At 39.3% G+C, this 139537-nt stretch overlaps 21 protein-coding genes, 2 long non-coding RNA genes and 4 pseudogenes across 25 annotated transcripts in view; 20 read left to right on the forward strand and 7 right to left on the reverse strand.

The window, feature by feature from the left end:
- Nucleotides 1–3310: 3310 nt before the first annotated feature.
- LOC112191669 lies at nt 3311–4635 on the reverse strand. The gene is made up of 4 exons (XR_002933059.2): nt 4497–4635; nt 4218–4333; nt 3468–3557; nt 3311–3371 (listed from the first exon to the last, which is right to left on the reverse strand). It is a non-coding gene; the product is annotated as an uncharacterized LOC112191669 (long non-coding RNA).
- A 10612-nt stretch (nt 4636–15247) lies between these two features.
- On the reverse strand, nt 15248–16422 carry LOC112193584 (abscisic acid receptor PYL4). Its single transcript, XM_024333774.2, has one exon. The coding sequence runs from the start codon at nt 16183–16185 to the stop codon at nt 15535–15537; it is 651 nt and encodes a 216-aa protein (XP_024189542.1). The 5' UTR covers nt 16186–16422; the 3' UTR covers nt 15248–15534.
- A 15627-nt stretch (nt 16423–32049) lies between these two features.
- Nucleotides 32050–33991, forward strand: LOC112192699 (uncharacterized protein At5g01610). The gene is made up of 3 exons (XM_024332548.2): nt 32050–32296; nt 32620–32674; nt 33437–33991. The coding sequence occupies exons 1-3, from the start codon at nt 32210–32212 to the stop codon at nt 33808–33810; spliced, it is 516 nt and encodes a 171-aa protein (XP_024188316.1). The 5' UTR covers nt 32050–32209; the 3' UTR covers nt 33811–33991.
- A 157-nt stretch (nt 33992–34148) lies between these two features.
- On the reverse strand, nt 34149–36156 carry LOC112192692 (uncharacterized mitochondrial carrier C8C9.12c). Its single transcript, XM_024332544.2, has 2 exons — nt 35137–36156; nt 34149–34571 (listed from the first exon to the last, which is right to left on the reverse strand). The coding sequence occupies exons 1-2, from the start codon at nt 35908–35910 to the stop codon at nt 34371–34373; spliced, it is 975 nt and encodes a 324-aa protein (XP_024188312.1). The 5' UTR covers nt 35911–36156; the 3' UTR covers nt 34149–34370.
- A 3097-nt stretch (nt 36157–39253) lies between these two features.
- On the forward strand, nt 39254–41723 carry LOC112192694 (ferritin, chloroplastic). Its single transcript, XM_024332546.2, has 8 exons — nt 39254–39676; nt 40144–40227; nt 40315–40375; nt 40483–40570; nt 40830–40891; nt 41039–41104; nt 41228–41291; nt 41455–41723. Exons 1-8 carry the CDS (start codon nt 39351–39353, stop codon nt 41514–41516), a joined length of 813 nt encoding a protein of 270 aa, XP_024188314.1. The 5' UTR covers nt 39254–39350; the 3' UTR covers nt 41517–41723.
- Nucleotides 41724–41749: 26 nt separating this feature from the next.
- LOC121052231 lies at nt 41750–42318 on the reverse strand. Its single transcript, XR_005808560.1, has 2 exons — nt 42144–42318; nt 41750–42056 (listed from the first exon to the last, which is right to left on the reverse strand). It is a non-coding gene; the product is annotated as an uncharacterized LOC121052231 (long non-coding RNA).
- A 1732-nt stretch (nt 42319–44050) lies between these two features.
- LOC121052230 lies at nt 44051–45067 on the reverse strand. Of its 2 annotated transcripts, none has more exons than XM_040516785.1 (2): nt 44450–45067; nt 44051–44333 (listed from the first exon to the last, which is right to left on the reverse strand). In XM_040516785.1, the coding sequence occupies exons 1-2, from the start codon at nt 44970–44972 to the stop codon at nt 44281–44283; spliced, it is 576 nt and encodes a 191-aa protein (XP_040372719.1). In that variant the 5' UTR covers nt 44973–45067; the 3' UTR covers nt 44051–44280. The 2 variants fall into 2 exon arrangements, with proteins under 2 accessions (XP_040372719.1, XP_040372718.1); XM_040516784.1 differs by having other exon boundaries at nt 44051–44342; nt 44450–45065.
- Nucleotides 45068–45628: 561 nt separating this feature from the next.
- On the reverse strand, nt 45629–48623 carry LOC112192690 (protein TIC 56, chloroplastic). The gene is made up of 5 exons (XM_024332542.2): nt 47833–48623; nt 47316–47513; nt 46705–46987; nt 46446–46608; nt 45629–46107 (listed from the first exon to the last, which is right to left on the reverse strand). Exons 1-5 carry the CDS (start codon nt 48539–48541, stop codon nt 45898–45900), a joined length of 1563 nt encoding a protein of 520 aa, XP_024188310.1. The 5' UTR covers nt 48542–48623; the 3' UTR covers nt 45629–45897.
- Nucleotides 48624–50461: 1838 nt separating this feature from the next.
- LOC112194068 (receptor-like protein 6) lies at nt 50462–72545 on the forward strand. Its single transcript, XM_040516938.1, has 2 exons — nt 50462–53740; nt 72387–72545. The coding sequence occupies exon 1, from the start codon at nt 50462–50464 to the stop codon at nt 53678–53680; it is 3219 nt and encodes a 1072-aa protein (XP_040372872.1). The 3' UTR covers nt 53681–53740; nt 72387–72545.
- LOC112194069 (gamma-interferon-responsive lysosomal thiol protein) lies at nt 54560–61589 on the forward strand. The gene is given in 6 exon segments (XM_024334331.2): nt 54560–54799; nt 60780–60845; nt 60950–61024; nt 61026–61088; nt 61199–61291; nt 61364–61589. Coding segments are annotated over 6 exon segments (693 nt in total). The 3' UTR covers nt 61520–61589.
- Nucleotides 62073–63275, forward strand: LOC112194070 (annotated as a pseudogene).
- Nucleotides 64013–65944, forward strand: LOC112192700. 2 transcript variants are annotated; one of them, XM_040516786.1, is made up of 2 exons: nt 64013–64771; nt 64932–65944. In XM_040516786.1, exons 1-2 carry the CDS (start codon nt 64435–64437, stop codon nt 64934–64936), a joined length of 342 nt encoding a protein of 113 aa, XP_040372720.1. In that variant the 5' UTR covers nt 64013–64434; the 3' UTR covers nt 64937–65944. The 2 variants fall into 2 exon arrangements, with proteins under 2 accessions (XP_040372720.1, XP_024188318.1); XM_024332550.2 differs by having other exon boundaries at nt 64937–65944.
- On the forward strand, nt 69138–72326 carry LOC112194071 (receptor-like protein 7). The gene has a single exon (XM_024334332.1). The coding sequence runs from the start codon at nt 69138–69140 to the stop codon at nt 72324–72326; it is 3189 nt and encodes a 1062-aa protein (XP_024190100.1).
- A 727-nt stretch (nt 72546–73272) lies between the features above and the next one.
- On the forward strand, nt 73273–75427 carry LOC112192697 (annotated as a pseudogene).
- Nucleotides 75428–79057: 3630 nt separating this feature from the next.
- Nucleotides 79058–80777, forward strand: LOC112192693 (lysine-specific demethylase JMJ25). Its single transcript, XM_024332545.2, has one exon. The coding sequence runs from the start codon at nt 79058–79060 to the stop codon at nt 79889–79891; it is 834 nt and encodes a 277-aa protein (XP_024188313.1). The 3' UTR covers nt 79892–80777.
- Nucleotides 80778–84427: 3650 nt separating this feature from the next.
- On the forward strand, nt 84428–86544 carry LOC112194072 (annotated as a pseudogene).
- A 373-nt stretch (nt 86545–86917) lies between these two features.
- On the reverse strand, nt 86918–88605 carry LOC112192702 (protein TIC 56, chloroplastic-like). Its single transcript, XM_040516939.1, has 4 exons — nt 87920–88605; nt 87494–87562; nt 87263–87422; nt 86918–86953 (listed from the first exon to the last, which is right to left on the reverse strand). The coding sequence occupies exons 1-4, from the start codon at nt 88603–88605 to the stop codon at nt 86918–86920; spliced, it is 951 nt and encodes a 316-aa protein (XP_040372873.1).
- An 842-nt stretch (nt 88606–89447) lies between these two features.
- Nucleotides 89448–90218, forward strand: LOC112194074 (importin subunit alpha-1a-like; the record flags this gene model as incomplete). Its single annotated transcript, XM_024334334.1, has 1 exon — nt 89448–90218. A coding segment is annotated over exon 1 (771 nt), but the record flags the coding sequence as incomplete, so codon positions are not given.
- A 42-nt stretch (nt 90219–90260) lies between these two features.
- Nucleotides 90261–92060, forward strand: LOC112194076 (synaptotagmin-5-like). The gene is made up of 2 exons (XM_024334335.2): nt 90261–91896; nt 92014–92060. Exons 1-2 carry the CDS (start codon nt 90288–90290, stop codon nt 92058–92060), a joined length of 1656 nt encoding a protein of 551 aa, XP_024190103.1. The 5' UTR covers nt 90261–90287.
- A 6968-nt stretch (nt 92061–99028) lies between these two features.
- Nucleotides 99029–102250, forward strand: LOC112194077 (receptor-like protein 35). Its single transcript, XM_024334336.1, has one exon. The coding sequence runs from the start codon at nt 99029–99031 to the stop codon at nt 102248–102250; it is 3222 nt and encodes a 1073-aa protein (XP_024190104.1).
- Nucleotides 102251–107907: 5657 nt separating this feature from the next.
- Nucleotides 107908–109065, forward strand: LOC112192698 (gamma-interferon-responsive lysosomal thiol protein-like). The gene is made up of 4 exons (XM_040516940.1): nt 107908–108147; nt 108560–108625; nt 108714–108851; nt 108962–109065. Exons 1-3 carry the CDS (start codon nt 107908–107910, stop codon nt 108777–108779), a joined length of 372 nt encoding a protein of 123 aa, XP_040372874.1. The 3' UTR covers nt 108780–108851; nt 108962–109065.
- LOC121048925 (gamma-interferon-responsive lysosomal thiol protein-like) lies at nt 108795–109280 on the forward strand. Its single transcript, XM_040516941.1, has 3 exons — nt 108795–108851; nt 108962–109054; nt 109128–109280. The coding sequence occupies exons 1-3, from the start codon at nt 108795–108797 to the stop codon at nt 109278–109280; spliced, it is 303 nt and encodes a 100-aa protein (XP_040372875.1).
- Nucleotides 109281–114738: 5458 nt separating this feature from the next.
- Nucleotides 114739–115859, forward strand: LOC112192695 (gamma-interferon-responsive lysosomal thiol protein). Its single transcript, XM_024332547.2, has 5 exons — nt 114739–114990; nt 115102–115167; nt 115232–115372; nt 115452–115544; nt 115663–115859. Exons 1-5 carry the CDS (start codon nt 114739–114741, stop codon nt 115759–115761), a joined length of 651 nt encoding a protein of 216 aa, XP_024188315.1. The 3' UTR covers nt 115762–115859.
- Nucleotides 115860–116836: 977 nt separating this feature from the next.
- Nucleotides 116837–119979, forward strand: LOC112194078 (annotated as a pseudogene).
- Nucleotides 119980–125727: 5748 nt separating this feature from the next.
- Nucleotides 125728–126803, forward strand: LOC112194079 (gamma-interferon-responsive lysosomal thiol protein). Its single transcript, XM_024334338.2, has 3 exons — nt 125728–126255; nt 126420–126485; nt 126609–126803. The coding sequence occupies exons 1-3, from the start codon at nt 125932–125934 to the stop codon at nt 126723–126725; spliced, it is 507 nt and encodes a 168-aa protein (XP_024190106.1). The 5' UTR covers nt 125728–125931; the 3' UTR covers nt 126726–126803.
- A 9425-nt stretch (nt 126804–136228) lies between these two features.
- Nucleotides 136229–137388, forward strand: LOC112191377 (tryptophan synthase alpha chain). The gene has a single exon (XM_040516018.1). The coding sequence runs from the start codon at nt 136251–136253 to the stop codon at nt 137220–137222; it is 972 nt and encodes a 323-aa protein (XP_040371952.1). The 5' UTR covers nt 136229–136250; the 3' UTR covers nt 137223–137388.
- Nucleotides 137389–137557: 169 nt separating this feature from the next.
- The window catches only part of LOC121048815, a 2042-nt gene continuing 62 nt past the window's right edge, over nt 137558–139537 (forward strand). The window contains exons 1-2 of the mRNA XM_024330700.2: nt 137558–139244; nt 139346–139537. The exon at nt 139346–139537 is cut by the window's right edge and continues 62 nt beyond it. Coding sequence (XP_024186468.2) covers nt 138620–139244; nt 139346–139380 — 660 coding nt within the window. The 5' untranslated portion in view covers nt 137558–138619 and the 3' untranslated portion in view covers nt 139381–139537. The remainder of the gene's footprint in view (nt 139245–139345) is intronic.

The raw sequence follows: 139537 nt of genomic DNA on the forward strand, positions 1-139537 counted from the left end.
TTTGCAGCATAATCCTTCCCTAAAACAAAGCTCTAATTTACCAAAAACAAAAATCAGAGCATTACATCCTCAATGGTTCAGAAAACTAACAAAGCTCTAATCATCTTATCAAAAGATTAGAGCTAGCAACCAAGTGACACAGCACAAGGTTGCCCAAAACAAGAGGATGTCTAATTCATTTGATGGGCAGCTCAACTAATCTTCCATTTCAATAACTAATTTCCATCTCCTTTACATGAATTGTTCTTGATCCTTTGTGAAAACCTTGATGGTGTTGCAACCTTGTCTCTTGATGCCCTAGAAGGCTGTACAGGCCTTGACCTGATACTGGCAGATGTAGCTTGTACGGGTCTTGATGTTGTAGAGGCATTTGGGGCAGTTGGAGGCCTTGGTCTTGTATTTTCACAACTAGATTTTGGAGGCCTTCCTCTTGCAGGTCTGTTTGCATCAAGCTTTGTTGCCCTCAAGTTAGCCATCTTTTTCTGGACACACATTAATTTAGAGGCATATGAATCAAGGCAGCCCATTAGAGCAAACATATACAAAACATCTATATAATAAAGTGGATTATTACCCTTTGATACTCAGCCCTCTCCTTGGCTTTTTGCCTAAACTCATTTGCAGTCATAGGTGCTTTTTGCCCTTTCACTACACCAAAAATCGCATCAGACAACGGCAGAAAACCGATGTGGGATTTGGAGTCCCACTGTTGTAGAGTGAGCCGTTGTCTGATGAAAAATCAGACAACGGTGGAACACAGTTGTGTGATAAACACACAGACAACAGGTATGTGTTATAACTGTTGTGTGATAGCTCGGCAGACGGCTCGGCAGATGCAAAGCGCAGCTGCGCAGCAGTTGAGGCGCTGTCTTCAGACAACAGTGCCAGTTTTAAGCTGTTGTATATTTTGCGTTTCAGACAACATTTTTTTATTTTGTCTGTTGTCTGATTGATCTTCAAACTTCAGTTCTTGGACTATATTTGTTGTGTGATGAACTTTAGGACAACAAAGTTCAATTGGTTCTGTTGTGTGATTAACTTTTAAGACAACAAAGTTCAATTAATTCTGTTGTCTGAGTATAAATCAGAAGACACTGATTCGTTAAAAACTGATGTGTGATATGATTGATTACAATGTGTTTTTGTCCCCTTTTTGGCCATTCAGACAACATGCAGTTATCATTATATCTAATCTGTTGTGTGATCATTTGAACATTCCATTCCTGAATTAGATTGTGCATTCATTTGGTCCATTTACCAAATGAACAGTACTCTATCAAATACAAACATTCCAAACCATCAAATGATTCATATAACCAATACTTTAAACTTCAAAAACAAAAAGGGTGCATTTCCCAATCATTGAAACCAATATTTTACACAAGTAAAGCATTCTAGTGCATGCCCTAAACACAAGCAAATGAATGAAGTGAAAAGTCAAATAAATAGCTCGGTATTGATGTGCCTTGACCAGCTCTTTAGAGATCTGTGATCCACGATTGGGTTGAGATGATGAAGAGGACTTTGTCATGGTTGAAGTATTCTTGGAAGCAGCAGCATCAGCCTGCGTAGAATCAAACTAAGAAATAAGGAGAAAAAAGCAAAATGCAACACACAGGCAATGAGGTAAGAATAACATTGAACGATAGCATGTACCAGTCATCATATATTGATTACCCTGAATATCCGGTGAATGCCTCAAAGTAGCATGTACCAGACCAAATGCTATATTTGTGTAGAAGTAGCAAATCTGAAAAGCAAAATATTTCCATCAACAAGTGGATGAAGTTCAAAAAAGAAGACTAAGTAGACACATGCTCTCGTGTTCCTAAGCATGTGCAAGTATACAGCATACAACATACAAGCACAAGCAAGTGGCATTTTAACAAATCTGTGACAATAAAGTACTAGATGAGCATACTGATATTACCATCTGAGCAATCCTTTTATAGCACCAATGTCCATGGACAACCAAAAGTCTCTCCAAAAACTGAAACTGGGCAATAGCAAAGTCACTGACCATCACAGCCTGCAAGCAATTACGAACTATCATGAGATTCACTGTAAAATGAGAAACTGGTTCTTGCTTCCACCACAGATACCTTGCTTCCCATTTAGACATGTAATACAAACATTATCACATGTAAGCTATTATATGTTATATAAATACAGACCCAGACGACCCTCCACACACACACACACAGACAGACACACTATCTGTTCATAGTCAGGTAACAATTCCAGCGAAGCATCACATGTCATTGTAGTATCTCTGTTACTAGGAGTACTAATGTGCCCGTAACTCCTAATATGGCTCCATTACATGCACTATTAACTGAACCTAGCCAATGAAAGACATAAAAAGTATAAAAAACAATCAACTTTATGCAACTACTTGTTTACCTTTTCAAATATTATTAGGTTTTGGTCCACATTTATTAGAGTAAATAATTTTTTTGGCTCTTGTCCTCCATTATTGCAATCTTTTTAAATAAATAAAAACAATAAGAAATGATGTTACATGTGTATAAATTTTAAAAAGATTTAAAAAGAAGGGGTAAATGTAGCTTTATTATTATTCACGTTAGTGCTTTCTACTTAAATGGTTAGAGACAAACCCTATGTTGATTGCAGTTTCCATCTTATCCCTTGTCAACACCCAGATCTTGAGATCAGGTTGTGCAAGATTGTATATGCATTGGGGCATCTAAGAGAATAAAAAAAGGTACTAAGTTGCCGTAAATCAAAACGGTAGTTCCTTATTTACTACTGTAATAAGAAGCTTATCTTACCCTTTTTTGCAATTTGTCCTCCACAGCTGTAGCACCAACCACGATCAAGTCTTTTTCCATCTTCTCTGCTACTCGCTCGAGCATCACCTCCTTATCAGCCCCGATAGATGATTTTGCTTTTGAAATTCATTGTTCCAAGCAGAATACTCAGACTCCTCAAGCTTTTTATAAGCAAGCGTCAACGTACGCAACCCAGCTTCTCCATATTCATTCAAATGCTTGGTACTAGCTTCCTCATTAATTCTTCCATTCTTTGACAGTCAATCGAAAATGATGCTGTGGATGTAGATAAAGGAATGACTTATGGGAGTTAAAGGGAATAAGATTAATAAAGATAAAAAAGATCAAAAATCCATGCTTTCCTCTCCCCCTGTTTAGGATGCTTTGGGGAGGGGGGTTGAGAGAGGGAATGAAATATTGCAGAGTCAGAGTCCAAAGAAATGTTTGTTATATCTAGATATCAACTAGGCAAAAAATTGTTAAACCCAGAACACAAAAAGAACTTTCAAGCTCAAATTGATGATGGCCTCCCCAGTGAACCTCCAATGTCCTCTGACTCATATAGGGTTCCAAAGCATCCTAAAATAGAAACAGTCTATTTTAGTGGCAGGTCACTCAAGGAATGTATAATGATATGATATGTCAAAAATTTATAAGGAGGGATTCTGTACTTACAAGTTTATAAGGTGGTTCCTTCAAGCCATAGTAAGCAACAACTCTAGAAGCTCTCTGTGACCCATGGGTCCATCTTTTCTGCTGCTTACACTGCTGAATACATAAAATCAATAGACACATTATGTAACCAATACAACGTAAAAGAAATCTACAATGGAGCATATGAAATTGAAACAGTAGTCCAGAACTATTTAAACACATTCAATAGAAGCTCAAAAAACTAATGAATTGAATTCAAGAAGTCCTCAACTTCCCATGTGGAGTACTCATCCCCTCGAATCAGACAGTAAAAGATACATAAACAACTATCTGGAATTATAAGCTTTCAAATACTAAAAGAAATAGTTCGTAATATTAGACTTTCAACATTTCATAAGCAAACACCTACATTAGCGGCTTCATTGTTATTGTCGCTAGCTAATCAGAAAACCAATAATAGGAGAATGTATAAACTTCGATCTCGAAATGTATTATAATCAACACAGGAGAACACCCAGAACTTTCATCAACATTTTGGATTTCTAAAATGTTTGAATGAATGCACATCTAGTTCACTGATAATACTCTAAAGAAAGTAGCCATAGATGTTACAGACCAAAAGTTGTTTACTAGAAGGTGGCATTGAAGCCATATATAAAGTTGCAGAAAGACATATCTAAATAAATAAATAAAAAGGAAGAATTATTCCCAATATGCATATAGCACAACCAAAGCATGGAAGAATTAAGAAGAATAGAAAGCGGCAAGTACCTGATGATGAGAAAGGTTGGGAGTCTTAAAACAATGAGAAGAGTGAGTCAACAAAAGATGAGAGCTTGGAGGAGAAGAAGAGGATAACATTGCTCTGGTGCTTTACAGTAGAAGGTCTGTGAAATCATTCTAGTTTGAGTTATCAGAGAGAAAACAAGAGAGTGATATACTGAACAAGTGAAGAGAAGAATTATATATTTATGCCCACTGTCCCCCAACTCATCCAATATGAAATGGAAAGTAAAGACAAAGAGAGAGAGAGAGAGAGAGAGGCATTACCTGGGTGCAGTCAAGTTTAGAGCTTTCCGATTGCGGCTTCAGGTATGATTGCTTTTGGGTAAGGTTCAGTCGAGTTGAAGCAAAGCCCTCTCCTCCTTGGACTTGGACGGACACGAAGAAGCAGCAGTAAAGCTAATCAGACAGTAAAAGATACATAAACAACTATCTGGAATTATAAGCTTTCAACTACTAAAAGAAATAGTTCGTAATATTAGACTTTCAACATTTCATAAGCAAACACCTACATTAGCGGCTTCATTGTTATTGTCGCTAGCTAATCAGAAAACCAATAATAGGAGATATCAATTTGTATTAGTACATAAAGTGCGATCATTACTCTAACTATAACAAATAGCACATCAATTATCTGTCACAAATAGTCCAAGCTCACTTGACTAAGAGAATGAAAATATGAAGGCTGACCTATCTTAAAACCATTATATTCAATGGTTGAATCATCTGGTCTTGCATTTTCTTTACTATAGAAGTCCATGGTATACAACATGCCCGAATATCCACCCTGTTTAACACCAATTCCCAGGCATAGATCCTCATTATGTTTGGATCTCATCTTATTGAAGTGCTTTGATGCATTCTCTGTGAGTGAAATTGCAGGTGCAATGTCGTCGGATGTCGAGGCAGCTGAAACACAAATGGGGATTAGCATTGAGCAGTCCATAATCAAATAAATGATATGAAAACGAAATGAAATTCACATTTTCTTTGCATAATGTGTTTCAAACTATTATAGACAATTTAGATCCAGCTAAATATTATCCGAAATTCTTAATTCGAACATCGTAATAAATAATTCACATCCAAACTAAATTCATGCAGCATTTATATGACGAATTTATGCTTCTAATTGAAAAAGCAAAGGCCTTTTGTTGTGGAGACCTAACAAATTTCAATTACAGCGAACAATTGGAAATCAAAACCAAATTATAGCAAACTAATTATAGAAACAAAAAAGAGCGCAGCTCACTGGAAGTTGAATTGAATGGGTATTCCATGGCTGATAGTAGTGGATGAAAATCAGAAAGAAATTGAATTCCGAGCTGAAGAGGAAACGAAGCAGAGAGGAGAGGCAGTGCGTAATTACCATATGCAGAGATCATCATAACCAGAACCAATTCTTGGCAGTAGGCCCGGAACCATAACCTGTTTCCCTTCCCTTTCAGGGCATGCAACCAAAGCCAATAACTCAGAGCTGAATCAAAACAATCGCAGCCATTACCAAGCACAATCCTGCAAATCCCAAATAGCCCAAAAAATGAAATCAAAAAAGCATGCCAACAAAACATTAAAGAAGTCATAAATTGTCAAATACCAAAAGCCAAAAAACCAAATTTATTTCCACTAGAGAATGAGAAGACCAACAAAAAAATCTTCATGTACGATCGAGCAAACAATCCTAGCCCCCCTCTCTTTTCTACACAGATCGAGCAAACAACTGAAAACAAACAAACACCTTTCTATCTCTCTCTCAGTAAAATAACGAAGACCAAATCTAGAGAAGCAGAAAAGGGAATTACCTTCGTGATGATGTTGCTCAGAATCAAAACTTCGAGCTTCTTCCTTTTTGGTTTGCAGGTGAGGGGAGATGAGAGAGGAAATGGGTTGGCTTCGGAGAGATAGACATGAACAAGAAGAGGGATCGAAATCTTAATCGATGAGTGTAGTCGAACCCTAATCTAGATGTGTTTGATAACAGAAGGTGTTTTGATGAGAGATTGATGGTTTTTGATGATGTTGAGAATAATCCCATTCATATCGAGGTACAGATTGTCATACTCGCCGTTAGGATTTGGCTTACTGGTGTGGACCGGAATCGAAACGTCGTCGATTACAACCGGTTCTTCTTCCACCACATCGACGACGACGAGTGGATACTTCTCCGCTAGCCATCTATAGAAAGCTGGAACTCCCATTGCCTATCGCGCTAAGCTCCGAGCCCAGCAGATCTCTCTGTTTCTCTATCGGAAAAGGCAGAGCGAAATCGGAGGCCGAATCAACCCTAAGCTGAGACTGAAACTCTGAATTGAATAGGAGAAGGAACAAACCGCGCGCCGAGCGTGATTTTGTTTGGCAACTTAGCAAAATGGTTGAGAGCTGCTCGATGAGGAGAGGAAACGGCTGTTCTGATAAAGTCTTGACGGGGAGACAGCAAATCTATTAAACCTAGCTAGCTAATTAAGTTGTCAAAGGCGGGCTTTTAATTTTTGCTTTATGAATCAGACAACATAAAGAAGAAGTTTTGTTGTCTGATTGTGAACAACTTAAACCTCAGCTAAGGTTTCAAAGAGGGAAAAGTTCCCGCTATAATATCGACCAAAGTAACATGCTAGGCAATGGTCATTTACACAACGGAAACAACTCATTTGGTTGTGTGATTATCAATCTGGTGCTATATTTCAATCAAAACTTGGAGGTTTTTGGGCGGCTCGAGTGCCATTTTGGGCCAAATAAAGGCACATCCAAATATTTCCCACTTCATCACACAACAAAAAGTAAAAAACCGTTGTATCATATTTTGCATGCTACTCTCATACAACAGATATAACTATACTGTTGTACGATGTAGTACCAATTTGGAGCCAAATTTGAGTCGATCTGGGAGGGAAATCTGCCGCTATTTTTTTTGTGATTCAGACAACAGATTATTCTTGTAACCGTTGTGCAATGACCTTCTAAACAAAAACTTCAGAATTTTAACCACCTTATACAACGTAAGTTTACTAAACATGTTGTGTGATTCACTTTTCTTCATCACACAACACTTTTTTTTTTTTCGTTGTGCAAAAAGTGTTGTGTGTTAACGTTTTTGGTGTAGTGTTTCTTTGACTGCAGCAAGTAACAACCATATTAAATCACAAAATTAAAGCATTTCAATTAGCAAAACAAGTCATATACCAGAAACACTCAACTCACCATATTTTGGGAACTTTCTCCCTCATCAGTGTTGAGCTTCCTCTTCTTAATACCGGCAGTTGAAGTCTTCTTTCCCTTACTTGGCAAATGTCTTTGACAGGTTTTCATATTATGACCTTCTTGGCCACAGTTGCTACACTTAAGGGATCTTTGTATTCTTCCAATTTTTCCAGTACCATTGATGACCACCTCTGAAACATCCTTAATCCTTTTTGTCTTAGGCCTACCAGGCTGCCTTGTATATTGTGGAGATAGGATACTTGGACCATCACCCTTGGACCACATGTCCATGCTATTAACTGGCTGAATGAGGTGACTGTAGATACTCATGTACGTCTTCTTGAGATAGCAAGGAGCAATGTAGTCATCGGGTTCAGCCCTCATGCCATTAATTGCATAAATGGCATGTTTGCAAGGGATGACGGTTAAGTCCCATCTTCAGCAAGTGCAAGTCCTTAAGTTAGTGTCCACAACATTTTTGGTGCCTTCAATATTCTCAATCTCAGCTTTGCCACCACCATTGAATGTTGGGATGCAATCCTCCACCGCTTTCACCTTATTCTTCTCAATGATATTCCTTGCTTTGGGGCATACATTTCCATGGTAAGCCTCCATTTTTTCCCTTTGAGTATGAATCTTCCTCATTATCTTCAGCCTTATCTCTTCCAACATAGTGACAGGGGGCTTGCTCCTTGCGTCCACGATCAATGCATTGAAACTCTCACAACCATTGTTGATGAGCATGTCACAATCATAACCAGCAGGGAAGTATGCCCTTGACCAATGTTTTGGGGGGCCTCTCGGGCTCTGCAAAACAAAAGGATATCAAAGCCAGAACCAATTAGTCAATAGAAAACTAAAATACACTAAAATACTAAGTTAAGACATTTATCGAGAACACATCACCTGACAACCAGTTATAAGCATCATTATCAAGGGTCTTCATCTCCTTTATCTCCTTCTGAAAATAAGGCAAAGTTGTTGCCTTTGCACACTTCCACATCTGATCTTTCATAACTTTTCCAGGAAACTTCTTGGTGAAGTTAGTCCACAAATGTCTTGCACAAAACCTGATCTGTGCAGATGGAACCACCTCTTGTAATGCAGGTTTCAAACCTTTTTGCTTATCACTTATGAATATCCAGCCTCTACCATTATTCTCACAGCTCAGATCCTTGCACAACAACTGTAAAAACCAAATCCAAGAGTCCTTTGTCTCCAGCTCAACCATTGCATAAGCAACAACCCATAAAGTGTTGTTAGCCTCTATTCCGACAGCAGTTAGCAGTTGGCCACCAAAACATGTCTTCAAATGAGCTCCATCCAAACCAATCACTGATCTATAACCTGCCTTGAATCCATTCTTCAAAACTCCCAAGCAAATGTACAACCTCTTGAAAACAGGTGCCTTCTCGGAGTTGCTGAAGTCACAAACCAAGTCAATTGTGGTTCCTGGATCAGCCCTTTGAAGTTCCTTCCCATAATCATCCAGCCTTGCATACTGCTCCTTGATGCCCCCTTCTACCTCTAACAATGCAGCTCTTTTTGCTCTATAAGCCATACTTTTGGAAACACCTGCCCTAATGCTTGGTGACATAGTCTTAGCCAAATTCTCTACATTATCAAACAACAGTGAATCAGTTTAAAAAGTGAAACATAACCAACAATTTGTGTCTCAAATTGTTTTGAATGTATACCTGGTTTTATGGCTTCATTAAGAGCAATTTGATCCTTGAACTTGCCTGTTAAGTATTTCTGCCGCACCATGCTGTTGTTAAACTTCCTATAGTAGTTATGCATGGGATTGTACCTCTTTACCATCAAGGTGCTTTCATGCTGCATCTTGGAAGCAAACAACTCAAAAGGACAGTTGTTTTCCTTGCAGACCACCCTCAACCTTGTCTTATCATTCTTTATGTAGACATACTCCTACCCCCCTTGGATTGCCTTCTCCCTCAATGCATCCCTCAAAATCTGTACAGTTGCAAACTGCATCTTTAAACAGAAATTAGGTTTCTTCATATCCGTGCTTGGGTTGAATTCTATACCAACTTCCTCCAACTCCTCATCTGAATCAATTGCATGTTGCATCCTTTCTTCATCAGAATCATCAACCCTATACATATCCTCATCATCATCATCCCCCATATCAGGTGCAGTAGACCCTAAACCACTAGTACCACTACTTCCTACCCCTGAACCCTTACCCTTCGTAGCCTCATCTAACTGGGCTTCCTCCAACCAGTCCTCCTCATCAGTACCATAATGCTCGTAGTCTTCGTCATCAAATTGTGGATCATAATCACCATCTGTACTACTATACCCATCCTCACTCAACTCTTCCGACTCAATCCCGAAAGATTAAAGATAATCCATATCATCTATCAGTTTGTCACTGCACTGCACACCACCTGAACTGCTAGCCCCTACACCACTGCCAGTTACCCCCCCTGAACTACACAGTACACCAAATCCAGGATACTCCAACAGAAATGGTTTTTTAACTGACCTTTCATCCACGAGTTTACCTTTACCTTTGTCTTTTGCATCTCCTCCAATAACACAACTTTCTTGAGTAGTAGGACACACATAATCAATTTCTTTAATAATCACCCCCTTGCTTCTGCTTGGTCTAGGCTCAACTAGCAGCTCCTTGATGACACAACTTGGAGGCTTCCTAGGCTCATCAAGCAGCTCCTCTATCACCATATTGCTGCCTTGACTAAATAAGAAGTCTTCGTATATGTAGATGTCATCATCATCTTCCTCAAAAACACCCTTAACCTCCATGTGATCCAGGTACAGTGTAATTATCCTAACCAGGGGCACTGCCTTACACATTGTCACAACATCACCGTCGGATTTCAGTTTGGTCAATGAATTATGCTCATCACCCACCCTATACCAGTAGTCAATTCTCTGATCAGAATAGCCTTGATTAAGCTGCCTAACCATGTTATCAACTTCTACTAAGGGCATCCTGTCCTTGTCTACGTTATCGTAGAAGTCAACCTTCCCTCCTACATAGTCATTGTTTAGTATGCAGCCTCCATGAAAAACTTTCATGGTGAAATAGTCGGGGTGAGCTGCAAAACAGTGAATGATAATCAATTAGCATGCAAGCAAAAAAAGATAATCCAACTACTTATTATACTTGGCCATAAAGAGGTAAACGCCAAACATATCCCTTTACAGCTATATAGGACCACTAGCCCACAAATTGGACCACAACTAACAATTCCACTTTCACTGCAATATTAAAAGCAGTTGCACTTTCTACTTTCAACTGTGACAAAACTAACAATATTAAAATCGAACCAACCCATTTCAATAACCATGGTTATCCATTCTGCAGCTAAAGTCATGCATACAAAGCAATTTTCATACCCAAAACCCAGAAACCAATAAAGAAATAAACACCAATTTTAAAATTAGCAAACCATAGAACTCGAAACCCTAACCAAAAGTTTAAAACCCAGAAATTTTTAAGACGATAAAACCAAATCCTTTATCAATAGCTCAGAGAACAACCCAGAAAGCACGAAAAGTTTAAAACCCCCAAAAAATTTTGAAACCCTAGTATGGAAACAATCGAGCCATACAAAGTAGGATTTAAAACCCTTTCGATTCGAAAATAGAACTCACAATATTGTGGGATATCATTATTGCCGCCTTCTACATCTCGAGGAACCCAGATATCGTTGTCCGCCATCCCAACCACATCCACCTCTCTTTATCCGCCGCCAACAACCTTGGATTCCACTCAGGTTTTCACTATAGTCTTCGACGATGAGTGATTCGATCTTCAAGATATGAGATTATGGATGCAGATTTTCGGGGTTAAGAGGTAACAGTGGTTTATGAGCGATTTTGAATTTTTAGGGTTTTTTGGGGGAAATGGGGAACGGGCTGATTCGAAACGGGGTTAGGGTTGAATTCGATTTGGGCATTTTTGACTTTTTACCGTCTATCTGGCTTATGTGGAACTGGGGTGGTGTCAGAACGTTTGCCACGTCAGGTGGATAACAGAGATATTGGACGGCGTGGACCTTAAGTGTGAGAAATGAGAGCTTAAGGACTTACCTGTTAAATTTAAAAGCCGAGGGACTAAACTGTTTTTCAGTGAAAAGTATGATGAGTAACAAGTATTTAACCCTATTATTTATTTCAAAAGTACCCCTAATTCTTCATCTCTTCTTTTCTTTTTTCTTCTTTTCATTTCACTTCTGAAGTTCTCACATTCTGATCAAGTTCTATGGGAAAACATTTTCTTCTCGTCCTTTTCAATCATGAAGGCTCTGCTGCCATTGCTTAAAAATTGAAATTTCTAATTTATGGTTAGACCACTAATGAGCCTAAATTTAAGCGGAAAATCACCTCATCTCCAACTCGATGAATTTCAATCAACCCCAGCTTTGATCAAATCGAACGCCGGCGTTCATGGATCTGCCAAGCAACTTAGAGGGTGTAAAGTGTGATTATAACAAACGTATTGAGGCTCTACTTCCTCTAGATGATGAACTCAGAGTAGTTAGCCGTTGCATAGATGCAATAGCCTCAAAGGCCCTCGTGCAGCAAATTGGTTCAAGCTTCTCGCGCTTGGAGTATGGCAGCTCATGGATGCTTCACATGAACAAGCAAGCCAAATGTGATGTTGATATGGGAGGAAGAGAGAGAAAATGATAGAGAAAGAGGAGCTGTAGTTGTTATGTAGAAGACATGCAATGAGTGGCAAGGAAAATATAGAAAGATGGTAGGGGTAATTTAGAAAATTAATGAACAAAAGAGATAATGAGAGTGTAGTTTACAAAAAGGAGAGTGCAAATTTCACTCCCCATTCAACTAGGACTGTCCAATCCAGCTGGACTGTAGAAGAAGGGTGATGATTCCACACGCTTTCTAAAATCTTAAACTAAAGAGTTGCATATTTTGATCATGTGCTAGTAGTCTAGTACGTTCGTTATTGAACTTGTGTATATCAAGTTGACAAAGCTTACGAACTTGAATTTGATGAAAAACTGAAGTTTGGTCCGAAGTCTGGGCGATCGTCCAATTAAGCATTAGGCTTTTTGGACAGTTCTACTTTGACAACTCAATTACCTGAGTTGTGACCAAAAAAGAAAAGGTGTATAAAACCTTAAGGTAAATGTAGGGCTATCACTTGGTCGGTTTGAATAGATTATAGGTATTACCAACTTCAAAACCAAAGTTTTTGGTTTCAAAATTGAACTATCAATTACCAACTAAAATTTTTTATTTTTAATCATGTCTACCAAATTCGGTATTTCGGTTTTCGGTATTATTAACTTTTTTTTTCGGTATTACTAACTTTAGAACAACTAATTCTTTATAATATAAATTAGAATGAACAATATTAGTTTTTTTTTTTTTATAGTCGTAAACTTTGTAGTCATCTACTTATAATTGGTTTCTTTTGTACATATGAGATCAAGTTTTAGTTATTTTCAATAAAACTAGGTTATTTAACCATATTTGACCAGGTTACTTAAAATATATATACTATTAATGTAGTAATGTTCATACTATTATGAAAATTTTTATGTTTATTTCTTAGTATACATGTATGTGTATTGAAAACTATAGTATATAAAACTAATATTTAGATAATTGGTAGATTCGGTATTTATCAAAACCAACCCACTTTTTTGATAATTTTCGATTTCGACCTTATCAGTTTCGATTACTAAAAAGTCAAATTAGCAAATCTAAAACATTGATTGATTTAATAATTACCAAATCAAGTGGCAACCGTAAATATAAATAAGAGGCGCTCAGTCATGGATCCTCAAACTATATACCTAGTTATCAATTTTATCAGTCACCATGCAACTATATGTGTAATCTAACCATTAGTTGGAAGTTGGAATCTAGCTAGCTGGCTAGGTGATTGATTCTGTCCAATAGTAGCTAGGTGCCCTAAGGCCCCTCATTTCATTAAAATTCTGACATATACGCATGGGTGATCCATCAATCAATCTTTTCAAGCTCGCAGGAATTGCCCAGTTTAGCCAACTAGGTCTCATGAGTCGTGGATAGCCAGTATAAAGGTGAATTGGTCAAATCCATATAAACCCTTTGAGAGAAAGCGAGAGAGAGAGACCCATGCATTGTTGTAGTCAGCAAAGTTGAAGGGGGAAAGAGATAGAGAACAAGGAAATAGGGAATGGAAGGAAATAGGGAATGGGTCATGCGTGAGGAAGATGATGGCGTAAAGACATGATGGAAAAAAAGTAGAGGCGACAAGACTAACACAAGGAGCAGCGATATCACACTATACATTAATAAAAGGTGATGAAAGCCTCACAGGCCTTCTCCGCCTCTTCTTCTTCCTCCTTCCCCAACTTGCTTCGTGCAACTTGCAACAAACTAATAATAACTTCCAACCATTCTGGTCCGTCTTTGAAATCTCCGTCGGCATCTAGAAGAGACTAGACAACAACAAAGAGCAAGTTGCAGCTTACTCAATTTTCTTTCTTTCTTTTGCGAAGAAATGTCTCTTTTCTCTCCGTTCTTTCTCAACAGCTAGCCAGCTACTTGATGGATGGATGTTATGGAAAAAAAAATTGTCAAGTTGCCATTTAGCTGTCCTCTGCTGTCCGATACTAATTCCCCTCACGTTTTCACCATTTTTTAAATACCCATTAGCCATTCAAAGTTCAAACTTAAATTCGGAGTTTCGAAATTTTAAAATCAAAATTCATTGGATTAGCTTATTGCCTTCATAACCGGAATTTTGAAAACATTATAATAATTTAGCAAAGATGAAGCTCCGTGTCTTTTGATCGTTGGCTAGTTTGTTTGATTTCTTCCTAGGATTTCATTTTCTACTCGATCGGTAATTAACAATTAGGTAAGATAACAATATACAACCAGATAAATCTCCCTCTCTTGAGGCCGGCTTCACTTTTTCTCCATTAACAATTGAAATTACTTGAGCACTAAGTAAGCAAAATATTTAAATTAACTAGTTACTATGTGCTGCCCTAATTAATTAATGTGTCCACTAGCTCAACTAGCTGTTTTCCCAATAATCCATATGATATGAATAAATTAGCTGTATTTTTGGTGGAGCTTCCCCTTTTCAAGTTTGGATAGCACATACAGAGTACAGGCAATTAACTAAGCTACCATGCATGTGATTATACAGTATGGATGTACCACACTAGTACACCATACTACCATTCTTATTTAGTCCATTAATTACTAAGCCAAACATAACTAGACGTTTCCCCGCATTGCAGGGAAATCCGTTGATCCAAAAGTTAACACATTGTACCAACATGTACCATATGCGCCTATTTAATGTGTCCTCATTTCCTAATCAGCAGTTTCTTCGATATTAGCTAAGCTAGCAGGACATTATATCAATTGCTGGTATTCAAGGCTGTTTATCACCCCAACAAGAGCATTAATTAATGGATTATAATCAAACCCACATTGTCTACTCGATTAGATGCCTTAATCAACTTGCTCAAGTCGGAACTGATTACTTATGTACATAAAAAACACAATAACGTTCGCTTACTCTTACTTTGCTCTAATGAGTAATGTCTGAACCTGACCGACCGAACCGTCACGATCTTGATAATCGATCTGCCTCAATAGTACTGCTTCACGTCTAGCTGCCATCACTAGTTAAAGCAACAAACACAAAAGCTTGCTAGCTTCGATTCTGCTGTACGTACATGTTCATCACAATCTAACAATTCATTTCCTAATTATCAGATTCGTGCCTTGGGGTTTATTGTATGTGCCATTACTACCACCCAGAAATAAAAACAATTCAAAACGACAGAAAATAAAACAAAGAAGATGGAATAAATAAGGTACTACTACTATATTACATAACCAAACTTGCTGTGACTGTTTCATCGGATACAAAACGACGCCATACCCTCCAACGGCAAACACAGACCGGACTCGGAAACTCGCTCAGACAATGATGTTCAATGAAACCTAATACAGTAAGTATAAAACCCAGAACATCACCAAAAACTAATTACTCTTGCTACCTAATTAAGATGTTATATTAATTATAATCATCATGATAATACTCCGATCATAATAATTAAAAATAAACAAACAACTACTTGGGGCATGCCAACGACGACTTGTTGTTACGTCTCGCAAGATTCTCGGCGATCTGAGCCAGCGACTGCAGGTTGCACCGTACGATAGTGTCCACAAAGTTACACGTGTCGTCCTTGGTGTTTCCTGGCGGCACGTCCACCACGTAAGACTCCACAACCACCGTGCCTCCGCCGCCCGCGGGTGACGGATGAAGCGTAGTCACCGACTTGTAGTTCGACAGCCTGTGGTCGCCGCCCACCATGCTGAAGCTGATGACGTGGCTCTCCTCGTCCAGCACGTCCAGCCTCTCGGTGCTGCTGTTGGCCGGAAGCCCCGAGATGACCTGGACCTCGCGAAGCGTGCCGACGTCGCCGTCCCCGACGATGACGTGGCAGCTCTTGACGAAGTGCTTGTAGGCTTGGGGGTTGTCGAAGCGCCGGACCACCGACCACACGGTGGAGACGGGAGCAGCGATCTCCTGCGTCACGGCGGAGCAGCACTTGTCGGGGCCGAGCCCGTGGGTGTGGTAACGCGCCACCGCGTCGGGGATCGGGGCGCGCTGCTTCCTGATCATCATGCCCTTCTGGTTCTGGTGCGGGGACGCCGTGTTGGGCGCTGTGTTGACGCGGTGGAACGATATAGAAGACTTGGGCGGGTTGGGAGGCATTAGACGATGATCTCTGAGTTTAGTTTCTTGGAGCTAGCGAGCTTCACAGATTGTTCAATGGGTGATCTTATGAAGTAGAGAGAAGATTGGGGTGGTTGCATATTTCAAAGGGAGGAAATGTGAATATTAAATTTGAGGAGAGTTCATGTGGGACGATAAAATAGAAGGCAAGTTGGTCCTTGATCAGCAAAAAAGGAGGAAAAAACAACCAGCAAGTTGGTGCTGATGAAGTTATCATAATAGCCCTGCCCTAGTTTTAAATATTGGGTTGCTTTTTAACAAGTTGACCCTCTTGATACGAAAAGCATTTAATAAAATTATCATTTAGATTATATTTTTTAAATGAATTAATTCAAAGTACTGACGTGCACTTATGTTCAAATAAATTGTCAGGTAGATTACATTAAATATATTTTTTAATTATTAAAAAAAAAACTGAGTAGAAATATTAAGAATTTAGATCATCTTATAAGTATTAGGTCACTAACACTGTCGATGCATAGAAGAATTTTTATTTTTTTAAACATAGTTCTCAACTTGGGGATTTTAAACTAATAGAATATGATCAAATTGAAATTACAGATGGGATTGATGCGGTAATTAAGCACTAAATTTACTCTGAAATTGAGTGAGAAAAAGTACAACAGTTTATTTTGAAATTTTTTATTCTGATTATTTATTCTTTAAACTCCATGATCTAGAGCATTCTAAAGTAGTTACAGGTTATAATTGTACGGAGCTGATTAATGAATCTATCCTTAGTTTTATAAAATTAAATTGATATTCTAGCTATTAATTTAATTGCTCATCTATTTTGATAAACGCGTACACGTACGGATTAACTTATGGCGACGTCAATGTAGAATTACTAGTATAACTCTAATTGATTGAAACTAGTTTATCAAACACCAACTTCACCATAGATATGATGCCAGTTATATTACAGATATCACTCTAATGTTCCTTACCTCGGACGTTTTGTAGGGCACGCAATTAGACGTGAAAGACCAAAGATCTGTTCCCAATAGCATTCTACAGGTTTCACATTGTTGAAATGTACTTGTCTTCGTTTCTATATGAACATGCCGGGTCCATAGCGCACCGGCCGGACCACAAGTTGTTGGTTAAATACAGTTTGTTGCAATTTCATAAACCTAATTGGTCCCAAACTCAAACATTACTTTAATCACTAAGCCGGGTGGTCCTTAATTTGGATAGGAACTAGCAAACCTAAAGTGCTTAAACACTCAAACGTTTGTCATCGAAAAAAAAAAAAAAAACACTCAACGTTGCTGTATAAAATTAATCAACGTTCTTGGTAAAAGGTTTGAATGTTGAACAAAAAGTTGAGAAGATCCATGAGGGGTCATTGTCACAGGTTGGTAATCTTCGGGTAATTTAATTTAAAGTTGCTTCCAAAAACCCTAAAATAGAAGGCAATTTCCAGTTGCCAAATGGAGGATCAAGTTGGGGAAGGGCGTAAGCTATAGGGGATAAGATAAGCATTTACACAGTCACAGACCCAATAGATTCTGAATGTAAAGACAAATTTGAAGAAAGAAAACTTGGACCAAATTCTAAGCCTTTAAAAAAAAAAATCATCCATTTGGGGTTTATATAGACACAATTTCAGTTATATTCGGACTTAGCCAAGCGTTTACTCTTCAATGCCTTTATTTGTGAGGACCTTATGTTACTTTACCGTGACTTGGACCAACTTTAGCAAAAACTTATAAACATGGTAAGACATGTATTTATATTTGGATATCTTTCATTTTCCCATCCCACTTGGTTTCTTTTTAAATACCAAATGCTTTACTATTCAAACTTTTTCCCCTTCTATTCTTTAGATCGATTCTCTTCTGCGAAGAAATTGCTCACCGGCTTCATTCCATGCCACTTGACATGTTAATTAAGCATACATCAAATATTATAAATGGCGCATAGCTGTATCCTTTATGTTTAAGTACTTGATTTACATGGCAAATTGTAGCTAGTTGCTATATATAATTAAGCTTTGTTTTATTTGTTGGGTATATCATCAAACAGAAAAACAATATACAATACCCAAGTTGATTTCATCATATAAACCCATCATTCTAAGAAATTACAAGTTGTCATCAATATAGTTTCTAGCCTGGTTCCAATTAGTATCGTTGTATTATTAATATAATAAAGACTAAAATGCAGATTAAATGATCAATTTTGAAAATTATAATAAAGAAAGTCAATATCTGAAATATCTGCTTTATCGTTGCTATAATTATTGTTATAAGTTTTATTCGTTCACGGTATCACTTTGAGATGATGTCTCTTCTTGTCGCTTTATTTAGAATTATCCCTTATTTTCATGTAATGCATCCTACTTTGATGATTGAGTCGAACTAATTTGTCGTTTTCTTCAAAAGGAAAATACATCTGTCGAACAATTATGAATGCATTTGATCGATGAGTTCAAAAGATGAGGTTCCCTATATATGAATCAGATGCTCAACTTTTAAAGACTGTGATGCTAGCTAGATGTTATTAAATTTCAGAGGAAAGGGGATGAACAGGTGCATATTGAGAATTTGAAAATATGCTTAACCCCAATAAAAGACGTATTAATCAAAGAAATGCTGTAAAGATCCAAAGAAATAAAATTTAAAGATAAAAGTACTAGTTCCAAGTTGTACGAACGTACGATTAATTCAATCTATATTAGTATCTTTCTGAAAAGAGCACTGGGATTCATTCAAGTTGCTCAAGTACCTTTCAACGTATATGTATTATATATGTATTATATGCTAAATAATGTAATTACAGGTTGGTACAATGTCTTAATAATCGTGTAGAAAAAGTTGGCGTAGTGTATAAGTGAGGTACCATCCTGCATGTATAATAATATCGATCTGAATTTGCTGGGACTCCGTTCGAATAGAATCATAAATCATTGTACCAAACGATGGATGAAATTATGAAATGTAATAATAATGATCGATCAGCTTACACGTACGTACTGGTGACTGGGATCTGAATCGAAGGTGTGGAAGAACGCAGAGAAACTACTTCATGTAGAAGAAAATATAATGAAGCGGTGCCCTAGCTTTAGCTAGCTATAGATCATACTGTACATGACGTGTCCTTCGAAATGCATGCATGCACAGAAACAATAACTCCATCTGATCGATCAAGTAGTCTACATGCATGTGTATGTGAATTAATTAGTATCGTATATATGTATATAGTTGCTAGATTCATTCGAAAACAGCTGTAGATATGTTATATTTATCTAATTATCTAATTAAGGAACTGCATGCGGATTTATAAATAATTAGGTTGTTGCATCATCGTATACTCGTAGCCATGTGGTAAACAGTGAACACTACGTACTGTGGACATTATTAATAAACTAGTACATACAAGTTGTTCTTCATCGGTCCAGCTATAGTTAGCTTGTTTGCTTTCGATGAGTTATATGTGTATGGTTGAGTAGGAGCGACCTTTAAAGGGAGAGAAGGGCTAGGTCATTTAACTACCTAACAATGTATAGTTTCCTGATCGATCTCATGTGCCTTCTGCTCTGGTGTGTCCATTTCCCAGCGAAAACCAGAGGTATCAAGCAGTTGGGATAAGGAAAAAACAACCACGTACGGACATATTCTATCTATTTCAAACTCTATAATGCATAAGAAAACACACGTACTCCTAAACATAAAGAAGAAAGGGGTGTTAACGTAAAAAAGAGATGAATGCAGAAACTAGATCGAAGACATATTGCTCATAATTATTGACCTTTAAAGGCCGGGAAGGGTCATTGAGGTATCTAGCTCTATCTAGTTTATGATCAATCTCATGTGCCAAGTTCTGGTTTATGCATTTCCAATTCCAAGAAACAACAGGCGTCTATAGCTGCATTTAGACATATATGTATGTCTGTGTACGTGGAGAGAGGGAAAAAACAACCATCTATATTTTATAGCTGTATTCATTTTATTTCAAGGTCCAATCAAGGAAGAAACCCACATAAAACACGCAAATTCTTTTCCAGTTCTTCCTGTATACTGAGTTAAGGACAAATTCGCAAAGTTTTCACATAGTCAGAAGGCGTGAGCATTCTTGCCAAAAGGAAGATATTGTTGAGAATGTGTATAAATATAACTTCACGTTAGAAAAATATAACTTTACTTATGGGTTTATAAGGGTTTGAACCATTTCATCCATTGTCAATTTGTTTTAGATGTGAACCCAAAATTACTTTATAATGGTATCAGAGCAGGTTATTCACGTGTTTGGTTTCGGCGATATGGCCACATGTGCTCACCATCAGCTAATATAACTTGTCCACGTGTATGGCTTGAGATGCGGAGGCGTGTTGAGAATGTCATATAAATATAACTTCCACATTGAAAAAATATAACTTCGCTTATGAGTTTATAAGGATTTGGGCCACTACATCCAAAATGCCAACTAAAAATGATTTTGGTTGTCTAGAGAGGGGAACTTAATAGCGGAATTCGCAACATAATACTAAGAACAAATTCTACGGATGTCAACAAAATAACTAGCATTCCGTGAGTTTCCATCGAGCTAGTGGGAAAGTTGTGTGTTGAACTCTTTCATCGCTTACGAATTTATAAGGATTTGGGCCACTCCATCCAAAACTGCCAACTAAAAGTGATTTTGGTTGTCTAGAGGGAGGAACTTAATAGAGGAATTCACAACATAATACTAAGAACAAATTCTGTCGACGTCAACAAAATAACTAGCATTCGGTGAGTTTCCATCTAGCTAGCGGTAAAGTTGTGTGTCAAACTCTTTCATCGCTGAGTAAGGGGTGCTGAGGGTGGCTCCAATCCGATGATAGAGTTGGGTAGGTCAAGCTGTCTAGCTGGAGGGTTGTCATCTGAAGAAACCGACGTTGTCTAGCTGAAGGGTTGTCATCGGACGAAACCGGTTGAAACCTAACTGATCTTAGACGTGTGCAAGTGTGTTTCTAGGGTGAAGGAAGTTTGTGTAAGTTGTACATCAAGAGAAAAGAGAATTCAAGATTGTTTAGCATGAGGAATGTAATTATGGAAAGGTATGTTGAATTTCTATTGACTCAAGCAATACATATAGAGGATCGAGATTTGCTTAACTTATCGATCACATATATATTTCATTATAAGGATATTGACCATTTCCACAATTTCAGCCTAAAAATTACCTACTTAGTTCACTAAGAATTTTTTAATCCCTTTACCCAATTTAATAGTTTTACCCTTTTAATTAACAAAATACACTCCTCTAAGACTCTCTCTCTCTCTCTCTCTCTCAAATCTACCTCCTCACCCAAACCACTGTTGTCGATCTAGCAACAGCTTCCTTGGCTGCTTCTCAGCGTTCATCGCCGGCTACTCAATCATCAAGCCCTAGGCCGCTATCATATGCTGCTTCGTCGTCGTCGTCGCTCTTGTAATTGGATTTGGACGATGCGTTGGGGTCATTAAAGGAGAGGAAGGAGATGGCGGTGAGGAGGTAGGATTTGAGTGGGGCCTGGACGGTAAGGAGGCAGTTGTTGGTGGTGTCAGCATCGAACCAGAGGACGGGGACTTGTGGCGGAGGTTGAGGAGGGCGATGCGGCCCTGGCGGTAGCCCACGACAAGGAGAAGGTGGCAATTGGAAGGATTGGTAGAGAGGAAGTCCCGACCGAGGGGGAGTGGAAGACTTCATGGTTTGCTTCTATTTGGTGCCCAGAGCATTTTCTGGGTGGCCAATTTTTTTTTTTTTGGTAAACTGTGAGCTCCGAGAATGGAAGGAAAAAAAAATTGAAACTGGTGGTTGGATGAACACTTGATGGTTAATTTGATAATGGAGTTAAGCTTATGATAACACATGGAGTGAACATGTAGAATTTGAAAATACAAGGACATAATAAGATTTTCTGGAAAACGGGGATTGCAGTGCACTGATCAATCCTTACTAGGCAGCAGAAACCAAAATAACAAACTAAACACCAGATTTTGGTTACGCAGTGAAAACCTCAAATATGAGATTAAAAACACTGCGGGACTCTTACTCTTGAGAGCCCAAAATAAAGATCATCATATTGAAAAGGGAAAAATTCATGAATAGTACATGAAGTAAGACCCACTACGAATTTCAGTACAACAAGTTCCAAAACATAAACTTTGGTACATCAAATATGAAGCCCGACCCAATATACGTACACGACGTCAATGACTCTGTCAGTTCACATGCCATTACACACATAATAAAGGGTAAAATTGGTTTTTCATTGGCCAACAGATTTCCTCTCTCTCACACTCTGAAAGACTCTCTGTCTCTCTCTCTCTCTCTCTCTCTATTAGACTATTATGATCCAGCCCTTTCTCTCCTCCCTGGCCAGTGAGCCCGTGACCATCACATCTCCTCCAAAACAAAAAACCACTGCACCTCCACTCAAACCAGCAGCAGCATCCAAAGAGCCACATTCAATTTTTTCATCCAATTTTTCTACACCTCCACTCAAACCAACAGCAGCATCCAAAGAGCCACATTCAATTTTTCCATTCAATTTTTCCATTCAATTTTTCCATTCAATTTTTCTACACCTCCACTCAATTTTTCTACGCAGCTTCTTCAATGCTCTACACATTTGGCAGCAATACAAGCGAATTCAGCATCTTTAATTGTTCCACTACGGCAAAGAGCCAACCTTTCCAATTTTTTGCAATTGGAAGAAACTGCAGTCAAACTTAAAGAAGTCGGATCGTTCAAAGCACGGGTTTGGATCGAAGGCACTGACCGTTTAGTATTCTCCTTCAAGCATATCGATTTCAGTGTCGACGGCTTTTTCCCTGCTCCGATTTGGTCCGTCACGTCGTGGATCTCTCAGAGCCGCTTCACTGATAGCTCCTCGAGCGTTGTGCAGTGCTCGAGCAAGGCGTTCATGGCCTTGGCGCCGAACATGAACGAACCGACGGAGAGCTTCTTCATTCCTTTAGAATTCTAAGCGAACATCGTCATTCCAAGGTCGGTGATTTCCGAACAACCGCGGAGCTTGACGCACGTGAGGTTCTTGCAGTGAACGAAAATCAAGACCAGAGCATCGTCGTCTATGCTAATAAATTTTTTGTCACATCGAAGCGCGAGCTTCGTCACCGAGTCGAATGGTGGTGGTGGTGGTTATGAGCAGAGGGGATTGGGCTTTAAGAGACAAAATGACGAAGTGAAGGGAAGTGAGTGAGGGGAAGAGAGAGACCGTTTTACCCCTTGAAATACGGCCAGCTGGCACCAAACTAACGGCGTTATTAACGTCGTGTATGCTTACTGGTCGGTTTTGAAACCTCATGTACCAAAGTTTATATTTTAGAAATTGTTGTACTGAAATTCGTAGGGGTCAATAGTTCAGGACCCCTTACCAAATTTTTCCCTATTGAAAAGGATATGTTCTTTTACAAACTTTGAATAGCACTAGCTCGGCTATAAGATTCACACAAAATCTAATACAAAGTTTGTCTTCCTTTTAGAACTCCTTCACTTGAACGATCTTCAAATCTTGTTCTTCTTTCTTCACAGTCTCCCTACTGATCTTGAGAGAGTATTATGCATATGAAACTATGATCACAAACACTTATACATGGACCAAGTGTTTTGACTCTTTGTGAAGACACAAACTCAAAAAAACATGCAAGACACCTACACTTATTCTTGCGTTTTTCCACCCTATTTTTGCCATGCATATTTCTGCAATATATATTCAACCGGCGGCAACCACTCAAACAAACCAGAAACAACCCTAATTAGACTTCTATTAGGAAAGAGCTTTTATTCCAAGATATCCATAAAATCCTAAAAACCCTAGGGAATCAAATACACAATTTCATAAACAGAAAAATATCTTTAAATAAAGAAAGTTAAATCTCAAAGATATTTTCCCGTTTTGTATGGAATGCCAACACACCAATTTAATCAAAACTTGTACCTACAGAATTGAACATATAAATTGATTAATTGTGCCTGTAGTGTATTCATTTTGGTTTTGGGAGTTTATGCAATTCACTGGAGGGTAATAATATGATTATTAGGGGAAATAATATGATTATTGAGAGGCAATAAAAAGAGTATTAGGGGGCAATAATATGATTATTGGGTATTATTAGGGGCAATAAAATCGGATGCCGGAATCCGGTCACCGGTCCGATGGCCGGATTCCGGTCACCAGAGTCCGCGACCGGCCGCTTGTAACTGGAGTCCGGCAATGTCTCCGATGACTTCTCTCTCTAAGTGACAAAGAATGAGAGGACAAAATTGTCCTAAAAATAAATAAAAAGTAATAAAAAAAATACTTAATTGGGTATTAGGGCAAAATATATGTAAACTATTGGGTTAGTGGGCAATCTTATAAGATGTTTGGGTAAGTGGGGTTAGTATAGCTCAAAATTAGGTAAATAAACATTTTCCCTTCATTATATTGTAATATTTGGTCCAATTCAGTATTAAGAGTTAGTTCACCTTGTTGTTCAATATACTGCACCTTTAATTACCTAAGAGTTAGAACTTAACCACGACTAATTTGAATCCAAACAAAAGTTAAAGCTAAGTCAAAGATATGATAATGCGCACTATACGTCTATACTTACATTGAATAACATGCATGTTAGAGGAAAAGCTTCCAAATGAATCTATCGTACTTCAAAGATAGTTTTTTTTTTTTTTAAGAGGCGGTGCAGCTACACTCAAGCGTTAATCATTAATGAAACTGCATAATATAGGGAGGACATGATGCCTAAATCCTAACAAACTAAAAGCCTGAAGAGAACGTCCCAAGACAATAACGAGTCTCTATATAAAAATATGTATTCTAACATGCATCAATTAGCGAAGAGTGCTCTTATGGCTACTTCATTCACCTTACAACTGCAGTGACATACTGCAAATATACCACTTACTCCAAGCCATAGTACAATAAAATCAAGTTTCCCACTATGCTTCCACCAGGGAATAAATCTGGTAGCACTTTGTTTCATTCTAGAAGATCATACAACCATTTGATATGGTAAACTCGCCACCTAACTAGGATAGATAAGGCACATAAGGTGCATAAATTGGGACAGAGCCCAATCAGCCCACCTTGCCCTATCACAAAATGATAGAGACTTAGCCGACATTGATCCACATCTTACAAAAAGTAAAAAAATAGCAAAAGCCCAAGCCTACAAACCACCCAGCTTAGGCCCATCTCGAGGTCTGCGAGGTCTGTGAGAAGCACAGTATTAGAAGCTTGCTTGGACAATCACCGCCGTCCTTCCACCACCTTCACCCTTACTTCCACCTTCCGTAACTTGAGCTGACCAACCCAAATCTTACCAACTTGCCCCCATAACCTGCATACAGGCCAACCTAAGAGAGATCGAGACCCATTCTAGATTTGAACCCACACATCCAAGCCTCCCACATAAGCAACCCGTTTGGATATACCACTACTGACGAAGCTCGGAAAGGCTTGGCTCCAGGAACTCTCCCTAAAGACCATGACCTCCCTTGCCATTCAACTAGCCACTACCAATGTTTCCCACATTCCCTGTTGTATCCAAGCTAACTAAAACACGATATTGGCATCGCCCAACCTCTACTCCGACCAGGCACACTTAAGGACCACTCCAAATTGGCCTTGCAACTTGAAAGGCTCATCCGATGACAATGATGTGGGGTCGTGCTGTCGGACAAAATATGGCACCTTTGTGAAGAAAACCAAGCGTGAGGCTCGTTCTAGCTAGTTTTTTTTTTTTCTTTTTAGCTCTTCGATTTTTTTTAAGGATGGAGTTTTAACTTCTAATTAGAACAAGACGGGAGGGTTCTACTTTAGCGCAACACACAAATAAATAGTTACTCTTAGGTCTCGTTTGGTTCAAAGAAAGAACATGGGTTCCTTGATCTTTCCCATGAGCATGGGAAAGTAAATTTCTCACTAATTTCCCTACAATGTTTGGGACCGCTGAGAAAGTATTAATCATAAAATATATTTTACTTTTGTTTCCGATGTTTGGTTTGTGCCTAAATAGGAAAGTAAGTAACTTCAATTTTCCTATGGTATCCTTATTATCAAAACACAAAAAATTCAAGATTCAAAAGTTTCTTGCATAAAATTGGTAATAATAACCTTTAAAATGGTAGAATAGACAATTAATGCAGGAGAAATGAGTTTTTTCATTCATGCAAGAAAATTGTTTCTATACCAAGGTGTGCCAAACACAATAAAGAATCAAGTTTTCATTCCCAAATTTTCCTGTCCGCAAACCAAACAAGACTTTAAGGCTTGAGAAAAAGATAATGGGGTCATTTGGTACTCGATACAATTGTGGAACTCCTTACGTGTAAGACCTAGCTGGACTTCCTCTAAGAGTGGGTTAAAGAAGTACAAGATTGAACTGTGTTTGGTGAGATGGGAATGAGGTGAGTAGGACTAAGAAGCAAAGTCCATGATATGAACAACCACCCATAAAGAGGCAGTGATTTTATTCAACCCAATAAGTTCTTATTTTACTATCAGGCTTAAATATTGGATTGCTTCACCGAATTACCATTTTGGTAATGTTTCGGTGCTGTGGGGAATCACAAGACAGTTATATCAATGTCAAAATTCGATAACAAAAGTGGGTGGGTGGAAAATTAGTACAAAACCTATATCAATCATTTAATCTAGTGGCCTGGGAAATCAATGAATTAAAAAACCAAAGTGAGATTATTATTATTTTTTTTTTAGGGGAAAGGAAGATATATTCATGTGATCGAAAAGATCATACGACCGTATAAGGTCAAGTTAGGAGATCCGAAGACCACCCGTTACATTCGTTGCTCAAGTAGTGCACTTCCTGCACATTAAAAATGACTACTACCCTGGACTACTCCACCTTCATCAATGAGAAGCTACAACACCAAAAAAACCAATACATCCGCCTAAGACATTCTTGGTGTACATCAGTACTGACCCTTGTACACATTGTAACAACCCAAAGCAACAAGGTATATAGGGCTAAGGCCCACTGCACCCACCAGTAAAAAATGGAGCATTATTACACAAAATGAAATAACAAACAAATAATAAAATTGGGCCCAAAGCTTAGCCAAACCTAAGAGCACTCAGACCCTAGCCAAACTCCAAGCTGCAGCAGCCACTGCGCCTCCACAATGTTTATGAGACCCTAGCCACTACCACAAAGTAGACGTTGGAAGACCACCCACCCCGCCATCGTCGCTAGCACGCCGACAAGAAGCTCCACCTCCCCTAAAAGGCCTCCTCCCCTCATGGTTCCGAAGCACCCATACCAAATCGGAAAACTCCGATCCAAAATGAGCCAGTCGAAGCCCCACCTCATACCGTCCTGCTAACTGCCATCGTCGATCAAGGGAACAGAATGCCGATACGACTAGTCTGCCACCGCCAGAGCCTCCAAATGATCAGAAGACATAGGCCCACCACATGCAGAGAAATGGCCATTAAAACATTCTCGCCCGACAGCACTCACCGTTCACTGACAAGGCTAATAGCCTGGCACGGTATGGGAGTAGTCGGACCAGAGCCTCCAAGCTTATCTATGGAAACTGTTGAGTCACAAATTACTTATGCAATTGTGCCCCATAATTATGAAAATTGATTTGTCTTCCATGCTATTTTACCCTTTTTAATCAATTTTCTTTTATTTGTAGGAAACCTTTCATTGAGAATAAAAGACTATTTGAGGCTTGAAATGCGGAGATTTGAAGCTAGGGGAAGAAGACACGAAGATTGGAAGAAAATTGCAAATCGACTTTTCCGGCGACTTTTCCAGCGAGCCGCCACTCATGGAGGGTCATTTCCCCAGCAAAGGAGGACCATGGTTGTGAGAATCTCCCATCACTTGAAATTCAAATATCTCTCTACACCTTGTCTTTTTCTCACCTTGCCAATTTGAGACCATTTGGGGGATAATGGTATAAGAACATCTCTTGCACACTTTGGGACCAAAGAGGACACACATAGCTGATCAAATTAAGAGAGGCCAAAGACCAATTCTTCAGCATTCTTGACTCCATTCAATCATCTTCATCCTATCCAAGATCCATTTTCACTCTAGAGAAGACACCACCATTTCTACCACTAAAACCACCTCTAAAACCTCCATTTCCACCACTATAACCTCCATTTACTCCACCATTCAACACCACAACTCACCTTAGAGATTTCAAATTTCACTTTTCTTACCAATATCGAGAGTTTGGAGCAACGAGAATGAGGTGACTACCACCACATCATGTTCTTGGAGACCCATCTCCACCACCCCTTCCGGCATCATCAATAGTCACCATTTACTCCCTATCTATTTATGTATTTGATGTTTAAGAATGTTGAAGCTTGTGTATCTAGCTATGTGTGAGTAGTGAACTAGTTGGGGCTAGGGTTGAAAGCCCTAGCCAAACTTGCTTGGATTGATGCTTTTGTTTATAAATTGATGCAAATTCATGTTGACATTCTCACATGCTAAGTCAATAGTTGAATGCATTACTTAGAGCTAATCAATTTGAGTTATGTGTTTGCCATGACATGAAGTTTTTCTTAGAGATTGATTACCTTTAGGCAAAAAGGGAGCATGAAAGCACACCATGTGTGCATGTAAGGGTAGTGAGCTAAAATCACCTAGAGATAGGATTGGTTTGCTTGCTTGGTTCCCTAAACTCTAAGCTTCATGCATTTAGGGGCAAAGGATTGAGACCTATCAGGTAATTGAATTTGTCTCTAGGTAGTTTGCTCTAGACTTATCATGTTAGAGTTAATAAAATGAAAAGGGTTTGAGCCTTAGTAGTCTTATCCGGATGCTAAGAGGGTAGTTGGACAATTAGATTTGCATCATTCATATTCAATTGCTTTAATGCTTGCAAGGGAGTTGCATCATTCATATTCAATTGCTTTAATGCTTGCAAGGGAGGCAAAAGGTGAAACCCGATGCCCTAACTCCTATCCATTTGATAACAACTTGTTTAGTTTAGCTTAGTTTATATTACTTGCTTTCATTGTTTCAATTTGAATAGAAACCAATCTCAAAATCAAAATAAATCTCTACACACCATCTTGCACATACTCACCATGAGCTTTGGTTCATTTGTGAGCCTTTGTTTGTGATTGTACATTTGCATATTCTTCTAGTTTTTCCTTAAGTTTTCCCTAGCTAGGAAAATATTTACCAATCTCTGTGGGTTCGACATTCTTACTTAATCCCCTATTCTATAACTTGTACCTCTTGCACTTGAGGGTGACTTCAATGCTAACAGAAACCTAGCCGCCCTATCCTTTCGAGAGAGAGAGAGGGGTTTAGTTTCAATTCCATATACTTCCCAAAGTGAGAATTCTTGCGCACTCACATAAACGAACTACAAAACCTCATGAATACAACCAAATTCTCCATAACCCAAATCCCAATTGCTCTCACTAGCTAGAAATTAAAGGTGAGATATAATAAACAGAGCGAGAGCCAAAAGTGATTAGAGAAGTTTACGAGAATTATGATAACGATTTCTGAGCAGAGAAAGAGTATGAGAGAATGATAAAATGAAGTACTCTTGATTACACCAGTTAAGGAGGTTAAAAACCAAAAACGGTGCTACATTAAGAGCAACTCCAATAGTTAAGTTACTTTTTAGTTAAATTTAGCAAAAGCTGTGAAATATAGCTATTAATTTAACAATGTTGCTCTAGCAATAGTAGCTACCTGTAAGTGATAAACTATGTTTTATCGAATCATAAACTGACATGTGGTCAAAATAGGAGAGAGAAATATAAATCTTGCTTTAGCTATTCCTGATTGTGTAGCTAAATATAGTTAGCAATTTTAGCTAAAGTTAAATTTAACTTCGCTATAGTTAATTTGTTGGAGTTGAATTTTTCTTCAAAACTAGTTATATATTAGCTAAAAATCGAATTTAACTACGAGTGGTGCTAGAGACACCAAAATATTATACCAAATTTCAATCCCAAATGATGTGGCATTGCCACCTCTTTCATAGTTATTTCCAACATGTAATTATGTCAATTAATTTTCATTTATATAGTTTCCATTATATATGTAATTACTTAATATTATATTAAATGAGAAAAATAATGTTTCCCTGCAATCCCAAAAATTGATCTTCAAATACCAGGGATATTCTCATATACCACCTGTCATCATCATCCTCATCTCATGCTGCACCAAAATTTGGAACTCAAAGGACGAAAAATCATCTAGGATTTGAATAAATAAAAGGTCTTGCGTATGAAAATCCAAAATAAAGAAGATGATTATGAATATAGCAACCACAAGGCATAAATTGGCTTTGTAAATCATAATCACAAGGGATTATGATGAAAAGCTGTGAGTTAGCTCTTAATAAAAAATTAAGAAAGATACAAATCAATATAAAAGTTAATTTAACCAACTTGTTTTGAAATTTGAATCAACTGGATTGGTTCAAGAATTTAAAAGGGAGAACAACAAATTTACTTATTCTTCTTCTTCTCTCTTTTTTAATTTTTTTTTAATTTTTTTTACAATAGAACAAAGAATTTACTGGTTGTGGAGGATGAGTTTTGCATTTTTTACTGGCTGCGATATATGGAGGATGAGTTTTGCATTTTTTAGGGTTTATCAAGACATGAGTTTGCGTGCTTGTTGGATTGATTAACTTCACCGCATTTTCTTCTTCCGTTTTTAAATATTTTAGAGATAAATAAACTAATTTAAATACATATTCTAAATATATAAAAAAAAATGACAGCTTGAATATTTTGAGATTCATTAGGGCTGATGTGGTTAATGTCATGTCATTTGGGATGGTTTTTTTGTATGGAATTTTGGGATCCAAAGCATTTAGAGATGCCCCATAGTGCCATTTATTTTTGTACAAATCAGCCCAAAATCATTAAAACTTCTTATCTATACTATTATTAAGAGAAAATGCTTTTTTAGCCAAAATGGACGTGAAAAGATGACTTAATCCTTAGACCATAGACTATCTAAAAATATTTTTTAATAAATGAAGGTCATAATCGTAATAAACAAAATAATAGAATAAAATTTTAATTTATTTCCCCCTCAAATCTCTCTCTATAACTTTCCCACTTCCACAGTTCCATAACAAAAGAGGAGGAAAAAATATATATAAATTCCAAAACTCCCCACATTTTTCCAATGATTATTTTGTTTTTTTTTTCTTTTAAAAATTAAACTCACACACAAAGTTTTTGTGTGTGTTTTGGTATAGTTTAACACTAAGAGCAAGTGCACTGGTCTTGCTTTGCCGGGCAAAAGGGGAGAATGATGATGTGGTGACCAACCATGGAGAAAAAACAACTTCCACTGGTGAAAGTTTGCCCAGCCATAAGTTGGCTTTTGATGACAGAGGGCAGAAAAAAAGGCAAGCTGCTGACTAAATTCTTGACCGGGTAGAGATGCTGCCAGAAAGAAGGAATGGAGAAGAAAGCAGAACGTGGCTGCACAGTAGGAAGCGTCAGATGAACAGTAAAAAGCTGGGTAACGGTCATGCAATCCCAGCCTTCCATTTCAATTAAAAATCTGATGAACAGTGAAAGATGAACAATCTTGACCGGTCAAGAAAAAAAACGGGTGTAAACCCATGTCCAGTGATAGTAAATAGTAACTTGACTGGTCGAATTCTTGACTTCTCAACTTTACCTTTTCTTAACTACGGGTGCACTTGCTCTAAGCCCACGTAATCCGGTTAAACAAACATACCCAATGGCCGATGGATACAAATGTACGATTGTGTTGCTGAACGACGTGCCGTCTGATATAAGAAACGTGTGGACAGGAATCGTTGTAGAAGCTTCCACCATGGCACAAATGTCCAAGTCAGCACAGTGCTATTTCCCCAAAATAAAAATCGAACCAGAGGTCGGAGATAAAAAAAGTCGCGGTCTTTTTTCTCTCTCGCTCTCTCGAGATCTCAAACAATTTTGATCGGTTTCTTCCGCCGTGACCCGCCGGAACACGTCACCGTCGGCGAGAATAGAAAGGATTGAGGTTGCATGGATCAGATTCTGAACAAGGCGGGGTCCTACTGGTTCAGCCAGAAGGCCACCAAGGAGATCTCCTCCGTCGGCGATGACATCAACGTAAGCTCGCTTCTCTCTCTCTCTCTCCAATTTGATTCAGCTTGGTTGTTCTGGTTTCGCGATCCTGAATTGTTGTGTTTCGGATCAGAAATTTGAATTCTTTACCTGCTTAATTAGAGTCATTAAGATTAATCATTTCTCTAATTCTTGTTTAATTGAATCTTAGGATGATTAATTTCCTTGTTATATGTGTTGAGATAATTGAGACGCCGTTTTTTTTGTTTTTTGTTTTGTTTTTTATACTGGTTCTTGGTGGCATCAGTTATTTAATAATTTCTTATTTCTGAACTAATTTTTTGCACTGACATTGTTTGTGTAATTAGTCATTGCAATCCAGTATTTCAGGAGGAGCCAGTTGGTTGGTTAATAAGGTCAAAGGTTAGTTTTCGCCTCTAGTTTCTTTGCTTGCTTCGTATTGGACAAAATTCATATACGCTAACTTGTGTTTTATGGAAAGTTTGTTCTTTTCATTGCTTTGCTTAATGATAATCCTGCTATTCCTGTTATACTTGCGTTGGCATTCACTTTTGGAACTTAGGAAATTGCAATAGGCGGTAGGTTTGGGAACGTTGACATTAGTAGTGTTGTTCAGTGGGGTTTAATGGGTCTGAGTGGTGAAAATTAGATTGTGTGAATTTTGTGTTCGAGGCTAAAGTAGTAAAGTAAGGGGTTTACAGAGCTGTGTATCACAATGTGGTTGAAGGTTTGCATAATATGCTTTAGATTGCTTCATGCAGCATGAGTTTATGACCCGGTTGTTTCAGCTTTAACTAGGTTGATTTTTTGGAAAATATCCTATGAAGGAAAGGACTTTAATAATGGGGTTTTTATTTCCAATGTAAATTGAAGAATTGCAGGGAGTAATATAAGTTGTAAACTTGTGATTGTGTTACCAGGGAGAGGGGAGGAGTACTTTTATGGTCTTGATTATGTCATCTTCCAAAAAAAAAGAAAAAAAAAATCTATTCATACAAGTGTTAAAATTGTTAATACTCTTTCAGGCAGGAGTGCTTTATGATAATCCTGCTATATTATCTTGTTACTGGTATTCCCATAGAGGATTGATTAGCCTTGTTTAGATCTTTGTTAGTTTTATAATTGTCACAAAATTATAACCATTGAGAAGTGTTATAATAACAGGAAGCATGCAAAAGCCATTGCCTGAGCTTCTTAAGGAGTATGACCTCGCAGTAGGAATCTTTCCTCGGGATGCTACAAACTATGAATTCAATCAGGAGACAGGAAAACTTACCGTCTACATACCCTCAGTCTGTGAAGTGGGCTATAGGGATTCGTCTGTTTTGCGGTTTTTCACGACTGTGACTGGATACTTGAAGAAAGGAAAGCTAGAAGACATTCAGGGGATCAAGACAAAGGTGACCTTACTATGGGTAAAAGTGACCTCCATCTCGTCTGGGGGATCGAAGCTTAATTTCCAGGCTGGGATGAACAGAAGCAGGAGTAGAGAGGCTTATGAGGTTTCTAGAGACGGAATAACCGTAGACAAGTTTTAAAAGGTCTAAATGCTCATCAGGTGCTGTTGTGTAATTGTAGTGTTTAGAGCTGCAGCTTGCTTGTCCTCCATGAAAACTTGTTGAATGAATGATTATGTGTTTCTTCTGGATGTTGAATAATCTTATGTTTGTATGGATGGTAGAAAATTATCATAAACGGTTAAGGGCTGCTTAAAATGGATGGACTAAAATGACTTGTATTTTGTGCAGGTTGCAGTATAGAATATTTTCTGTTTCCATAGTGAGTACATGATTGCACTGATTATATGTACTTGTTTTGCACCAAGTATATAACAGCCGCAAAGAACCAAAGGCTGGTTCTTTTTGGGACAAATCGATTAGAACTTGGAATCGGGGAAATGATCATTGCCCCATTGATCGATAAATCATATACAGTTACACACTACTATTTTCAGCATATCCATCAATATGCGGTATATATACACGACTATTTTTCCCAGTCGAACAAAACCAGCAAACATCTACATGGAAAAGAGCTGGTATTGACTAAATCATGCATGTCGAACCTAGATTAGGTTTCTGCACATGCAACTGTCATGTTACTTATCCTCGTCATTGAGTTGTTGAAAGAACGTTTTTGATGCTTCATAAGTAGACCAGCAAATTGCAGCTGCAGGGGCATGGAAGAGCATCCTGGGAATCCAACCTCTCATAAGCCCCCGATATCCATCTTTATTCACTACGCTTCGGATAACATCTCCGATCGAGCTACTTGAAAATCTATCACATCCACAAACCCCCTGTATACAGAAGTAGTTAATATTCAAGAAACAAGATGGTTCCAATCAACCTTACTACTTTAGGCTAAGAAAAACCTCAAACTTAAAACCAAGCAAACTCACTAACCAAAGAGAAACCTTAGGAACCTTTCAAAAAAACAAAAGAAAAAAAAAAGGGAAACCTTAATTAGGAAAGACCGAAACACTAATAGAAGTAACTTGTTTACTAAGGAACCTGTTTTCATGCTTGTTTTCTAAGCCCCCGATATCCATCTTTAATTCACTACGCTTCGGATAACATCTCCTATCGAGCTACTTGAAAATCCATCACATCCACAAACTCCCGGTATACAAAGTTAGTTAATATTCAGGAAACAAGATGGTTCCTAACTTCCTATCAACCTTACTACTTCAGGCCAACCAAAGCAACTTCTCTAACCAAAGAGAAACCTTAGGAAACACTAATAGAAGTAACCTTGTTTGCTAAGTAAACTTGTTTTAACGCTTAAAATTACAAATGATGAATCTATTATGTTGATGCTCGGATTTCTCGATAGCCAGCTCTTAGTAAAATGAAAATTCTTACCTGACACTGCAATTGGGTTTTGACAACATCAAGAGGAGTAGTGACAGCCGCAGCCAAAGCCCCGGCTACCGCTCCGGCCGTCGCGTGAACCACCAACCTCTCATCACTCGCACTCTCCGGCGACACTTCACTCAACCCCCTCTTCGCCGCCTCGTACGTGGCGAAATGAACCGCCGTGAACGGCGCATTCATCACCACCGTGGTCTTATACGACTTGTAGAACGCCCCCACCCCTTCCTCCACCAAAACCCTCCTGACACAGTCCCCAACGCCCTTGTAAGGACTACTCTCCAACTGCAGCCTCTGCTTTACCATATCCATCGGCGTAATCACCGCGTCGCTCATAACCGTCGCGCACACGCCGGACACCGCGTGCGCCGCCGAGTTGTTCGGGTTGCCACGTGCGAAGTACTCCTTGCAGAACTCGTAGACTGAGAAGTAGACTGCATGAGCCGGGCCGGCGCCGAGGCCCATCGCGCCGATTCCGCGGTAAAGACCGGCCGGGCCTTCGAGCTTGAGAATGGAGCCCAGGGCTTGCCGGACTCCGACGGGGTTAACGGAGAGGGACCCACCGAAGATCTGCATCCGGGTTTTGAGAGTGTCAACAGGGAACATGGCCATGTGCTCGACGGAGCCAGCTATGGAGCCGGCGATCATGTACTGCCAGAACTGAAGGCCGTCGTGGGTGGAGGCAGAGATAACGGGTTCGGGTTGGAAATCGAGTTTTTGAGAGTGAGAGAGGGTCCGGAAAGTGGGGGAGGCATCGGTGGACATTGTGGTGGTGGAGAGTGGAGAAGTGAGGGTGGAGAGGTTTTAAAGGAGAGTGAATAATTGGGGGTCTGGAAATCGTTTTCGGGTTGAATAGGATTGCATTGTCTCCATGCAGAGAAGGGTTTTTGGTGTGGGATATGCGAGAGAGAGATACTGAATTGGACATGAATGATGATCGATCATGATCAGAAAGAAGGAAAACATAGTTGACAGTTGAGAGTTGAAAGCAGAATGTGAAAGATCTTTGATTTGAAACTGAGAGATTACGTAGTGCCTGAAAGAGTAACTGGTTTTCCTTACCATTTCAATAGATATTATACAGGGATAAGGCAGGTTAAGCCCAATTTTATAGTTACTTTTAGAGCATTTTTAGCAGACTCTTTGTTCCAATTTTTTAGCTATGTTGGAGAAGTATAACTTTTTATCAATTTTAGTAGCTACATGAAACTCTTAATTGGCACTTTATTTTAATTTTTAGCTATATATCATGTTCATAAATATTGAGAGCGAGATGAGTCTCTATACTATTTTTGTTAATTTAAAATATTTATTTTAAGCTATTCAATAAATATTATAAATTTAAGTCTAGCGAAAATGACTATTAACTACTTTGACTAAAAAATAAATATTATAAAAATAACTACTTTTGCATAGAGAGAACTGATGCATGCCTTATTTCTGAAGTGGCTAGCGAAAATAAGTTTTTAACTACTTTGGCTAAAATTTGACTAAAAAATAACCAGCATGATGTTTTTAGCATGTCCAACAGTAGAAGTTACTTTTTAGTTAAATTTAGCTAAAATTGTGAGTAAAATGTGGACAAATACTATGTTTGTAAGTGAAATGTTGCTCAACAGTAGTAGCTCAACAATACTATGTTTTATAGAATTGTAAACTGAAATGTAGACAAAAGAGGAGAGAGAAATATAAGTTTTACTTTTAGCTATGCATGATTCACTAGCTAAATATAGCAAGCTAGTTTATTAGAGTTGAATTTTGTTTCAAAAATAATTACATATAACTAAAAATCGAATTTAGCTACTCCATTGGAGATAACTAAAACTTATGGTACTTTCACATGAATTTGGACGCAATTGAATAAGCTAGAGAGCACCAATCCAAACTATAGAAACCTTGATTAAAGTAAAATACCACTAGATGAAACACGTCGATATATCTCTTGATATATGTTTTTTTCTCACGAACCAATATATGCTCTGTCCTCAATAAATATTCTTCATTGTCAATGTATTCTTAAATCACAATGACGATATCTCTCAAAATGAAAAACTAGAATTATCTAGGTATGTGAAAACAACAGTTGTGTGATTTCTTCTCACTTGTACTTGAAGACAAATGGGGAGGGTAAAGGGCTTGTGCTATCCACAAGCTTCGATCTTCGTTTCTGTCCACAAGCATATAAGTCTTTATCTCAATCTGATACAATCACTCTCAATATATTTGGCGTTTCAGTTCATCCCAAAGCAGATTATCTCAAAGGGAATGATCACAATATGAGGTTCCTACCATACCTGCAATGGAATTGCTACCATGTCATCTCTCGTCCCTTTTGTTTTAGAATTTCTATCATGTTTCGAAGCGTGTAATGCTTTAAAATAAATTTTTTTATTTTTTATTAAATCTAATTGTTAAAAATTTGAAACATCGCATATTATAGAAAATAATAAATATTTGTCAACAAAATAGTTTTCAATGTATACGCAATGGTGTCGACATTTCCACTAGACTAAAAGGCCGCGCGAGGTTTTGAGTCTTTTGACACAAGCCAGAAGTTGACGCTCGGACATTCAGCACAACTAGCTGCACCTGTCACTGAAGATAGTAAAGGTTCCCCTAATTGCCTCTCACTCTCATTCCATAAGACAAACTCATATCGCAGTCTTTCTTTTGTTAAATAACTGAAATCAAATCCAAGCACTGCTATATCAGGTTATATATATATTTTTCAGATTCCTTGCGTAATCGATTGGTATATGAGCTAGCTAGCTTGTCTTCTGGTAAGGTACTGTCCAAAGCATTTGGACTCTTAGCATGCACCAAAGTTCATAGCTAGTGAGTAGTTACCAAAAGTATAATAGAAGTCCTACATAGATCAATAAATCATGCTACACCACACCATTCACCAAAATTCATAGCTACCAAGTGGTCTGTACTCTGTACTGCACGAGTGCATGCAATTAGTTCTGAATTATGTTTATGTCCAAAATAATGTCCTTTATACTTTTATGTATTTAAATATTGAATCACTAAAATAAAATCTAATATAAAAATGAGAACAAAAAATCTATATTGTGATGAACAGAGGTTACCAACAATTTTCCATTAGAAGTTTAGAACAGACTCGGGTCCCAACAGACTCCCATATCATTGCTAGAGATGACAAAGTTTTCTTTCATTTCTATTGAAGTTTTCATGCACAACCATGTTAATCAAAGTTTTCCAATAAGTTCACATGTTTTCTCATCTCTTGGTGAATGATTGCTCTTTGGGTCCTTCGTTTTGTTTTCCATGTTCCCCATTTACTCAGAGACACGTGACTAAAATTCTTCAAAAGGCAATTCTGACCTGCATGGGCCTACGCAGAGTCCAATTTTGATAAATAACGAAAATGCATCTAGACACCGATTGTCATTAGGCCCATTGACAAATCAAGCAAAATGTTAGAAATTCCTTTCATTTCCTTCTCCACCTAAATTCATGTATTGTAAAATATCACAAAATTATTTCGTGTCCTTAAAATTATAGAAAAATAAAAAGTGATTCGATTTAGGTTTACACCTTTCAGAGTCTAGCATTTGAAAAACTAAACTTACAATAATATTTGCGTTTAATGATAGCCCACGTTAGTAATTTATCGAACACATCTATAATATTCTTGGACAATATCTCAGTTTAGATGGGATAATCACATCTATTCATTCAATGATTTCATATCCAGAAGAAACCAGAAAGAGGCGTATACTATTCTTTTACCCAGAAAAGCATAAAAGTTGAACCCAAATTATAAAGCGCTACTCGCCCTCGAACAGTAACTCCTTTTACCAAAATACCCTTTTTTCTTCCAGTTGGCGTCTCTTAATCGCGCGTACTTCTGTTTTCTGTACTCGCGCGAGTGACAGATTGTGCAAAAGAAAGACAAAACAAAAGTTTGGTAATGTGAAACGGATTTCCCGTCCAGATTCCACGGCTCTGGATAGACTACACGAGGTCGCCACACGCCAATCAACGTGTCGAAATCCTAATTCTCTCATCCTACGGCTCAGAATAGAGCCCGATCCACCTGGAACACTCTGTATCCCTTTATATATGCCCTCAACACACTCCCAGCCTCTCACACCATTTCTCATTCTCCAATTCCTTCCTCTGCTCTTTGATTAATCCAGGTTTCAGTTTAGAAATCTCTCTCGTTGTTTGATCTGAATATGGCAATGTCTCTGAGGAGCGTTTCGAGTTTTTTGGTCTCGAGCAAGCAAGGGGATGGTGGTGCTGGTTTTAGCAGCAGCAGCCTCTTGTTGAAGGGCTCAAAACTTGGATCTTCTTCCTCTTCTGGTCTGAGTTTTAATCAGCAGAGAAAACCCAGAAACCTTGTGGTTTCTGCGTTGAACGAGACGGTGCTGACTGGTGTTGTGTTCCAACCATTTGAAGAGGTCAAGAAGGAGGCTCTTGCTGTTCCTGTGGCACATCATGTTTCGCTTGCTCGTCAGTGTTTTGCAGATGAGTGTGAAGCTGCGATAAACGAGCAGATCAAGTAATTCTGTCTCTGTATAATCTTGTTGTTTTATCTTACTTTTAAACATGTGTGACATGTTGTATGTGACGTGTTCCGTTCTCTAATTGAATTTAGATCAGACGTTGTAGTTAGTAGTATCTACAATCTATATGATCTTGTTGTTTTATTTTACTTTTAAACATGTGTGACATGTTGTATGTGATGTATTCCGTTCTCTAATTGAATTTAGATCATACGTGGTAGTTAGTAGTATCTACAATGAAATGATTTAGATTGACAGTTTAATAGCATAACATGATGACATTAAGATGTAATATGTTATATAGAGAGATTGGCTTTAGATCATATGTATTAACATTTTGATTGTCGAAACTACACACAATGATTCAAATTGGTAGTTTGATAACGTATCATGTGAGATATTTGACAGGGGATTCAAGTTAATTGTTGGTTGTTCTGATCATATGTTTTTGTTTGTGTGACAGTGTGGAATACAATGTGTCGTATGTGTACCATTCCATGTTTGCATATTTTGACAGGGATAATGTTGCTCTTAGGGGCATGGCCAAGTAAGTGTTGCGCAAATCCTTTAGATCCACTATATATATGACTCGTGCTTTCACAAATTGATGTATGTTTCATTTTGTTCCAATTAGGTTTTACAAGGAATCAAGTGAGGAAGAAAGAGAGCATGCTGAAAAACTGATGAAATATCAGGTAGATACTCAACCTACCTCATCGTGATTATACGAGTCCTGTGTGTTTCTAGTTTTTCTTTTTGTTCTTGTATTGCAGATACTTCATTTATTATGAATTTTTCGCAGAATATACGTGGTGGAAGAGTTAAGCTACACTCTATTATAAATCCCCCTTCAGAATTTGAGCATGTTGAGAAGGGAGATGCATTGTATGGTAAGAAAGACTGTTTGTTTATTCCTTCTCCATGGTTATTTGTTATTATTTAGTCTCTTAACAATTACTTTGGTACTAATAGATGTAGTTATGCATATAAAGATGAAAATGGGTCTTTCATTTATCTTGAGCTCAATAGCAGTGAAGATTTGTGCATTTTTTTAATTCCTTAAGTCAATTTATTGCATTGTTTAATTATGTGACCGACCATGTTAATAGCCTCTTAATTAACTAAACAGTCATTGGTTTCTTAATGCAGCTATGGAGTTAGCTTTGTCTTTGGAGAAGCTGACAAATGAAAAGCTCTTGAGTTTGCATAGGGTACTTAATACATCTCTATCATATGACATTTTCTTTTGAGTTCCTCAGTACAATTGGTGGTATCTGATTCCCATTTGACCCTTTCTTTCTTATTTCAAATTTTCCTAACTACAACATATACTTCTTTTTATTCTTGATCAAAAATAGGTGGCAGAGGAGAACAATGATGCTCAAATGACAGAGTTTGTCGAGAGGGAGTTTCTTAGTGAGCAGGTGAAACACATGTTCTACTAATCAGTTTTGTTGGTTAACCACTTTTCACTGGCTTAAGGAGGGGGTTAACGTTACTTATTATTCGAACACTGACTAATCATTTTGAGCGTGCCTAATGTACAGGTTGAAGCCATTAAGAAGATAGCTGAGTATGTCACCCAGTTGAGGATGGTTGGAAAAGGACATGGTATGAAACAGATTTCACTGTTTCCTTTTTCTTTTTCACCGTTGAACTTTTCATTTTTTTTAACAAACACCATCATAGTTTACTTTCAATTTCCTCAATTTCAATTTGTTCCCCATCTCCTCTTAACTTTTGAACTCTAAATGAGCTGTTTGGTGGTTTGCAGGAGTGTGGCACTTTGATCAACAGCTCCTTCATCAAGAGGAGATGCTGCATCTTGGAAATTAGCTGCTGGTTTAGTACTACTTGTAGTGTTTAATGTCTTGAAGTGCTTTCTCTGCATATGTAAAATTATTACCGTTGGCCATATCTATGATTGAAGGCATAGAGAGCCTTCAACTTATCTAGAGAAGTGAGTGTGTTTTGAAGTTTAGAATTTTCGAGTCCTTATTCAAATGAAGTTGCTATAATATTGTAGTAGAACATTTCCAATGCACATTCAGAATATGCTCTTGTTCCTATTAAACTAGACACACTCATCTTTTAATACTCAGATGCTGCTGATATTTACATGTCACATCCTCCAGAATCAAAACTTAGATCGATCTCTAATCACAGCGATCACAGAAACATCAAAAGCTAATTACAGAACTCATGTACTAGGATGTACACAAAATCTCCAATAAGAAGAAGACCTCTTCCTCCTTTCAGTACTGTTGTTTGAATTCTGAGGACAAGAATGAATCATCTCCCACATCACTTTTATATCTGCATACTCGCCACAAGTTTCAATATCTTTGTACAAACTCACCAATCCATTCCCATTTCCTGCAATTCATTTTCACCATATATCTCAGAGACATAGACAGAGAGAAAGAGCAAACTGAATTTGCAAAATGAAGTTTTCGAGTTTACCTTTCTGTTTGTGCCTTGAGCGCAAAGTAAGCTTGATCAGAAAACACTTGGTTGGGATGAGGCAAGACTGCTTCAAGCAAAACCAGGTTTTCCAAGCCACCATCTTCAAACGCATCCTATTCCTTCTCTTCCTCCCCTCCATTTTATAAGTTGATTTTTCAGTTTTGAGCCTAACTTCTCCTCTCTAAATACTAATATGTGGACAAAACAACAAACTGCATATAGACATAGCACTAAGCAACACTCATAAAGACATAGGACTCTTGTAGGACTCTGATTGGACAATTACAGATTCAAGTGTTTAAACCTAATTAATTTTCTTTTAAACTTTAGGCAAATATCATTTCATTTGAGTACTGATTCTTGTCAATATTATCATATGGATCAGCTCAAAACTTGGTATTGCATAGTGGGTTTCATCTCTTTTAGGAAATGGGATTACCCAAAGTATGATTCTAACTTGCTGTTTAAGCTATAAGTGAGAACATGTTGATGGGTTTTAAAAGAACAGTAAAAACCAAGGTTTGGTGAATAAGAACAACAACAGTAACTAAATTTTGAAGTTTATGGTAGAAAAGAGAAATCTTTATTGGGAAGAAATGGACCATTGAGTGGGAGAGTCCGTTTGGATTTTGCTTTTCTAACTATCTAAGTTTCCAAGATTCCGAGTTCTATAATATTGGAGGAACGTAGTGTGGGGTCTTAGTCAAACGGTTAGTTGGATTTTCTTTCAGTACCATCTAGTTTGTTCCTACACTTCGGTTTTCTTATTGAGTCCTCAAATCTATTCAGTGTGTGAGTACATGTCATTTAGCATAAGGTTAACATTAATAGAGGGGCAATGCTTAGTTAGAAGTTAGAACAGAGGAACTGTACATGTAGCTTTTCTTTGGTCACTTAATCGGTTTGGTATTCTGGTGATAGTAGTGGACGACTGAAGCATGTGCACAGCACATGCCACCGTTTCTGGTGGTTGTCATTTGGAGGTCTACAACTACACTCCATGACATTTCACCAACTGCCACTAATCAATTCATGACGTTCACCCAATCTCATGATGTTTTGGGATATGTAGATTTTTAGGCTGCAATATTTGGATTTTGATAGGGATCTGAAATATGTGCTGCATATAGGGGATATGGACAAAGAGGCACACATTACTGGTTTACTGTGTGACTGTGGGTTGTTATTGCATAAGTTCGTTCTTCGTTTAATCAACATTCTCTTGTTTTGGTTTGTAGTGTTCCAGTAGAAGTGAAGACGTTATTCCACTTCGAAGACGTTACTCCACTTCTTCATCCACATGATGGTGGCGCACCTTCAAGTAGGAATCGCTTACGTTTCCAACTTTTGCGTTTATATTGGCTCTACCGTGATCCATATCTGATGCACTTAATCTGTTGATTATTGGTAATTCTACGTTCTGAGAAAAAAGAGTTCGTTTTGTCAGAGCTAAAAGAAATACCATCATCAAGTTATTAGTCCACGCTGCATCATTTTCATTTACCATAAGCCCTAACAAGTTTTATTAGTTGGAGCCTTGGAGGTTTGATTATAAAGGCTTGCGAATTTCTAGTCAGGCCCTCAATTTGTATTCACTGGCTCAGCAAAATTTTGAGTTTCTTGAAGCGATTAATTGCTCGATTGCTAATTCATAACCTCATCAGACAGAATGAAAAGCCTAAGTTTGTATGCTGATGATTCATTAGACAGATGGGCCTGAGACTAAAAGCTGAGTTGCTTATGCTTCATGATTTATTCAGCTAGAGGTTGTGTTATGAACTTATAATTCGTGAAATCAGATAGATCCAAGCATTTCAAATGCCCCTCTTCAACTGGATTCTAGAAGCAATTGATCATACATCTCCAATGGTTGTATGCTATTGATGTAATCTACTACAAATAAATTGTGCAGAGAATTGCCAAGTGGAGATTAATTATGCTAAGACGCGACCATACTTGGAGGCCTTAGAACATAGAGGCTCTTGAAACATGTTGCTTTGAATACCAATTCATTGATGGAATGTACTTACTACTTAACAACATCGACAATTTAAGCAACAGCAACAATACGAAAATACAAAACAAAGAAACATCAGCAACATGTTGTACTCGGTCAGTAGAGGCCAAGATCTGCCTAGTCTTTGACAATGGAGTGAATAAGAATGGAGGCCTCATCAGTTGTTGGAGCTGCATCATCTGGTAATTAGTAACATTCAAGTAAAGATGTCAACTGAAATTCACAAATTTATTCACAGCATTCCCAAATTAACCCCCAGAAAGCTTCAGAGAAGAGATTGACCAACCTGGAATTGATGTAGGCAAGTGAGAGACAATGTTTTCAATGAGGCCTCCCTTACCTCCTTCCTCCTCCTCCATCTTCAACCTTTTATTTCCACCATCTTTCACCTTCTCTCCTTCTTTCTCTTCCTCACTTGCATGAAAGAAGTTGGAAATGATGTTTGAAATCACCCCTCCACCATTTTCACCACCACCCACATCTTGCTCTGTCTGACCATTAACTATCTCACCAGCTTCAACTTCATCTTCAACTTTTCGCTTAGTAACCTCCCCTGCTTTAGTACTCCTTGGTGACACCAAGTTGGAGATGAAGTTGGTTATAAGCCCACCACCCTTTCCTTCATCTTCACCACCTTCTCCATCTCCACCATGTTCTTCAGCTCCAGAGCTCAAAGTAGAGATTTTCAGGTTGCTGATGAACCCATTACCTACTCTCCCTCCTTCTCCTTTAGCTTCATCACCTTTTGGGTTATGATTTGAAGGAGTTGTTAGGTCGTGGCTCTCGGATTGTGGTATAACATCATCCATCTTTGTTTTCTCTCTGTTTCTCTTCTGGGTTTACAAATAAATATCTCTGCTTCTTCACTTTCTTGTTTTGATATTTAGGAGCAGCTTATGTAATGGGGGACAAGCGTCATCTGCAGAGGAGTCTTTTAATAAAGGAGCTCTGGTTTTGTTACACGTACTTCGTAACTGTTGTCTCCTGGAAAAGCATGGTCAGCGACGAGGAAACACGTGTCCTAGTCTGAGCATCTAGGTGTGTTCCCACAAAAAAGGTCGGTTGGAAAAGCTATCCTTGTCGGAGTTGAAAATTCCACCGCACTGGTATTACATCGGATAAGATCATGAGATGGTTTTTCCTTTGTTTTTAGAGAAGTCGGTCAGTGTTCTTGACTTCTTGTAACACTCAAAAACAGGAAGACATTGCACAGAACAGAGTTCATGCATCCGCCCAAAATAACTTCGATCGAGACTCATCGTTTATGAGAGATTCGAACAAGAGAACTCTGAATTGTGCGGTTGAATGCTTTTAAACACTAGAGCTTCGCGGAACCATGATAATGCAATGTATCATAAAGCTGAGGTGTGAATGTATACCTTTAATTATGAATGAACTTGCCATTACAATTTTTACTTTCAACTTTTGAGATTAATCATGTATAAACATTTCGACATCACCATAACAAACAGAAAATTGGACTCTTCAGAATCACATTACTATCGTGAATATCGGGTTGACAAAAGGATCAACTATTTGCCATGGTCTCTTACAAAAATTGAAACTTGAAAAGGGAGGCTGATACAGAACTTACAGTTAATTGCTCCTAGTGAAACGAGAAAAGTTCTCCATTTATACCTGCCTAACTAACCATCCTTCCATGCATTCACAAGCCACTTTATAATCCCAAAAATGGGAATTTGGGATGTTACCATTCAGTACACGGAAATATGATCAAGGGTCATTTTCAGGACCAGTTCGAATTCCACCAAAGGATTTTTCCAGCTCGGCTTGCTTCTCTGCAGCTCTTCTAGCCTTCCGCCTCTGATCTCTTGCAGCAGCATCAGCTTGGACCTTCTCCATCACTTTATCGAAACCAGGAATTGATCTCTCCAGTTTCTGGTAGACTCGGGTGCTTAGGTTCGTATAGATCCTATACAGCCTCTGAGCACACAAAAACACATGAAAGAATTAATAGAAGCACATGCACATCCCTAAAGAGGGGAATATACAAACTGACCACAAAATGTCATGAAAAGGTATTTATAAGAAACTCAATATCCTAGAATGATTTCAAAAAGCATCATCGTATATATCCTTTTTATTCCCTTGGGTTATGACTTATGAGAAATTAAGGGAGCCTTGGATAAACAAAACAAGTTTATTAAGCGTCTACTTTCTCACTGATGGTGCATGACCTTTGGTTAACATTCTTCTGTTGAAATTAATACAACTCAAAAGAAACTAAAATTAACCAAGCTGATGCAAAAGCAAGTGTGTACCTGGACATCCATATTCCATTCTCGAATGTATGGAGGGCCAGTCGTGTATGTACCAAGAGGTTCGCGATACCACTCCCCCTCATAAGTTATCTGATCCATTGCTTGTTCCACACTCAAAACCTCCCATGGCCTTAAACCAGGGATAATTCTAGAGAGCTCAAGCCTGCTCTCACAAGAAGATGGTGTATAAGTTAGAGATAAGTAAAAAGAGTTGTGGTTTTACATCTCATAGAACATTATAGACACAACTACTGCATACCTAAGATCTTTAGGAATGTATTTGTTTGGCATGTGATCCTGTTCCAAAATTGTTGTTAGCTCAGAGCCACTAGCCCAAAGAAATAACGCATGACTCGGAGTTCTAACACCCGGCCAAACACCATCATTTGCTTCAAGTACTGCTAAGTCACGTCTCTTGCTTTCTACAGCCTCTTCTTGTAATTGCTTATAGGTTTTATCCTCAAATCCCTTTAGTGGAACCCAAGGAGGGATTCCTTTTTGTAGTTTGTGAATAAAAGCAGTTGCAGCAGCACCGAGTCTAACTGCAGATCACCCAATCATAAAACCAAGAATCAATTTATCAAAAGCACAAAAGTAAATCAGTAATAGCACTCCTACATGCTTCATGTATGTGAAAAATGCTTCTTATAGTTGATAAGTTCCACAAAATTGGCTTCATATACAAGTATAGTACTTGTACAGCAGACATGCTCATAGGGATGAGACTAATAAAATTGATGTCAACACATTAGCTTTCCTAACACTGCATGGAATACCAATTTAACGGGCGTGTGCATTGAGTCCTATTTCTTAGAAAAAACAGTGGAAACTTAAAAACAGATGTAGGGGGAAAGGAAACAGTTAGCATACCTTCCCAGGTGGCAATAGCACGTTCCATCCCATAAACCATGTGAATCGGAGCCCATTCATCCATATCCTCACCCCAAATGAATGTGTGTTTATCAATAATCCCAGCACCCCATGCTGTTTTGAGTGTTATAAGCTCCAATGGACCTCTTGTTCGACCTAACCGGTCCTTATAGAACCACCCACCACTCCTCATGGCAACTGTATCAACATAACATCACCATCATAAACAACATAACCACAACATAGATCAAAAGAACACCATGCAATGCTTCCTATCCAACACCCAAAACCCAATACCAGCAATACGACTAAACGTACTTAATTAGAACAACATGAAGGATGCAATTTCAACATTAGAATCCCATTTCAAAAACTCAATAGATATCTAACATTATGAAAATCAAACCAACAAACACATTCTTCATTCAACACAAATTCACTGCACCTGCAACATTAGCAAAATCAAACCAACATACACATTCCTCATTTAACACAAAGCTCTATTGCGAAAACTTACAATCATAGTATCTCCTCTCCAGCCTCTTGTACCCAATGGCCTGAGCCACATCAATGGGGCGGCCCGGCGGGTACGGCCTCTGCTGGAACCCCCAAAGCCCGAAAAAGAACTGCCTTGCAAAATCCCAGAACTTATCATCTGACTCCTTCTTCGTCTTGATCGCCTTCCTCGGCATGGGCCTCCCGTCCGGCCCAATAACATTCGGCACAGCCTGCCACAGCTTCTTGTCCTCACTCCTGTACGGCCTGTCGTTCTCCTTCAGCTCCATTTCATTGATCTTATCGGCAATCTGCTCGGCCCGGGTCAAGAACTTGATTACCGGGCTGGCCCGAAACTCCTCCCAGAACTTCTCGTTCTCTCTAATCTCCTCCTCGGTCGGGTTTTCCTTCTTCTCCAGAATCGGGTCGGAGTCTAGAATCTTGTCCACTTCCGGAGTGTGTCTGTAATCGGGTAGGTTCTCGCATTCCCAGAAGAACTGCTCCAGCATCTGGGTGTAGTGCCCGGGTTTTTCCTGCTCCGGTTCGGATTTCGGGTCGGTTTTTCTGGGGGATTTGAAGGGGTTTGAGAGGCTGAGGGAGGCGAATTGGGGGGTGGGGGTTGGGGTTTTGGGGAAGAATGAGTCGGCGAGGGAGAGGAGGTTGAGGGGTGGGAGTGGGTTTGGCGGTTTTCGGAACCAGCCTTCAAAAGGGTTGAAGTTGATGGAAGCCATTGGAGGAAAGTCGAGAGCTTTGAAGCTCTGGTTTCTGGTAAGGTTGGAAATGGAGACGGGGTTTTGACTGATACTGAGTGAGAGAGTAGAAGCACCTGGGGAGGATCAGTCTGATTTGGGCCTTTGATTGGGCCTGGGCAGTAGCCTGCCTTACAATCCATCTCAAAACTGTTCACTATCTCTTTCTTGAGTTCTTCTTGCTTTCCAGCTTGTCCTCTTATACGCCAACCTTGACGTTTGTTAATTATGCTAGTTTCAGAATAAGAAAAATATCACCAATGGTCACTGAGTTTTTAGTGTTTAGACAAATATACCCTCAATTTTAATAGCTTTTAAGGGCATAATTAACGACAGTGAGTTAAGTGAAAGACGGATGTAAAACTGAGTGAGTTAAGTGATATTGTTGAAAATACAATGAGTTAAGTGTCGAATAAGTCATAACTCAGTGACCATTGGTGATGTTTTTTTTTCAGAATATTACAAAATGATCGAAAAGTCTACAATATGAGTCAACATGGATTCCTTCAACAGAGTTCTGCTTGTATAGCACGGTTTTGTGAGTGTGACTGTTCAGCATCTTTGATTTTTCTTTTATAGGGCTTAATTTCTTGATATCCGTCGCTTTCGGTCAATACTCTTCAATCACTGAAATTTCTTAGCCTTCGGTCTTCTCTTAACTTTGGCACATTAGTCGAGCTAGTTAATTTGTGGAAAAATTGGGAAAGACTTGAAAGTCAAGCAATCTCATGGGGGCTTTTTCCACAATATTAAACTCACCGTATCTATGCAGAATCTCAAAATTCTCTAGCATCTCTAAAGGTCATAACGAATGCATAGATTCCCTGATTAATCTTGAAGCGATTTCACAGTTATATGTCTTAACCAAAGGATTCGATATTACTTTATCGAATTACTATTACTATTTGACTTTGATAAACTGAGTCAATTTTCATGTTTTTTCTAACATAAGTGGCTATTATGTACACATCCAACTTAATTAGAGTTTCGTTAGTGAGTATGCAAAATAAAGAAGGAAATTGCATATAATTCTTTTCTTTTTCTTTGCCAGTACACATGAGAGATCCTCAGCATGAGGTTTGTTAGCAGCAACTAATCATACTACCATAGAGATCGAAATAGAATCCCAGTGTATGAGGTTGATTTTTTTGGTGTTGAACTTCAAGTTTAACTGTTTAAATATATTGTTATATGCCTGGTGTGATTAGCAGAAGCTACATTTTGATTTATTTATTTTTTGAGTGCTGTATTTGCCACAAATATCTTGGAGACTATTTTGAGCTTCCATATCAACATCTACATCTACTGAATTAAAGTAGGAAAGCAACTTTCAAGAAAACAACATTTACAAATGAAGAAGAATTCAGAGTCAAGCAACCACAAATCTCATGGAACCCTTTTTCCACGGTACCAGTTCCGTTACCAAAATACCATCACCTCTCTTAGCGTATAGGGGGTATTCACAAACACCACATCTTTTTTAAACGGATGACATAACTCAAATTACAGACCATCAAAAATCAATTGATATATGAATATTCTATGACCCCATAACTTATCTCATCTCATTCCTTAATCATGCATCTAGCTTGCCAAAAAAAAGTTACAAAAAAGATGCAATGTCGACATTTGAAATATATGTAGCCTCCAACTTAATTAGTTGCATGGACTATCTAAATATTAGAATTTTCAACACCTTCCAGCCCAGAAATTCAAAAGCAACATCTGAACCCAGAGCCCACAGTGTGACTGCAACTCTCATGGTCAGTAATTTAATATTATTATTATTATTATTTTTTGTGGTTATAAATCTCGTGGAGTTTTCCAATTCCACCTTATAAAATCCACTAACCATTAAGAGTTCTTCACCTAACCAAGACATCTCTAAAAAGCTAATCCAGAATGAAAACTTGGCTACATTTCTTCCTTCTCTTAGTCACACTCTGGGTTAGTATCATCATCATCATTATCCCTCTAGTTCATAGCAAGTGCATTCCAGACCAGCAACAATCATTGCTCGATTTCAAGAGCAACCTTTTATTCAATTCCTCTCTTTCCTCCAAGCTTATTAGCTGGAACTCAAGTACCGATTGCTGCTCTTGGGTCGGAGTTACTTGCAGCACCAATGGCCGTGTTCTGGGTATTGACCTCAGCAGTGAGTCAATCTCAGGTGGCATTGACAATTCCAACAGTCTCTTCCATCTTCAAAATCTTCAAAGCCTCAATTTGGCGGACAACGAACTCGGCAACGGCTCTCAATCAATTCCATCTGCAGTCGGGCAGTTCATGAATTTGAGGTATCTAAATTTATCTTCCAATGCTTATTCAGGGAAAATCTCGATTGAGATTTCACGCTTGACGAAATTGGCAGTTCTTGACATTTCTTATAATTATTTCATCGTTGATCCCTATGAGGATATTTATGAGTTCCTTGAGATCTCAAATTTACACAAGCTGGTAGAGAACCTCACAGAGCTTAGAGAGTTGTATCTTGATTATGTCCAAATATCAGCAGAGGGGAGTGAGTGGTGCCAAGCCATATCATCTTCCCTTCCCAACCTCAGGGTGTTGAGCTTCTCCTATTGTAATCTTTCAGGCCCTTTTCACGAGTCTCTTGCTGACCTCCGATCTCTCTCCGTGATTCAATTGGGATGGAACAATATCTCTGCTCCAGTTCCAGCATTCTTTGCCAACTTTTCAAACTTGACATCCTTGATTCTCTATGATTGTAATTTGCAAGGAACATTTCCGAAAGAGATCTTTCAATTACCTTCTCTTCTTGTGATAAGCCTTTCAGGAAATGACGAACTTGATGGTTCCTTGCCAGAATTTCCAAAGAATGGATCTCTTCAATACCTGGATCTAAACGGGACTAATTTTTCAGGAGCATTACCAAACTCTATTGGCAACCTCAAAATGTTGTCCACAATTGATATTACAGCCTGTAATTTCACAGGATCAATCCCCAAGTCAATGACAAACCTTACGCAATTGGTTTCTTTGCGGATGTATGAAAACCACTTTGAAGGTTCAATTCCGTCACTCAGTGGGGCCAAGAATCTAGAAGTAATAGACCTCGCTTTTAATGTTCTGACAGGTAATATTAACTGCATCCACCGAGCAAACCTTACTAATCTATCCTTTCTCATCTTAGCTGGCAATATGCTCGATGGGAATATTCCATCAGCTCTGTTTTCTCTTCCCTTGCTGCATGTGATAGATCTTTCCCACAACCAATTCTTTGGTCATTTTCCTGAAATTTCTAATCTCTCATCCTACTCTGTCAAAGGCCTTGATTTGAGTCGAAACAATCTGGAAGGGCCAATACCCATGTCTATCTTTAATTTACGGAGCCTTACTAATCTTTATCTTTCTTCAAATAATTTCAGCGGCTCATTTCCTCTAGATGGTCTTCAACATCTGAGAAATCTTTCTTCTCTTGATCTTTCACACAACAGCTTGCTTCTTAGCCATGATGCTACCAATTTATCATATTCCTACTTTCCTCAGTTTGAAGATTTGTCGTTGGCCTCATTAAACTTGAGAACATTCCCTGATTTCTTGAGAAATCAATCTGAATTACGTTCTTTAGATCTTTCAGATAACCAGATACATGGCGAGATACCCAACTGGATTTGGAGGTTCAATAATCTCTATTTCCTAAATCTTTCGAGCAACTTTCTAGAAACTCTAGAAGGTCATACAATCAATCTCACTTCTATACAATTCCTTGACCTTCATTCCAACAAGCTTCATGGGGAAATCCCAATTTCATCGTCACCTAACATGTATTATCTGGATTACTCAAGGAACAACTTCAGCTCTACCATACCAACTACCATTGGAGATATGCTTCTTCAAACCAGATTCTTCTATGTCGCAAGCAACAACCTTCAGGGGATAATTCCTGGATCAATATGCAATTCACTTTACCTTGAGATTCTTGATCTATCCAATAATTCCTTAAGTGGTACGGTCCCTCACTGCCTGACTACAATGAGCACTCTTTCAGTACTTAATTTAAGGAGAAACAATCTTAGAAGTATAGACATGTTATCTCACAATTGCAGTTTGCATACTCTAGACATCAGTGAGAATCTGATACAAAGTCAGTTTCTAAAATCACTTGTCAACTGCCCTCAGTTAGAGGTTCTGAACCTTGGAAAAAATCAAATAACAGGTCCATTTCCATGCTTTTTGAAGAACATATCCACCTTGCGTGTCCTTATCTTGCGATCCAATAAATTTTATGGAGGTATTGGATGTCCCAAGATTAATGGCACTTGGCCAATGCTTCAAATCATCGACCTCGCTCATAACAATTTTAGTGGAAATGTACCAGGGATAGTATTGACAAATTGGCAGGCAATGATGACTAATGAAGATGATGCCTCATCAAAGCTCAATCACCTTCAATTTCAGGATGATAAGCATATTGCGATTTATCAGGATACAGTTACTATTACCATCAAAGGTTTCGAGATAGAGCTGATAAAGATTTTAACAGTCTTCACCTCGATCGATTTCTCCTGCAACAAGTTCAACGGATCAATACCTTATGAAATTGGAGAACTCAAATCACTGCATATCCTCAACTTGTCCAATAATGCTTTCACAGGTGCAATTCCACCATCATTAAGCAACTTGAGTCAGCTAGAGTCTTTAGACCTCTCACAGAACACCTTGAGCGGTCAAATTCCACCACAGCTTACAAAACTCACTTTCCTTTCAGTCTTGAATTTTTCACATAATCAATTGGTCGGCAAGATTCCGAGCAGTAACCAGTTTCCAACATTTCCAAAATCTTCCTTTGAAGGAAACAAAAATTTATTCGGGCCTCATTTGACTGAAGAAAACAGAACAAGGTTGTCACCTTCGGCAACGAAAGGAAGCCATCCAAGTTCTGGAGATGAGATTGATTGGAATATCATCATTGTTGAGATTGGATTTACATGTGGGTTCGGAATTGCCATTGGGTCACTTTTGTTTTGCAAGAGATGGAGGAAATGGTATTATAGAGCTATGTATAACATTCTTGTGAAGATATTTCCTCAGCTAGAACACAGGTTTGGTCATCACAGAAGACATGCGTTCATAGGCGAAAGGTACTGGAGACGTTGAAATGGTTGTCAAGAGCAATAAACCCAACTCTGTCGTCGGCTTGGATGGTCTGATGACTCAAAGGTTCCAGCAGTTGATTTCTTCTTAATGTCTTTAAATTCCGCTTGTTGCCTATTGACTAATTTTAAGAGTGTTTCTCTTTAGTTTCTTTTGTTTTGTTGGTGAGAAAGATTTTGGCCAAGTCTCTCTTTCTCTTATGTATTTTCTTTTTCATTTAATAAAATTTCGAGTAAGAGGATAGATTACTCTCTTAACTCGCTTCTATAATAAGAAGAAAAAATCAGTTTTAAAAAATTATATATATATAATGATTAAGGTATGTACTTTTTGTGTTATGTTTTTATTTAATTCTAGATAATATATTATATAAGAAAACTATTGAAATTCTGACAAAAAAATTATAGATATTTGAACTTTTGAACATGTAATGGAAATTTTTTGGGAAGCCATTGAAGAGTGTCAAAAGAAAAAGTTGTTCTGTAAACTACTTTTCTCTAATCTCCGGTCAGCATCCGGCTAATTTATAATTTTTGGCGAGTTCTCTACTAACTTCCTCAATTAGTGACATAAACTGAAACATTTAGCAGGTAATTATCTGCCAATACAAACGCTCTTCGTTTGATAGTCTGTCATGTCATCAGGAGGAACAATGAAGGCTTTTTGGTTGAAACCCATAGAGAAAGAAAGCAAAAATTTCTCCAAAAAGAAAGCAAAAAGATTATATGGGCACCCACATGGATAGAGGTGAGGCCACCCCACAACCCAAGCGATGGTCTAATTACAAGCATTCAGTACAGTTTAACTCCCAATGGGACAAATAGTTCATACATATAAACCACACACAGTCTCAAGCCAAGCCCTGTGATCTAATCTTCCCAAATGGGTTTTACCAAACTCTTCCTCTTCTTCTTCTTCCTGGTATCAAACCCATCTCAATCTTATGCTGCTGAGAATGTGAGCGTGACTCTCTACTACGAGACTCTGTGTCCTTATTGTGCCGATTTCATAGTGAACCATTTGGCCAAGATCTTCCAGAATGTGCTCATCTCCATCGTCAATCTCAGAATGGTCCCTTGGGGCAACGCTTGGCTCAATTCTGATTTCTGCTTCGCCTGCCAGGTCAGCTTTCTCAAACCCCCAATTGCTCCCCCTTCTTTTATTTTCAGCTACTCACTCATTGTGTTCCAGCTGATAGCTACCTCATTGTCTGTTACGTCCTCAACGACGTCGTTCCTAGTGATGTCAGTGTGTCACGAGCGCCGCCTTATCTTTCCATCTTTTAAATTACATGCCCATGTGACGCAGTCGAATTGATAACTAGGTTTACCAGCAATAAACCTAAGCAAAAGATTCTGGAGTCCACCAGAGATAAAAGAGAAAATCTCTATTATATTGATTAAAAGTTGAAAGATGCGTTCTGCAGCCGCATAAATAAGAGAAAAGTACCCTAGGGCGACTAACAACGAAACCCTAAGGCCCATGGATAAAAACGAAAACAATCCAAAAATAACTAAGAAAACCAAAAACGGGTAAAATAGAAAAATGCCGTTTTGAGGCCCTAAACGATCCCGAAAGCCCGAAAAATGCTACAGCTCATGGCAAAGCCATGAGTCTTGTTTCTGGCGCGATTCCTTTTCGGGAAAGGTAAGGTGCGTCCCAATCAGACACCGAACTGCCATTTCCTGTCTACTAGTCACTTTTCGTTTTCCTCCTTTAGCACGGTCTAACTGTTGTTCAAATTGAGCCTTCATCCTCTCTGCATCAGTCTCCTCCACCTCCGAAGAACTCGACCCCGAGTTCTCATATGGATAAAGAACTTCATCTTCACGAAACTCATGCAGGTCAGCCACATTAAAAGTGTTAGAGATACCCATAGAATCAGGTAGAGCGACAACATAAGCATTGTCGTTAATCTTCCGCAGCACCTTAAAAGGACCATATTTTCTGGGTTTCAGCTTGTTATAGGTACCAACAGGAAATCTCTCCTTCCTCAGAAATACCATCACGTCATCACCTTCTTGGAACAATTTCACTCTGCGATGTTTATCAGCTGCAGCTTTATTCTTAGCATTAGTTGCTTCCAGCTTGGCCTTAACTTCATCCCGAACAGCTTGTACATCTCTAGCCATACTATCAGCAGCAACACTAACTCCAGGAACTTTAGGAAGCTTCACAAGATCAACCACATGTTGAGGAACAGTAGTATAAACTAAGGAGAATGGTGACTTCCCTGTGGCGCTATGCACAGCACTGTTATAAGCAAACTCCACTTGGGGCAAAGCATAATCCCACTGTTTGGGCCGATCTCCACAAACGCTCCGGACCATGTTACCCAAAGTTCTGTTAGTAACCTCTGTCTGACCATCCGTTTGAGGATGGGCTGTGCTACTACGGTTCAAAGACGTTCCAAACATCCTCCACAAAGTAATCCAGAAATGGCTAAGGAACTTGGTGTCTCTGTCAGATGTAATGGACTTGGGTACTCCATGCAAATGAACCACTTCCCTGAAGAACAGTTTAGCTATATTAGAAGCATCAGCAGTCTTCTTACATGCGATGAAATGCACCATCTTAGAGAACCTGTCAACTACCACAAACACTGAATCCACTCCCCTTTGGGTACGGGGTAAGCCCAACACAAAATCCATAGCAAGGTCCTGCCAAATGTCATCAGGAACAGGTAAAGGTAGATAAAGACCTGTATTTTGGGACTGACCCTTAGATACCTGGCAGGTGTAGCACTTTCTCACAATAGTTCCTGCATCCTTCTTCAACTGTGGCCAGAAATACCTCTCCTCAAGACTAGCAATAGTCTTGTCTATGCCCAAGTGCCCACTCAATCCTCCTCCATGCAGATCTCTGATCAGTTTTTCCCTCAATGAAGAACTAGGGATACAAAGTCTGTTGCCCTTGAATAAATATCCTTCATTCTCATAAAAATCTGCGACTGCATTGTTATTGCTGCACTTGGCCCAAATCGCTTTGAAATCAACATCTTCCTCATACAACTCCTTCAAGAGATCAAACCCCACGATCTCCTGAGCTAAAGTGACCAGTAAGGACGCCCTCCTACTCAAAGCATCTGCGACCCGGTTAAGAGTACCAGATTTATGTTGAATCACAAAAGGAAATTTCTGCAGAAAACTCACCCACCTTGCATGCATTTTATTCACAGTTTTCTGGCTATTGAGGTACTTCAAGGCTTGGTGATCGGTGAACAGTACGAACTCCCTCTGAATCAGGTAGTGCTCCCATTGCCTCAATGCCCGGAACACTGCATAAAATTCTTGGTCATAAGTACTCCACTTCTGACGAGCTTCACTCAGCTTTTCACTAAAGAATGCTACTGGTTTCTTCTCTTGTGACAACACAGCACCTACTCCCACGCCACTAGCATCACATTCAACCTCGAATATCTTGTCAAAATTAGGAAGAGCAAGAACTGGTGCAGTACAAAGTTTCTCCTTGATTAAAGCAAAACTTTTCTCTTGTTCCTCTCCCCATTGGAATTTGCCTTTCTTCAAACATTCAGTAATAGGGGCAGTAATGGTACTGAAATTCTTCACAAATCTTCTGTAGAAAGTGGCTAAACCATGGAAACTCCGCACTTCAGAAACTGTTTTTGGAGCTGGCCATTCTCTTATTGCTCGTACCTTTTCTTCGTCAACCTGAATGCCTTCTTCTCCAACCACAAATCCCAGAAATAATAACTTGCTGGTGCAGAATGTACATTTTTTTAAGTTGATGTACAGTTTATTCTCCTGTAAAGCTTCCAAAACCTGCTTCAAATGCACCAGATGTTCTTCTTTGGTCCTGCTATAGATCAGTATATCATCAAAATACACTACTACAAAGGAACCTATAAAAGGGCGAAGAACCTGGTTCATAAGCCTCATAAAAGTGCTGGGTGCATTAGACAACCCGAATGGCATAACCATCCACTCGTACAAGCCATCCTTGCTCTTAAAAGCTGTCTTCCATTCATCTCCTGGCTTGATTCGAATCTGGTGATATCCACTTCGAAGGTCTATCTTGGTAAACACTTTGGAACCTTCTAGCTCATCAAGCATGTCTTCCAAACGAGGAATAGGAAACCTGTACTTCACAGTTATCTTGTTAATGGCCCTGCTATCAACACACATTCGTCATTGATTGCCCTTCTTAGGAACAAGGAGGACTGGAACTGCACAAGGACTCATACTCTCTCGAATGAACCCTTTTTTCAACAAGTCTTCAATCTGCTCTCTCAAAATCTCATTCTCCTTGGGACTCATTCGGTAATGTGGCAGATTGGGCAAGCTAGCTCCAGGCACCAAATCAATCTGATGTTGAATGTCTCTCATAGGTGGCAGCTCGTTGGGCAACTCATCCGAGATCAACTCTTCAAAATCTCCCAACATGTCCTGTACTTCTTTGGGAATCACCACTTCTTCCTTTTCTGCAGACAACAACCCCTTTATCACCACTGGACAGAAAACCTCAGATTCTTTAAAGGCCCTCTCCATCTCAAGTTCACTGCTAGATAAGGTCAGGAAACTCTCCCCTTTCTTCACATCAGATTTCTCAAATTGACACACATGAGCCATAGCAATTTTATGGTTATTCCACATAAACAACATCACATTGTCCCTGCCTTTATAAGTAACATCCACATCATATTGCCAAGGTCGGCCAAACAAAATATGACAAGCATCCATATCAATAATGTCGCACAAAACTTCATCTTTATAATGCTTACCAATGGATACCGGCACTTTGCAGGATTCAACAACTCGAACTTGTGGACCTTTCTTGACCCACTCGAGGGAATAAGGTGCCTCATGAGGCTGCGCCGGTAACTGCAAATACTCCACCAGTTTCTTGGCTACAAAATTTTCGCAGCTCCCATTATCCACAATTAAATTACACACTTTGTTATTAATGGAACAAAGTGACCTGAAAATATTGCGCCGCTGCCCCTCTTCTTTAGGACATAGTAGAACCCGCTGCAACACAATGTTAACCTTCTCAGGAGATTCCTCCTCCGCAAACTCAGCTCCATCATAATCGCCATCTCTCCTAACTTCTTCTTCATCCTCATCATAATCATCTATAAGGGCAGTTTGTCTCCTCTCATGACGCATATTAGATCTATGCCCAGGCTTGTTGCATCGATAACAGACATCTCCTGTAGGTCTAGCATAAGGATTATTGAACCTCTGATTCGGGGCTCTATTTTGAACACCACTAGAAGTGTTAGAACTGCCCGCGCCTTTAAAAGGAGGATTAGAAGCTTTAAAGGCGTTTTCTGCTCTCTGCAGCGTAGTTATACCCTTGGCAGTTGAGGCATTAACCAAATCTGCACTCCTTTGGTAGTTATACCTCTGGAAAGAAGAAGCTCGTGAAGGTTTCTCCAACAACTCTGCTTTCAATGCTAGGTTTGTCACTTCGGCCATAGTATGAACAGTTTGTAACCCAATTCTCTCCTGAATGGAAGGCTTCAGCCCACTGATATAGTGAGCCACCTTCTGGCCTTCAGTCTCTCCCAATTCATTACGCTCTGAATAGCGTAAGAACTCAGCCGTATAATCAGCCACTGTCCTAGTTCCCTGGACACATTCAATATACAACCTATATAGAATCTGCTCATAATCATCGGGCAAGAACCTCTCCATCATCAACTGCTTCATTCTTCGCCACGTTCTAACACCCTGCTTCCTCTGCTTCTTTCGAGTGTTCTGCAACTTATCCCACCATACTGCAGCAGTACTCTTCAATCTCCAGGCAACATGCTTAACTTGCTTGTGTTCAGGCACTTCCATAATCTCAAAGAATCTGTCCACCTGAAGCTGCCAATCCAAATAATCTTCTACACCCAAATTGCCCGAAAAGAAAGGAATTTCGGCCTTGACTTTGTAATCCTGGTCAGCTTGTCCATGTTGCTCTTGTTGTAAAATTTCTTCTTCAGGCTCAGATTCTGATGTATTATCAACAACTTCACCACGTGGAGCCCTAACTCGCTGGCCTCCTTCCCCATCTCTACGCCGATTATTGTTGTTGTTGTTCCTCTCGCCCAACAATCCACGAATTTCTCCAATCTGATTATTCATGGAATTGATGGCAGCGGTAAACGCTGCTGTAAGAGCTTCAATATCAGATTTCGTAACTTCACCCATTGCTACTAAGGCAAATAAAAGAGACAGGGAAGACCTGCTCTGATACCACCTGACGCAGTCGGATTGATAACTAGGTTTACCAGCAATAAACCTAAGCAAAAGATTCTGGAGTCCACCAGAGATAAAAGAGAAAATCTCTATTATATTGATTAAAAGTTGAAAGATGCGTTCTGCAGCCGCTTGCGGCTGCATAAATAAGAGAAAAGTACCCTAGGGCGACTAACAACGAAACCCTAAGGCCCATGGATAAAAACGAAAACAATCCAAAAATAACTAAGAAAACCAAAAACGGGTAAAATAGAAAAATGCCGTTTTGAGGCCCTAAACGATCCCGAAAGCCCGAAAAATGCTACAGCTCATGGCAAATCCATGAGTCTTGTTTCTGGCGCGATTCCCTTTCCGGAAAGGTAAGGTGCGTCCCAATCAGACACCGAACTGCCATTTCCTGTCTACTAGTCACTTTTCGTTTTCCTCCTTTAGCACGGTCTAACTGTTGTTCAAATTGAGCCGCCATCCTCTCTGCATCACCATGTGTTAATCTTATTTTACAATTTTACCTCTTTATTTCTATAATTTACATTTACAATGTCCAAAATAGAATCACTAAAATGTCCATCTAGTTTAATCAAACGACATAATCACACACCAACAGAGATAGGGTATTTTGGACATTTTCATGATCCATGTGTGGGTTCAGGATGAGAGTTATGTGCAACCATATTAAATCTCAAAGGGCTACATATGATAAGTTGTGAACTTTCGAAGTACAAGGTCAGAATGACTGAATGAGAATGCACTAAATATGGGGGAGTAGTGTTCGTGCAATTTGTTTAGTAAAGGTTAAGTGAGAACTCTGTCAAATCATATGAGGTTTTTGAACTTTAATACGCCAATCAGTTTTGTAGCTCAATGATTATTCTTTTGACCCTTTTTGTGCTTTACAGAATGGAACAGATGAATGCTTGCTCAACACAATTGAGGCCTGCACCATCACCATCTATCCTGATGTGGTAAAGCTTATCATACAGACTTCAAACACTTTGTTCCAAACATGTACAGATGACCCTTGAACTTTGGTTTGGTTACTATTTCTGATGGATTAATTTTATTGCAGAATCAGCATTTTACATTCATCCACTGCGTTGAGAGGCTCACGTTGCAGAACAAACACAGTAAATGGGCCGATTGCTTTCAAAATGTCGAAGTTGGGGACTGTACCTATTGATTGCTACAACAGTGGATATGGCAATCAGGTCAGTTCTCTTTCAATCCTATTTTGTTCTTGCTGTTTTTGCACTGCTTCATCATTTGAGACTTGACAAAATTATTCTTCATGGATTGGCAATTTGGCATTGATGCATAGATTGAAACAAAATATGCAAAGGAAACTGCTCAGCTTAATCCACCACATAGATTTGTGCCATGGCTGGTTGTCAATAATAAACCACTTGCAGAGGTTAGTCAAATCACATTTCGGATTGCTTGATTCCTCATTTTTGCCCCCTCATGACCAGTTTTCTCTATGTAGGACTACAAAAATTTTATGGCCTATATCTGTAAGGCATACAAAGGAAAATCTCCAGAAGCTTGCAGATCAATTCGCTACAAGACTGAATCAATTGGAAATGAAAAATCAATTTCTCAAGTTTGCCTAGCAGAACAAGGAAGAAACTCTACATATTAAGCCCGAGGAGCAGACTATCTGGCAAAAAGTTTACATTGACATTCCATATGATAATTGAACCTAATGTTGATTGATATGACATTGTTGAAGCTGACCCTATAATGTATTATGGTCTGATATTGTGTTATGTTTTGTGTGTTTTTTGAATCCATGTTTGTTACTGCTTAATCATTCTTGTCAAAATCTGAGGGCTTTTCACTGCCACCATCATCTATTTATAATTGAGAAAATCAAGTTATGGTAAACTGATAGTAGCAGGCAGGTGTGCCATTGATCTATAACCCTGCTGTTGCTGATGCTGATGCTCTCTAGGTGATCATAGCTCTAATAAGCCTTTAAGATATGCACACATGGTTGGATGACTTTTTTGCCCAAAATTCTATAACAGGGGGCATTCATTTTATTGCAGAATCTTGTCCAAAGATATGATTATGATCTGGCCATCATTAATATCAGAGTACCAAACCCAACAAAAGAAATTAAAAGAGAAGAGGGAAACTACTTACTAGTTACTACTAGTACAACACTGCTGAAACAGATCTGAACTGCAAAAATGGCATCTGCTCTATTCTTTACTTGTCTGACCTGTTCAATGTTCCTGCTTACTATTCCTTATTATGTTGCTACTCAGAAAGTTACTCTCTCGCTTTACTATGACTCTTTGAGCACATCTTGTGCAACCTTCATCGTCAAGAATCTTGCTAAGATTTTCTATGTTGATCTCATCACCATTCTCAATCTCAGACTGGTTCCTTGGAGTGATGCATACGCCAACAAATCAAACAACAGCACCGCTTTCTGTCAGGTTTATATTAATCACTTTTTTTACCAACTTCATTGGTTCAAATTTTCTGCAACATTATTTATGAAATCATTAGTGATGCATCTGTTCTTCCTTCTGTGCAAATTTCACAGCATAGGCCAGATGGGTGTAAGTTGAATTCTCTGGAAGCATGCGCTATCGATGTTATGCATGATGTGGTGAGATAAAATGAGTTCCAAAGAAAGATTATCAATTTATTGAGTTAGAAATGGTTTTGAAATTTGAGTTTGTGATGCAGAACAAGCACTTTGCTTTGATTTACTGCATAGAATTTCTGGCCATAGAGGGAAGGCACAAGGAGTGGGAAACTTGCATTGCTTCAGTTCATTGGGACTGCCTAAGAAACCCACTTTGAATTGCTACAACAGTTCAAATGCAAAAAAGGTTTCATATTTAATCCTATCTACAAGAATTCATGATGATTAAGTTGTCCATTATGTTTGACATTGTTGGATTAGTGCAGCTTGAACAAAACTATGGCAATGAAACCATGCACCTCAATCCACCTCTAAAGTTTGTACCATGGCTGGTTCTGAACGATCAACCTATTGGAAATGTTGGTCCTCTCTCTCTTTCTCTCAGATCCCTCTTTTCTCCATCTCCCGTTTTTTCTCACACGTGTTCGATCTCTCTCTTTGAATCAAAATTAACTTTTGTCTTAATGAAATGCAGGACTACGAAAATTTTGCTGGCTATGTGTGCAAGGCTTACAAAGGTAACATTGCGCCCATGGCATGTCAATCTGTGCATTTGAAGCAGAAGACAGAATAGACACACTCCACACAAGCAATCAAATCAACCAGAATCAAGCCTCAATCCAGGATCATTAATCCAACCGAAGTCGATATCTTTACCAGCAAATCAGATTGCATAACTCTACTAGTTGTGGATCATGAAAAAGAAATCACGCATTCTATTGCTTGATCATAGTTCTGACTTTCTAGTTTCTCAGTAAATGGTTCTCTCTATATTATGTAAATGAGTTTATAATAATGAAAAGTTCGTAGCGATTATAAAGTGTTATATAAGAAAAGAATCTATTGATTGTGGAAATAGTTAATGTTTAATTTATTCCTGGGAGTTGAATCAACCACAATGAACGAGATCCTAACACAATGGCTAAAAAAACTAGCATGTTTTAGAGGATTTTGGTTCGATCATATGTTTTTTACTTTTGATAATATGGTTTTGATGTCTCATTACAAGGAAGATTTGCTAACTATCATTTGGTCTAGCAATCTCCCTAACTAAATGTTGATAGAGGTTTCAAATCTGAATCTCACATGAGTCACAACCCTAAAGAAAACAAAATACTAAAAAAAAAAAAAATGAATACATATTCATCATTTTGATTTTTACCATATAAGATTGCAACTTCCTCTTTTGTATGTTGAAACTTGAAACACGAAAAAGTGGCTACGGAATACGATCACACCTGATCTCATTTCTCACTCTTTGAACCGAAACTAAGCATTATCTATCTACGCTCTACGGAGTTGGTAATCCACCATTTTGTTGTGCACCTGAACAAAAAGACGGTGATGAATATAGTTTTCAATATCCAACCCTCTTCTGTTACCTTGTACAGCAAGCCAATCCGTCGGAGCACTAGCAACTCTTCTCGAACTGGAGCTACAGTTCTAGCTAGGTCCACATTAGGAACTAGCAAGTATCATCGAAATTGTGTACTTAATCCTCTTCCCAGAAAAATAAGGATTCCCACTCATTCCAGTACTTGCTTAGGAAAAAAAAAACAAAAAGAAAAACACATGTAAGCCAGTGGAGCTAGTCTTGTATAAAATGATCAGTGAGGCTTCTTCATCATCGTCTTCCTACTCTTCCACAACAAAATCCCAAACCTTGGTCACAATTCCATCAAATCACCTTCACAATTTCATGGCGCCACTTTTGAATTTCAAATTTCTTCCTCATAATTTCCGCCATATCTGAAACCCCTTCTGTGATCTCGGTTTCCCAAACACCCCTCTAAACAGAGATCCACAAACCCTTTTCTCTCCATCAACGAGTGACGGTCTGGCTTTGATTCTTGCGATGGCGGCGATCGACAGAGACGGGTTGTTCTCTCGGGTTTATGACAGAGAGCGGCGGCGGTGTGGTGGAGAAGGGCGGCGAGGGTATTTTGGGAATTGAAGACGAAGAGCCGACTCTGACTCTGGCCGTGATGTTGAAGCGGCTGCGTCGGAAAAAGAAGATGGGGAAGGGTATTATGGAGGGTTTAGAGCGTAAAGATTTGATCTTTGGTGATCGAATTGAAGGGCAAAAGGGGAAAGGCGAAGAGGGAAAGATTGTTCAGAGGAATGGTGTGGGAACTAGGAGGCTGAGGTCTTCTTCTGCAAAGTCAAAGTTTGAATGGAAAGCAGATAAAGATGGAAGCATTCGTTGCCCCCCAGAGCACATGGAAGGTTGCGGTAAGTATCGTTTAGAACTTAGATGTTTGTTTCCTGGAATAAAGTCATGGATTTGGTAGAGAAAGCTGAAAATATAGATGAGAGCTATAAAATTTTACATGCTAGTAGTGAAACTTGTGAAGAAACTTGTTCATGTATAAACCCTGTGGATGATGTGAAGTGTAGAAAAGCAGCTTGTAGAGGTGCTCCGAAGGGGTGGTCCAAGGGCTGAAAGCATTCAACCCGAGGATTTTGAGCATTTTCAGAGGCATTGGATGAGGTGTGAGCCTGTTATTGTGAGCTGTCAAACCTGACTTGGGGCCAAAGACATACATTGCATATGGGGTTGCTCAGGAACTTGGACGCGGAGATTCTGTGACAAAGCTTCACTGTGATATGTCTGATGCAGTTAACATTCTGACCCATGCTACTGAAGTGACCCTTGAACCTAAACATCTTGCTGCTATAGAAGAGTTGAGAGAAAGCACAGGGAACAAGACCCAAAAAGAGATTTTCGGAAATTTTGGTCAAAGGAGACTCACTTGCATGGAAGAAGAAGTTGATGATGCAGGTGAAGGAGGTGCTCTATGGGACATTTTCCAGGTACAGGATGTTCCAAAGCTGGACCAATACATAAAGAAGCATTGTAGGCCATTGAAATTGGTGTTGTTCATCCGATACATGATCAGACTATTTATCTGACTGTGGAGCACAAAAGAAAGCATTGGTATTACATTGGATAAGATGGTTTTCCATTTGTTTTCAGAGAAGTCGGTCAGTGTTCTTGTAATACACAAAAACAGGAAGACATTGCACAAAACAGAGTTCACGTATAAGCCCAAAATTACTTCGATTGAAACTCATCATTAATAAGAGATCCAAACGGGACCTCTTAAGTGTGATATTGAATGCTTTTAAACAGTAGGGTTTCGAGGAACCATGATAACGTAATGTCTCATAGAGCTGAAGTGTGAATGTATCCTCAATTTTGAATGAACGCGACATTACAATAATTTACTTTCAACTTTTGAGATTAACCATGTATAGCATTTCCATATCACCACAACAAACAGATAATTGTACTCTTCAGAATCACATTACTACTGTGAATACCGGGTTGACAAAAGATCAACCATTTGAAACTTGAAGGGAGGCTGTTACAGAACTTACAGTTACAATCGCTCCTAGTGAAAGGGGAAAATTCTCCATTTATATCTGCCTAACCATCCTTCCATGCATTCACAAGCCACTTTATAATCTCAAATGAGAATTTGGGATGTTACCATTCAGTACATGGAAATATGATCAAGAATCATTTTCAGGACCAGTTCGAATTCCACCAAAGGCTTTTTCCAACTCGGCTTGCTTCTCTGCAGCTCTTCTAGCCTTCCGCCTATGATCTGTTGCAGTAGAATCAGCTTGGACCTTCTCCATTACTTTATCAAAACAAGGAATTGCTCCCTCCAATTTGTGGTAGACTCGGGTGCCTAGGTTGAAAAAAATCCTATACAGTCTAAGCACACAAAAAACACAAGAAAGAATTAATAGAAGGACATGCACATCCCTAAAGAGGGGAATATACAAAATGACCAGAAAATGTCCATAAAAAAGGCATTTATAAGAAACTCAATATCCTAGAATGATTTCAAAAAGCATCATCGTATATATCCTTTTCATTCCCTTGGGTTATGAGAAATTAAGGGAATCTTGGATAAACAAACCAGTTTATTAAGTGTTTGCTTTCACAATGATGGTGCATGACATTTGGTTTAACATTCTTTTGTTGAAATTAATACAACTCAAAAAGAAAGTAAAATTGATGCAAAAGCAAGTTTGTACCTGAACATCCATATTCCAATCTCGAATGTATGGAGGGCCAGTCATGTATGTACCAAGAGGTTTGCGATACCACTCTCCCTCGTAAGTTATCTGATCCATTGCTTTTCCACACAAAACCGCCCATGGCCTTAAACCAGGGATAATTCTAGAGAACTCGAGCCTGCTCTCACAAGAAGATGGTGTATAAGTAAGAGATAAGTAAAAAAAGTTGTTGTTTTACATCTCATAGAACATTATAGACACAACTACTGCATACGTAAGATCTTTAGAAATGTATTTGCTTGGCATGTGATCCTGTTCCAAAATTGTTGTTAGCTCAGAGCCACTACATAGATCACCATCATAAACAACATAATCACAACATAGATCAAAAGAACACCATGCATTGCTTCCTATCCAACACCCAAAACCCAATACCAGCAATACAACTAAACGTACTTAATTAGAACAACATGAAGGTTGCAATTTCAACATTAGAATCCCATTTCATAGACACAATAGATATCTAACATTACAAAAATCAAACCAACAAACACATTCTTCATTCAACACAAATTCACTGCACCTCCAACGTTAGCAAAATCAAACCAACAAACACATTCCTCATTTAACACAAAGCTCTATTGCGAAAACCTACAATCATAATATCTCTTCTCAAGCCTCTTGTAGCCAATGGCCTGAGCCACATCAATGGAGCAGCCCGGCGGGTACGGCCTCTGCTGGGTTGGGGTTTTGGGGAAGAATGAGTCGGCGAGGGAGAGGAGGTTGATGGGTGGGAGTGGGTTTGGGGGTTTTCGGAACCAGCCCTCAAAAGGGTTGAAGTTGATGGGAAGATGAGAGCTTTGAAGCTCTGGTTTTTGGCAGGGTTGGAAATGGAGACAGGGTTTTGACTGATACTGAGACTGAGAGACAGAGAGACTGGAACCACCTGGGGAGGATCAGTTTGATTTGGGCCTTTGATTGGGCCTGGGCTGTAGCCTGCCTGACAATCCATCTAAAAACTATTCACTATCTCTGTTAATTATGCTAGTTTCAGAATATTACAAAATGACCCCAAAGTCAATAATATGTGTCAACACGGACTCCTCCAACAGAGCTCAGCTTGTATAGCACGGTTCTGTGAGTGTGACTATTCAGCGTCTTTGATTTTTCTTTTATAGGGCTTAATTTCTTGGCATCCGTCGCTTTCGGTCAATACTCTTCAATCACTGAAATTTCCTAGCCCTTCGGTCTTCTCTTAACTTGTGCATATTAGTCAAGCTGGTTAATTCGTGGAAAAATTGGAAAAGACTTGAAAGTCAAGCAATTTCATGGAGGCTTTTTCCACGATATTAAACTCACTGTATTTATGCAGAATCTCAAAATTCCCTAGCCCCTAGCGTTTCTAAATGTTATACTGAATGCACAAATTTCCTGATTAATCTTGAAGCAATTTCACAGTTATATGTCTTAACCAAAGGGTTCGATATTACTTTATCGAATTACTACTACTATTTGACTCTGATAAATTGAGGCAATTTTCATGTTTTTTTTCTAACATAATTGGCTCTTACGTACACATGCAACTTAATTAGAGTTTCGTTGGTGAGTATGCAAAATAAAGAAGAAAATTGCATATGATTTTTTTTTTCTTTGCCAGTACACATGAGAGATCCTCAGCATGAGGTTTGTTAGCAGCAACTAATCATACTATCATAGAGATTGAAATGGAATCTCGGTGGAGGCTTTTTAGGTGTTGCGATTGGAGATGAGTATAAGGTTGATTTTTTGGTGTTGAACTTCAAGTTTAAATATATTGTTATATGCCTGGTGTCATTAGCAGAAGATACATTTTGATTTATTTATTTATTGTGTGCTGTATTTGCCACAAATATCTTAGAGACTATTTTGAGCTTCCATATCAACATCTACATCAACCGAATTAAAGTAGGAAAGCAACTTTCAATAAAACAGCCTTTTCAGATGGAGAAGACCTCACAGTCAAGCAACCACAAATCTCATGGAACCATTTCCACGTACCATTTCCGTAACCAAAATACCATCACCTCTCTTAGAGTATAAGAAGAGGTATCCACAAATCAACTGATCTTTTTTAAACGGATGACATAACTCAAATTACAGACCATCAAAAACCAATTGATATATGAGTGTTCTACTGACCTCATAAATTATCTCATCTCATTCCTTAATCATGCATCTACCTTGCCAAAAATAAGTTACGAAAAATCGAAAATGATGCAATTTCGACATTCGAAATATATGTAGCCCCTTAAAGAAAAAAAAAAAACTTAATAAGCTCCATGGGCTATCTAAATATTAGAATTTTTAACACTTTCCAACCCAGAAATTCAACTTCAACTTCTGAACCCAGGGCCCGGTTTGACTGCGACTCTCATGATCAGTGTCGGGCTAAAGTCTTTCACATTCCATCATTACTTTTTTTTTGTGGTTACAAATCTCGTGGAGTTTTCCAATTCCACCTTATAAAAGCCACTAATCATTAAGAGTTCTTCACCTAACCAAGACGTCTCTAAAAAGCTAATCCATAATGAAAACTTGGCTACATTTCTTCCTTCTCTTAGTCACACTCTGGGTTAGTATCATCATCATCATTATCCCTCTAGTTCATAGCAAGTGCATTCCAGACCAGCAACAATCATTGCTCGATTTCAAGAGCAACCTTTTATTCAATTCCTCTCTTTCCTCCAAGCTTATTAGCTGGAACTCAAGTACCGATTGCTGCTCTTGGGTCGGAGTTACTTGCAGCACCAATGGCCGTGTTCTGGGTATTGACCTCAGCAGTGAGTCAATCTCAGGTGGCATTGACAATTCCAGCAGTCTCTTCCATCTTCAAAATCTTCAAAGCCTCAATTTGGCGGACAACGAACTCGGCAACGGCTCTCAATCAATTCCATCTGCAGTCGGGCAGCTCATGAATTTGAGGTATCTAAATTTATCTCACAATGCTTATTCAGGGCAAATCCCGATTGAGATTTCACGCTTGACGAGGTTGGCAGTTCTTGATATTTCTCAAAAATATGGGTTCCTTGAGATCTTGAATTTACACAAGCTGGTAGAGAATCTCACAGAGCTTAGAGAGTTGTATCTTGATGATGTCCAAATATCAGCAGAGGGGAGTGAGTGGTGCCAAGCCATATCATCTTCCCTTCCCAACCTCAGGGTGTTGAGCTTGTCCTCTTGTAATCTTTCAGGCCCTTTTCACGAGTCTCTTGCTAACCTCCGATCTCTCTCCGTGATTCAATTGGGATCGAACAATATCTTTGCTCCAGTTCCAGCATTCTTTGCCAACTTTTCAAACTTGACAACCTTGATTCTCGATTATTGTAATTTGCAAGGAACATTTCCGAAAGAGATCTTTCTATTACCTTCTCTTCGTGAGATTAGCTTTTTGATGAATGTAAACCTTGATGGTTCCTTGCCAGAATTTCCAAAGAATGGATCTCTTCAATTCCTGGATCTAAGCGGGACTAAATTTTCAGGGGCATTACCAAACTCTATTGGCAACCTCAAAATGTTGTCCACATTTCATATTGAAGACTGTAATTTCACGGGATCAATGCCCAAGTCAATGACAAACCTTACGCAATTGGTTTCTTTGTTGATGTATGGAAACAACTTTGAAGGTTCAATTCCGTCATTCAGTGCGGCCAAGAATCTAGAAGTAGTACATCTCGGTTTCAATGGTCTGACAGGTAATATTAATTGCATCCACTGGGGAAACCTTACTAACCTATTGCTTCTTGACTTATCTTACAATATGCTCAGTGGGAATATTCCATCAGCTCTGTTTTCTCTTCCCTTGCTGGGTAGGGTAGATCTTTCCAACAACCAATTCTCTGGTCATTTTTCAGAAATTTCTAATCTCTCATCCTACTCTGTCAAATACCTTGATTTGAGTAGAAACAATCTGGAAGGGCCAATTCCTATGTCTATCTTTAATTTACGGAGCCTTAATCATCTTTTTCTTTCTTCAAACAATTTCAGTGGTTCATTTCCTCTAGATGGTCTTCAACATCTGAGAAATCTTTCTTCTCTTTATCTTTCAAACAACAGCTTGCTTCTTTGCCATGATGCTACCAATTTCTCATATTCCTACTATCCTCAGTTCAAATATTTGTTGTTGGCTTCATTAAACTTGAGAACATTCCCTGATTTCTTGAGAAATCAATCTGAATTACTTTCTTTAGATCTTTCAGATAACCAGATACAGGGCAAGATACCCAACTGGATTTGGAGGTCCAATAATCTCTTTTACCTAAATCTTTCATGCAACTCTCTAGAAACTCTAGAAGGTCATACAATCAATCTCACTTATATGGAAACCCTTGACCTTCATTCCAACAAGCTTCATGGGAAAATCCCAATTTTCTCGTCACCTCACATACTTTATCTGGATTACTCAAGGAACAACTTCAGCTCTACCATACCGACTACCATTGAAGATATGATTCTTCACACCAGATTCTTCTCTGTTGCTAGTAATAACCTTCAAGGGATCATCCCAAGATCAATATGCAATTCAGATAGCCTTGAGGTTCTTGATATGTCAAATAATTCCTTGAGTGGCACAGTACCTCACTGCTTGTCAACAATGAGCACTCTTTCGGTACTTAATTTAAGGAGAAACAATTTTAGAAATGTAGGCATGTTGTCTCACAATTGCAGTTTGCAGACTCTAGACATCAGTGAAAATCATATACAAAGTCAGTTTCTGAAATCACTCGTCAATTGCCCTCAATTAGAGGTTCTGAACCTTGGAAAGAATCAAATAACAGGTCCATTTCCATGCCTTTTGAAGGACATATCCACCTTGCGTGTCCTTATCTTGAGATCCAATAAATTTTATGGAGGTATTGGATGTCCCAAGATTAATGGCACTTGGCCAATGCTTCAAATCATAGACCTAGCTCACAACAATTTTAGTGGAAATGTACCAGGGATAGCATTGACAACTTGGCAGGAAATGATGGCTAATGAAGATGATGCCTCATCAAAGCTCAATCACCTTCAATTCCAGAACAACTCTAGTGGGATTTATTATCAGGATACAGTTACGATTACCAACAAAGGTTTCGAGATAGAGCTGATAAAGATTTTAACAGTCTTCACCTCGATCGATTTCTCATGCAACAAATTCAACGGATCAATACCTCGTGAAATTGGAGAACTCAAATCACTGCATATCCTCAACTTGTCCAATAATGCTTTCACAGGTGCAATTCCAACATCATTAAGCAACTTGAGTCAGCTAGAGTCTTTAGACCTCTCACAGAACACCTTGAGCGGTCAAATTCCACCACAGCTTACAAAACTCACTTTCCTTTCAGTCTTGAATTTTTCACATAATCAATTGGTCGGCAAGATTCCGAGCAGTAACCAGTTTCCAACATTTCCAAAATCTTCCTTTGAAGGAAACAAAGATTTATTCGGGCCTCCTTTGACTGAAGAAAACAGAACAAGGTTGTCACCTCCGGCAACGAAAAGAAGCCATCCAAGTTCTGGAGATGAGATTGATTGGAATATCATCATTGTTGAGATTGGATTTACATGTGGGTTCGGAATTGTGGTTGGATCACTTTTGTGTTGCAAAAGATGGAGGAAATGGTATTATATAACTATGTATCGCATTCTTGTGAAGATATTTCCTCAGCTGGAACAAAGGTTTGGTCATCACAGAAGACATGTGTATACAGGCGCAAGGTACTGGAGACGTTGAAATGGTTGTCAAAAGCAATACACCCAACTCTGTCGCCGGTTTGGTTGGTCTGGTGACTCACCTTGGGTTATGTTCTTCAAAGGTTCCAGCCTTTGATTTTTTTCGTAATGTCTTTAAATTCTGCTTGTTGCCTATTAACTGATATTGAGAGAATGTTTCTCCTTGCTTTCTTTTGTTTTTGTTAGTGAGAAAGATTTTGGCCTAGTCCTCCTTTCTCTTTTGTACTTTATCTTTTTCATTCAATAAAATTTCAAGTAAGGGGACAGATTACTCCCTTAACTTGTTTTAGAAAAAATATTAAAAAAATAAGGTATGTGTTTTTTTGTGCTATATTTTTAATTTGAAAAATGATTCCATATTTAATTCTAAATAATATATTAGTAAAATTTAATTAGAAGACTGTTGAAATTGCCATAAAAAGTTTATGAAGATTTTAACTTTTGAATCTCAATAATAAAAAGACTGTTGAAATTACCATAAAAAGTTTATGAATATTTTAACTTTTGAATCTCAATAATAAAAATTCTTTAAGAAAATAATTGAAGAATGTCAAAATAAAAATCAAAACAGGAACGAGTTGTACACTAATTTCCTCTGATCTCTAGTCAGCATCCAGCTAATTCATAGTTTTCGGTGAGTTCTCTACTAACTTCCTCAATTAGCAACATGAACTGAAATATTTGGTAGGTAATCAACTGCTAATAATACCATGAAGAGCATTTGAAGTCTGTCATAGAACAATGAAGACTTATCGGTTAAAACCCATAAAGAAAGAAAGCAAGAAGATGATACGGGCACATAGGGATAGAGATAAAGGCCACCCCACAACCAAAGCGATGGTCTAATTACCCAGTACCCGCCACCATAAAAGTATACAGTTACAACCATTCAGTACAGTTTAAATCACACTGTCTCAACTCTCAAGCCCTGTGATATAATCTTCCAAATGGGTTTTACCAAACCCTTCCTCTTCCTCTTCTTCTTGTTCTTGGTCTCAAACCCATCTCAATCTTATGCTGCTGAGAATGTGAGTGTGACTCTCTACTACGAGACTCTGTGTCCTTATTGTGCCGATTTCATAGTGAACCATTTGGCCAAGATCTTCCAGAATGGGCTCATCCCCATCGTCAATCTCAGAATGGTCCCTTGGGGCAATGCTTGGCTCAATTCCGATGGCTCCTTCGCCTGCCAGGTCAGCTTTCTCAACCCCCGAATTGCTCCCCTTCTTTTATTTTCAGCTACTCACTCATCTTGTTCCAGCTACTAGCTCCCTCATTGTCTGTGTAGTGCTCTACGACGTTGTTCTTAGTGATGTCAGTGTGTCACGAGAAGTTTTTGTGTCCGCCGCCTTATCTTTCCATTTTTTAAAATTACATGCCCATGTGTTAATCTTATTTTAAAATTTTACTTCTGTACTTCTAGAATTTACATTTACATTGGCATATTATAAATGTCCAAAATAGAATCACCGAACTGTCCAGCTAGTTTAATCAAACAACATAATCACACACCAGCAGAAACATGGTAGTTTGGACAATTATGTGTAACCATATTAAACCTCAAGCCTCAAGGTCATAATGAGAAAGCACGAAACGTGGGGTAGTGTTCATGCAAATTTGTTTTGTAAAAGTTATGTGAAAACTCTGTCAAATCATAAGAGCAAGTCCACCGGTTTGTTTTTGACCGGTCAGGAGCTTGATCTTGCTGAGGTGGTAACCTTGAACTTGCAAATCTGGTTTCCAGCGGTTTGTTTGTGACCGGCCAAAAACTTGGCTTTCTTGACCGAAGCCAAGAATATAGTCATGGCCATGACTAAATCCATGACCCAGGCAAGAAATCGCCAGCTCGGCCCAGCAAGGAAACGTGGGCGACGTCAGCAAATGAGAGGAGAAGGAGAAGCGCCAGCAACGGAATTGAAGGACAGCTGCTTGACGCGTGTCGCCGCAACTCCCACACGCGTTGCTTCAGTCGCTTGTCCCGTAGCGACATGGAAGGGGCCGGAGTAGGAGCATGTGGAAGAGACCCGTTGGAGGGCTTTGAATTCTGATCCCAACGATCATGAAATCTCAGCCCTTGGTTTCAATTAATTTCCGGATCCAACGGTAAACAAGTATGAACAGTAAAAATGAAACAGTAAAAATCAATGAACAGTGAAACCTAACAGTGTTGACCGGTCAAGAAAAAAAGGGTGGAAACCCATGTCCAGTTGCAGTGAACAGGACTGGTTGAATTCTTGACTTTTTGACATTGACATTTCTTGACTACGGGTGAACTTATTTTAAGAGGTGTTTGAACTTTAATACACCAATCAGTTTTGTAGCTCAATGATTATTCTTTTGACCCTTTTTGTGCTTTACAGCATGGAACAGATGAATCATGAATGCTTGCTCAACACAATTGAGGCCTGCACCATCACCATCTATCCTAATGTGGTAAAGCTAATCATACAGACTTTAAACACCGTCTTCAAAACATGTATGGATGACCCTTGAACTTCGGTTTGGTTACTAATTATGATGGATTAATTCTAATGCAGAATCGGCATTTTACATTCTTCCATTGCGTTGAGAGGCTCACATTGCAGAACAAGCACAGTAAATGGGGATTTTGAAATGTCGAAGTTGGGGACTGTACCTATCGATTGCTACAACAGTGGATATGGCAATCAGGTCAGTTTACGTCCAATCCTATTTTGTTGTTGCTGTTTTTGAACTGCTTCATCATTTGAGAGTTGACAAAATTAATCTTCATGGATTGGCAATTTGGCATTGATACATAGATTGAAGCAAAATATGCAGAGGAAACTGGTCAGCTTAATCCACCACATAGATTTGTGCCATGGCTGGTTGTCAATAATAAACCACTTGCAGAGGTTAGTCAAATCACATTTGGGAATGCATAATTCCTCATTTTTGTCCCCCTCATGACCAGTTTTCTCTATGTAGGACTACGGAAATTTTATGGCCTAAATATGTAAGGCATACAAAGGAAAATCTCCAAAAGCTTGCAGATCAATTCGCTACAAGACTGAATCAATTGAAAATGAAAAATCGATTCCTCAAGTTTGCCTGGTAGAACAAGGAAGAAACTCTACATATTAAACCCGAGGAGCAGACTATTTGGCAAAAAGTTTACATTGACACTCCATATGATAATTGAACCTAATGTTGATTGATATGACATTGTTGAAGCTGACCTATAATGTATTATGGTCTGATATTGTGTTATGTTTTATGTGTTTTTTCAATCGATGTTTGTTACTGCTTAATCATTCTTGTCAAAATCTGAGGGCTTTTCACTGCCACCATCATGTATTTATTATTGAGATAATGAAGTTATGGCAAACTGCGAAACTGCAAAAAATCTGCTATAGCGAGTAGTAGCAGGTAGGTGTGCCCTTGATCTATAAATCTATAACCCTGCTGATGCTGATGCTGATGCTGATGCTGATGCTGATGCTGATGCTAGCTCTAATAGGCCTTTAAGATATGCACACATTTTATTGCAGAATCTTGTCCAAAGATATGATTATGACCTGGCCATCATTAATATCAGAGTACCAAACCCAACAAAAGAAATTAAAAGAGAATAGGGAAACTACTTACTACTACATATGTACAACACTTCTGAAACAGATCTGAACTACAAAAATGGCATCTGCTCTATTCTTCACTTATCTGACCTGTTCAATGTTCCTGCTCACTGTTCCTTGTTATGTTGCTAATCAGAAAGTTACTCTCTCTCTCTTTACTATGACTCTTTGAGCACATCTTGTGCAACATTCATCGTCAAGAATCTTGCTAAGATTTTCGATGATGATCTCATCACCATTCTCAATCTCAGACTGGTTCCTTGGGGTGATGCATACGCCAACAAATCGAACAACAGCACCGCTTTCTGTCAGGTTTATATTAATCACTTTTTTTACCAACTTCATTGGTTCAAATTTTCTGCAACATTATTTATGAAATCATTAGTGATGCATATGTTCTTCCTTCTGTGCAAATTTCACAGCATAGGCCAGATGGGTGTAAGTTGAATTCTCTGGAAGCATGCGCTATCGATGTTATGCATGATGTGGTGAGATAAAATGAGTTCCAAATAAAGGTTACCAATTTATTGAGTTAGAAATGGTTTTGAAATTTGAGTTTGTGATGCAGAATAAGCACTTTTCTTTGATTTACTGCATAGAATTTCTAGCCATAGAGGGAAGGCACAAGGAGTGGGAAACTTGCTTCAGTTCATTGGGACTGCCTAAGAAACCCACTTTGAATTGCTACAACAGTTCAAATGCAACAAAGGTTTCATATTTAATCCTATCTACAAGAATTCATGATGATTAAGTTGTCCATTATGTTTGACATTGTTGGATTAGTGCAGCTTGAACAAAACTATGGCAATGAAACCATGCACCTCAATCCACCTCTAAAGTTTGTACCATGGCTGGTTCTGAACAATCAACCTATTGGAAATGTTGGTCCTCACTCTCTTGTTGGAGAGGAAAGATCACACATTGGAAAAGTGATAAATAAAATATAACTTATAAGTGGGTGGATCTCACCCAATTGTACCGAGGCCTTTTGTGATTAAAACCCAACACCTATCGGGTGGTTAAGTTGGGACAGTATCGGTACAATGGTGGGCCACAGGCCACGCTTGTCGCTGTTTAACATGGTATCAAAGCGGGTCCTTCTCCAATTGCGTCTCCACGTAGGCACGTATCATGAGCCCAAATTGGGGTTCCCTGTATTGCCATTGAAATTACCAAGTGTCCAATGAATGTGGGCCTTGGATTGTATTGACCAAGTCTCTGATATGAGGCTTGTGTCCCAATTTCCAATATGGGAATTGGATGAATGAATTTCACGTGCAGACCTAGAGCTAGGTTGCACGTGAGGGGGCGTGTTGGAGAGGAAAGATCCCACATTGGAAAAGTGACAAATAAAATATAACTTATAAGTGGGTGGATCTCACCCAATTGTACCGAGGCCTTTTGTGATTAAAACCCAACACCTATCGGGTGGTTAAGTTGGGACAGTAGCGGTACAATGGTGGGCCACAGGCCACGCTTGTCGCTGTTTAACATCTCTTTCTCTCAGATCCCTCTTTTCTCCATCTCCCGTTTTTTCTCACACATGTTCGATCTCTCTCTTTGAATCAAAATTAACTTTTGTCTTAATGAAATGCAGGACTATGAAATTTTGCTGGCCATGTGTGCAAGGCTTACAAAGGTAACATTGTGCCCATGGCATGTCAATCTGTGCATTTGAAGCAGAAGACAGAATAGACACACTCCACACAAGCAATCAAATCAACCAGAATCAAGCCTCAATCCAGGATCATTAATCCAACCAAAGTCGATATCTTTACCAGCAAATCAGATTGCATAACTCCACTAGTTGTGGATCATGAAAAAAAAAATCTAGCATTCTATTGCTTGATCATAGTTCTGACTTTCTAGTTTATCTGTAAATGGTTCTCTCTATATTATTGATTAAGATGTAAATGAGTTTATAATAATGAAAAGTTCGTAACGATTATGAAGTGTTATATAAGAAAAGAATCTTTTGATTGTGGAAATAGTTAATGTGTAATTTATTCCTAGGAGTTGAATCAACCACAATGAACGAGATCTTAACTCAATGGTTAAAAAACTAGTATGTTTTAGAGGATTTTGGTTCGATCATATGTTTTTTACTTTTGATAATATGGTTTTGATGTCTCATTACAAGGAAGATTTGCTAACTATCATTTGGTCTAGCAATGTCACTAACTAAATGTTGATAGAGCTTTCAAATCTGAATCTCACATGAGTCACAACCCTAAAGAAAACAAAATACTAAAAAAAAAAAAAATGAATACATATTCATCATTTTGATTTTTACCATATAAGATTGCAACTTCCTCTTTTGTATGTTGAAAAACACGAAAAAGTGGCTACGGAATATGATCACACCTGATCTCATTTCTCACTCTTTGAACCGAAACTAAGCATTATCTATCTACGCTCTACGGAGTTGGTAATCCACCATTTTGTTGTGCACCTGAAAAAAAAGACGGTGATGAATATAGTTTTCAATATCCAACCCTCTTCTGTTACCTTGTACAGCAAGCCAATCCGTCGGAGCACTAGCAACTCTTCTCGAACTGGAGCTACAGTTCTAGCTAGGTCCACATTAGGAACTAGCAAGTATCATCAAAATTGTGTAAATTGAGAAAAAAGATTCCTTATTCCTAGTTCGAGTACTTAATCCTCTTCCCAGAAAAATAAGGATTCCCACTCATTCCAGTACTTGCTTAGGAAAAAAAAAACAAAAAGAAAAACACATGTAAGCCAGTGGAGCTAGTCTTGTATAAACTGATCAGTGAGGCTTCTTCATCATCGTCTTCCCCAACAAAATCCCAAACCTTGGTCACAATTCCATCAAATCACCTTCACAATTTCATGGCGCCACTTTTGAATTTCAAATTTCTTCCTCATAATTTCTGCCTTATCTGAAACCCCTTCTGTGATCTCGGTTTCCCAAACACCCCTCTAAACAGAGATCCACAGACCATGTTCTCTCCATCAACGAGTGACGGTCAGGCTTTGATTCTTGCGATGGTGGCGATCGACAGAGACGGGTTGTTCTCTCGGGTTTATTACAGAGAGCGGCGGCGGTGTGGTGGAGAAGGGCGGCGAGGGTATTTGGGGAATTGAAGACGAAGAGTCGACTCTGACTCTGGCCGTGATGTTGAAGCGGCTGCGTTGGAAAAAGAAGTTGGGGAAGAGTGTTCTGGAGGGTTTAGAGCGTAAAGATTTGATCTTTGGTGATCGAATTGAAGGGCAAAAGGGGAACAGCGAAGAGGGTGAGGAGAAGAATCAAGGAAATGGGGTTTCTGATGTGGGTTTTGGCAAAGAGGGAGTGAGTGATGGAATTGAAGAGGGTTTGGTGAAGAAGAAGAAATGTGGTAAAAAGGGTACGGAATCTGAGAGGTTTGGAGAAAATGGTGATGTGGGTTTTGGTAAAGAGGGAGTGAGAGATGAAAATGAAGAGGGTTTAGTGAAGACTGAGCAAGTTAATGGGGATGTGGAGAAGAATGGAAGATGGAGCAGAGCAGATGTGTCGACAATGTGTCATCAATGTCAGAAAAATGATCATGGGAGAGTTGTTCGTTGCAGAGGGTGTTCAGAAAGGGGAGAGAGGAAGCGGTATTGTATTCCTTGCATAAAGAAATGGTATCCCAATTCATCAGAGGAGGATTTTGCCGAGGCTTGTCCTGTTTGCCTTGGGAATTGTAATTGCAAAGCGTGCTTGCGTTTGGGTGTGCCTCTGAGATGCTTCAAGAATCGAGACTTGGAGATTGGGGAAGACGAGAGGCTAGAGCATTGCAAGTATTTGGTGAATCGGTTGCTTCCTTATTTGAAGAGGATTAATGATGAACAGGTGAGTGAGATGAAATTTGAGGCTGAGAAAGAAGGGTTGGTGGAGTTTGAGGAGATGGAAATTGAAAAGTCTAATTGCCGTGTTGGTGAGAGGATGTACTGCAACAACTGCAAGACTTCGATTTTCGACTTTCACTGAAGCTGTCCTGGATGCCAATATGATCTGTGTCTTAAGTGTTTCCGGGAGATTAGGGGTGGAGACTTGAAGGGAGGTGGGGAGGAAATGGTTGAGAAATATGGAAATCGGGGATTTGAGTGTTTTGATGGTGAGGGAAAGATTATTCAGAGGAATGGTGTGGGAACTAGGAGGCTGAGGTCTTCTTCTGCAAAGTCAAAGTTTGAATGGAAAGCAGATAAAGATGGAAGCATTCGTTGCCCCCCAGAGCACAAGGAAGGTTGCGGTAAGTATCATTTAGAACTTAGATATTTATTTCCTGGAAATAAAGTCATGGAATTGGTAGAGAAAGCTGAAAATATAGATGAGAGCTATAAAATTTTACATGCTAGTAGTGAAACTCGTGAAGAAAGTTGTTCATGTATAAACCTGGTGGATGATGTGAAGTGTAGAAAAGCAGCTTGTAGAGGTGATTCGAAGGACAACTATTTGTTCTGTCCAAGGGCTGAAAGCATTCAACCCGAGGATTTTGAGCATTTTCAGAGGCATTGGATGAGGTATGAGCCTGTTATTGTGAGTCAGAAAGAAGGAGAAGGTTGGGAATTTTCTGATATATTTCTTCTCCAAGAATGGAGTATATATATACATAAGATACATAAAGCATAAAGTCCTATTACAAAAAAATATTCCTAATAGTGGATTAGCCCCTAACTTGTCCGGCTAGCCACCAACTTGTCCGCCACCATTGTCGGCCATCATTGTTGGCCTCCAGCACTACTCACATCAACACTCCCCCTCAAGTTGGTGCATACAGATCACGGATGCCCAACTTGTCAAGTGAGTCATAAAAAGCTTTAGTTGAGAGAGCCTTTGTAAGAATATCTGCCAACTGTTCTTCAGTAGGAACGAAGGGAAACAAAATGATCTGTCCATCCAGCTTTTCTTTAATGAAGTGTCGATCTACCTCCACATGTTTCGTGCGATCGTGCTGAACAGGATTGTGAGCAATTTCAATTGCAGCTTTGTTATCACAATAAAGTGGCATAGCCTTTTTCTGTCCGAACCCCAAATCATTCAATAAATTTCTCAACCACAACATCTCACAAAGTCCTCGGGCCATTCCTCTATACTCTGCTTCAGCACTAGAGCGAGCCACCACCTTTTGTTTCTTGCTCTTCCAAGTAACCAAGTTGCCACCCACAAATGTGAAGTAGCCTGAAGTAGACCTGCGATCTGTAATACTACCTGCCCAGTCTGCATCTGTGTATCCGGAAACATCCAAATGACTGTATTTTGAAAAGATTAATCCCTTCCCTGGAGCAGACTTTAAATACTGCAAGATACGAAATACAGCATCCATATGGGCTTCACTGGGATTATGCATAAACTGACTCACCACACTAACTGCATAAGCTAAATCTGGTCTCGTGTGGGATAAATAAATCAACCGTCCAACTAACCTCTGGTATCTCCCTTTATTTGTGGGTACTTGATCTAAATACTCTGCTAACTGATGGTTCTGCTCGATAGGAGTAGCAACTGGTTTACAATCAAGCATACCTGTTTCTGCCAGCAAGTCTAGGACATACTTTCTCTGACTCAACACAATACAATCCTTGCCACGAGCAACTTCAATTCCCAAGAAATATTTCAAATTACCCAAATCTTTCATCTCAAATTCAGATGACAACTGACCTTGTAACCTTTGAATTTCTTCAATGTCATCACCTGTCACAACCATGTCATCAACATAAATAATCAAGGCAGTCACTTTACCACACCGATGTTTAAGGAACAAGGTATGATCTGAATTGCTCTGTCGGTACCCAATTTTCTTCATGAACTTGGTGAACCGGCCAAACCAAGCTCTGGGAGACTGCTTCAAGCCATAAAGCGACTTCTTCAATTTGCACACCACCTGCTCTCCAGTGGAAGTACCATATCCAGGAGGCAAATCCATATAAACCTCTTCATGCAGATCACCATGCAAGAATGCATTCTTAACATCAAACTGTTGCAAAGGCCAATCAAGATTAGCAGCTAATGAGAGAAGTACCCGAATTGTGTTAATTTTGGCCACTGGTGCAAATGTCTCATCATAATCCACTCCATACTTCTGAGTATAACCTTTAGCCACTAATCTTGCCTTGTACCGATCCACTGAACCATCCGAATTATGTTTCACTGTATACACCCACCGACAACCAACTGTCTTCTTCCCTGGTGGTAATGACACCAACTCCCACGTACAATTCTTCTCAAGTGCATCCATCTCGACTGTCATTGCTTTCATCCACTTCTCATCCTTCATGGCATCCTGCACTTTACTAGGAAGAGACACAGAAGATAATTGATTCACAAATGCTGCATACGGTTTAGATAACCTATGGGTCGACACATATTTAGCAACAGGGTATTTAGCCTTAGCACTTAGAGTAGGTTCATAGTGTTTCGGAGGCTGACCACGGGTTGAACGACTGGGCAAGATTTTGGTAGGAACACTACCTGACACAGAAGAACTATTAGACAAGGAAAGATTAGGACATACTTCGGGTGATGATTGAGCAGGTGAGACCGCTGAAGGAGAGGGAGAGACGGAAGAATTGTTTAAAACACCATCAGAAGACTGCAGAACATTATCGGAAACAGGGTCTCCATCAGAAGACTGCAGAACATTATCGGAAACAGGGTCTGAAACTATCTCTCCGGCCGATTGGTCAGACTGATCCGGTTGACCAGTCGGTAACACAATGCCCAAAGCTTCTTCTCCAACCAGATCCATATTTTCCCTATTTTCTGTTTCTAACTCGGATGATGGGTCAGTAGAGCTTCTACCCTCCTTTTCCAGCTCCGTTCCTAAACACTCTAACCTTGAGAACTCAGATTCCAAACTCTCATCTTGCCCATTGAACAAATCTTCATAATAATAAGACCTCTCCCCCTGACGAGGAGTCACAGGAGGCAAGAAATAACAGGCATCTTCACTGAAAGAAACATCCATGGTGACATAAAACTTTTGGGATTGTGGATGATAACATTTGTAACCTTTCTGATGAGAGCCATACCCAACAAACACACACTTAAGGGCTCTAGCATCTAATTTTGACCTTTGATTCTTATACAGGTGAACATAGGCAACACAACCAAAGACACGAGCAGGAAGGGTATTAGATGATGGGATAGAAACGTAGTTAGACAAGACCTCAAGTGGGACACGACCTTGAAGAGGGGCAGAGGGAAGGCGGTTGATAAGATGAGAAGCACACAAAACGGCCTCTCCCCAAAGGTATTTAGGCATGTTAGCACTAAGTAACAGAGACCGAGCCATATCCAGAAGGTGACGATTTTTCCGTTCAGACACCCCATTTTGCTCAGGTGTCTGTGGACAGGAAGTTTGATGGATTATGCCGTGGTGTTGGAAATATTCATGAAAAGAATGATTAACAAACTCACCCCCATTATCAGAACGAAAAACCTTAACATGAGCATCATATTGAGTACGAACAAGACTATGAAATGCTCTAAAGGCAGAGAAAACAGAATCTTTGGATTTAAGTAAAACAATCCAGGATAATCGGGTAAAGTCATCGATGAATAACACAAAATATCGCATTCCAGAAAGGGTAGAATGTTTAGAAGGACCCCACACGTCTGAATGAATTAACTCAAAAGGCATAGTACTAGAATGAAAGCTCGAAGGATAGCTAGATCTATGACTTTTAGCCAAAGCACAAGTTTCACAATGCAAACTAGAATCACTTATTCCCAAAAATAACGAAGGCATGGACTTCTTCATAACTCTAAATGATGGATGACCCAAACGTCTGTGCCACAACCATACCTCACTCAGCCGATCAGAACTCAATGTCAATGCCAAAGGCTGTTCTGGTGCTTGTGTTTGTCCTGCGTACATGCAATCCAAGTGAAACAGTCTCCCTCTCAGGTCTCCCTTACCAATGATCACCCGATTGCACAGATTTTGAAAAACAACATACATTGGATAAAAAGTTACTGAGCACTTATTCTGCGAGTTTAATTGAGATACAGATAAAAGATGATGAGACAACGAGGGCACATAAAGGACATCATGTAAAACAATGGATGGTGTAACCTGAATAGACCCAATACCTAAGACTGGAAAAGACGCACCATTTGCATTAGAGACACGAGATATAGAAGGAGATGACATAGACACAAAGAAAGATTTGTCGTAGGTCATATGATCAGACGCACCAGAATCAATTATCCATGTATCACTACCAGTAAAGTCAGAAACATGTAAAGCAAAACCAATTTTACCTCGAGTTTCCTTAGTCAAGGAAACATTACCCTCAGAGAGATCTTGTCCTCCAACACAGTGGAAAGCAAGTTCTGTCATCTGGTGGACTGCTGTTTGGCCTTTCTGACTTCTACTCCCTCCAGTATTGTTCCCTCCTCTCCAACCAGAATTACTGAAACCAACCTGAGAGTCACTAACGGTCAAATCCACCATCTCACTTCCTTTTAAAACACCCCGTCAAACAAACTATAAATACAAAAGGATTTTTTTTTTTAAAATAAATGGTGTGGTGGCAGACAAAGATAAAGGATATGGGAAGTGGGTTGGTGAGTGGTATACGGCAAAAGGATGGCTTTTCCACTATCTCCCACCTTTTTTTTTTTTTTCTCTTTTTCTTTGTCTCTTACTCTCACTATCTCACGCTTGGACAAGTTGGAATGCCACTTTCTTTTTTTTGTCTCCCACCCTCACTACCTCCCATTCTCCCAAGTCTCCACCTTTAACAAACCCGTCTTCACCAACTCTTTTTTTTTTTTTTTTTTTTTTTTTTGTGTTGTTGCAGTAGAAAGGGATCGTGAGGTTGCTGCTGCAAGTGATGTGATGAACGGAGCTGTTGCTGCTGCAAGTGATGTGATGTCAGATCGTGGGATTGCTGCTGCTGCTGTTGGTTTTGGACGGCGCTGCTGCTGTTGGAACGGCACGGAGCTGTTGCTGCTGCAAGTGATGTGATGTCAGATCGTGGGATTACTTCTACTGCTGGTTTTGGACGGCGCTGCTGCTGCTGGAACGGCACGGAGCTGTTGCGGACTTGTGGGAAAGATACGGAGCTGCTGCTGCGGGTTTTGGAATGGGCCGAACTGCTGCAGATTTTGGACGAAGCTTCTACTGCGGGAACGGCGCGCGGTGATGGTAGTGTGCTCGAGAAAAGAACCCGAAACGAACGGTAACAAAAGAACCCGAAACAAAAGAAAGCACGGTGGAACAGACAGAGTCCAAATTGGATCTCTGCTCTGATACCAAGTCAGAAAGAAGGAGAAGGTTGGGAATTTTCTGATATATTTCTTCTCCAAGAATGGAGTATATATATACATAAGATACATAAAGCATAAAGTCCTATTACAAAAAATATTCCTAATAGTGGATTAGCCCCTAACTTGTCCGGCTAGCCACCAACTTGTCCGCCACCATTGTCGGCCATCATTGTTGGCCTCCAGCACTACTCACATCAACATTGTGAACAATGCGCTTGAAAATAGTTCAGGGTTGAGTTGGGAACCCTTAGTCATGTGGAGGGCTTTTCGTCAAGTTAATAATACTAAGCATGAGAAGGATGTGGAAGTTCAGGCCATTGATTGCTTGGATTGGTGTTTCATCGATGTCAATATGCACAAATTTTTTACTGGATATTCTGAAGGCATGTTTGATACAAAAGACTGCCCTCGGATCCTAAAACTTAAAGACTGGCCGCCCTCCACTGATTTTGATAAACGTCTTCCTCGCCATGGCAAGGAGTTTGTGTGTTGCTTGCCTCTCAAGGAATACACTCATCCAACAGGTAGTATTCTAAACCTTGATTGCCACTTGCCCAAAAGAGCTGTCAAACCTGACTTGGGGCCAAAGACATACATTGCATATGGGGGTTGCTCAGGAATTTGGACGCAGAGATTGTGACAAAGCTTCACTGTGATATGTCTGATGCAGTTAACATTCTGACCCATGCTACTGAAGTGACCCTTGAACCTAAACATCTTGCTGCTATAGAAGAGTTGAAGAGAAAGCACAGGGAGCAAGACCCAAAAGGAGATTTTCGGAAATTTTGGTCAAAGGAGACTCACTTGCAAGGAAGAAGAAGATGATGCAGGTGGAGGAGGTGCTCTATGGGACATTTTCCGGGTACAGGATGTTCCGAAGCTGGAGCAATACATAAAGAAGCATTGTAGGGAATTCAGGCACTTCCAGTGTAGGCCATTGAAACTGGTATTGTTCATCCGATACATGATCAGACTATTTATCTGACTGTGGAGCACAAAAGAAAGCATTGGTATTACATTGGATAAGATGGTTTTCCATTTGTTTTCAGATAAGTCGGTCAGCGTTCTTGTAATACACAAAAACAGGAAGACATTGCACAAAACAGAGTTCATGTATAAGCCCAAAATTACTTCGATTGAAACTCATCATTAATAAGAGATTCAAACGGGACCTCTTAAGTGTGTTCAACACTAGGGTTTCGCGGAACCATGATAACGTAATGTCTCATAGAGCTGAAGTGTGAATGTAATGAACTTGCCATTACAATAATTTACTTTCAACTTTTGAGATTAACCATGTATAGCATTTCCATATCACCATAACAAACAGATAATTGTACTCTTCAGAATCTCATTACTATTGTGAATACCGGGTTGACAAAAGGATCAACTATTTGAAATACTTGAAGGGAGGCTGTTACAGAACTTACAGTTTCAATCGCTCCTAGTGAAAGGGGAAAAATTATCCATTTATATCTGCCTAACCATCCTTCCATGCATTCACAAGCCACTTTATAATCTCAAATGAGAATTTGGGATGTTACCATTCAGTACATGGAAATATGAACAAGAATCATTTTCAGGACCAGTTCGAATTCCACCAAAGGCTTTTTCCAGCTCGGCTTGCTTCTCTGCAGCTCTTCTAGCCTTCCGCCTCTGATCTGTTACAGTAGAATCAGCTTGGACCTTCTCCATTACTTTATCGAAACCAGGAATTGCTCCCTCTAATTTGTGGTAGACTCAGGTGCATAGGTTGAAATAGATCCTATACAGTCTCTGAGCACACAAAAAACACAAGAATTAATAGAAGCACATGCACATCCCTAAAGAGGGGAATATGCAAAATGACCAGAAAATGCATTTATAAGAAACTCAATATCCTAGAATGATTTCAAAAAGCATCATCGTAGATATCCTTTTTATTCCCTTGGGTTATGAGAAATTAAGGGAACCTTGGATAAACAAACCAGTTTATTAAGTGTTTGCTTTCACAATGATGGTGCATGACATTTGGTTTAACATTCTTTTGTTGAAATTAATAAAACTCAAAAAGAAAGTAAAATTGATGCAAAAGCAAGTTTGTACCTGAACATCCATATTCCAATCTCGAATGTATGGAGGGCCAGTCCTGTATGTACCAAGAGGTTTGCGATACCACTCTCCCTCGTAAGTTATCTGATCCATTGCTTTTCCACACAAAACCTCCCATGGCCTTACACCAGGGAAAATTCTAGTGAGCTCGATCCTGCTCTCACAAGAAGATGGCGTATAAGGTTTTACATCTCATAGAACATTATAGACGCAACTACCGCATACCCAAGATCTTTAGGAATGTAATTGTTTGGCATGTGATGGTGTTCCAAAATTGCTGTTAGCTCAGAGCCACTACATAGATCACCATCATAAACATAACCACAACATAGATCAAAAGAACATCATGCAATGCTTCCTATCCAACACCCATAACCCAAAACCAGCAATACGACTAAAAATACTTAATTAGAACAAAATGAAGGTTGCAATTTTAACACTAGAATCCCATTTCATAACATTAGGGTTTAGGGTTTGGAACACGATCACATGCCAAACAATTACATTAGCACAAATTCACTGCACTTCTAACATTAGCAAAATCAAACCAACAAACATATTCCTCATTTTTTTTTTTTGAAAGGGACACATTCCTCATTTAACACAAAGCTCTATTGCGAAAACTTACAATCATAGTATCTCTTCTCCAACCTCTTGTACCCAATGGCCTGAGCCACATCAATGGGCCGGCCTGGCGGGTACTGCCTCTGCTGGAACCCCCAAAGCCCGAAAAAGAATTGCCTTGCAAAATCCCAGAACTTATCATCAGACTCCTTCTTCGTCTTAATCGCCTTCCTCGGCATGGGCCTCCCGTCCGGCCCAATAACATTCGGCACAGCCTGCCACAGCTTCTTGTCCTCACTCCTGTACGGCCTGTCGTTCTCCTTCAGCTCCATTTCATTGATCTTATCGGCAATCTGCTCGGCCCGAGTCAAGAAATTGATTACCGGGCTGGCCCGAAACTCCTCCCAGAACTTCTCGTTCTCTCTAATCTCCTCCTCAGTCGGGTTTTCTTTCTTCTCCAGAATCGGGTCGGAGTCAAGAATCTTGTCCACTTCTGGAGTGTGTCTATAATCAGGTAGGCTCTCGCATTCCCAGAAGAACTGCTCCAGCATTTGGGTGTAGTGCCCGGGCTTCTCCGGCTCGGGTTCAGATTTCGGGTCGGGTTTTTTGGGGGATTTGAAGGGGTTTGAGAGGCTGAGGGAGGCGAATTGGGGCGTGGTGGTTGGGGTTTTGGGGAAGAATGAGTCGGCGAGGGAGAGGAGGTTGATGGGTGGGAGTGGGTTTGGGGGTTTTCGGAACCGGCCCTCAAAAGGGTTGAAGTTGATGGAAGCCATTGGGGGAAAGTCGAGAGCTTTGAAGCTCTGGTTGTTGGTAAGGTTGGAAATGGAGACAGGGTTTTGACTGATACTGAGAGTGAGAGACTAGAAGCACCTGGGGAGGATCAGTTTCATTTGGGCCTTTGATTGGGCCTGGGTTACTCACTCACAATTCTTCCCACCTCCATACTTGCAACCGATTCATCCTATTGCTCCGCAGCCACTCATCACAACTACTCAAAGCCCATCAATCCCTACTTACCACTCACCTCATCCTACCCAAAATATCTAGACTCATCCTTCAATTCCAAACTTTCAGTCACCCGCAGCCCCCATTTTTGTGCCCCAAACCCACAACAATGAAGATACAACAAACCCATCTTCTCCACTGCCAATTTCTAGTGTTTCCGTGCAAAAGGAGGTCCTCCGCTCCGAGGCCGCTTTGTCCTCCCTCATCGACAAGCTCGAGATGCTTTGCCAGCCTCCCTCCGTCATCGGCACCAAGGAGGTCGACCTTGCCTCACTGGGTCGGAATCCTGATGAGGAATGCAGACGCGACGACGCCGTCGTCCCCAAAGGCACCTCTAACGGCATCAACCTCGCCAGCACTCCCGAGCTTTACCCCAAATTCGTCAGCCTCAACACTGTTCCGTCTAATCTGAACCTCCTCAGCCATGACAGCACCGACATAGCAATCGATGCCATTTCATCTGAACCTCCTCAGCCATGACAGCACCGACATAGCAATCGATGCCATTTCAGCTCAGCGGAACAACAACCTTCCATCCTTTTGTTGGGTACGTGATGCTAGCACTAGAGTCTGTAATCAGTTCAATTTTCTGAATGATGATTGTAGTGGTATGGGTTTTGTGTTTGGTGCTAATGGTATTGATGAGAAATTGGAGAAGAAGCTAGAGCACTTACCGTCCATGGTTGCTGGTTGGAGTGAAGAGGGTACTCTGCAGCTCGAGGCAACTACTCAGTTTAGGAAGTTGCTATCAATTGAGCGCAGCCCTCCAATTGAGGAAGTTATTCAATCTGGTGTTGTTCCTCGCTTTGTGGAGTTTCTAATGAAGGAGAACTTTCATCAACTTCAGTTCGAGGCAGCTTGGGCTCTCACAAACATTGCGTCTGGGACTTCTGAGAACACAAAGGTGGTTATTGAACATGGTGCTGTTCCTATCTTTGTCAAATTACTGAGTTCTCCAAGTGATGATGTTCGTGAACACGCTGTTTGGGCGTTGGGAAATGTTGCTGGTAATTCTCCAAAATGTCGGGATCTGGTACTTGGCAGTGGAGCTCTGATTCCATTGTTATCGCAGTTGAATGAGCATGCAAAGCTCTCTATGTTGAGAAATGCTACTTGGACATTGTCAAACTTTTGCAGGGGCAAGCCACAGCCTCCTTTTGATGAGGTTAAGCCAGCACTTCCAGCTCTAGCTCGTGTGATTCACTCAAATGATGAAGAAGTCTTGACTGATGCGTGTTGGGTTCTTTCATACCTTTCTGATGGTACTAATGACAAAATTCAAGCCGTTATTGAGTCTGGAGTATGCCCCAGGCTTGTTGAACTTCTGCTTCATCCATCTCCATCCATTACAGATTTTATAATCACAATGCTGGACCAGGTGAAAAACATGACCGGTTTGGTTGAATCCTATGGTAAGAATGCCAAACTAAGGGAACTAATAAACCTTATCATGGTGGCTGGTTACAATGATGGGAAGAAGTCAAAAAATAGAGAAGAGATTGCTGAGATTGAAAAGATGCATGCTCTCATTAAGGAGTACAACTTGAATGGTCAATTTCGATGGATATCTTCCCAAACTAACCGAGCACGTCATGGTGAGCTATATCGTTACATTGCAGATACTGGAGGTGACAGTGTCACTTTGGAGTTGGAAATGCAGTGGGATGGAAATCCAAGTATAATACTTGCCATTAATACTTTACTTGGTGTATCACTACCTGTGCAGGTGAAAGACATTGGATTCACTGGGGTATTCAGGCTTATATTTAAGCCTCTGGTTGACCAGTTCCCATGCTTTGGAGCTGTTAGCTTTTCCTGCTTTATACCTGGACTCCAAGATCAACTTGAGGGGACTATACGCGATGCCATTGAAGATTCGATTACATGGCCTGTTCGAAAAGTTATTACCATTTTGCCTGGGGATTACAGTGATCTGGAGTTAAAGACAGTTGGCATACTAGAGGTGAAGCTTGTGCAGGCAAAGGAGTTGACAAATAAGGACGTTGTTGGAAAATCAGACCCGTACGCCTTGTTGTATGTTCGACCTTTAAAAGACAGAATGAGGAAAAGCAGAACTATTAACAATGATTTGAGTCCAATCTGGAATGAACACTTTGAATTTGTTGTTGAAGATGAATCCACTCAACATTTAGTGGTTAAAATTTTTGACGATGAGGCATCCGAGCTCATTGGGTGTGCTCAGGTACAATTAAGCGAACTTCAGCCGGGTAAAGTGAAGGATGTATGGTTGACACTGGTTAAAAGTTTGGAAGTCCAAAGAGATAATAAAAAACGTGGGCAGGTGCATTTGGAGCTGCTATATGTTCCATATGGCATGGACAATGGCTTTGTCAACCCGTTTACTCCCAACTTCCCAATGACCGCTTTGGAAAAAGTACTTAAAAGTGGGGCAAATGGAATAGATGCTACTGAAAATGAAAAGGAAGCCTCACAGAAGAAAAAGGAGGTTATAATTAGAGGTGTCCTTTCAATAACTGTAATATCTACCGAAGACTTGCCACCTGTTGATCTGATGGGGAAAGCTGATCCTTATGTGAGCTTGAATCCTGTTTGGAATCAAACTTTTGACTTTGTTGTTGAGGATGGATTGCATGACATGCTCATTCTTGAAGTCTATGACCATGATACTTTCGGGAAGGATTATATGGGAAGATGCATCTTGGCTCCAGATCAGTTTGTGAAAGCACTTTGTTCAACTGCAAATAGTAAAGCTATGATGGAGTTGTATGTGGGGTTGTATACAAATATTGGATTCCATGATTTTGCAATAAATTCTCAGAGTCTAACACTTGGATTTGAGTTGCTGTTTGCAAAGATGAAGTTAATAAAAGTACTGTGCAAGAACATGCTTTGCAAGATTTTGACCCAAGTGGATCCTAAGGACATCATTGCTTTGGGAGCTACCAGTCAAGGCCACATGCTACACGACAGCGTCATTGATTTTTCCTCTCAGTTTAATCAAGCTAATTCATGCACAACTTTGAGTAATTATGGTCATGGGACATGCTTGTGGATGGAAGCATTAGTTCTTATAGCCTGTGAAAGAAAGCTGATTACACGCATTTTTATGCATGTAATTGTATCCAAAACACTAGAAATATGCTAATACTTGAGCCAATTATAATGTAGTTAATCCAATTTTATTTGTTGTGTAGCAAATAAACGGAATTGCGGAAATCGAGAGAAAAATGATGAAATTTAGAGCAAAATAGAATTTCAGACGAAAAGACAAAATAGTTGATCAACTCGTTGACCAAGGTCAACGGCATCAAGAGTGAAGCCCATGTGTTGGTGAAAAAGAAGAAATAGAAAAGAAAAAAAAATGAAGAATGGAATCTGCACGTGGTGATCCATTAATTAAGCAATTGACCCATTGACCTTTGCTGACCATTTCAGATAATTTTCTTTCTTTCATCCTTAAGCCAATCACGTGATGGCAAGTGGCCTTTATCTCTTCTATTCCTCACAGCCCAGCCACACAATTATAGCTCTCGACCACTTTTTCTTTATATATAACACTGAGAACCCTATTCCCAGGTATCACGACTCTCTTCCTCTTAATAGGAACCAGAACGGCCGCACCCATCCCATTTTCTCTCTAACGCTAAACCAACCACCCCATATTCATCTCTTCTTCTTCCCACCAAAACTCACCACCACCAATCCATTTTCTATAATTTCTTCACTACTCCACCACTAACTATCATCAATTTCACAAGATTCAAAGGGAAGCCCAAGCATCAAAATCTTCATCAAATCAAATTTGGGTAAAAGTGGGGAGCCATAATTCAAGGCTAGCCATAATTGCTTTATAGCAATTTGTGGTTTGTTCTTGTTACTCATACTTTTCTTCACTTTGTTCCTCTTTAAATTATGTATATTGATGTTTGTTTAATGATGGGTAGTGAGTAGATTTGTTGTTGGGGGCTAGGGTTGTGTGCCCTAGTCCAAATCTTGTGTAAAAGATACTTATTTTAATGTAATGATGCAATTTTCATATGATGGATGCTTATATCTATTTTTGTTGGGTTAAAATGCATGTTTAGGAGCCTAGTCAACTCTAGAGTGTGTATTTTGAGCATGTCTAGGATGGAGTTAGAGGCTTGACCATCTCTAATTCCTAAGCTAGAAACCTTCAATTTCGTATTCGAGGGGTTATAAGCATGGTAATTTACACCCGTTGCGTGAATGCTCGGGCGGGTCGCTTAGTAGTCTAATTCCTCGACCCTTAGGCCTCTTGATGTGAATTAGAGACCCTTGAACCGGCTCTAATTCATGCCAAGTGAGTTCCTACGACCCTTGAACCTGAGTAGGAATACCATGAAAGGGAATTTCGGTCCTTGAGTGTGACGTCCCGAACCCGAATTCACCGGTTTACTAGTCATTTGGACGGTAAACAACTTTTACTTTCACTTTTACTATTGTTTGAATGCTTTTAGGGGCCCTAAAAGTTGACTTTTTGTTCGGTTCAAAATTTGAGAAAATTTCCTTCGTGAAAGTTGTAGAGGACGTTAAACCGAGCGCGTGCATATGTGGTACGTAAAAATCGGAGTTTGTATGAGAAAGTTATAAGCGAAATACTAAAGTTACTGTTCATGTAGTAAGTTTCTATAAATAGCAAAGTTACTGTGGTAAGTTTCCATTTTTGGAAACCTACCGGCCTTTTCTCTCTCCTCTCCCCCGACCTTTTTCTTCCTCTTCGGCCTGATTCTTCCTCCTCCGGCCACCCCACGATGGAATCTGCACATCAGCTGGCTCGCCTCCTCACCCTGGTCACGTCTGTGGTGGTGTTTTGCAGCAATTTGGCCGGAAGAGCTCGATTTGGAGCTGTGAAGGTTACTGTAGCAGAACGAGATTTTCATCGATTTCCGGCGATTCCGGCCGTCTCCGGCCACCAAACCGGCGTCGAAGGTTCAGTTTTTGTCAATGATCATTTCCCCTAAGGTCTTTCATTTCAATTTACAGTGTGGAGGTCGAATTAACGATTTGCAATTTCTAGGGTTCTTGGTTTTTCTGGAAAAATTTCACCGGCCAAATTGGAGCCCTTCAAGGTAAAATTGGAACTTGTGGTAGTTGTGAAAAATGTTGGGTCTGTTGAGTAGGTGGTGCTGCCAAAATTGGGTGGCCATCGGAGGTGGTGGCCGCCGGCGCGTGAGGCCCACGCGCTGCCACTGTTGGTGGCGCGTGGAGGCGTGTAGGGCAGTGTTTTAATTTCAGTTTTTAGCCCATTAAATTGTTGAAATGTTGTAGAGCTTGTATGTGAAGTTTGGTGATTTTTGGAGGAATTTGGAATTGTTTGTGATTTTCTGAAGTTTTGAGTTTTGTGATTGCATTGTGGGAAATCCGGCCGTCAGATTTCCCTCGTTTTCGTTGTGGAATTTGTAAATCGAGGAATTGGTGTTAATGGTGAAGTTTGGATTAAATTAGAGAAGAAATAGAAATGTTAATTTATGAGGATTTGATGTGGGAATCGTATTTAAATTCCGGATTGTTATTCACGAATTATAATTGTATACAGGGCGACGTGCCGAGCTACTGCTCGATGTAGGAAACCGGTAGCGTGGTCGCCTAAATAGTACTGTGAGTGGACATTTATTTTAAATTAAATGTGCATGCAGTATATTATTAATTTCCGATTGAGATTTAATTATGTTTTGAATTATTGATTTTTTATGGTTTATTAAGGGTTGATTTATCGAGATTTATTTATGAATTACGAGATTAGTATTGAAATTCCTTCCCGAGGGCTTTTAGTAGATTTTTGAGATAGTTATTCATGAGTTATTGAGTTGAGAAATGATTTTCGGGAAGTGACTGATTCAGAAAATATTATGAGAATTATTGATTTCGAATATCGGTTTTTATGAGGATTCACGAGTACAAATGTTTCATCGAATTTTTGAGCATGATTGAATTATCAAGATTTATTGAGCTTTGAGCTCCGTACTTATCAGCCTTGAAGTTAGATTGAGTTTTCTTTCCGAAAGCATTTATTGATTTACAGAGTATTTGATTTTATACTTTCGAGGATTTATTGAGATTTTGAGGTTATTTTCAGTTTCTTGAGGAGGCTATTCAGTTTATTAAGGAGACCAGTTTTGGTGCATGCGTATCTTACCTAGTTGGCAGTCCCTTCTAGGTAATAGTCTGGTTGGCAGTCCCTTCCAGACTACAGCCCGGTTGGCAGTCCCATCCGATGCGTCACCTGGTTGGCAGTCCCTTCCAGATGACATGAGGTAGTTAGTCGGCAGTCCCGTCTACTACCTGTGGCTAGTTGGCAGTCCCTTTTATCCACCGCCTCCTATTCCGGTTGGCAGTCCCTTCCGATGCGACATTTGGATGGCAGTCCCTCCTAGATGGCATGAGATGACTAGACAGCAGTCCTTTCTAGTCATCAAACGAGCCTCATGAAAAGGATGTTTTTATAAGGATTGAGGATGAGATTTTAAGAGATTTCAAGATGTTCTTGTTACGTGATTGAGATTTCAGTAAAGAGGATGATTAAGAGTGTTTTCAAGATTGTTACTGCATGCGAGATTTTAGAGAATAACTTGGGAAAGCATTAAGTTTTACTTATACATTTTAAAGTACTTATTTTTCGTCCACTCACTCTAACGGATTTTAAATGTTTTCCCCTGGGCCCTTCGGTTTTAAATGCCCAGTTTGCAGGTCAGTTTAGCTTGAGGTCGAGCGTACTTGGGGTTGAGGCATAGCTGTCATAGCTTCCGCATTATAAAAGTACTGGTCGTTTATCTTGTATTCTACCTTCTTGTACGCCTAAGAAATAGATTGCTCTGATAACTCTTGAGATTAATATTCTTAAGTATCATAATTGTTTGTGATATAGGGAGCAGGGTGGCTCCAAGAGAATAAGGATGGATGATTTAGAAGTGTAAATTCTTTTCTACAGGTTTTGGGTTGTCCATTTTTAGGGGAAGTTTTGTCAAATTTTTGGTAGAATTTCTTCTAAGGTGGGCCCCGCAGGGCCTCTTCTGATTTCAGGGTGAAATCCGGGGCGGGTCCTATCATTGAGCCTTGAACCGCCTTGGATAGGACTACTGCCAAAGTAGGAAATTTGCATCTACATTAGATTAGATTCCGATACATGAGATTTGGGTGAAGGAACCTCCCTAGCACCCGACATTCTCATTATATTGTTCACACTTTTCTAGTTTAATTTCCTTGCATTTTTATTAATTGCTTTGCATTTTATTACTTTTTGTTAAGTTCAAATCAACTCTCAAACATTAAATCAATCGACTCATTTGTGTATACCCATCTTGAGGCTACAAGTTAGTGGCTTTGAATAGGCTTGGTGTGAGCTAAGCCGAGCATTGCCAAGGCTTGGTGCCTTAATTGTTTATAGTTTTTATTTTACTTTTATTTTTTTTTCTTGTGTGCTTTTAGTATCCTACCGCCAATTATCTTGGTAAGGTCCAACACCTAATCCCCGAGGTACGATAAACTAAGGTCCAAATACTTCCTTTACTTGATACGATTCGTACGCTTGCGAGAGTATATGCATCAAGTCAAAAGCTCAGTGCTAAAAATCCTGGGAGCTTTATGGAGATGCTATTTGATAAGATAATGGGACTTTTCTTGAGAATACTTGTTTGTAGAAGTGCTACTGTACATGAGGAATCCATGCTTGCCATTGGGGCCCTTGCACATGCAACTGGCCCAGAATTTGCAAAATACATGCCAGAGCTTTACAAGTATCTGAAAATGGTTCTTAAAATCTTTGAGAAGTACCAAATCGGTGCTGTCACAGTTGGCATTGTGAGGAATATTGTTAGGGCATTGGAAGATAAGATTTTACCTTATTGTGATGGAATAATGATCCAACTGCTCAAGGCTTACTCACCAAGCTCAAGTAAGTATTCATCCTCACTAGGAAGCTTCTCAACTTCCACCATTGAGTTGCTTAGCAAAATTGTATTTGAAGAATGTGAATGGGTAACTGTTAAGTCTGTCAAGAATTGCTATGATGATAAGCTTGGAGAAGGGGCTCAGTTTATTAGAGGTAACAAAGAGATTAAGTCTGCCATATTGGAGTCTCTTAAGAGCTGTTCTCAATATCAAATGATTGCGGCAGTTGTGAATGTGGATACAGTAAAGCTATCTGATCACTTGGAGGACAAAGCTTATGTGCTCTGTGCCACACAGATAACCAACCTTGAAGAGAAAGTTGACTTGTTCCTTTACTTTCTTCATTGGGGTATCACGTTGATCATCTTCTACTTTAAGTGTCGGGATAAAATGTTCTTGTTGTTGGCAATATCTGTAGTTCTAGATCCTCACAGGCCAAAGATAACTTCTGGTGACTTGGATGATGAAGCAAGGATAAGTTTTCAAAGACATTTCAGGCTTGAGGTCAAGCCTGTTCTTTGAGCGGGTGGAAATGTTATGATTCTATCCTTTTACATGGGCCATCATTGTTATTTGGGCCTATTTGGGCTTTCCTCACATAAGTCCACTACTTCTAAAGAGTTTCTCTGCTTAAATAGCTAACAGGAATTGTAACGGAGGCATGGAACTATTGAATCAGTTTTATTAGCTTAGTTTTTCCCTCTTGCTTTCCTTCTTTCTCTTTTGCAACCATGTCGATCCATGGCTACAATCCCGGGGATCGTAACAGGCTGTAGCCTGCCTTACAATCCATCTCAAAACTGTTCACTATCTCTTTGTTCTTGCTTTCCAGCTTGTCCTCTTACGTGCCAGCCTTGAGGTTTGTTAATTATGCTAGTTTCAGAATATTACAAAATGACCCAAAAGTCAATAATATGAGTCAACATGGACTCCTTCAACATAGCTCAGCTTGTATAGCATGGTTTTGTGAGTGTGACTATTCAGCATCTTTGATTTTTCTTTTATAGGGCTTAATTTCTTGACATCCGTCGCTTTCAGTCAATACTCTTTAATCACTAAAATTTCCTAGCCTTCGGTCTTCTCTTAACTTGTGCACATTAGTCGAGGCTTTTTTCCACGATATTAAACCTGTCATATCTATGCAGAATCTCGAAATTCCCTAGCGTTTCTATAGGTCATACTGAATGCACAAATTCCCTGATTAATCCTAAAGCAATTTCACAGTTATATGTCTTAACTAAAGGGTTCAATATTACTTTATCAAATTACTACTACTATTTGACTATGATAAATTGAGGCAATTTTCATGCTTTTTCTAACATAATTGGCTCTTACGTACACATGCAACTTAATTCGTTGGGGAGTATGCAAAATAAAGAAGTTAATTGCATATGATTTTTTTTTCCTTTGCCAGTACACAGTACACATGAGAGATCCTCAGCATGAGGTTTGTTAGCAGCAGCTAATCATACTAATCATAGAGATAGAAATAGAATCCCGGTGGAGGCTTTTTAGGTGTTGCGATTGGAGATGAGTATGAGGTTGATTTTTTGGTGTTGAACTTGAAGTTTAAATATATTGTTATATGCCTGGTGTCATTAGCATAAGCTACATTTTGATTTATTTATTTTTTGTGTGCCGTATTTACCACAAATATCTTGGAGACTATTTTGAGCTTCCATATCAACATCTACATCAACTGAATTAAAGTAGGAAAGCAACTTTCAATAAAACAGCCTTTACAGATAGAGAAGACTTCACAGTCAAGCAACCACAAATCTCATGGAACCCTATTTCCACGGTACCATTTCCATTACCAAAATACCATCACCTCTCTTAGCGTATAAGGGGGGGTATTCACAAATCACCTCATCTTTTTTAAACGGATGACATAACTTAAATTACAGATCATTAAAAACCAATTGATATATGAATGTTCGACTGACCCCATAATTTATCTCATCTTATTCCTTAAACATGCATCTAGCTTGCCAAAAAATAGTTACGAAAAAGATGCAATTTCGACATTTGAAATATATGTAGCCTCCAACTTAGTTCCATGGACTATGTAAATATTAGAATTTTCAACACCTTCCAACCCAGAAATTCAAAATCAACATCTAAACCCAGAGCCCACAGTGTGACTGCGACTCTCATGGTCAGTATCATATACATTTAATTTTTTATTTTATTTTTTTTTGGTTACAAATCTCGTGGAGTTTTCCAATTCCACCATATAAAAGCCACTAACCATTAAGAGTTCTTCACCTAACCCAGACGTCTCTAAAAAGCTAATCCAGAATGAAATCTTGGCTACATTTCTTCCTTCTCTTAGTCACACTCTGGGTTAGTATCATCATCATCATCCCTCTAGTTCATAGCAAGTGTATTCCAGACCAGCAACAATCATTGCTCGATTTCAAGAGCAGCCTTTTATTCAATTCCTCTCTTTCCTCCAAGCTTATTACCTGGAACTCAAGTACCGATTGCTGCTCTTGGGTCGGAGTTACTTGCAACACCAATGGCCGTGTTCTGGGTCTTGACCTCAGCAGTGAATCAATCTCAGGTGGCATTGACAATTCCAGCGGTCTCTTCCATCTTCAGCATCTTCAAAGGCTCAATTTGGCAGACAACGAACTCGGCAACGGCTCTCAATCAATTCCATCTGCAGTCGGGCAGCTCATGAATTTGAGGTATCTAAATTTATCTCAAAATGCTTATTCAGGGCAAATCCCGATTGAGATTTCACGCTTGACAAGGTTGGCAGTTCTTGATATTTCTCTAAATTATTTCATCGTTGATCCCTATAAGTATATTTATGAGGTCAAACTTGAGATCTCAAATTTACACATGCTGGTAGAGAACCTCACAGAGCTTAGAGAGTTGTATCTTGATGATGTCCAAATACCAGCAGAGGGGAGTGAGTGGTGCCAAGCCATATCATCTTCCCTTCCCAACCTCAGGGTGTTGAGCTTGTCCTATTGTAATCTTTCAGGCCCTTTTAACGAGTCTCTTGCTAACCTCCGATCTCTCTCCGTGATTCTATTGGGATTGAACAATATCTCTGCTCCAGTTCCAGCATTCTTTGCCAACTTTTCAAACTTGACATCCTTGATTCTCAATGATTGTAATTTGCAAGGAACATTTCCGAAAGAGATCTTTCAGTTACCTTCTCTACGTGGGATTAGCCTTTTTCAAAATGAAAAACTTGATGGTTCCTTGCCAGAATTTCCAAAGAATGGATCTCTTCAATACCTGGATCTAAGCGGGACTAATTTTTTAGGGGCATTACCAAACTCTATTGGCAACCTCAAAATGTTGTCCGCAGTTGATATTGGAGGCTGTAATTTCACAGGATCAATCCCCAAGTCAATGACAAACCTTACACAATTGGTTTCTTTGTGGATGTATGGAAACAACTTTGAAGGTTCAATTCCGTCATTCAGTGGGGCCAAGAATCTAGAAGACATAGTCCTCTTTTCAAATGGTTTGACAGGTAATATTAATTGCAACAACTGGGGAAACCTTACTAACCTAGTTTCTCTCGACTTATCTTACAATATGCTCAGTGGGAATATTCCATCATCTCTATTTTCTCTTCCCTCGCTGAATGATATTGATCTTTCTGACAACCAATTCTTTGGTCATTTTCCTGAAATTTCTAATCTCTCATCCTACTATGTCAAAGGCCTTTATTTGAGGAAAAACAATCTGGAAGGGCCAATACCCATGTCTATCTTTAATTTTCGGGGTCTTACAAGTCTTTATCTTTCTTCAAATAATTTCAGTGGCTCATTTCCTCTAGATGGTCTTCAACATCTGAGAAATCTTTCTTCCCTTGATCTTTCACACAATAGCTTGCTTCTTAGCCATGATGTTACCAATTTATCATATTCCTACTTTCCTCAGTTTGATTATTTGGGGTTGGCTTCATTAAACTTGAGAACATTCCCTGATTTCTTGAGAAATCAATCTAAATTACTTTCTTTAGATCTTTCAGATAACCAGATACAGGGCAAGATACCCAACTGGATTTGGAGGTCCAATAATCTCCATTACCTAAATCTTTCGTGTAACTCTCTAGAAACTCTAGAAGGTCATACAATCAATCTCACTTCTATGGAATCCCTTGACCTTCATTCCAACAAGCTTCATGGGAAAATCCCAATTTCCTCGTCACCTAACATGCTTTATCTGGATTACTCAAGGAACAACTTCAGCTCTACCATACCAACTACCATTGAAGATATGATTCTTCACACCAGATTCTTCTCTGTTTCTAGCAATAACCTTCAAGGGATCATCCCAGGATCAATATGCAATACAGATAGCCTTGAGGTTCTTGATATGTCAAATAATTCCTTGAGTGGCACAGTACCTCACTGCTTGACAACAATGAGCACTCTTTCGGTACTTAATTTAAGGAGAAACAATCTTAGAAATGTATACATGTTGTCTCACAATTGCAGTCTGCATACTCTAGACATCAGTGAAAATCATATACAAAGTCAGTTTCTAAAATCACTCGTCAAGTGCCCTCAATTACAGGTTCTGAACCTTGGAAAGAATCAAATAACAGGTCCATTTCCATGCTTTTTGAAGGACATATCCACCCTGCGTGTCCTTATCTTGCGATCCAATAAATTTTATGGAGGTATTAGTTGTCCCAAAATTAATGGCACTTGGCCAATGCTTCAAATCATAGATCTGGCTCACAACAATTTTAGTGGAAATGTATCAGGGATAGCATTGACAACTTGGCAAGCAATGATGGCTAATGAAGATGATGCCTCATCAAATCTCAATCACCTTCAATTTCAGGACAATAGCTCTGGTGTGATTTATTATCAGGATACAGTTACAATTACCAACAAAGGTTTCGAGATGGAGCTGGTAAAGATTTTAACAGTCTTCACCTCGATTGACTTCTCATGCAACAATTTCAACGGATCAATACCCTATGAAATTGGAGAACTCAAATCACTACATATCCTCAACTTATCCAATAATGCCTTCACAGGTGCAATTCCATCATCATTAAGCAATTTGAGTCAGCTAGAGTCTTTGGACCTCTCACAGAACACCTTGAGTGGTCAAATTCCACTACAGCTTACAAAACTCACTTTCCTTTCGTTCTTGAATCTGTCACATAATCAATTGGTCGGCAAGATTCCGAGTAGTAACCAATTTCCAACATTTCCAAAATCTTCCTTTGAAGGAAACAAAGATTTATTCGGGCCTCCTTTGACTGAAGAAAACAGAACAAGGTTGTCATCTCCGACAACAAAAAGAACCCATCCAAGTTATGGAGATGAGATTGATTGGAATATAGTCATTGTTGAGATTGGATTTACATGTGGGTTCGGAATTGTTCTCGGGTCACTTTTGTTTTGCAAGAGATGGAGGAAATGGTATTATAGAGCTATGTATAGCATTCTTGTGAAGATATTTCCTCAGCTGGAACAAAGGTTTGGTCATCACAGAAGACATGTGTACATAGGTGAAAGGTACCGGAGACATTGAAATTGTTGTCAAGAGCAACAAACCCAACTCTGTCATCGACTTGGTTGGTCTAATGACTCACCTTGGGTTATGTTCTTCAAAGGTTCCAGCAGTTGATTTCTTCTTAATGTATTTCTTCTTAATGTCTTTAAATTCCGCTTGTTGCCTATACACTAATTTTAAGAGTGTTTCTCCTTAGTTTCTTTTGTTTTGTTGGTGAGAAAGATTTTGGCCAAATCCCTCTTTCTCTTTTGAATTTTCTTTTTCATTTAATAAAATTTCGAGTAAGAGGACAGATTACTCTCTTAACTCGCTTCTCTAAGAAGAAAAAAATTTATTTTCAAAAAAAAAGAAGATAATGATTAAGGTATGTACTTTTTTGCGCTATGTTTTTATTTAATTCTAGATAATATATTATATAAGAAAACTATTGAAATTCAGACAAAAAAATTATAGATATTTAAACTTTTGAACATGTAATAAAATTTTTTTATAGAAAAAGTGGATCTGTAAACTAATTTTCTCTAATCTCTAGTCAGCATCTGACTAATTTATAATTTTTGGCGAGTTCTGTACTAACTTCCTCAGTTTAGCGACATGAACTGAAACATTTTCCAGGTAATTAACTGCCAATACAAACACTCTCCGTTTGATAGTCTGTCATGTCTTCAGAAGTAACAATGAAGGCTTTTTGGTTGAAACCCATAAAGAAAGAAAGCAAAACGATGATATGGGCACCCACATGGATAGAGATAGAGGTAAGGCCACCCCACAACCCTGTTAGAAACCAATTCACAGTGACTTCACACAAGGTTTGATGGATCACTTCGCATCTCGAATTACTGAAAGGTTCTGGCTTATAAAGCCAACACATGCAACAGAAAAGCATAAAAACAGCTCACGAACTAACAAACTCTAATATCGTGGCTGATTAGCTAAGGAAACAGTCAAACACAATCAAACTACAACGAGCTCCTTGAAAACAGGAGTTATTTGCTGACTTGAACCAAAAGAAACCTACCAAACTGCTGACTCTATCAACGAGCCTTTTGAAAACTTCAAACATCTCTTAACAAATCCTCCCCTAAACTGAAATTGCCAAAAAGCAATCAGTTTTCCTCAGTCAAAGACTTCACTCCCAGCATCCATCGAAGTTTCTCAAAACTCTCCAACTTCAAAGGTTTAGTCATGATATCTGCAAGCTGCTCACTTGTACCACAGTACCTCAACTCAACCACACCATCTTTTGTGAGATCACGTAAAAAATGTAACCTCACATCTATATGTTTGCTTCTACCATGTAAAACTGGGTTTTTAGACAACTTAATAGTGGATGAGTTATCACAAAACACAGTAATACACTTACTTTGAGAAGGACTGAGTTGATTGAGCACTCCCTTCATCCAAATGCTTTGACACGCAAATGCTGTAGCTGCCACATACTCTGCCTCTGTGGTGGAAAGTGTTACCACAGCCTGCTTCTTCGAGGACCAAGCAACAGCTCCTCCACTTAACTTGAACACATATCCGGACGTACTTTTCCTGTCATCACAATCCCCGGCATAGTCACTGTCCGTGAATGCAGCCAGTTCTCCTTCACCTTCTCTTTCATAAAACACGCCAAGCTCTATAGTTCCCTTTAAATACCTCAGCACTCTTTTTGCAGCAAGAAGATGCATCTCAGATGGTTTAGCCATATACCTGCTAAGGAGACAGACACTGTACATCAAATCTGGTCTGGTAGCCGTCAAATACATGAGGCTACCAACCAATTGCTTATACCAAGTTGCATCAATCTTCTCTCCTTCACCTTTTCTAGTTAGCTTCGTACCAGGGACTATTAGATTCCTTACTGAGTTGCAATTTTTCATGCCAAACCGATCGAGAACTTCTTGAGCATATTTTCTCTGACAAGCATGAATACCCTTCGAACTTTGCTGAATTTCAACACCTAGGAAAAATCTCATCTTTCCTAAGTCTGTCATCTCAAACTCAGACTTCATTGAGAGTTTAAACTCCTCAATCAAACAAGCATCATTACTAGTACAGATTAAATCATCTACGTAAAGACTCACAATTAAAATCTTCTCTCCTTCTTCTGTTTTGATGAATAAGGTGTGCTCATGGCTGCATTTTTCGAAACCATTCTTGAGGAAATAGCCTTCGATCTTACTGTACCATGCCCTTGGCGCCTGCTTCAACCCATACAAAGCCTTCTTGAGTTTATAGACTTTATGCTCCTCTCCTTCCTTCTCATAACCTTGCGGCTGCTCCAAGTATACTACCTCACTCAGCTCTCCGTGCAGAAATGCACTTTTTACATCAAGCTGAAACACCGTCCACCCATTTCTTGCTGCCGAGGCTAACACCATCCTTATCGTATCCCAACGAGCCACAAGAGCAAAGACTTCATTGTAATCAACTCCTTGCTTCTGAGTGTAACCCTTTGCCACTAACCGAGCCTTGCATTTATCTACCTCCCCATTCTCGTTCAGTTTCGTTTTAAATACCCATTTTGCTCCAACTGTTTTTCTCCCTCAGGCAAGTTAACCAACTCCCAAGTATTATTCCTTCTAATTGCCTCAATTTCCAGATCCATAGCCATTCTCCACTTCTTGCTCCTAGCTGCTTCCTCGTAGCTAGTTGGATCTTCCTGTGAAGCAAACATCACCAAATTATGTTGTTCATTATCATCTTCAGAGAGCCCTTCTCCACTCTCAAAGTCCTGCATCCATACGGGCTGCCTCCTATTTCTTGTTTCAGGTAAGTCTGATGCATTTTGTTCAGATGAACTTGGTGTGCTTGCTCCAGAACCCGTGCTTGTTCCATAACTCTCATTAGAATTAGGTTCTTCATTTTGTTGGTCTTCTTCACTTTCACTTTCACCGTCATCTGCATCACTGAATTCACTCTCACCCCATTCCAGAACATCGGCCTTGACCTCATCTTCACTCCTCCCCCAATTCCAGCTTTCATTTTCATTAAACTGCACATCTCGACTAACCACCACTTTCTTTGTCACCGGGTCATAGAGCTTGTAGGCCTTTGACTCTTCACTTACACCAATCAATACACATTTATGGCTTTTGTCATCAAGCTTCACTCTCTTTACATCTGGAATATGAACATACCCTATACAGCCGAAGACTCTGAAATGCTTCACGCTAGGTTTTACTCCACTCCAACTTTCCTCTGGTGTTTTATCCTTCACCGCCACAGTTGGGCTTCGGTTAAGCACATGAACAGACCATCTCACCGCTTCCGGCCAAAATGGCTTAGGCATCTCTTTTTCAGAGAGCAAACATCGAACCATATTCATTATGGTATGATTTTTGCGCTCTGCAACCCCGTTTTGTTGGGGTGTGTAGGCTGCAGTAAGTTGGCGCTTGATCCCATGAGCTTTGCAAAACTCATTAAACTCCTTTGAGGTAAATTCCCCACCTCGGTCTGTCCTCAAACAACATATAGATAACCCTGACTCCTTCTCAACAAGATTCTTAAAGTACTTGAAAAACATAAATGCCTCTCTTTTCTCAACAAGCAAATAGACCCAAATCTTTCTACTACAATCATCGATGAATGTCAATAGGTACCTTTTATTACTGTTTGACTCCGGAGTTATGGGACCGCATATATCAGCATGGATTAATTGAAGTGGCTGAGAACTCCTCCACTGACTCTTTCTTGGCATCGCTTCTCGATGTTGTTTCCCTTTCATGCAACTTGTACACATTTTGGTTGAAACATTGAGTTGAGGCAGCCCCTTTACTAGCTTTTTGCACTGCAAGATTCTCAGGTTCTTGTGATTCAGGTGTCTGTATCTTCGATGCCACAGCTCGGAGATGTTCTCAGAAGCTACATTCAAGCATGGTGAAGATTGTGGTTTCATGTTTGCAATCAGAACGAACATTCTGTTGGAAGTCATATGTGTATGCATAATGAGCCCCCTCCTAGAGTGATAGATCCTGCATTCTCCATTTCGAATCAAAATAGCCAACCCCTTCTCTTGCAGCTGACCAATACTCAAAAGGTTATTTTTTAACTCAGGTATATAGTACACATCCGAAACTACCTGAGTTACACCTCCTACATCGAGTCTGATGTTGCCTCTTCCCATCACCGGCATCCTGAAGTCATTCCCTAGCTTCACTGAGTGCCTGAATTGTTCATCCAGATCCACGAACCATTCCTTATTCCCCGTCATGTGGTTTGAACACCCTGAGTCGAGAAACCAAACCACCTCCCTTGTTGAATTGTTGAGCTCAACATAGGACATTAGAAGGAGCTCCTCCTCTTCATTGAGTTCAGCATAATTGGCCTTTTTTTCCCAGTCAGGACATTCATATTGATAATGTCCCAACTTGTGACACTTGAAACATTCAACTACTGCTTTATTGAAAGGTTGTCTCACTCTACCTCTACCTCGGCCTCCTCTAAAAGCAGTTCTTCCTCTGCCTCTTCCTGCTCTATCTTCATGAGAGACCTTCAGCACATGTTCTTCTTCATCATGACTCTTCATTCTCTGCTCATGGACGAGGAGGCTACTCTGCAACTCGTCAATTGTCATTGTCTCCAGGTTATTTGATTCTTCAATCGAACACACCACATAGTCAAACCTGGAGACCATGGATCTCAAGATTTTTTCAGTAATCACATTCTCTCGCATACACTCACCACAAGCTTTCATGTTTTTAGCTATAGCTAGTGTACGCGCAAAGAATGAATTGACTGTTTCACCTTCCCTCATTCTGAGGACTTCGAAGTCTCTGCGCAGGGCCTGCAACTGTGCTCTCTTCACTCTTGTTGAACCTTGGAACTTTTGCTTCATAGAGTCCCAGATTTTCTTGGCTGTATCATCGTGGAGAATGGTCTCCATGATTTCTCTATCGATGGCCTGATAAAGATAATTCTTTATCTTCATATCCTTCAGCTTCTCCTCCTCAATCAGCTTGACTCGTGTCTCTGTAGGCACTGCTCCCTCTGGTACTGTAGTGATTCCATTCTCTACAATACTCCAGTACTCTTTGGAACGAAGGAAATTCTCCATTAGCTTCGCCCAGTATTCATAGAACCCATCAAATTTGGGAATGGCAGGTTGCACATACTTGCCATTGCTGCTTTCTGCCATTTTCTCTTCAACACACTCACTCATTCTCTCAGTGTTTAACTCACTCCTTCTCACTCAATCAGGCCCCGATGATGGGGCTTTGATACCACTTGTTAGAAACCAATTCACAGTGACTTCACACAAGGTTTGATGGATCACTTCGCATCTCGAATTACTGAAAGGTTCTGGCTTATAAAGCCAACACATGCAACAGAAAAGCATAAAAACAGCTCACGAACTAACAAACTCTAATATCGTGGCTGATTAGCTAAGGAACAGTCAAACACAATCAAACTACAATGAGCTCCTTGAAAACAGGAGTTATTTGCTGACTTGAACCAAAAGAAACCTACCAAACTGCTGACTCTATCAACGAGCCTTTTGAAAAATTCAAACATCTCTTAACAAACCCAAGGCCCAAGCGATAGTCTAATTACCCACCGCCATAAAAGTAGAGACAATTACAACTTACAAGCATTCAGTACAGTTTAACTCCCAATGGAACAAATAGTTCATAACTTCATACATATAAACCACACACAGTCTCAAGCCCAGTGATCTAATCTCCCAAATGGGTTTTACCAAACTCTTCCTCTTCTTCTTCTTCCTGGTCTCAAACCCATTTCAATCTTATGCTGCTGAGAATGTGAGTGTGACTCTCTACTACGAGACTCTGTGTCCTTATTGTGCCGATTTCATAGTGAACCATTTGGCCAAGATCTTCCAGAATGGGCTCATCTCCATCGTCAATCTCAGAATGGTCCCTTGGGGCAATGCTTGGCTCAATTCCGATGGCTCCTTCGCCTGCCAGGTCAGTTTTCTCAAACCCCCAATTGCTCCCCCTTCTTTTATTTTCAGCTACTCACTCGTCGTATTCTAGCTGCTAGCTACCTCATTGTCTGTTAAGTCCTCCACGACGTCGTTCCTAGTAATGTCAGTGTGTCACGAGCGCCGCCTTATCTTTCCATCTTTTAAATTACATGCCCATGTGTTAATCTTATTTTACAATTTTACCTCTTTATTTCTATAATTTACACTTACAAGGTCAGAATGACTGAATGAGAATGCACTAAATATGAGGGAGTAGTGTTCATGCAATTTGTTTAGTAAAGGTTAAGTGAAAACTCTGTCAAATCATATGAGTATGAGGTGTTTGAACTTCAATACACCAATCAGTTTTGTAGCTCAATGATTATTCTTTTGACCCTTTTTGTGCTTTACAGCATGGAACAGATGAATGCTTGCTCAACACAATTGAGGCATGCACCATCACCATCTATCCTAATGTGGTAAAGTAAACACTGTCTTCCAAACATGTACGGATGACCCTTGAACTTTGGTTTGGTTACTAATTATGATGGATTAATTCTAATGCAGAATCGGCATTTTACATTCATCCACTGCGTTGAGAGGCTCACGTTGCAGAACAAACACAGTAAATGAGCCGATTGCTTTGAAATGTCGAAGTTGGGGACTGTACCTATCGATTGCTACAACAGTGGATATGGCAATCAGGTCAGTTCACTTTCAATCCTATTTTGTTCTTGCTGTTTTTGAACTGCTTCATCATTTGAGACTTGACAAAATTAATCTTCATGGATTGGCAATTTGGCATTGATGCATAGATTGAAACAAAATATGCAAAGGAAACTGCTCAGCTTAATCCACCACATAGATTTGTGCCATGGCTGGTTGTCGATAATAAACCACTTGCAGAGGTTAGTCAAATCACATTTCAGATTGCTTAATTCCTCATTTTTGTCCCCCTCATGACCTGTTTTCTCTATGTAGGACTACCTAAATTTTATGGCCTATATCCGTAAGGCATACAAAGGAAAATCTCCAGAAGCTTGCAGATCAATTCGCTACAAGACTGAATCAATTGGAAATGAAAAATCGATTCCTCAAGTTTGCCTAGCAGAACAAGGAAGCAACTCTACATAGTAAGCCAGAGGAGCAGACCTACATTGACATTCCATATGATAATTGAACCTAATGTTGATTGATATGTGTAGGTACAAGTTTTGATTAACTTGGTGTGTTGGCATTCCATACAAAACGAGAAAATATCTTTGAGGTTTAACTTTCTTTATTTAAAGATATTTTTCTGTTTATGAAATTGTGTAATTGATTTCCTTTAAGATTTATTGTATTTCTTATATGGAAAGTCTCTTTCTCAATTAAAGAGGAATTAGGTCAGAATCTTGGTATAGAGTTTTTGCCGTTGGTGCTTGATATATATTCAGAATATATGCACAGCAAAAAGGTTATTTTAGAAACGCAAGAATTGGTGATAGAGTCTTGCATGTTTGTTTGAGTTAGTGTCTTCACAAAGAGCCAAAACACTTGGTCCATGTATAAGTGTTTGTGATCATAGTTTCATATGCATAATACTCTCTCAAGATCAGTAGGGAAACTGTGAAGAAAGAAGAACAAGATTTGAAGATCGTTCAAGTGAAGGAGTTCTAGAAGGAAGACAAACTTTGTATTAGATTTTGTGTGAATCTTATAGCCGAGCTAGTGCTATTCAAAGTTTGTAAAAGAACATATCCTTTTCAATATGATGATCTTTATTTTGGGTTCTCAAGAGTAAGAGCCCCGCAGTGTTTTTAATCTCATACTTGAGGTTTTCACTGCGTAACCAAAATCTGGTGTTTGGTTCGTTATTTCTGATATCTGTCCAGTAAGGATTGATCAGTGCACTGCAATCCCCGTTTTCCAGAAAATCATATTCTGTCCTTGTATTTTCATTTGGCATCAGAGCAGGTTCTAAAGCTTTTTTAGTTGATCCGTGGTCAAGGATGGAACGTGAATATAACAGAGCCTCTAGTTCTATAAATTGCCCCCCTTTGTTTGATGGTGAAGACTATTCACAATGGAAGATTATGATGAGGGCTTTTCTCTACTCTCAAGATGAAAACATGTGGAATATAGTTGAGAATGGATGGGAACACCCAACCAAGGTCGAAGAATCAAAGAAAGTAGAAGGGTCCTCTGCAAGGGTTCTCAAACCTAGGAAGGAATGGACAGAAGAAGAAGTTCGTGATAGAACTTGTGACTTTAAGGCAAGGAATTCACTATTCACAGCTTTGTCCAAGAAAGAGAGGATGAGAATTAGCCACTGTGACACAGCCAAACAAGCTTGGGATCTACTTCAGGTTACTTATGAGGGAAACAAGAAGGTTAGAGGTCAGAAGCTTCAAAGACTCGTATTGGAATTTGAGAACATGACCATGGGGGAAGATGAATCAATTGATGATTTTCATGCTCGACTTCTCAATGTGACAAACCAATGTTGTAGCCTTGATGATCCATTTGAGGAGCATCGAATAGTCAAGAAATTTCTCAGAGCTCTTCCTTCAAAATTTCAAGCCAAGCAAATTGCAATAGAGGAGACTCAAGACCTGGACACCTATTCTCTTGACGAACTTATAGGTAATCTCAAAACCTTTGAGATGAGGATCAAGCTCGAGAAAAAGGTAAAAAATATTGCTTTCTCTTCTGTTAAAAAGAAAGATGTTGTTGATGATTATGTGGATTTATCGTTGTTGACAAAAGAGTTTAAAAATTTTCTGAAAAATAAAAAATCCTTTGGAAACTCTTCGAAAATTTTGCCTAACAAACCTAAATGCTTTGAGTGTGGTGGAATTGGTCACCTTGCTGCCGATTGTGGCAATAAAAGGTATAATTTGCATGGAAACAAGGCTCTAAAATCTACTTGGAGTGATAGTGATGAAGGCTCTCAGTCAGATGGTGAAGAGGTAAATTTTGCTCTTACTTCCTCTCTTCATATTGATGTTTCTGATAATTCTGATTTAGAAGATGACACTTTTGATGAAGAAACAAATGTAAAATGCAAGCAATTGTATAATGCCTCAAGAATTGTTCTTAAGAAAAATAATAAACTTGAAGAGGAAATTGAATTCTTAATGGGTGAGAAAGAGAAGATTGAGAAAAGATTTGAATTATTCTTGAAAGAATGGGAAGATGAGCGTACTGACCTTGTTGCTAAGATAAATGTTTTGCAGGGTAAGGTCAAGTCTCAAAATTGGGACAAGGAGCATGATGAGATTACTAACAAAATCAAAGTTTTGCAGGTTGAAATTAAGGCTCAATCTTCCTTAAATGTGTCTCTAACCCTTGAGAATGAGAAATTGCAGGAAGAATTATTGAGGGTCAAGGAAAGCTTTAACAAATTCTCCATTGGATCTAAAAAAGTCTCTAAGATGATGGGAATTGGCAAAGCTCATGGCAATAAAGAAGGATTAGGATATAATGGTGAATCCTGCAAACCAGTGGCTTTTGTAAAAAGTAAGGGAGGTGAGAGTTCTTCAAGTCAGTCACAAAGTTCTTGTGAAAATGGGTCTGGTTCCAAGTTGCTTGCAAAATCAGAACCACGTGTGGCTCACCAAACACTTCAGAAAAGCTCCTCGGTAAGTCCTGACAAACTTTGTCAGCCCAGGTATATTCACAACTCCAAAAACTTTGTTCCTACTTGTCATTATTGTGGAAAATTAGGACACATACGTCCTAGGTGCAATATGCTTCGCAGGGTTACTCAAAATCAGAGGAAAACGATGAGAATTAACTCACCTGCCTCGTTGCAAGCTGAGTTGAAAGAGGGTCTGAATCTGATCGCCAGGATTGCAAAGCTGGCTTCAATCCCAGTGGATCTGGAAACAAAAACGAAGCAGAAGCAGATCTGGATTAAAAAAGGTTCAAATAATCGTTTTTCTACTCCTATGGATAATCTTGAAAATATGCTTGAGCGTGCTTTTGTTCCTACTGATCAGAAATTGGCTAATTCGTTTACAAGGCCTTTAGACATAACTCAATTTGAATCACTTAGAAGCACCGTTGGTGGATGCTCTAAGTATTGATACTCTCACTTCATTTGATCCATTTTGCATTCATTCATGGTGTATGTCTTCATGATAGTATAGGTGCATTTTCTTTATGTTTCTGCATTGTTAGGTTCAGTTTCTGGAAATTTAGGACTGAAAAATAGTGGTTTGTATCCCCGAGTGTCTGACAGATTATTTTGAACTTAGATTGACAAGGGCCATACTCTTTTCTTTAAATGTGTGTGCAATAAGGTGCCTAGCACGTTTTGAATTTGCTTTTGCGTCACTCTGTAATTGTGAGCTTGAACAACATATTCTCTACAATCTTGAAACCTCACATGCACACATACTCTAAGTGGTGGTAAGTCTTAATTGATGGTTGCCTTGTTCTCATTGCTCATGTACGAAATTACTCTCATTGGTTAATGGAGCATGGCCAGGCTATTCCCAAAGTAAACATGCCTCGGTCGTGACGAACGATATGAGGATTGGGAAGAAACAGGAATGGTTTGGTCACCCCGGTGGATTGTGAAACTATTGACTCGAGTAGATGTGCTCTTTGGGATGTCCTTGTTACATCTAGTACCCTAAAGTCATCTGACTTGGGAGTTGCTAGCATAATACTTGTTACATGGGTCGTAGTCTTCTTGAGCAAAAATGTTACCTTGTGTGAAAGGCCAAAAGAAAAATTCAAAATCATGCCCACACGGTGTTATAAGGGGGAATAAAGTTTATGTGCTTAAATGTGTTTCGTATATGAGCCTTGCTTTTCAGGTTTCCACAAATATTACACACCCCATCTTGAGATATGTTCACTATTCACAACAAGAGGTATAGAATACTCGATCACTCTCTATCTTACCTTGTGATTGTCGGAATCACTTCACTCGTGTGAACTTATTTTGTTGCACTCTTGTTTATGGTTAAGTGGTATTACTCTTGTTGGAAAAGCTATGCGAATTAAATCTGTTCTTAGCATTTGGATACAACCCACTCATTGTGTGTTTGCATTTCATTCTTGCATCTCTCATCACATGATCACACTTAGGGGGAGTATTAATACTTGGACTATCTTCCTCTGATTGATTCGCCTTGGGCTAGTGTCTCTTGTGCACCTTCTATTTGTGCTCCTTCTACATCGCTTCCGCTACGTCAGTTACCTTTGTCATTCCTATTCAAAAAGGGGGAGAAAACAGATATAACGTTATTCTATCTTATGCATTTTAACCAATGTGTGAGAAATGTTTCAGGAATGAATGGATGAAGAGTTGTGATGTTCCTCCTGTACTTGTTGAGGGGGAGAGTTTGCCTAATTTATGTTTTGTATAGGAATGCCAAAGGGGGAGATTGTAGGTACAAGTTTTGATTAACTTGGTGTGTTGGCATTCCATACAAAACGAGAAAATATCTTTGAGGTTTAACTTTCTTTATTTAAAGATATTTTTCTGTTTATGAAATTGTGTAATTGATTTCCTTTAAGATTTATTGTATTTCTTATATGGAAAGTCTCTTTCTCAATTAAAGAGGAATTAGGTCAGAATCTTGGTATAGAGTTTTTGCCGTTGGTGCTTGATATATATTCAGAATATATGCACGGCAAAAAGGTTATTTTAGAAACGCAAGAATTGGTGATAGAGTCTTGCATGTTTGTTTGAGTTAGTGTCTTCACAAAGAGCCAAAACACTTGGTCCATGTATAAGTGTTTGTGATCATAGTTTCATATGCATAATACTCTCTCAAGATCAGTAGGGAAACTGTGAAGAAAGAAGAACAAGATTTGAAGATCGTTCAAGTGAAGGAGTTCTAGAAGGAAGACAAACTTTGTATTAGATTTTGTGTGAATCTTATAGCCGAGCTAGTGCTATTCAAAGTTTGTAAAAGAACATATCATTTTCAATATGATGATCTTTATTTTGGGTTCTCAAGAGTAAGAGCCCCGCAGTGTTTTTAATCTCATACTTGAGGTTTTCACTGCGTAACCAAAATCTGGTGTTTGGTTCGTTATTTCTGATATCTGCCCAGTAAGGATTGATCAGTGCACTGCAATCCCCGTTTTCCAGAAAATCATATTCTGTCCTTGTATTTTCAATATGACATTGTTGAAGCTGACCTATAATGTATTACGGTCTGATATTGTGTTATGCTTTGTGTGTTTTTTCAATCCATGTTTGTTACTGCTTAATCATTCTTGTCAAAATCTGAGGGCTTTTCACTGCCACCATCATGTGTTTATAATTGAGATAATGAAGTTATGGCAAACTGATAGTAGCAGGTAGGTGTGCCATTGATCTATAACCCTGCTGATGCTGATGCTCTCTAGGTGATCATAGCTCTAATATGCCTTTAAGATATGCACACATGGTTGGATGACTTTTTTGCCCAAAATTCTATTACAGGGGCATTCATTTTATTGCAGAATCTTGTCCAAAGATATGATTATGATCTGGCCATCATTAATATCAGAGTACCAAACCCAACAAAAGAAATTAAAAGAGAAGAGGGAAACTACTTACTACTACATATGTACAACACTTCTGAAACAGATCTGAACTGCAAAAATGGCCTCTGCTCTATTCTTCACTTGTCTGACATGTTCAATGTTCTTGCTCACTATTCCTTGTTATGTTGCTAATCAGAAAGTTACTCTCTCGCTTTACTATGACTCTTTGAGCACATCTTGTGCAACCTTCATTGTCAAGAATCTTGCTAAGATTTTCGATGATGATCTCATCACCATTCTCAATCTCAGACTGGTTCCTTGTGGTGATGCATACGCCAACAAATCGAACAATAGCACCGCTTTCTGTCAGGTTTATATTAATCACTTTTTTTTACCAACTTCATTGGTTCAAATTTTCTGCAACATTATTTATGAAATCATTAGTGATGCAATTGTTCTTCCTTCTGTGCAAATTCCACAGCATAAGCCAGATGGGTGTAAGTTGGATTCTCTGGAAGCATGCGCTATCGATGTTATGCATGATGTGGTGAGATAATGGTTATCAATTTATTGAGTTAGAAATGGTTTTGAAATTTGAGTTTGTGATGCAGAACAAGCACTTTGCTTTGATTTACTGCATAGAATTTCTGGCCATAGAGGGAAGGCACAAGGAGTGGGAAACTTGCTTCAGTTCATTGGGACTGCCTAAGAAACCCACTTTGAATTGCTACAACAGTTCAAATGCAACAAAGGTTTCATATTTAATCCTATCTACAAGAATTCATGATGATTAAGTTGTCCATTATGTTTGACATTGTTGGATTAGTGCAGCTTGAACAAAACTATGGCAATCAAACCATGCACCTCAATCCACCTCTAAAGTTTGTACCATGGCTGGTTCTGAACGATCAACCTATTGGAAATGTTGGTCCTCTCTCTCTTTCTCTCAGATCCCTCTTTTCTCCATCTCCCGTTTTTTCTCACACGTGTTCGATCTCTCTCTCTTTGAATCAAAATTAACTTTTGTCTTGATGAAATGCAGGACTATGAAAATTTTGCTGGCTATGTGTGCAAGGCTTACAAAGGTAACATTGTGCCCATGGCATGTCAATCTGTGCATTTGAAGCAGAAGACAGAATAGACACACTCCACCCAAGTAATCAAATCAACCAGAATCAAGCCTCAATCCAGGATCATTAATCCAACCAAAGTCGATATCTTTACCAGAAAATCAGATTGCATAACTCCACTAGTTGTGGATCATGAAAAAAAAAAAAAATCTCGCATTGTATTGCTTGATCATAGTTCTGACTTTCTAGTTTCCCTGTAAATGGTTCTCTCTATATTATTGGTTAAGATGTAAATGAGTTTATAATAATGAGAAGTTCGTAGCGATTATAAAGTGTTATATAAGAAAAGAATCTATTGACTGTGGAAATAGTTAATGTGTAATTTATTCCTGGGAATTGAATCAACCACAATGAATGAGATCCTAACACAATGGTTAAAAAACTAGAATGTTTTAGAGGATTTTGGTTCCATCATATGTTTTTTACTTTTGATAATATGGTTTCGATGTCTCATTATAAGGAAGATTTGCTAACTATCATTTGGTTTAGCAATCTTATGTCAATAGAGGTTTCAAATCTAAATCTCACATGAGTCACAACCTCTAAATAAAACAAAATACTAACAAAAAAATAATAATAATAAATGAATACATATTCATCATTTTGATTTTTACCATTTAAGATTGCTACTTCCTCTTTTGTATGTTGAAACTGGAAACACGAAATAGTGGCTACGGAATACGATCACACCTGATCTCATTTCTCACTCTTTGAACTGAAACTGAGCATTATCTATCTATGCTCTACGGAGTTGGTAATCCACTATTTTGTTGTGCACCTGAACAAATAGACGGTGATGAATATAGTTTTCAATATCCAACCCTTTCTGTTAGCTTGTACAGCAAGCCAATCCGTCGGAGGCACTAGCAACTCTTCTCGAACTGGAGCTACAGTTCTAGCTAGGTCCACATTAGGAACTAGCAAGTATCATCGAAATTGTGTAAATTGAGAAAAAAGATTCCTTATTCCTAGTTCGAGTACTTAATCCTCTTCCCAGAAAAATAAGGATTCCCAGTCATTCCAGTACTTGCTTAGGAAAACAAAAAAAAACAAAAAGAAAAACACATGTAAGCTAGTGGAGCTAGTCTTGTATAAACTGATCAGTGAGGCTTCTTCATCATCGTCTTCCCCAACAAAATCCCAAACCTTGGTCACAATTCCATCAAATCACCTTCACAATTTCATGGCGCCACTTTTGAATTTCAAATTTCTTCCTCATAATTTCCGCCATATCTGAAACGCCTTCCGTGATCTAGGTTTCCCAAACACCCCTCTAAACAGAGATCCACAAACCCTTTTCTCTCCATCAGCGAGTGACGGTCTGGCTTTGATTCTTGCGATGGCGGCGATCGACAGAGACGGGTTGTTCTCTCGGGTTTATTACAGAGAGCGGCAGCGGTGTGGTGGAGAAGGGCGGCGAGGGTATTTTGGGAATTGAAGACGAAGAGTCGACTCTGACTCTGGCCGTGATGTTGAAGCGGCTGCGTCGGAAAAAGAAGATGGGGAAGAGTGTTCTGGAGGGTTTAGAGCATAAAGATTTGATCTTTGGTGATCGAATTGAAGGGCAAAAGGGGAAAGGCGAAGAGGGTGAGGAGAAGAATCAAGAACATGGGGTTTTTGATGTGGGTTTTGGCAAAGAGGGAGTGAGTGATGGAATTGAAGAGGGTTTAGTGAAGAAGAAGAAGAAATGTGGTAGAAAATGGTGATGTGGAAATCTGAGAGGTTTGAAGAAAATGGTGATGTGGATTTTGGTAAAGAGGGAGTGAGAGATGAAAATGAAGAGGGTTTTTGAAGACTGAGCATGTTAATGGGGTTGTGGAGAAGAATGGAAGATGGAGCAGAGGAGATGTGTCGACAATGTGTCATCAATGTCAGAGAAATGATAATGGGAGAGTTGTTCATTGCGGAGGCTGTTCAAGAAGGGGAGAGAGGAAGCGGTATTGTATTCCTTGCATAAAGAAATGGTATCCCAATTCATCAGAGGAGGATTTTGCCGAGGCTTGTCCTGTTTGCCTTGGGAATTGTAATTGCAAAGCGTGCTTGCGTTTGGATGTGCCTCTGAGATGCTTCAAGAATCGAGACTTGGAGATTGGGGAAGACGAGAGGCTAGAGCATTGCAAGTATTTGGTGAATCGGTTGCTTCCTTATTTGAAGAGGATTAATGATGAACAGGTGAGTGAGATGAAATTTGAGGCTGAGAAAGAAGGGTTGGTGGAGTTTGAGGAGATGGAAATTGAAAAGTCTAATTGCCGTGTTGGTGAGAGGATGTACTGCAACAACTGCAAGACTTCGATTTTCGACTTTCACTGAAGCTGTCCTGGATGCCAATATGATATGTGTCTTAAGTGTTTCCGGGAGATTAGGGGTGGAGACTTGAAGGGAGGTGGGGAGGAAATGGTTGAGAAATACGGAAATCGGGGATTTGAGTGTTTCGATGGTGAGGGAAAGATTATTCAGAGGAATGGTGTGGGAACTAGGAGGCTGAGGTCTTCTTCTGCAAAGTCAAAGTTTGAATGGAAAGCAGATAAAGATGGAAGCATTCGTTGCCCCCCAGAGCACAAGGAAGGTTGCGGTAAGTATCATTTAGAACTTAGATATTTATTTCCTAGAAATAAAGTCATGGAATTGGTAGAGAAAGCTGAAAATATAGATGAGAGCTATAAAATTTTACATGCTAGTAGTGAAACTCGTGAAGAAAGTTGTTCATGTATAAACCTGGTGGATGATGTGAAGTGTAGAAAAGCAGCTTGTAGAGGTGATTCGAAGGACAACTATTTGTTCTGTCCAAGGGCTGAAAGCATTCAACCCGAGGATTTTGAGCATTTTCAGAGGCATTGGATGAGGTATGAGCCTGTTATTGTGAGCAATGCGCTTGAAAATGGTTCAGGGTTGAGTTGGGAACCCTTAGTCATGTGGAGGGCTTTTCGTCAAGTTAATAATACTAAGCATGAGAAGGATGTGGAAGTTCAGACCATTGATTGCTTGGATTGGTGTTTCATCGATGTCAATGTGCACAAATTTTTTACTGGATATTCTGAAGGCATGTTTGATACAAAAGACTGCCCTCGGATCCTAAAACTTAAAGACTGGCCGCCCTCCATTGATTTTGATAAACGTCTTCCTCGCCATGGCAAGGAGTTTGTGTGTTGCTTTCCTCTCAAGGAATACACTCATCCAACAGGTAGTATTCTAAACCTTGCTTGCCACTTGCCCAAAAGAGCTGTCAAACCTGACTTGGGGCCAAAGACATACATTGCATATGGCGTTGCTCATGAACTTGGACGCGGAGATTGTGACAAAGCTTCACTGTGATATGTCTGATGCAGTTAACATTCTGACCCATGCTATTGAAGTGACCCTTGAACCTAAACATCTTGCTGCTATAGAAGAGTTGAAGAGAAAGCACAGGGAGCAAGACCAAAAGGAGATTTTTGGGAATTTTGGTCAAAGGAGACTCCCTTGCAAGGAAGAAGTTGATGATGCAGGTGAAGGAGGTGCTGTATGGGACATTTTCCGGGTACAAGATGTTCCAAAGCTGGAGCAATACATAAAGAAGCATTGTAGGGAATTCAGGCACTTCAGTGTAGGCCATTAAAGCAAGTGGTTCATCCGATACACGATCAGACAATTTATCTGACTGCGGAGCACAAAAGAAAGCTTAAGGCAGATTATGGGATTGAGCCATGTACATTTATCCAAAAGCTTGGTGATGCGGTGTTCATTCCTGCAGGCTGTCCACATCAGGTGAGAAACTTGAAGTCTTGCATTAAAGTTGCAATGGATTTTGTTTCCCCCAAAACCGTTGGTCAATGCTTTCGGCTGACAGAGGAATTCCGTACTCTCCCGCCAGATCATAGAGCAAGCGAGGACAAGTTAGAGGTTAAAAAAAATGATTGTTCATGCTGTCTTTGATGCTGTGAAGGAGATTACTTGTGGAAAGGAGAGGCCTAAGGATGTAAAGACTGATGAGAGGCCTATGTGCGAGGCGTAAGGGAAAGGCCTATATGTGTCTTTAATAGTATCTGAAGTTCTGAACTTAGCTTATCAGTGTTCTATGGCATTTTTTAAACATTTTAACTGATGGTTTGTCCTCCATGTTCAAGTTTGATTCTTGTTGCTTAAGAGTTTGGAGATAAAGCATTGCAGGTGCATGTGGTTAATCTTCCGTACATTTATTTTTTTCAACTCAGTTTATCCTAATAATAATCGCCAATTACATTTGTTATCTCTATTTATACTCATTGTAGTAGTGAGATGATGAACCAACTAATATGCGTCTTTTCTAGTTTCCCGAGAGAGAACTTTCTCCTCGTTGTTTCTGTAGGCAGGGCATATCTTAAATAAATGTCATTTTGTATAGATCATCTGTTACAAAAATCTTCGAACCTGATTAAGGCTCTAACAAAACAGATCCACTATCTAAGTTATTTTTGTAATGTACTTCTCAAACGCTTGCTTTTAGCATGTCAATTCTATACACTAAGACGTTGCACCTTAGAACTCAATTTGTATCGGACTGACTATACATTTGTTGGTGAAATTCGTATCATTTATCATTGGTATGAATTTTCTGGGTAAAGCAAGCTATATATGATTTCTAGACTCTTAGCAGTTGCAACTCACCCACTTAAGCGGAAGCCAAAATTGGATGGTATTAAGCCATTGAGGGAGGCTATATATATAATTTCAGGCGTTATCAGTCCTTTTCTTGTTCAATTGGGAGAAAGTCCATCACATCTGAACACTCATTTTTGGCACGATAGCTTTATGTGTATTTGCTCGATCACCATTCTAATATTGTAGTTATAGTAGGTGGATGTACTTGAAAGTGTTTCCAAAACTTACGTAGCTTTGCTCAAGTTTCTTCTCCAAATTGTGAACGTAACCCCGATAGGGTGCATTATGCATATCAAGCAGAGGTATAGACTGACTATGGACTTGCCCAGACTGCAAGTCTGGTGAGTCCATACCTACCGCATTGAAATATTTCCCATACAATTTACTTTCTGTTAGCGTGAGTCAATGTATCCTATTTAGAATATTCTTATTCTATTAGGAATGTACTTATTGTATGCAATTAGGAATGTAATTATCCCTTTAATTGTAATTAGCACTTACCTAGTTAGTATATGTAACCCTAGTATATAAATACCTCCTTGTGAGAAGAATAAAATTATCTCATCATTCTCTCAAATACATTCTTATTCTCAAGTTGGTATCAGAGCAAAGATCCGTATTGGACTTTGTCTCTTTGTTCTCTCATTGCTCTCAATTCTCTCAATTTAATTTCTCTTAAATTTTCTTCTATCCAGTAATCGGGATTTGTTTGTCTGTGTTCTTGTGATTGAGAGTATTCAAACCTTTAAACCTAGAATTTGGGTTTTAGGTTTTGGTCTACAAATCAATGACCGATGAGGTAGTTCAATTGATCATTGGATGTGAGACAGCTGCTGAGATATGGAAGACTTTGAAAGAGTTGTATCTCAATGATTCTGACTTTGCTCAGATTCATGAACTCCACACCAAGGCATTCAAGATGACTCAGAATGGACAACGTGTATCCCTTTATTTTGTTGCTTTGAAGAACATCTGGTTGGAGATTGATCAGAGGCGCCCCAATAAGATGAAGAATGCTGATGATATCAAGCTGCACAATGAGGAGAAAGATTTGTTGCGGGTGCATATATTTCTGAATGGACTTGATTCCAAGCATGCTAGTGCCAAAGGTGAGTTGTTAAGGCTTGCTACTCCTCTTTCCCTTGATGGAGCCTTTGCTTATATTCGCAAGGATGAGGCTCAACTAGAGAGTGCTAAGGCAATTCATTCTGAATTGTCTAGTCTCACAGTTCAGTCTAATCCTACACCACCTAAATATGTGCCACCACATACTCAACAGTTGCGTCCTCAGTCTAGCTTTACATCACCTACTGGCAATCGTCCTTTCTGCAACTACTGCAAACAGTTAGGGCACATTAAAGCTAAATGTCACAAGCTAAATGTATATCCTGCATCTTGGGGAAAACCAGCACCTAATCATCTAGGACGTGCTCATTTAGTCCAAAATCCTGATTACTATGGTGTGGAGGGGCGAGATCACACAACTGCTGCTGGTAATCCTTCTGTATCCATGGTTGGACGTGGTAAGATTGGTGTTGCTTTACATATTTCTGATTTTGTTGGGGAAGATACCTGGATAATTGATTCTAGGGCATCGGACCATATGACTTATGATAAATCCTATTTTACCCACTTGTCACCACCACCTGTGTCTAAAGTTACCAATGAAAATGGTGAAGCCTTTCCTGTGTTAGGAACTGGTTCAGTTAGACTTACACCTACATTAGAGCTCCATAATGTCTTATATGTTCCTGCTTTATCTCACCACTTGATATCTGTACCACAATTAAATGCTGAAGCTAAGTGCTCTGTGACCTTTTTTCCTATGTATGTTGTGTTTCAGGATCTTCTTACCAGGGAGACTATTGGTCGGAGAGATCTGAGGGGGAGGTTGTTCCATCTGGACCAGATGTATGCAGGGGAGAAACCAGGGAAGATGGCCCCAGTCGCTTTGATTTCGAGTTCTGAGCAGTTGAGTGAGCTGTGGTTATGGCATCGTCGCTTAGGACATCCTTCATTTAGTAACATGAAAAAGTCTATGCCTTCTTTGTTTTTGGGCATTAATGATTCTTCTCTTAGATGTGAAACTTGTGTCTTGGCCAAGAGCCATCGTGTCAGTTATCCTTTAAGTATTTCCAATAAAAGTACTACCCCTTTTGAGTTGATTCATTCCGATGTTTGGGGACCTTCCCGTGATCTTACTCCTACTGGCATGTGTTGGTTTGTTTTATTTATTGATGATTGTACTCGAGTTTCCTGGGTGGTTTTACTTAAGTCTAAATCCGCTGTCTTCTCAGCTTTCCAAGCCTTTCAAGCCATGATTCAAACTCAATATAATGGTCAAATTAAGGTCTTTCGTTCAGATAATGGGGGGGGGGGGGGGGAGTACATGAGTCATGAGTTTCAAGATTATCTCCAGGCACAAGGCATTGTCCACCAAACAACTTGCCCACAAACACCTGAGCAAAATGGCGTGTCTGAGCGTAAAAACCGTCATCTCCTGGATGTTGCCCGCTCCATCCTCTTTAGTGCCCATATGCCCAAGTACTTGTGGGGAGAAGCTGTTCTAACTGCTTCTCATCTTATTGATCGTATGCCTTCTAGTGTCCTTCAGGGCCAAATCCCATTTGAGATACTCTCCACACATGTCTCCCTTCCTTCTTTTCATAATCTACCTGCTAGAGTCTTTGGGTGTGTAGCCTTTATTCATGTTCCCAAGAACCAACGATCTAAGTTGGAGGCTCGTGCCTTAAAATGTGTCTTTGTCGGGTATGGGACTCATCAAAAAGGGTATAAGTGTTTTCATCCTCCCACAAAAAAGTTTTATGTTACTATGGATGTTACTTTCTTCGAGGATGCTTGCTATTTTTCTCCCACCGACACTTCTCTTCAGGGGGAGAAGTTTAGCTATTTTGAAGAGATGGTCAGTGGAAGCCAAGATGATGAAAAAGATGAAGAACGGGATGAAAAAGTTGAAGAACGATCGGTCGTTCCAAATGTTTATGAAGAACGGTCGGTCGTTCCTGAAGAACAGTTAAGCGTTCCTCTCATTCCTGAAGAACGTTCGATCCTTCCTATCATTCCTGAAGAACGGTCGATCGTTCCTATCATTCCTGAAGAACGGTCGAGCGTTCCTTTCGTTCCTGAAGTCGTTCCTGTACCTCCTGAAGAACAGTCAAGTGTTCCTGTCATTCCTGAAGAACGAGTTAACGTTCCTTTTTATCAATCGAATGAAGAGGTTTCTACAGCAACTCCCCTTCCTCCATTACCCCACTCCGACCAAGGTTCCCAAGGTTTTGAAGATCATTCTGAGGTAAACCCTGAACATGTGTCTAATCCTCTTAATGTTGTTAATCAAGATGAAGAGTCTGAACCTACCAAATACACTTTACCTAATCGAGTCAATCGTGGTAAACCTTCAAAAAGATATGAACCTACCATTAGTGCCAAGTCAAAGTATCCCGTTGCCAACTATGTGTCAACTCATAGGTTATCTAAGTCATATGAATCTTTTGTGCACCAGATATCTTCTGTATCTGTTCCTAACAAAGTGCAGGATGCTTTGAGAGATCCCAAGTGGTCTAAGGCAATGGAGGAAGAGATGGAAGCATTGCAGAAGAATAATACATGGGAGTTAGTACCACTTCCAAGTGGAAAGAAGACTGTGGGGTGTAGATGGATTTATACAGTGAAACACAATGCAGATGGTTCAATTAATAGATACAAGGCAAGATTGGTGACCAAGGGGTTCACACAGACTTATGGTGTGGACTATGATGAGACATTTGCCCCTGTAGCAAAGGTCAATACCATCAGGGTGCTATTATCTTTGGCTGCAAACCTAGATTGGCCACTTCGGCAGTTTGATGTGAAGAATGCATTCCTTCATGGGGATTTAGCTGAAGAAGTTTACATGAGCCTTCCTCCTGGATATGAAACTACTGCAAATATTGATGTGGTTTGCAGATTGAAAAAGTCCTTGTATGGTTTGAAGCAATCACCTCGTGCATGGTTTGGGAGGTTTACTCAATCAATGCGCCGCTTTGGTTATAAACAAAGCAACTCAGATCACACTCTTTTTCTCAAGCGTCAAAAGGGTAAGATAACTGTGTTGATAATCTATGTGGATGATATGGTGATTACAGGTGATGATAGTGATGAGATTGGAAGACTGCAACACCAATTGGCTTCTGAGTTTGAGATGAAAGATCTTGGAGACCTAAAGTATTTTCTGGGCATTGAGGTAGCAAGGGGGAGAAGTGGAATCTTCTTATGCCAACGGAAGTATGTTCTGGACCTTCTGACTGAAATAGGTTTGTTAGATTGCAGACCGATTGACACCCCTATTGAGCAAAATCACAAGTTGGCAGAGTATCCTGATCAAATTTCTACAGATAAGGCTAGATATCAAAGATTGGTTGGAAGATTAATTTACTTGTCTCATACCAGACCAGATGTAGCATATGCAGTCAGTGTAGTGAGTCAGTTCATGCACAATCCAAGTGAGGCTCATATGGATGCCGTTGTGAGAATTTTAAGATACTTAAAGACTGCACCAGGGAAAGGTCTGATGTTTTCTAAACATAATCACCTGGAGGTGAGTGGCTTTACTGATGCAGATTGGGCTGGTTGTATTACTGACCGAAGATCTACTTCAGGGTACTTTACATTTGTAGGAGGAAACTTGGTTACTTGGAGAAGTAAGAAGCAAAAGGTGGTAGCAAGGTCTAGTGCTGAAGCAGAGTATAGAGGGATGGCTCATGGAGTTTGTGAGCTACTATGGCTGCGTAATTTATTGCGTGACTTAGGGTTCAAACATAAGCAAGCCATGAAGTTATACTGTGACAATAAGGCAGCAATCGATATATCACAGAATCCGGTACAACATGATCGTACCAAGCATGTGGAAGTTGATAGGCACTTTATTAAGGAGAAGCTAGACGCGAAGTTGATTGACTTTCCATTTGTTCCAACTGAAGAGCAATTAGCAGATGTGTTGACTAAAGGAGTTTCCACCAAGGTGTTCCATGACTCACTTGACAAGTTGGGCATCCGTGACTTGTATGCTCCAACTTGAGGGGGAGTGTTAGCGTGAGTCAATGTATCATATTTAGAATATTCTTATTCTATTAGGAATGTACTTATTGTATGCAATTAGGAATGTAATTATCCCTTTAATTGTAATTAGCACTTACCTAGTTAGTATATGTAACCCTAGTATATAAATACCTCATTGTGAGAAGAATAAAATTATCTCATCATTCTCTCAAATACATTCTTATTCTCAAGTCTTTCACCCTCCACTTATCAACTAAAACAAATTAATGTATTTAACATATCCATGCATCAGTAATCTCTGATATTCACATTTTGCCAAATGAGAGAGAGATGCAACTTCCACCTTCATGCTTAGCTGGTCCTGAGTCATGCATGAGTCATAATGAAATCAAATATATATGGTCAGTGGCCACATTGGAGCAGCTATATATGAAATATGCACTCTACATGTACAGCAAGAAATGTGTTCAAAGTTCAAACTACTCATAAGCTTTGATCAGTAACTAATGGCTCCTCCCAATTTCTTTTCCTTTGTTGCTCTAATAACTTCATCATTGCTTTACATTTCTGCGTCTTGTTCTTCTGTTGTGGATCATGGCATCAATGTTCCATCTGCTCTAGAATCCGAGAAGGCTATATTGGCTCCTAGTGACTATAAGAAAGTTAGTCTGACACTTCACTATGAAAGTTTGAACCTAGATTCTGCGCTTTTCCTAGTAAGAGATCTTAAAGGGGTTTTTGATAACAATCTCATCACTATTCTTAAACTCAGACCGGTTCCTTGGGGTAAAGCACATTCCAACCAGTCTAACAATGCCATTTTGTGCCAGGTCCTATGTCTATCTCTATCATATTCATACCGTACGTCAAGCATGCATATATTTTGTGCCTATACATTTCTATGTTTCATTAAGATCTCAGCAACCAGATGTGTTTTCCTTTAATCATTCATTTATGGTTACTTGATGACATAGAGCTTCATTCTATTGTGCAGAATGGCCCAGATGAATGCTACTTGAACACTATACAAGCCTGTGGAATCGACGTCTGGAGAGTTGTGGTAAGGCCATTAATTTTTCAACATATGTTAATTAATGTAGTACGAAATGGTTGTGGAATTTCCCTTTAATTAATTAAGCTGGTATTGCATTATCTTAAATTTCAATGAATTCGTGATATGCAGGACAAGCATTTCGGTTTTATTTACTGCATAGAATTTCTGGTCATAGAGGGAAAGCAGGAGTGGCAAACTTGCTTCAGTACATGGGGATTGCCTCAAAAACCGATCATGGATTGCTAGTTTGCTACAATAGTGGAGATGGAAAAAAGGTTACTTTGATTTCATAGTGATGTGTAGTCATTTATATAAGAGTTCATGGAAATTGTTTAATTCTCAGCAGATAGTTAATTAATTGGATATATGCTTGACATTATTGGAGTGCAGCTTGAACAAAAATTTGGTAATGAAACCATGCACCTTAGTCCACCTCTTGAGTTTGTGCCATGGCTGGTTGTGAATGATCAACCAATTGGAAATCTCTCTCTCTCCCTCCCTCCCTCCCTCCCTCCCTCCCAAATTCCTGTGTGTGTTGTGTGTGTATTAATATTGTTGGGATTTTCAAGCTATTGCTCATAACATTGAGAGCATTCTTTTCGAGCACATTTTCCGTGAGGCAAACTTTGTTGTCGACCCAATTACTTTCTTTGGACTTGAGGATCAGACCCCACGAAATTGGAAGGACAGGCTTCTTCTCTTTGCCCTTAGGCCACCTCCAACCCAACAAACCAAAGTGCTAAAGGGCCATTTTTTAGCCCAACCCAACAAGCTAAGGATATATCAAAGTGTTAAAAATTAGGGCTAAAGGTGAGAAAAGAATTTAGCCCTAAAGGTAGCCTTTTGCCCCTTTAAACAAATGGGATCAAAAAGCTGTGGCCCACGGATTATAGTGAAATGTGACATAAGCATGACGTCAGTTAGCAGTTGGTTTTTTTTTTTTTTTAGCCGTTGGTTTTGAATTTTTTTTGTAAATTTTTTTTCAAAACTTTTACACTATAAATACATATCACCTCAACCTTCTTTTTCATATCTTCCTTCTACTTCCTCATATATATCTCTCTATTCTAAATCTTTCATTTTCTCCCTGTTCTTAATCTCTCATTTATTTTACTTTTATCGAAAATGGCTAATTCGTCGAAAAGAAGTGTGAATTGGTCACCGTTGGAAGATGAAGCACTCACCGTTGCTTTTGAAATCTGCTTTATTCCATTTCAAAATTAGCTAAAGATATTTTTGATTATCTTAAAAAAAAAAATACAACCGAAAAAATATTTTTATCATAAAAATGATTTCAATTACTATAAGTAAATTGCTGATAAAAAATAAGAACATATATATATATATATATATATATATATATAACATATCGAAAATGTTAAAATATATTTTAGGGCTATAATTTAGCTTGACGGGTCGGAGACGGTTGATGTCACATTGATGAATAGTACAGAATTAAGGGCTATTTTTAGCCCAGAACCTGCAACCCCGACCTCCTTCGACCTCGAACGCTGCCCAGAACCGTTTGAGATGCCTCCAGCCTCCCTCCTGCAAGCTGCGCGCAACCGTCGCAGCCTGGATCGCCTCCGCTGCGTTGCCGTCCGCACTTTAGCGAAGTGCGGACGTCTGCTTTGGAACGGGCCTCTATATATATATATATATATATATATATATATATATATATATATATATATATATATATATATATATATATTTATGGCCCTTGCAGTAAGGGATTCTTTTTTTTGTTTTTTTAGGGATAGGGCATTAGACCAATTTTTCGATCACATTTCGGCATCTCAACCGTTCAGCTTTTAGGTCCTAATGTATAAATTATTTCTGCAAATTTTCAACGAAATAGGTGATCGTTAAAGTATCAAACTAGATTAAATCAACGGACGAACCAAATCTGTCAAACTTAAACCATTCATACTTATAATCTTAAATGGCCATTTTGAATGCCTTAACGATAATCAATTTGGTTGAAAATTTACAGAAGTGATCTACACATTACGACCTAAAAACTAAACGGTTGAGATGCAAAAATATGATCGGAAAGTTGGTCTAATGCCCTATCCCTAGAAAAGACTAAAAAAGAAATCTCTCACTAGAATATATATATAACATGACATTTTCTTGCCTTAATCAATGCAGGACTATGCAAACTTTATCGTTTATGTATGGTAGCAATGTGCCCCAGGCCTGCCAATCTGTGCACATGAATCCAAAGACAGGATAGGCACACACAGTGGCGTAGCCAAAAATCTCTCTTAGGAGGGTCAAATTTTATTAACTAACAAATTATATTCATTTCTAGTTGTCCTCTAAAAATAACACAATCTTTTGCCCAAAAAAATATATATATTAGTATAATTAAGAAAATTTAGATGTAATATTTCTTGTACTAATGCTGAAATTGAAAGATCCTTAAATCATGTTGAATAAATTTTAGGATTTAAGATGAATGATAAATATAGAAAAACTTATGTGTTACTTCAATTTAGCATATTAATAAAGAATGGTAAATATGCACATATGGGCATATATCGATCAATAGGGTAAGAAAACCTTGAAAAGATTCATATTAATTAGATATATGTAGTGTATTAATAGTGTAAAATATTATTTCATTCCATTAAAGTTCAAGGATAATTAAAACTAATTAAGATAAATTTGTATTGAATTTTAAAAATTGAGACTAATTAAAGATTTTTCAAAAATTGAGAAGGGTCAATTTTATTTCATTCCATTAAGATTCATAGATCATTAACACTAATTAAGGATTTTCTAAAAATTGAGAAGGGTCAATTGACTCTTCTCGCCCTAAGCTAGCTACGCCCTTGGGCACACACAAGCATGAAGATCTCCTATACATTTGATATAAAGCTTCAAGATGATTAGTTGATTATGTTATTATGATCAGATCGGCAACATATCCATGTTTCTTAGTATATTGAATAACTTTACTTGACAATATCCACTTTCAATTAAATAAGAATACCAAACAACCGTCGATATGGGTTGTGCCTTCTTTTCAACCGTAAAAGGCAAAGCTACGTTCTTGGAAGAGGTAACAAATGAACTCATAACATAAAATAAAATAGAGAAATTGGTAGGCATTAAATTTTAAAAATTTGAAAGTCATGTCTACTACCTATTTATATATATCAGGGCTCTTCTAATGAGAGATTCATTTTTTGGCAATTTTAACGAATCGCTTATTAGACCCACTTCTATCACGTATACAGAGCTTAACCGTTCAGTTTTTAGCTTTATGTAAGTAGATCACTTCTGCAAATTTTCAGCTAAATTGATAATATTCATAACAACAATTTACAATTATAAATATGAACTGTTCAGGTTGGACAGATTAGGTTCGTCCATTGATTTAATCTAGTTTGATACTTTAAAAAGATTACCAATTAGGACATAAAAACTAAACAGTCGAGATGTAGAAATACGATTAAAAATGTGTCATACAAGAGATCCCTTAAAATGACAAAAAAAATGAATCTCTTAATAGAAGGGCCCTATATAGATATACACATATATAACATCAGTTGTTTTAGGTAACATGTGAATGAACAAGTTATGAGTCTTTTGAGGGAGATTAAAGTGACAAGAAAGGCAGTGGCGGTTGGGTTTGGGTGGTCGAAGCAGCCTAAGTCAAATAAGACAAGATATGGAGAATAAGTTTTCTGATATATTTTACACCCATTCTGTGGTGTATATATATAGGTTACAATCGTACTACAACGTACTACAACTCGTACTACACAACATATACAAGGTAAGTAGTTACAACAATATATTCCCTTATAGTCAATTCCTAATAGGGAACGATGACTCACACTAACACTCCCCCTCAAGTTGGCGCATATACATCAACCATGCCCAACTTGCTTAGTGAGTCATAGAACGCCTTCCTGGAAACTCCTTTGGTAAGTATATCTGCAAGTTGCTCTTCAGTTGGAACAAAAGGAAAGCTAATAATTTTGGCATCTAGCTTCTCCTTTATAAAGTGACGATCAACCTCCACATGCTTAGTACGATCATGTTGTACTGGATTCTGTGATATGTCAATAGCTGCCTTGTTGTCACAATACAACTGCATGGTATTTTTGAGTTTGAAACCCAGATCACGTAACAGATTTCTTAGCCACAACAATTCATACACTCCATGAGCCATACCTCTATACTCGGCCTCAGCACTAGAACGTGCAACAACTTTCTGTTTCTTACTCTTCCATGTAACCAAATTACCTCCCACAAAGGTAAAGTAACCTGACGTCGACCTCCTGTCTGTGATATTTCCAGCCCAATCTGCATCTGTGAAGCCACAAACCTCAAGAATGTTGTTGTGTTTAGAAAACAGTACTCCCCTTCCTGGAGCTGACTTCAAGTACTTCAGAATTCTCATAACAGCATCCATGTGACTCTCACTCGGATTATGCATGAACTGACTCACCACACTCACTGCATATGCAACATCTGGTCTAGTATGAGCCAAATAAATCAAGCGCCCAACTAACCTCTGATAGCGAGCTCGATCAGTAGGTACCTGATCTGGATACTCAGCTAAACAATGGTTCTGCTCAATAGGAGTATCAATAGGTCTGCAATCCAACAAACCTGCCTCTGTCAGTAAGTCAAGAACATACTTCCTCTGGCACAGATAGATTCCTTCTCTCCCCCTGGCTACCTCAATTCCTAGGAAGTACTTAAGCTCACCCAAGTCCTTCATCTCAAACTCAGAGGCTAGCTGTCTCTGCAGTCTATCCATCTCAACAGTATCGTTACCAGTGATTACCATATCGTCCACATAAATAATTAGAGCTGTTACCTTCCCTTGTTGATGCTTGAGAAACAAGGTATGGTCTGAGTTGCTCTGCCTGTAACCAACCTTCCGCATGAACTGTGAAAATCTTCCAAACCAAGCACGAGGTGACTGTTTGAGACCATACAGAGATTTTCTCAATTTGCATACAAAATCACCAGGAGAAGCAACTACATATCCTGGTGGAAGGCTCATGTACACTTCCTCGGCTAACTCTCCATGAAGAAATGCATTCTTGACATCAAACTGTCGGAGCGGCCAATTTAAACTAGCAGCGAACGAGAGCAGAACCCGAATAGTATTCATCTTGGCAACAGGAGCAAAAGTTTCATCATAGTCGATACCATACGTCTGAGTAAACCCCTTTGCTACAAGGCGTGCTTTGTATCGATTCACTGACCCATCTGCATTATGCTTCACGGTAAACACCCAACGACAACCTACTGCCTTCTTGCCTTGTGGTGGAGGCACAAGTTGCCAAGTATTGTTCTTCTGCAACGCCTCCATCTCTTCATCCATAGCCTTCCTCCACTTTGGATCCCTCAATGCATCCTGCACTTTGTTAGGTACTGATACAGCAGATATTTGATTCACAAATGATTCATATGACTTAGACAACCTCTTAGTGGACATATAGTTCGCTACTGGATATTTTGATTTGGCAGAAAAAGTAGGTTCATATCTTTTGGCTGACTGACCTCGAGTGGTTCTATGTGGTAACACATATTGCTCAACATTAGACTCACTACTACTAGTATCAGTGGATGGACATACCTCAAAAGGGTGATCTTCAGTACCAGGAAGCTGTGGGTCAGGGGTAGAAGCGATGGCAAGAGGGGCAGTTGTGTCTTCCACCTCATTCTGAGTGATGGAAACTGGTGCTTGGGCTTGGGTGTCTGGAACCTCTGCTGCTGGAGACGGCGAGCTAATAGTCTCAACCGGATCCGTCAAAATACCTCCTGGCTGTGTGGCTTCTCCTTCTCCTTCTGATTCCTCCCCCTCTCCATGATAGAGCTCTTCAAAATATGAATTCTCCCCCTGAAGAGCTGTATCTGAAGAGGAGAAATAACTCATGTCTTCAAAGAAAGTAACATCCATAGTGAAATAATACTTTCTGGTTGGTGGATGATAGCACTTGTACCCCTTCTGATAGCTCCCGTAGCCAACAAACACACACTTAAGGGCCCGGGCATCCAACTTAGATCTCTGGTTTCTGGGCACATGAACAAAAACAACACAACCAAAAACACGAGCTGGAAGATTATGAAATGATGGTAAGGAGACATGAGAGGCAAGAACCTCAAATGGAATTTGGCCCTGGAGGACACTGGATGGAAGACGATTGATAAGATGAGAGGAAGCATGTATAGCATCGCCCCAAAGATACTTAGGCATATGAGCACTAAAAAGAAGGGCACGAGCCATATCAAGTAAATGACGGTTTTTCCTTTCGGACACTCCATTCTGTTCTGGTGTTTGCGGACATGTGGTTTGGTGAACAATCCCATGAGTTTTAAAAAACTCTTGGAACACATGGTTAACATACTCCCCCCCATTGTCCGAACGAAGGACTTTAATAGTGCTATGATACTGTGTTTGAACAAGATTACGAAATGTTTGAAAAGCAGGGAAGACTTCATCTTTGGTTTTAAGAAGAGCAACCCATGACAATCTCGTACAATCATCAATAAACAACACAAAATATCGCATACCCGATACAGTGAGCTCTCTAGAAGGTCCCCAAACATCAGAATGAATCAACTCAAAAGGAATAACACTTTTATTAGAAACACTAGGAGAATAAGTAGCACGATGACTCTTGGCCAAAACACATGTTTCACAATGTAAAACTGACTCATCCACACCAATAAACAGAGTAGGCATGGTTTTTTTCATAAGACTAAAAGATGGATGCCCTAAACGGCGATGCCACAACCAAATTTCACTTAACTTATCAGAATTCGAAGTCAAAGCGGCTCGGGACTGTGCTCCTGGTTTCTCTCCTGCGTATGTTGGATCCAGATGGAACAACCTGCCCCTCAGATACCCCCGACCGACTATCTCCCTGGTGAGAAGATCCTGAAAAATCACATACATTGGATAAAAGGTTACAGAGCATTTAGACTCAGTGTTCAACTGTGGGACAGATATCAAGTGATGAGATAAATCAGGCACATATAACACATTATGAAGTTCTAAAGTAGGAGTAATACGCACGGACCCTGACCCTAACACAGGAAAAGCCTCACCATTGGCATTGGTTACATAGGACACTGGTGGGGAAGACAACTCAGTAAAATATGATTTGTCATAAGTCATATGATCGGAGGCACCAGAATCAATAATCCAAGTATCAGAACCAACAAAGTTAGAAACCTTTAAAGCCATACCAATTTTACCTCGACCAGCTATAGAGGCTGTAGGAGAAGCTCCACATGCTGTATGATGATCTTGGCCAGCTACTCCATAGAAATCTGGTTCTTGGACTAATTGAACAGTAGCTGCTTTCGCCTTAGGACGATAACCTTGCTTTTTAGGTTTCAGGTGGGGGTTCAACTTCCAACAAGTCTCCCGAACATGCCCAAGGTCGTTGCAATAAGAACATTGAGGACGAGGGCGGTTGGTGAAGCCTTGTGGGAAACCTTGCTGATGAAGAGGGGCTGAATTCTGCTGCTGAAGGAAAGGTGCCGGTGACTTGGCCTGAATGGCTAGGCTAGATACTTCAACCTGTGCATGTTTGACACTTTCCTGCTGAGACTCATCCTTGCGGATGTATGTAAAAGCTGTGTTCAAATTTGGAGGGTCTGTCATTCTGAGCAATTCTCCCTTGGCACTACTATGCTTCTCATCAAGTCCTCTCAAGAACACATGAACCCGTTCTAGCTCCTTCTCTTTCTAGTACCACACAAGATCTTCCTGATTCTTGATCTTGCAAGGACGCTTCTGATCAATTTCAGCCCATACATTCTTCAGCTTAGTGAAATACACGGCAACTAGTTGTCCATTCTGTTGCATATTAGCAGCTTTGCACATCAATTCATGAACCTGTATAAAATCAGACTCATTTGTATAGAGATCTCCCAACGTCTTCCATATCGCCTCAGCAGTTTCACACTCCTCTACCATTTGTAGCACATCATCAGTCATGGCTCGAAATAGAATTGACATGACAAACCCATCATCATCTTCCCACTTAGCATAGGCCTCCACATCATCTTCACTAGGAGCCTTAATTGTTCTAGTCACATGCCCCATTTTGTGTATCCCACGGAGATAAATAGACATAATCTTCTTCCATGTTCGGAAATTAGCACCAGTGAGCTTGGTACCCCCAAAAGAACCACCTTTCGAGCTCTTGACAGAGACTTCAACCCTCTGGACCTCATTGGTCTTAGAACTCTGACCTTCACTGTCATCACCACCCATTGCAATAATACACTAGGAAAATACACAAATCCCAAAGTATGCAGCGGAAATAAGAATAATAGATGTCTCCAAACAAAATCAAACAAACAGTAACAATTTTTTTTTTTTTTTTTTGAACCTGTTTGACTAAGCTGAATGGGTTGACCGAGTTGAGACGAGTTGACTCAATCACCGAGTTGACCGAGTTGAGATCGTTCTGAGTTCGGAACCAAAGATCGTTCTGACTCAATCACCGAGTTGACCTTGTTTCTCAACCAAAGATTGAGATCGTTCTGAGTTCGGAAGAAGATGAGTGGGGTGACCTGAGATCGTTCTGAGTTCGGAAGAAGATGAGTGGAGCGACCTGAGATGGAAGCAATCTGATCGGAGATGGAAGCAATCAGACCGGAGGCGTGCGACCGGTAGCAGCGACCGTCGGAAAAACTGGCGATAGCAGTGGCCGATCTGTGAACTGGTCTAAGACGAGCGACAGCGATCTTGGAGAAGAGCGACAGCGGCCTTGAACACAACGACGAAGCCGATCAAAGATGAGAGACAGCGGTCCTGGACTGAGGACGAAGCCGATCGAAGATGGATGAGAGACGGCGGTCCTGGACTGAGGACGAAGCTGACCAAAGACGAAGAGCGACGTCTACTATTACCAATAGTAGAGAACGACGTCGTTTAACCCAAATAACTGGGTTTTAAGCAACCTGTCTTCCTCGGATTGAGAGAAGAATAAAAAGAGAAAAAAGAGACAAAGTCTTTTTCGGATCTTTGCTCTGATACCAAGTCAAATAAGACAAGATATGGAGAATAAGTTTTCTGATATATTTTACACCCATTCTGTGGTGTATATATATAGGTTACAATCGTACTACAACGTACTACAACTCGTACTACACAACATATACAAGGTAAGTAGTTACAACAATATATTCCCTTGTAGTCAATTCCTAATAGGGAACGATGACTCACACTAACAGCCTAAGCATGTGAATCGGGTTCATGGCGAACTAGGGGACTGATTGTGCTATTGTTGGCAGTGCCATTGTGAAGGTATTAGGTGAAGCTAGATCTCCATTGCAAGGGTCTAGAGAACTTGAAACTTTCACCAAGTCTTTGTACTGCCTGCCTTGATGAATTGTAGTTTAGGAGATCAAATTAGTTACCGATCTAGATCAACTCCCATGTATGTAACACATGGAGTTACTGAAAGCAAACTGTAGCCCGGCCCTAACCTTTCATTTTCAGTTCGATGTTAGGTTAGTAGCTGGGTACGTAGTATGTTGTTTTCAAGACCGGAACCTATGAACCTATCTACATGTCATGTCTCATATCAAGCACTTCATGTCTGGTACGTTAGGCAACCATTACATTTATTTCACGTTTATATTGTCAAGAAAAATAGTGGTTGACGTTAAATTTCTCAACAGAGCTAATAATTCATGTTTTACTTTTCAAATTGCTAAGAATGTGTATATATATCATATCATATCACCCACTAGCTAAACAAATTAATTTTTTCAATGGCTATTCCTAGTTATCTTAAACTTACTGCTCCCGGCTTTATACATACAAAGAAACCCCAAAACCCATTTCAACAACAGCTTCATTCTCCATCTCAAACATCATTAACCTTATCAATCAAAAGAGTTCTTAGGCCAAATCCAATGGCTGCTCTCACCCACCCTTGTGCCCCTAGCATAAGCATCTCACAAACTTTCACAAAATTGAAGTCACAAGGGAAAGTGGCTTTCATCCCCTACATCACCGCCGGCGATCCAGATCTCTCAACAACCGGGGCGGCATTGAAGGTGCTCGATTCTTGTGGATCAGACGTAATCGAACTAGGCCTTCCCTACTCCGATCCGTTACTAGACGGTCCTGTCATATGTGCTTCAGCCACCCGTTCCTTGGCTAGAGGGACAAACTTCAACAAAGTCATCTCAATGTTGAAGGAAGTTGTTCCACAACTGTCTTGCCCCATTGTTCTTTTTTCATACTATAACCCTATCATCAATCTTGGCATCAAAAACTATATGTTCACCATTAGTCAAGCAGGTGTACGTGGGCTTGTGGTTCCGGATGTTCCTTTTGAAGAGACACAAATCTTAAGGAAGGAAGCTGCGAAAAATAACATCGAGTTGGTGCTACTGACCACTCCAGCTACTACAACAGACCGAATGAAAGACATCGTCAAAGCTTCTGAGGGATTTGTGTACCTAGTGAGCACGGTGGGGGTCACCGGAGCTCGTGCTCGTGTGAACGAACAAGTTCCGAGTCTTTTGAGGGAGATTAAGGATGCCACCAGCAAGGCAGTGGCGGTTGGGTTTGGGCTGTCTAAGCCTGAACATGTGAAACAGGTGGCTGAGTGGGGGGCTGATGGCGTTATTGTTGGTAGTGCCATTGTGAAGGTTCTAGGTGAAGCTAGATCTCCTCTTGAAGGGTTGAGAGAGCTTGAAACTTTCACCAAGTCTTTCAAGTCTGCTCTCCATTGATGATGCATGTATATGTAGTTTAATTACGACAGAAAGTTTTCTACTAAGATTACTACATGCAGCTACAGTCATGATGTACGTACTTGAATAGAATGATGAAAATTATATATCATAATATTTTAATTTAATGTGAGTGATTATATAATTACTCATCATTTTTCTAAAATTGAAAGGGTAATGGTACGAGTCATATTTCTAATAAGTTTCTTTCAAAATAGTTATGTCTTTTAACAGATAAGTGGATAGATATATTATGTCACTTCAGTTTCTTTATAAACTCATGATTATATATTGGGTGTGTCTATTCAGACCTTCAAATTTGCTATTTAGACTTGCTTTCACATTTTTTGCCATCAAATTTTCATCTTTACCCCTTTTCTGTCTTTCTTACTCTCTTCCTTTTCCCTAAGGCATGAAGTTCCAATCTCACCAAGACCTTTTATGTAATGTCGTGGTGGATTGTTTGATGTTTGCTGCATTCATGAATATGATATCGATGTGATAATTATCTTATGAGTAAGCAATGATTTCAACAATACCATATGATCATCTGATTGTCTTGATTAAATTATTATACCTGTGTTGATTTTAACAATTAAGACTCCCACTAAAGACTTGTTAAAATTTTCTGCAGGTAAAATTGGTGTTTTCTTTTATTCTACAGCTGAAAACATTAGGAACCAATTATCGGTTCTGGATTATGAGGGTTTCTACGGTGAATTTTGCATACAGCAAACCATCGCTGAGATTTTCACTGATCATTGAGTTACAGAACTGAGAGTTTGTGTATTTTGCTTTAGAACATGACTGTGTCTCCCACAGGAGGATAAACTTTATTACATGTTAAAGGATAAAATGCAGTACATTACAGTAACATTGAGTATATATTCAGTTTTGTTTGTTCTTTTCTTGCCACACAAGTACTGACTGAACATACAACATTGCTTGGTTTTACTGGTTTTGTAATTTAGAACTTAATAATTGTCATGTCTTTTCACAACAGGGAAGCTTGATAATGAATAAAGGAATTTTGGGGCTTGATTGATTCTGTGTTTTACAACTATGCTATTTTGAATTGCCTTTCCACTACTTTGTGGTTTTGCGTTTCGTGTATTTTCTATGTTCTTCATCTTTATTTCATAAGACTCCATAAAATTTAATAAGAAAGAAAGACTTAGACTTTTCTTTTCTTATTCTCAGCTTACAACTCAGGATTAAGCCTAGCTACCATCGAGCCTCTGAATGGAACAAACTATAAGAAGTGGAGATCGGACATAGAGATCTACCTAGGGCTGACTGGGATTGACTTTTGCCTTACTGATGCTGCACCAGTGCTTACTAATGAAAGCAGTGATTTGGATAGAGTTAAGTTTAATGAATGGGCGAGAGCAAATAGAATGTCATTGCTGATCATGAAGAGGTTGATGACTGATATCGTCAAGGGTAGCATAGCTGACCAACCAACTGCAAGGGAGTTCCTGGACTCCATTGCTGAGAAATTTACTCAAAATGCCAAAGCTGAAACTGCTGTTTTTCTTGACTCCCTGACCACCATGAAATACAATGGCACTATAGGAATGAGAGAGCATATTAAGAAGTTGATTGACACCACCTCAAAGCTCAAAGACCTGGACATGCCTTTAGATGACCAGTTCATTGTGCATCAGGCCCTGAACTCATTGCCCTCTCAGTTTAACCAGCTGAAAACCACTTACAATGCTCAAAAGGATAAGTGGAACCTGAACGAGCTTATTGCAGTCTGTGTTCAAGAAGAAGACAGGATGAAGAGGGATACGGCTGTAACTGTGAACCTAGTGAACAAGCCTCAGTGGCAGAAGTATAAGGGAAAGGGAAAAGCTGTCAGTGTGAATGATCCTAGGAAACCATCAACTTCTGGAGTGAAAAGGCCATTTGTTCACCCAAAAACCAAGAGGACCAGTAGCACCAAATGTTTCTTTTGTAAGAAAGAGGGTCATCTGAAGAGGGAGTGCCATTCTTTCAAGAAATGGATGGCAAAGAAAGGTAAAATCTTACTTCCGATAGAAATAAACCTAGTAGATGTTACTCCTGATTCTTATTGGCTGGATTCAGGCTCACCAATTCATGTTGTTAACTCAATGCAGGGTTTTCTAAGGAAGAGAATCCCAAAAAGGAGTGAGGACAACGTCTGCGCAGGGAATGGCATGAAGGTGGCTGTCAGAGCTATAGGCATGCTCAGATTAGTCTTAGATAGTGGTAGTTTTCTAGATTTAGAAGAAGTTTATTACATTCCTTCAATTCGAAGGAACTTAGTTTCTTTTTCCCTTCTTGTAAAA

The sequence above is a fragment of the Rosa chinensis genome, chromosome 3 (genome assembly GCF_002994745.2).
Source record: "Rosa chinensis cultivar Old Blush chromosome 3, RchiOBHm-V2, whole genome shotgun sequence".
Taxonomy (NCBI): Eukaryota; Viridiplantae; Streptophyta; class Magnoliopsida; order Rosales; family Rosaceae; genus Rosa; species Rosa chinensis.

Excerpts from the sequence above, each read along its gene's own strand:
- LOC112193584 (XM_024333774.2), bottom strand. The coding sequence starts at position 16,185 with ATGCCTCCCAACCCGCCCAAGTCTTCTATATCGTTCCACCGCGTCAAC.
- LOC112192699 (XM_024332548.2), top strand. The coding sequence starts at position 32,210 with ATGGATCAGATTCTGAACAAGGCGGGGTCCTACTGGTTCAGCCAGAAG. Across the intron at positions 32,297-32,619 it reads CCGTCGGCGATGACATCAAC|TCATTGCAATCCAGTATTTC; the intron begins GTAAGCTCGCTT and ends TTGTGTAATTAG. Across the intron at positions 32,675-33,436 it reads GTTGGTTAATAAGGTCAAAG|GAAGCATGCAAAAGCCATTG; the intron begins GTTAGTTTTCGC and ends TTATAATAACAG.
- LOC112192692 (XM_024332544.2), bottom strand. The coding sequence starts at position 35,910 with ATGTCCACCGATGCCTCCCCCACTTTCCGGACCCTCTCTCACTCTCAA. Across the intron at positions 34,572-35,136 it reads AAACCCAATTGCAGTGTCAG|GGGGTTTGTGGATGTGATAG; the intron begins GTAAGAATTTTC and ends TTCTGTATACAG.
- LOC112192694 (XM_024332546.2), top strand. The coding sequence starts at position 39,351 with ATGGCAATGTCTCTGAGGAGCGTTTCGAGTTTTTTGGTCTCGAGCAAG. Across the intron at positions 39,677-40,143 it reads GCGATAAACGAGCAGATCAA|TGTGGAATACAATGTGTCGT; the intron begins GTAATTCTGTCT and ends TTTGTGTGACAG. Across the intron at positions 40,571-40,829 it reads GAAGGGAGATGCATTGTATG|CTATGGAGTTAGCTTTGTCT; the intron begins GTAAGAAAGACT and ends TTCTTAATGCAG.
- LOC121052230 (XM_040516784.1), bottom strand. The coding sequence starts at position 44,972 with ATGGATGATGTTATACCACAATCCGAGAGCCACGACCTAACAACTCCT. Across the intron at positions 44,343-44,449 it reads CTTGCCTACATCAATTCCAG|ATGATGCAGCTCCAACAACT; the intron begins GTTGGTCAATCT and ends ACTAATTACCAG.
- LOC112192690 (XM_024332542.2), bottom strand. The coding sequence starts at position 48,541 with ATGGCTTCCATCAACTTCAACCCTTTTGAAGGCTGGTTCCGAAAACCG. Across the intron at positions 46,988-47,315 it reads TGCTATTGCCACCTGGGAAG|TTAGACTCGGTGCTGCTGCA; the intron begins GTATGCTAACTG and ends GGTGATCTGCAG. Across the intron at positions 46,609-46,704 it reads TACATTCCTAAAGATCTTAG|GCTTGAGCTCTCTAGAATTA; the intron begins GTATGCAGTAGT and ends TTGTGAGAGCAG.
- LOC112194068 (XM_040516938.1), top strand. The coding sequence starts at position 50,462 with ATGAAAACTTGGCTACATTTCTTCCTTCTCTTAGTCACACTCTGGGTT.
- LOC112192700 (XM_024332550.2), top strand. The coding sequence starts at position 64,435 with ATGACAGAGAGCGGCGGCGGTGTGGTGGAGAAGGGCGGCGAGGGTATT. Across the intron at positions 64,772-64,936 it reads AGAGCACATGGAAGGTTGCG|AAAAGCAGCTTGTAGAGGTG; the intron begins GTAAGTATCGTT and ends TGTGAAGTGTAG.
- LOC112194071 (XM_024334332.1), top strand. The coding sequence starts at position 69,138 with ATGAAAACTTGGCTACATTTCTTCCTTCTCTTAGTCACACTCTGGGTT.
- LOC112192693 (XM_024332545.2), top strand. The coding sequence starts at position 79,058 with ATGTTGAAGCGGCTGCGTTGGAAAAAGAAGTTGGGGAAGAGTGTTCTG.
- LOC112192702 (XM_040516939.1), bottom strand. The coding sequence starts at position 88,605 with ATGGCTTCCATCAACTTCAACCCTTTTGAGGGCCGGTTCCGAAAACCC. Across the intron at positions 87,563-87,919 it reads CAGGCCATTGGGTACAAGAG|TGGCTCTGAGCTAACAGCAA; the intron begins GTTGGAGAAGAG and ends TGATCTATGTAG. Across the intron at positions 86,954-87,262 it reads ATTGGAATATGGATGTTCAG|AGACTGTATAGGATCTATTT; the intron begins GTACAAACTTGC and ends TTGTGTGCTCAG.
- LOC112194076 (XM_024334335.2), top strand. The coding sequence starts at position 90,288 with ATGGTGGCTGGTTACAATGATGGGAAGAAGTCAAAAAATAGAGAAGAG. Across the intron at positions 91,897-92,013 it reads AGCATTAGTTCTTATAGCCT|CAAATAAACGGAATTGCGGA; the intron begins GTGAAAGAAAGC and ends TTTGTTGTGTAG.
- LOC112194077 (XM_024334336.1), top strand. The coding sequence starts at position 99,029 with ATGAAATCTTGGCTACATTTCTTCCTTCTCTTAGTCACACTCTGGGTT.
- LOC112192698 (XM_040516940.1), top strand. The coding sequence starts at position 107,908 with ATGGGTTTTACCAAACTCTTCCTCTTCTTCTTCTTCCTGGTCTCAAAC. Across the intron at positions 108,148-108,559 it reads ATGGCTCCTTCGCCTGCCAG|CATGGAACAGATGAATGCTT; the intron begins GTCAGTTTTCTC and ends TGTGCTTTACAG. Across the intron at positions 108,626-108,713 it reads TCACCATCTATCCTAATGTG|AATCGGCATTTTACATTCAT; the intron begins GTAAAGTAAACA and ends ATTCTAATGCAG.
- LOC121048925 (XM_040516941.1), top strand. The coding sequence starts at position 108,795 with ATGTCGAAGTTGGGGACTGTACCTATCGATTGCTACAACAGTGGATAT. Across the intron at positions 108,852-108,961 it reads ACAGTGGATATGGCAATCAG|ATTGAAACAAAATATGCAAA; the intron begins GTCAGTTCACTT and ends ATTGATGCATAG. Across the intron at positions 109,055-109,127 it reads ATAATAAACCACTTGCAGAG|GACTACCTAAATTTTATGGC; the intron begins GTTAGTCAAATC and ends TTCTCTATGTAG.
- LOC112192695 (XM_024332547.2), top strand. The coding sequence starts at position 114,739 with ATGGCCTCTGCTCTATTCTTCACTTGTCTGACATGTTCAATGTTCTTG. Across the intron at positions 115,373-115,451 it reads ACAGTTCAAATGCAACAAAG|CTTGAACAAAACTATGGCAA; the intron begins GTTTCATATTTA and ends GGATTAGTGCAG. Across the intron at positions 115,545-115,662 it reads ACGATCAACCTATTGGAAAT|GACTATGAAAATTTTGCTGG; the intron begins GTTGGTCCTCTC and ends GATGAAATGCAG.
- LOC112194079 (XM_024334338.2), top strand. The coding sequence starts at position 125,932 with ATGGCTCCTCCCAATTTCTTTTCCTTTGTTGCTCTAATAACTTCATCA. Across the intron at positions 126,256-126,419 it reads ACAATGCCATTTTGTGCCAG|AATGGCCCAGATGAATGCTA; the intron begins GTCCTATGTCTA and ends TCTATTGTGCAG. Across the intron at positions 126,486-126,608 it reads TCGACGTCTGGAGAGTTGTG|GACAAGCATTTCGGTTTTAT; the intron begins GTAAGGCCATTA and ends CGTGATATGCAG.
- LOC112191377 (XM_040516018.1), top strand. The coding sequence starts at position 136,251 with ATGGCTATTCCTAGTTATCTTAAACTTACTGCTCCCGGCTTTATACAT.